This window comes from Coenobita brevimanus, chromosome 30 (genome assembly GCF_032717465.1).
Source record: "Coenobita brevimanus isolate Jiangsu-jjx chromosome 30, ASM3271746v2, whole genome shotgun sequence".
Lineage (NCBI taxonomy): Eukaryota > Metazoa > Arthropoda > Malacostraca > Decapoda > Coenobitidae > Coenobita > Coenobita brevimanus.
Genome location: NC_136983.1, coordinates 2,302,683 through 2,427,165, shown reverse-complemented (window position 1 = coordinate 2,427,165; position 124,483 = coordinate 2,302,683). Strand labels below are relative to the sequence as shown.

Sequence of the window (124,483 nt, the reverse complement as noted above, 5' to 3'; positions counted from 1 at the left end):
TTTTTTTTTACTCGATATTATTATTATTTATTTATTTATCAACTTCGCAGGATGGTATTTTCAGCAATGCGCCCTATACTGTTGCGTTAGATTCAGGCTGTGTGTGTGTGTGTGTGTGTGTGTGTGTGTGTGTGTGTGTGTGTGTGTGTGTGTGTGTGTGTGTGTGTGTGTGTGTGTGTGTGTGTGTGTGTGTGTGTTCCTCCTAGCTATTAAATGGATCTGAATGAAATTTTCAAGGTGAGTTCGACTAGTCACTGGAGAGGTTTTCCACTGTATATAATCCTGCAACCATGATTTTTAGGTGGGTCAGTCTCCTCACCAAATCAAAAATTCTCGGAAACAGTGAAAGGATGGCAGATATGGCTTTGATATCATAGTACATGTTGTACGATGGACTGTAATTCATAATCCGATATTTGGGGAGAGTGATCCCCGTAATGACTCTTGGGGGGGTCAGCCCTCCTCCCAAAAATAAAAACAATCAGTAATAGCGAAACGTTGATGTGAAGCTACAGAACGTGGTGAATGCTTTTTGGCGTATCCGATGGAGCCAGGATTCCGCGGGCTTGAATGATGAGTGAATGGAAGCAAATGTGGGCTGTCTGGACGTTGCTACTCCTCACCCTACCCTTGGGTGGGAAAGGAGGTCCGGATGATGATGATAATGAATAGGGGGATGTGAGCCCATGAATTTCAACGAAACTTTTCCTCTCAGATCGTTTGGTTCCTTGATAATGTCTTGCACTATGCAGTACTGTATAGTTTTCCACCATTTTTTTTATGGGGATCAGCCCCCCTCACCAAATCAGAAATTCTCAGTAGTGAAAGAACGGCAGCTATGGTTTTGATACCACAGTACAAGTTCTACAATGGACTCTCATCTGCAATGCGACAACTGGGGAGCGTGATCCCCAATAATTCTTTGGAGGGGAGGGGGGTCAGTCTGCTCCCAAAAATAAAAACAATCAATAACAGGAGAAAGATCTGAATAAAACGTGCTAGGTGAATTCGTCTGGTTACTCCAAATGTCTTCCACTAAATACAACTTTCCAACCAAGATTTTAAGGGAGGCCATTTCCCCCTCACCAAACTGAACATTCTCAGAGTTAGTGAAAGGCTGGCAGAGATGGTTTTAATACTTTAATATCTTAGTAACGCACTGTAGAATGGACTCGCATCCGTTACACAATAGCTGGGGAGCGTGTCCCCCAATGATTCTTTAGGGGGTCAGCCCCCTCACATCAATAAAAAAAAATTACAGTATCAGAAATAGGGAATTGTGATCATACAGATTTCAAAGAAATCGGTATTCATATTGCAGGATTAGTCTTTGAATGCACAAGAAGAAACTGTACATTTACTTTATTTCTGTTGTGCACTTATGGCTGTGCATGCATTCTCTATCCTGATGCGCAGCGTACGTAATCTTGAAATTACCATTAAAGAAAAGTAAGCTTCCTCTTGCAACATTTGGGTCAGCTGTTTATTTGGAGTCAGGTGTTCATATTACCGGTATATGAGGAACACGCTATTATTATTGACGAATACATCATCCCTGTGATAAATGTTAATACAGCAGGAGTCATGGTTAAAGCTTTCAAATGTTGATGTATGTACAGTGTTTGGTTGCATCAGTGGTGTGGCCAGGTCTCCCATACTAAGGGGGGGAAGGGGTCTGAGGGGCCCATTTGTAGAGATTGTGCATGCCTCGAATACTCCGAAATTTCAAATAGGGGACCAAAGGTGGGCCCGGGTCTGACTGGAGGGAGCAGGGAGCCGGGCAGCTCAGCATCCCCTCCCCTTCCTGTAGTTACACCACTGTCATTTATGGAACTATACTGTTTTTAATCTAACTTAGCGCAGATTTTCGTCCTTTTGCAGATTATAACACGCAGGTCAGTGGTAGGAAATGACAATGTTACTGCCTTACATTCTTTCCATAGCACTTCGTAACTAACATCATATTCTAGTATTAATCTCTTGTTACAGGTCAGTATTCAAGAGAGAAAGACCGCAAAAATGGGCCAAGTTAAACTTAAAAAAGGATATAACATCGATTGAACAACGGTAAAGTTTAGAGAGAAGCCAAACAGCTTTAGCAGAGAAGAATTTAAATATATATATAATTATACAATTAGAAACATTTGTCTGGGAAAGAGAAATGTATGGAGAGAGGCCTTAATTTCACTCTTTACCATATTGACGTTCGAAGAGTCTTTAGTTATACCACTTTTACTTTAACTTGGCGTAGAATACTGAGATGAAACAAAAAATTGTGTGATGCTAGTCATAAAGAAGTGCTACGAAAATTATATAAAGCTGTAGTAGCATTGTCTATCTCTGGCACTGCGCTACGTGAAATATAAAGAACACAACTCTGGGGCAGACTAAGGTAAACAGACTCTAGGCCAAGGACATGAGAGGGACGGATGCTTAGTCTTGGCGGCGGTGGTGTTGATACCGCCTGTGTAAGGGTCAGTGTGGCAATACCGTATGTAAGGCAGACGGCCACGGGGACGGTATGGTGCCAAACATCTAGTCACATGGGCATCTAGACCTTGTGTATTGAGAAACTTACACCCTTGTGGCGTGTACACACATACGTAAACACACACACACACACACACACACACGTATTTTTTCTACTCCCCCTAATGGTATTACGTAACCCCTATCATCACCTAGACCGAATCCCGTTGAGGAGCCGCAGCCCACTAAACTACCAGGCGTCCATTTGGCTATATGGTTACCACCCAGCGTTGTAAATGGTTTCCTGGGCGTACTACTTATTGTGTGCAGGCACTATAACTACAATGGATGAGAGGATGACGGACGCCCCCACTGGTTGAGAGAGAGAGAGAGAGAGAGAGAGAGCAAAGTCCATCCATCCTCCACTCTTTTTTTTTTTTTGGTCCCATCAGGAGCGTAGGGACCCGGAGCTAGGCTATTCAGTCCCGACATGATTGGCAAGGGTGATCAGTCTCACATCCCCCTGAATGGCATTACGTGAGCAATAACCCCAACCATAGTAGTGGTAGTACTGCAGTTGTTGTTGTCAAGTGAGTACCAGGATAACACAACAGTATTTAACAGCTGAGGGATTTCCTTCATCCAAAGGTTACAAAATACTACTACTACTACTAATAATAAAGTTCACGGAAGCTGACACCAGAGTATTTCGTTCAGCTGTGCGAAACATTAACGATCATGAGGCTAAAAACTATTGATTATGGCTGAAAATTATTGACTGACCGTTTCACATTGCAATGGACGGATTTAAGGCGTTCATACAGATTGACACCAAATAAAATCGTTCACCTGGGCGAAATATTAACTGCCAGAAGTTTAAAATTCTCAAAGTATTAAGTATTTGCTGAAACCATGATCACGCTCAATATATGGATTACTTCAACGTGACTATGGTAATTCCACATTGACAGTAATAATAAATTCACAATGTGCACTGTTCCGAATGTAAGGGTTAGCCGGACCACAATCGGTAAAAAATTAAATACAGCTAGTTAGTGGGGATGTTATTATCTAAACACAGTAACCTTCCACAATTCTTTAGATTAACACTCATCCTTTGTGACTGACACCGCTTCTGCGTCCCTAAAGCTTGTAACGATGCTAGGACAGGTTAATAGTAAGCACTTCACTTCAGAAATATAGTTCCCACTTTCTTCTTAAATGACATCCCGGCCATCACAAAAAGAAAAATGAACAAACTGTGAGGGAGCAGCGCAAAACCCAATATTCTCCCCAACCCCCTCACCTACCTTCACTTCCGCCTGCAGTACGCGTCTCCTCCCTTCCTTACTTCCCAGATTTCTGCCCGGCTGTTCACATTTTCTCCGCCTGGGGTAGAATGAGGGTTGGCTGAGGGTCCCTGGGGTGCGTAGCGATCACAGAGCAGCCTCATCCTTCCACCATAACTCTTCACACGATCCCCTTTAGGCCGACTGACGCGCTTTGTTGTGTTTGCATCAGCTGACACAGGCGCCGGGGAAACAGGCCTAACGGGATTTTCAAAAGCCTTAGGAGTGCTTCCACGAGGCTTTAAATTATAGTTCTTACTTTGACCTTTCCCAGGTTTTCGTCTCTGATTTTTGCAGCGTATTTCTCGTAGCTCTGGGACCGAAAAAATTTGATATGGCTCTACATCCTTTCCCAAGCACTTCATGACAAACTCATGTTCAAGTTCTTTTACTGGTCCAGATTTTCGTCCTTTTTGTAGTAAAAAAAAAAAAAAAAATGTGGTTCTGTACTTCCAAATCACTTCTTCGTGACCAACTCATGTTTTTGTGCTAATATATTAGACGGAGAGTAATTTTAGACCAGGTTAGAGTAGAAAGAGCACAGCATTTTTAGGAGGAGAAAGAGGGTGAAAAATAATTCACATGGTAGTACGTCGGATCAACAAGCATTTTGCAGTTTGAATTAATGCATATTGTTGGAATATATAATCTTCCTTCACCTCGCCAACATGTGGTGCCAAAAATGTGATGTTCCACTTCATAATCTGATCGTCCGGAAGTCATTGGTAAGCTATTCCGGATAATGTATGACTCTAAGTGAATACAGCACACACCCAAATAGACTGACCTTGTACATATATCCGGTGCATATTAGGAGTGTTAAAATGCGGGTGTGTTGCATGGGATAGGATATTGCTCAATGACTTCGTTTCTGAGACAGAGAATCTCATTTAGGAAATATTACTAACTTAAAAATTTAGCAGTATCGGAGCCACGCAGATCATTGATTTGGTTATGTAAAAAATGTCGCAGTTCTTTGAACATATGGATTTAGCCAAAACGTATACATGGAATTTGTCTCTTTGAAAGTAATTGAAACGGTATTACGAGGTTAATGTAAACCTATTTATATCCAGAATGACGACTTTCTTAGATGAAGCAATGAAGATAACTTGTAAAATAATTATACATTTGCACAATCAAATATAGCATACTTTTCTCTATAACAAGAATAACTTTTAGTCCGTGTTTAGTTGAACAATAATTCATCGACATGGGACTATGAAGAAATCAATAAGTAATTGCACCTGTCATTTGTTTGTGAAAAAGAACCAAGCTAACGGTTAATGGCGGCCTCAGTCAACAGATGGCAGCTGCTTCATGTACACAACACCTTCAACTTTTTGGGAAAATGTGCTTATTTCATGACTGATGGGGGCCGCCTGCGGTCACAACAAAGACAAACTACCACATAGAGGGTAAGTAAAGTCACGCCCTTGCACCAAACGCTCCAGAATGAGGATAAAAGAGGTGAAATGGGCGTGAGGGGGCGGGAGTGCAGTGAAGGGGAATTCTGAGTGATGGTTTTCACGAGCTAACTTTGTGGGCGTTCCCAGTGTAACCTTAGCCAGGGGTCCCGTGGCCTGGCTGGTGGCGGGAAAATGCTGGTCTGTATCAGATTTGAGAGTGTGTATGGTGCATAATGTTCGAGGGATGGTGTGGTGGGGGATTTAGCATTGTTTAATGGGGGATTTCCTGACAATATGTCAGTTTTTCTCTTACTGTCTCTTTCTCACATTATTCAGATATTCAGTCAGTCATACTTTCTTCTGTCTAATGGAAAAAATTGTGCAACTTGTATGTATTTAACAGGCAATGGTATTAATTGATGAAGCTCAGTGTTTTATTCCTTCCTTCAGCCTGTACCAGTAGACATCATCCACTTTATTCTTGCAGTGGTCAAACTGCAAAGAGCTTCCATTAACAAAAGGTGAAAATTTTATGTCAAAGACTTATTTCCATAATAGTATAATTCATTCATGACACCCATATTTTGTGGAAATGACATTCTTGTCACTAAGAGCACTAGGTTAGGTTTGTTGACAGTCGGTGGCATCCTACAGAGGGCAGTAGGTCAGTTTGGACCCAAAGGTTAGATTAGGTTAGGGTAAGGCTAGGTTAACTTGTATTAGGGTAGGAGGGACAAAATTATTAGTAATGGATTGACCAGGAAGCTAAGTAAACCTCAAAGCCTGACGTGATAGGTGTCTGTTTACCATGGTTTGCATGTAAAACTAATGATATTGTATATGATATCTGCAAAATTGTACCATACATTTCTTCAACTATTTAAAGCAATCAATGATAATTAGGTTAAAGATTATTGAGAAAAAGTACCAGTGCAGATTATTTACATGGAAGTTTGCCTACAATTTCACCCCAGAAACTTTTAGTTTTATTCAGCTTAGGAGAGACTGTCTCTAGCTTAATGGATTAGATATAATTTACATTACCCATTCATTTACTCTGAGGGTGGCTAATTTTATGGTTATACTGAACTGAGAAAAGGCAATTTTCCCCCCCCCCCTATTTCTTTGGTGTTCTTATGCTTTTCCCATAAAGGATGCTGTATTGATTAGTGGAAGGTGTTTTGAAAACCTAACTATCCTCATGTACCCAAACCTTTAGATATTGTATACGCTACACTCTGTGGTATTATTTTGGAATTACATCCAGCTAATGGAGACTGCAATTAACAGGTTCACCATTTAGTCTGTGCAGTTTTAAACAATTTTTCTTCTGTACACATTCACCACAAATGTACTTTTTAGTATGGTACCGGTACTTATTAAATAAGGAGTGGGTGGTTTCCTAGCTAGTTGCTAAAACTGTTATGGCATCCGTGTTAAAATTGGATTAGGTTGGGTTAGGGTAGGGTAGTAAATGCAGTAAATGACAGGGATAGGAGCTGGAGACTCTCCCCCCACCTCCTTATTTCCTCAGTACTGTATGTAAAAAACCAGACGTGGCAGATGCTTATAGAAGGAAAAGTGCTTAGAATGGTTTAAGTTCAGTAAAGAATACAGGATGCATTACAGAACATAAATCCTCAATCAAAGCACCCCCTCCTCCCCAAAAATATCTCTGTAGGTTTGGTTAGATAAGGTTAGGTTCTGAAGAAATGTTCCAGCAGATGAGTAGACTAAGGCCTCCTAAGTATAGTACCATAATAATAGTTGTTGCAACCACAGACGTACCTTAACATGAACCTAGTGGACAGCAGGCTTAAGTTTCTCATCTCTGCAGTCTGCAGTCCATGTCTCAGGGGTTAGGGAAGTGATTAAGCAAATGAAAAATATTGTATAGCCAAATAGTTGAGTCTCCTGGTTGCCTCAGTGTCACCACATGATGACATCCCCCTCATGCACCAAGGTTACGTTGACAGTATTTTATTATATACTAGGTACCGGTACTTAGCTTAGGCAATGAGCGTTTTGTTATTTAAAACTACACACCCATCAGACACTAAATTAATATGTTCAATTACTTAATGCAATTCTGAGATATTTCTTTTCCATATACATCCATGGGCGAGGCTTTTTTATGTGCTTACGGTAGTAGAAAAGGAGGCGAGAGAGACTCCAGCTCCTCTCTCCGTCAGTTATCACACCCATGTTCAGATTAGGTTAAGTTTGTTTAGGTTAGCTCATTACATGTCTCTGTCCATGTTACCAAGGAAGGATACTGGTACGTCGGTGTTAGAAATACTTTATACATCATTTCGCATATACAGTACAGTGTAATACTCTGCTTCTACCCCATTGGACAGTCTCTCCAGTGTTGTGGGGATGGCTCCTTCAAATTATCAATGTTTACCGTGTATCACTAATGTGTTCCCTACTCCCACACCCATACCCTTACCAGCTGACTGAAATGTTCCAGCAGTGCATAGAAGACTGCTTGGTTTTTGGACAATCCCTAGCATCACAGTACAGTAACTCATCTCATACACTGGTTTGTAGTGGTTGGAAATGTCAGATAGAATGACAATCATGTTCTTTGTGTGTACTTGGTTTGAATCTCTTAAGATGAAGCTGGATTTTTTTTTTTTTTTTTTTTTTTAAATCATATAATATCATCATTATGTGGCAGGTGGGGGCACTTACCATCCACTTATTTGATGTAGCGCTGCTCTCGGGTGTCTGCCCTTTCCTCTCCTCCGTCCTTCTTTCCTTCCATCCTCATCTGTCTTTCTTTCCTTCAGTCTTTCCTCGTCCTTCTGCCTACGGGTGACTCTACACTCCCTCTTCTGTCTTTCTTTCCTTCATTCTTTCCTCTTCCTTCTGCCTGTGGGTGATTCTACACTGAGTGACAAGCCAAATGGTTTCCAGTACACCAGGAAACCGTTTACTATGCTGGGTGGTAACCATGTACGGTAACCAAATTTTGGTGCCTGGTGACTTAGTGGGTAATTACGGTGTTCCAATCGGATTGGGCCGGTGCAGGTTTATATCCAAGGGGTGGTTAGGGTTTGTTGCTCACGTAATGCCTCTCAGGGATGAGTGAGGCTGGTCACTCTCTTCTTAAATGTCGGGACCAACTTGCCTAGCCCCGGCCTCCTACGCTCCTCATGGGGCAATGTAGGATTGGATGATGGATGGATGGACATCAGGTGTGTAGGCTGGTTTTCTGTCCATAAATGTTTTGAATTTTGGAAGCCTAGTATGCCCCTTTCACCACACAAGGGATAATATAGAACTGACTTGACTTTCATCTTATTCTTACTGTACTATGGCTTCACTCTAATGCCACCCTTCACACCACAGCACACACACACACACACACACACACACACACACACACACACACACACACACACACATTACATGGATGAGGAGATGATGGAAAAATTGATAGTGGCTATGATTTGCCCCAGGTTGGAATATGCTGCAGTAGTGCGGTCTCCACACATAAAGAAAGATATAACCAAGATCGAGAAAATACAAAGAACAGCAACCAAGCTGGTCCCTATCCTGACAGATGTATTGTACAAGGAAAGTCTAGAAAAGCTGGGTCTGCCTTCCCTAGTAGAAAGAAAAGAGTGGGGGTTACGTGATTGCAGTGTTCAGGGCCTTGATGGGAGTAGACAAAATTGACGAGAAGATCTGTTCATATGGGTTGGGGGAGCAACAAGAGGACATGAAAAGAAACTGAAAAAGACAAGTTGCTTGAAGGATATCAAGAAATACAGTTTTCCACATAGATGCATTGACCTGTGGAATAGCCTGGACAAAGAGATCATCCAGTCAAAAAGCTTAAACAATTTTAGAGCAAAGTTTGACTTGTTGAGTCACGGAGACAGGACCCCATGAGCGTAGCTCATTTCCTGTACAGTATATCACAACTAGGTAAATATACACACACACACACACACACACACACACACACACACACACACACACAGTCTCTCTCTCTCTCTCTCTCTCTCTCTCTCTCTCTCTCTCTCTCTCTCTCTCTCAACACACATTGTTCACACTATAATACCATCCCTCACACCACACCACAATATGCCATTCATTCTCACTTTACACATGGGTCTTACTGATTCCATCCCACACACCGCAATGCATGTTCATTATCACAAAACACTTTGTCTGCTGTATAATACCACTCCTCACACCACACCACAATACACAATTTTCATTGCCCCTACACACTGTGGTCTCACAAATACCACCCCTCACACCACAACATGCACTGTTATTCACAACACCTTTTAAAAATACCCTATCATTGAGAGAAAAAGGCTGAAGTGGACAAGTTTCTGTAGTTCATGGGTTACACATTTTTGTCAACTATTGGCCACAATAGCAACAGCATGATAAACAGCAGAAGTGTGTGTGTGTCGTGATGCTGCTCTTTTATATTGTACAGTTCATCATCTGTCTTTTAGTCTTAACTGTGACTGTAAATAATTACTATACACTGGATTAACAGTTAAAGTCATGTACATTGCAGTATGTTACTGTACAAATTATAACCGTGTATTGTATGTGTTATAAATACTTGTCATTGCTTTTTGTGGTAAAATACAGAACTTTGCAACCACAGTAGAAGTTTATTTACAATATCCAGGTTTGTGTGTCACCACTAACCCCCTGAGTTTTTTTATGAAAAAGTAATAGGCTAGCCAAAGACTGAGAGTCTGCAAAAGCTTATCCTCTGCAAAGAAATTGAGAAGAAAATCAAAGCCAAAGAAAAGTCTTTTAGAGGTGCTGTGTTACACTGTGTTAAGACTGGCCAATGACAGAGGGAATAACAGAATGAGGAAGGCAGTTTCTGAGTTGACCATTTGTGTGCATGACTTACCTACCATGGATTATAAATTAACCATTTCATTAAATATTTGGCTAAAAGGGGTGGAAGTATGTAATTCATCTGGTGCTGTGCCATCAGTAATGGGGAAGAGATGAAAGCAGAGGGTTCACAAGAAAAGTGTATGTCGTACCGGTACAGTATTTGTAAGTGCATGCAAGCAGTTTGTATGGCAGTTGTCTGAACGATTCATTGAGATACAGTATGCACTAATGTGAGGTTTTACAGTCAGAGCTCATCATGGCACGGAGTGATAGCTCTGTAATGAAAGAATGGTGTGCTGTATGAAATAAGTGAAATTTTTCCATATTATAAAAAGGAAGAATTATCTCATGTACCGGTAATTCTTTGGAAGGAACCATCTTTGCAGGCTTACCACTTTGGGTTACTGCCTTAAAAAAAAAAAAAAATGTATATGCAAATAAGATAGCTGTATATATTTGTATGCTGTAATACAATGCTGTGTAAAATGTATACAGTATGTAATTGTAACATGCAATATAGCAATAGAGTAATTCCTAACATAGTGTACAGGCAGTCCTCATTATAAGTATGGTAAGGGATATACTCCAAAATATCACTACTTAACCTTTACACTTGGTATTGTAAATTTTTGTAGGTAGCAGTGGAATATTAATAGACAACATTTTATTATCTGTGAACTTACTTAAAAAACAAAAGGGAATATTCCAAGAAAGCTGACTTTCTAATGGAGAATATAAAAAAAAGTGTCAAAAAGATCAACATAATGAGGAATATAAAAAATAAATGTGTATTCTTAAGGTGCAAAATACTGAGAAAAATAAATGAAAGGACATCAGAATATACAGCTTGTGATGAGGCCTTACTGTGTCTTACTATATTGCGGGCTTATTAACCTACCAAGCCCATTGTTACCCAGTGAAGCATGAGCCAGTGTACAGTAACCCAGGCTAACCACTGAGTGGGGTGTTGCAGGTTCTGATGTGATGGCTGCACTGGTGCTCGCAAGTTGACGACTCAAATGCAACACAAGCAACATGGATGCTGGTAAGGTTGCCATTTTGTGTCACCTAACAATTTTGGTGTGCAGACATTCATTGCCTCACCCTTGTGTATTTATTTATTTATTTATTTTAATTGTGGCTTTGGGAAGTTTCTTTATTACTGTATATCTTTTCTGTTTGCATAGCTGTGGTTGCCCAACACTTTGGCGTACGTTGAGTTTCTTGTCTTTAGATGGGAATAAGAGATTATATGCACAAATGAGGCTTGGGATGTTGATGGTGATAATGATGATGTATTTGTATTTGTCTGGACATTATGGTGCTTACATTCTTTTTAGCTTCCTTTCCCATTTGTTTGGTGTTCTTACAATATTATTATTATTATTATTGTTATTATTACTATTACTAATGGTGTTATATTTATCATTATTAGTATTACTATTTTTATTGTTATTATTATTAAGGTGGCAGTAAGTCATTTTTAGTTGGAGAAGATATTTGGAATGAGGATGATTGATTGAAATATATATTGATGATGTATTTATGGGGACTTTACTTTTTATTTGTGCTTTTTGCCTTATTATATTAACCTCTTGTTTTTAGATAGGCTTAAGGGTTGAGACAATGAGGTCGATGCTTGTGTGGGATTATTTGTGCTTCGATTCACCGGGTTTTGTTTAAGTAGCCTTTTGGAATGTAAATATATTGTTGTTTTGTGTGAAGTTCTTGAGCTTTAATTGTTTTTATGTTCAGCTTTTTTTAACATATTTATTTATTTATTTATTTTTAGCAGAATTGCCAAGCCAGTTATTCTTTAACTTCCTTCACGGGTTCTGCTTTAGTTATCTTGTCTCCAAATTCAAACTCTAAATTGAAACCCAAGGCCAGAGGGAAGGGATGGCATCAGTATGGTTTATGGCCACAAACCACTTAAATCCAGGTTTTGTCCTTTTTCGTTTATTTTTGCTGCCACTAAAGTACAGAACTGTATTATATTCAGCTTCGGAAAGGCCTCTCCTATTGAAGGGGGTTAATGAAGCTATACCCAACTCCTCCATTTTGTGAAGTCAGTCCCAAGGTTAGTAAAGTTGTCAGGAGATTGCAAGAGTGATATAAAAAGTGCATCCCTGGGTTCACTGGGTGGGGGGGGGGGAAGGAATGAAAAGTCACCCATGGTAATTTTTGTGCCAAACCATGGTACTCCCATAATTGCTTTTGTTGCCATTATTGGTTAAAAAAAAAAAAAAAAATGAAAAGCCAACACTACTCCCATAGCCAGCTTCTTAAAAAAAAAAAAAAAAAAAATCTTTAGCTAGGTTTTTTGCATCTGTTCCAGTGTTTGCCGACCTATTTTGCTTAATCATTAAAAAAAAAGAAAAAAAAGTATAAGCTAATGCATGCTCAGTTGGCTAACATCAAAAAGGTGTCAGCATACTAGTCACTTATAGCAGTCACACTATTTGTTTATGTGTTCTTGTTTCAGCTTGGACTCTGTTTTTCTAGGTAGCTATTTTTCATCAACGCCATTGTTTGTCAGTCACATTTTAGTTAATTATCAACCCCATTAATTTGGTGGGAATTAGGGTTGAGATGATGGTGATTGATGATGTATATTTGATTATCAGGCTAATTATTTTCACGTTCTTTTGTACCTTTAATAGTTAGCAATGTTCGTTTGTTTATCAGGCTAATTACTTTCTTGTTCATTTGTACATTTACTAGATATATCAGCTGTCCAGATGAAGCAGTAGTGTACAGTGTTGTATGTACAATACAGTACAGTACATGTAGTGCATTTTGTAGCTAAGTACTTAACCGATTGTCCAGGGGATGTCCTTTGCGTTATAATTTTCATGCAGACTCCAAATTATTATATTGAGCTTACAGTCATCAAATTTATGGGGGTAGATATAGCCAGTTAACCTCAAGAATACAAGAAACCTTTCCTAAGTTGAATAAAATAATTTAGTAGCAAAAAAGAATAAACAAGAAAGAAAGGTTGCTGGTTATTTAAAAAATGTGAAAAGAAATAGGTAAGTTTCCTGGTGTAGAGGAAACCATGTGACTCTACACTGAGTGACAAGCCAAGTGGTTTCCTGTACACCAGGAAGCCATTTGCTTCGCAGGGTGGTAACCATTTTACCAGATTATGGCGCCTGGTGGTTTAGTGGGTAATTAGGGTGCTCCAATCGGATTGAGCCAGTGAAGGTTTATATCTAAGGGGTGGTTGGGGTTTATTGCTCACGTAATGCCACTCAGGGATGAGTGAGGCTGGTCACTCTCATCTTAAATGTCAGGACCAACTTTCCTAGCTCCAGGCTCCTATGCTCCTCGTGGGGCAACGTAGGATTGGATGATGGATGAATGAATAATAATAATAATAATAATACAGTAATAACAACAACATTGACAAAAACAAGAAAACTTCCCGCAGGGATGTAGGACGTTTTAATGAAAAACACAGTCTCTGGGTGATTGTGAAACTGGGGCTTGACATTTGTTATTTCATGACCAAGGGTCTCATATGCCTGGAGATAGTAATGCTTGAACCATTTTATATGTATCTTTGTGTTAACAGCCATTCTCTTAAATATTTTCATATTTAACTACTGTACAGTTATTTTACTTTTGATTTTACGACACAGCAATTAACAGTACAGTACAGTATCTGGAGTAGGATGTTGTGTGCATGAGCGGCTTCTTTCCAGCTGCAAATAGAAGTACGGTAATAGCCATATTCTTAAAACTATGAGTGTGTGTGTGTATTGAAGATGTATGTAAGACCTCAGATATCAATGGCCAGTTGTGGAGTACATATTATTATAGTGTAAGCTTGTATGCCATGTAGCAGAACACATTTGGCAGTGAGGTAGGAAGGGAGAACACAGTATATTTTCACTATACAGTATTTAGCAGAAATGACCTTTAAAAATTTAGGACTTGCTTTCCTCTTTGCAGGCTTGATTCTAAGGATGTGGCTGTAAGTGTTCTGTATTCAAAATGGGGCTGAAGTGTAGGTAGTCCCACAGAATTTGATGGTCAGTGTGGAATTTTTTTTAGAACTGGATGTGCTTTGCCTTTATACTACATTATGAAACTGTCAGCAATGAGTTAGGCAGAAAATTGGTCATCCTTGTGTCTCAGAAATGAAGAGAAAATGTAATAATTGTGGGTTTATCAATCCTTTTGCCATTATCAGTTATAAGAATACAGTAGAACCTTAGCAACTCAGTATGATTGGGACTAAAGCTTGCTGAAATAATTATTTTGCCAAATTATCTAGTATATAGAATTCTCCTCATATACTGTAAGTTTACATAATAACCAAATATGATGGGTATCACAGAATTGTAAACATACATACCTCACCCTGCGGAATCTGGCAAACTTAAGAACTATAGGATGCAGCATTGATAAGGTTCTACTTTTTGGTGAAAAGCTGATTGGTAACGTAAGTATAAGATGCTTTAGCTAGTGACATAAGTAAAAGATGCTTCATCTTGACCATTCTTCCTCCCCCCAATAGCGCACAGAAACCAGGAAATCCGGAAGATGCTCAACCCGGACTCCCGTTCCCTCATGGGTAAACATGACTCTAGCTCTCTGCATCTTAACTCAAATATCCCCCCTCCCGCCTCTCCTACATCCTTGTTCCCAGAGCCATATTCTCAAGGTCTTGACCTTCTCATGATTTAATCAACTCTGATATTTATTCCGGTTAAAGTTAGATGATTATATTCATTTGAGAGTAACCTATAGGAGTCTGAGTGTTTAGATTTTGTTCAGGATTGAGTCATTGAAAATATGGCTCCCAAGATGCTTGCCAGAGTGTCTGAGGAAGAGATCAGTCATGGTAGCCTTTTCACTTTGACAAAACCTTTTATTTGAGATTTTGCTGTATTAACAGAAAAATTGACATCCACGCTTGGTGTCTCCTTATAATATCTGTTTTGCATCTAGACTCAAGAACAGATGTCACTTGTATGTAAACAGATGAGTCATTTGTACACACTCCTAAACTAATTGTTGTTTAACCCCTTGAATCTGGGTGGTCATTTTTAGTTATTGTTGCTGCTGCACTACTTGTCAACAAATGGGTTGGTGGAGGGTTAGTGCCCCTTCCTGTAAAACATCTAACTCAGAGATAAACGGTCGCCCTTTACAGGATTATGGCGTCAGGCTATAGATAAATAAACCGTTGCTGCTGCCAGATGATTTTATTCAACTTAGTAAAGGCTTCATACAGGCGAACTATCCTATATGAGTGACCATTTTGCTAATGTCTTATATGGTCATAACAGTCTAGCACCCTTTATTCAGTAGACAATCCCCAGTTTCACTTACATGATCACTATGACCCCTTACGAAGCACAGTGTTTCAATATATGATCACCAGTTTTATGTATATGATTGCTATGTTCCCTGCATTTGATATATGATCGGTTGTTGTGAAATTGGATTTCCAGGAATGTAACATGATGATCGTATAGCCAGAGTGGCCAATATTGAAGCCCCTGTATCCTAGTCAGTTAAGGAAGCTCACTAATACCTTTTCCTGAGTGATTTGTTTTGCTTATTACTCCTTACCATCCTCTTCAGTGTTATATAAACCCTTCTGATATCACTACACCTTGCATAGATATCATACACATGCATATCAGCCAGCCATATCCAGGAATAAATCATTAAGGAAGAGATGCTAGGGCCCTCCTTAACTGATGAGAATATGAGTCAAGGAGTTTATGCAGGCTGTATCTAACCCATCTAGTAAAAAAAAAAAATAAGAAACAGTACAAAGCTAAATAACATGATCATGACATTGAGAATAAAATGAAGAAGATATCTCTAGTACAATGACAATTTTTTTTTTTTTTTTTTTTTTTTTTTCCCACCAGATGATTATATTCAGCTTAGGAAGGATGTTTGATGCTGATGGAGCTAGAAATAAACTCTGCTATCACTTTTGCATTGAGATATTTTTCTTTTAAGCTGAATTAAATCCCCTGAATTAGCAAGAAGAAATTAAAGTGGAAGTCACTAGATTCTAAGGATTAAGAATTATATGCATATACAGTATATATATATATATATATATATATACACTGTACAGGTGGTCCCCTGCTTATGATCGGGTTACATTCCAAGAAACCAAATTTTTCTTAAGTGAGAAATGCATTTAATACACCGAACATTATAGCCTAGCCTAGCCTACCTTAAACGTGCTTAGAACACTTACATTAGCCTACAGATGGACAAAATCATTAACCCAAAGCCACTTTTATAATCAGGAGTTGAATATCTCATGTAATTAATTGAATACTGTACTGTAATGATATTGTCGATTGTGAAAGTCCAGGGTCACGTATGATGGCCATTATGGGCTCGGTCCTTCTGGCCATGAGTCATTTAGGGCATATCATCCAAATAGGTTGTATTGTGTTGTTTAGGCCGTTAGGCAATTCGGCCCTTTGCCAATTTGGACATTATGGCCTAAATGACTTATGGCCAAAAGAACCAGGACCCTATATGCGTGCTGCCTTCATGCTGGGCAGTTATCTTGAGTTTCATCACAAGAGTAATTGTCATCCTCCTATTCTCACAAGTAGCAGGAGAGACAGGTGGGCATTTCATAGACATGATGGATGCACAAAACACAACATAGATACAGGGGAGTATCCAAAAAAATGCTGGCAGCACAGAACACTGTAGAGCATCAGAGCATTGATTACTCTAGCGAATGCCCGGGCAGACTTGAACTCAGTTTGCTGCCACTGCCTAATATCATGAGAGAGTGAATGTAGGGAAGAGTAAAGTGATGGTCTTTGAGAGAGGTGAAGTCAGTGAATGTACAGCGAGGTTGGATGGTGAGGAATTGGAAAATGTGAGTACGTTTAAGTACTTGGGTAGTATGATGAGTAAGGATGGAGGTTTGGAGGGTGAAGTGCTTGAAAGGGTACAGCAGGGAAGAAAGGTTGCTGGTTCTTTGAAAGCAGTGATAAGAAACAGGGAAGTGAGCATGGAAGTGAAAAAGTTACTACATGACAGTATTGTGATACCAACTCTAACGTATGGAAGTGAAGCTTGGACGTTGTTGGAAGGACACAAGTCAAGAGTGAGAGCAGTGGAAATGAGTTATTTAAGAGGAGCCTGTGGAGTCACATGGAGAGACAGGCTGACGAATAAGGATATAAAGGAGCATTGTGGTGTTGATGTGGATGTGATAGGAAGCGTTATGAGGAACACACTGAGGTGGTTTGGCCATGTGGAGAGGATGGAGGGTGAAAGACTGACGAAGAGAGTGTATGTGAGTGAGGTGGAGGGGAAAGAGGGAGGGGGAGGCCGAGGATGAGATGGAGAGATGGGGTGGAGAGGTATATGAGAGAGGGGGGTGTGAGTTGGGAGCAGGGGAGTGAAATGGCGGGGGACAGGGCGACTTGGAGGCGATTTGTTTGTGGCCACCCCAAGCGGGATTGAGGCGTCTGGCAATAGATAGATAGATAGATAGTATTGTACTGCATATCACTAGCCCAGGAATATATCAAAATTCAAATTTCGAAGTACGGTTTCTACCATCGTAAAACTGAAAATTCGTAAGTTGATTTCATAAAATGGGGACTGCCTATATATATAAAGTCATTTGTCATCACCTCCATATATTACTGTAAAACACACACACACACACACACACACACACACACACACACACACACACACACACACACACAAAGGAGTTTTATGGAATAACTTGTTGACATCCCTGTACATTATAAAGAAAGATTTGTTAGTTTTATTAAATCATTTGTTGTTATCCCTGTACAAAGAAAATTATGACCAGCTGGTCGTTCGTCCATGTAAAGAATCACCTAGATGTTCAGTTATGGCGTGTGTACTGTCTGTGTTATAGTCTTGCCCAAAGCATTGGGCTTGACACTGTGCAGTAAGTAGATATGGGATAGCTTTTGCTGTTGTCACACATCTGTCATCTGCTGAGCCATTGAAAGCAGGTGCATGTTGTAGTAGCCTCAGACTCATTGAATGTAAACCCAGCAGACTGCAGGCCGAAGTTGTCTAGAAGTAGTCCACCATCTTCCCCAAAAAGGATAGAGATGGTGTTGAGGAAATTAACCCACCGACTCCCGTTGACGTATATAAAAGTCCACACATTTTGTCACTGACTCCCATTGACTTATATAAACACTGCAATTGCAAGGTCTGTCATTTGCACATTTTTCAAATTTCGTGCGTGATTTTTGGTATGTATACACGGGACACCTTCCTCTACAAGATGCCAGGCAGGGACAATGCCTTACCCCACATGACCTCCCCCCCTCCACACCATTGTCTTGGCAATTCACCTGTTACCAGTGACCTGGCCAGTAAAGACATGTCGTGCCACGGTACGAAATTCAAGGCCAGAGTGATTCCCCAATCAATGATAATGTGGAGGACAAAGTTTACCGGGCATTAGAGGAAGAAACAGTCAGAAATTATTATCAGGTAATGTCGCCAAAAAAGGTCAGGTATGTTGATGTGTTTGGTGAGTGTAACAGTGCTTATATTGCCTATATTACTGTATGAAAACCAATATACTCTCGTACTACATATAAATTCGTACCAAATAAATAAATAAATACCGTTTATGAGTGGTGTGGAATAGTTACCCTCCCATAGAACTCGTTTTCTTTGGAGCCAGCCTGATTGAAAACACACTAAGGTAAGGGGTACTGCTACCTGTATCCAGTATTTTAAACCTCAGGTGAGCGATTTCTCTATGAATTTTCGATGTTTCTCACCAAAAGCGGAGGCTTGAGCCAAAAAATATTTTTTTTCCAAAATTGGTCGGGATTGGGGGGGTCAGTGGTGGAAAATTGGTCAGGACGGGGCGGGTCAAGGGTAACCAGGCAGGGAAACCACCTGGCTTCGTTGGTGCCACTGTGAGAAGGCATCCTCTTTCGGTGTCAGATAGGTGGTTAAAGTGATCTGCTGTCTGAAGGGATCCAAATTTTATCCCAAAATAGGGTGGGGGACAGTTTGATTTGAATTCCATGAAAATGGACTTTACTATTCATCCACAAGACCCAATGATATGTCATAAAAACACTTAATACCATTACACAAGTCCTGAAGGAGACATCCCTAGCATGTACTTAATCTGGAGTATAGGTATTATTTACAAAGTGGTGACATGTAGATGTGCAAGTCATATAGGTAATTACTGTACTTGGCTTCTGAAAACAGACATCAAAATCTGAAACACACACACACACACACACACACACACACACACACACACACACACACATACACAGTCAGTTACATAACTCCATCAGGACAGTGACAGCCTTTTATTTTAATATATTATTACAGTTATATTAAATTGGCAGAAACTGAACTCTGGGGTTAGGGGGGAGGCGGTGCCTGAATCATTAGAGAGGCGGCCTGCGGTCCTAATGGACCCAGGATCAAATCCCTGCTGGGGCAGGGAACAGTTTAAGGATTTGAATTTCCCAAAAGCAGACTTTCCTGATCTACCAGATGACCCGCCAAAATGTCGCAAAAATACCCCCGCTAATACCAATACAGTACACCAGTCCTGTATGAGACAGCCCTAGCATGTATTCAATATGGATGATGGGTTTTAGCGCCAAAGTGGTGACATGTGGAGGTGTAGGAGGACTACTGGGCCTTGGTATAGGTCACTGCCCCCAAGACATAGGCCCTGAAGCCTTTACCCAAGAGTCGGACCAAAAAAAAAAAAAAAAAAAACTTTCATTAATCCCTTCATTACTGGGGTGCTTTTCATTGCTGAATAAAATCTGGTGACAACAAAAATATACTGTAGTTGGAAATGATGTCCATGGGTAGGAGTTGAAATGTATGGGTGTCCTATACTCTTTTCACCTTAACTTGTCCTAGAATTGTCATCAGTCTACCTTGGAAAGCATAGTCAGAACAATAGATATATGCTGGAATATGATGCTAGTTACAAGGAAATGCTGTGGAAGGGATAGAGCCAGAGTGCCCCCCCCCCCCTCCAAGAGTGATCCATGTGAAATATGCTGGAAAAGAATGAAAATCTGGGCCAAGTTAAGGTGAACTATAGTAATACCTGGGATCATACAACACATGGACATCCTCGCAGTTCTTGGGATAAAGCAGCCATAAAATTCACAAGAATTTTCCCCTTCACTCTGGTGACCTATGTATATTATTTATTTTATTTTTAGACAGTTTTATTAAGTTTGGGTGAGACTTTCTGCCATCATTAACCTCTTCACAGGTGGAGTCTTGGATACAGTAGATTGTGTAATGGTGTCTTGATGACAAAAAAAAAGTTTGTTTACCAAAAGGCAGCCACAAATGAGGTTGGCATATGCTCGATCATGCACAAGCTGAGTTGCTTAGTCTAGCACTCACTCAGGCCCTCGCTGTGCAAGTGAACGAAACATGGAGACTTTGGAGAAAGGTCATCATGGCTTGTGAGGCATTGTTGTAACTGGAGATAGGAAGCAATGCACACACTCCTTAGCACTCTGAATATGAGTTGATCCCCTTGTCACATTTTTATTGCATGTGTGATATTGAAACTTGCTTGAAGCCTTCCCTGTAGGCTGTGTGCAAATGAGGAACAGTTGATTGAAAAGGACATTATTTTGCTAAAGAATTCGTTAACAGTGCTTGAAAATGGCTCGTTAGGTGACAGAAGAGTGACCACTTTAGCATAAGTTGTCCAGCTATTCTCTGCTACACAGTCTCTTGGCAAACAAAGTTGTAACCTCACACAACCACTGATCCCTACCGTGGCAAGCTATCAACTCCCCACAACACTGTTTAAATATATGGTTCTTGGTTTTATAATTTCAGCATCTTATATTGTTTCAGGAACTGCTCAAGAACTGTGCCTGTGCTGAGCCTGCTTGTTTATTTATATATACATGTTGGTCATGTGCTTGTCTTGTATATGTAGAGATTTTGTTTGGGTACTTAATTTTCATCCACTCCATTACAGACTTCAAGCTGTCCTAGTTATAAGTCAGAGATGGGTTTCAGTGTAATTTTTTTTTTTTTTTTTAATTGGCACTGTCAATTTTGGAAACTGAAGGAAATTAGATAGCAACTGAGCGATAATAGGCATTCCTTAAGTAATTATTTTGGACTTATTGTAAGAAAGAACATAAAAAGCAAAGGAGATTTTTATTGAGGATGTAATGTATATGCTTTGACCCTAAAGTACCTCTGCTTTGTTGAGACCTGTTTATGGTGCACAGTTGTGATTTTGGTTGGACAGTTAAGTATTATCCACCCCACTACTGACCACAGGCAGCCCTAGTGATAAGGATGGTCTCCAAAATATCACTTTTTTTTTTTTTTTTTTTAATACAATTGGTAATTATTATATTAATTAGTTAGTGGTGGGACTACAATAGGCAATTTTTCTGTAGTTTATTCTTTCCTCAGTAGCAAAAAAGAACATAAACAAGGTAGCTTATAGCAAGGACTTGTTAAACATTTTTTTACTTCTTGTTTTTGTTGTTACTAGAAAATATAATGAATAATAATGATAAACACATTAAGCATATTTTGAAAAACTGTGCCACGTGTAGTGTAGTGATTTGATGAACTCTTAGATACAAGAAGGCACTCTTGAGCTGATTAAAATCATCTGGTGGTATTAAGATATAATAGTTAAGATTTTTGTTATGGTTAGAGTTAGTTGAAACTTTTTTTAATCCACATATTAAGAGAATCATTGGCAGTAGCAAGAATAGAGTAAGTAATCAAGCTTTGTCAGGGAGTTGTTTTCAGTCCTAGGATTGCATTCCGTGTTAAAATCATCTTGGTTAGTCTGAATGAAGGAGGTTTATGCCTAGCAGCTGAGCTGCCCAGTTATATTGGTGACACAACATGAAGGCATCCCATTTCAGAGTTGTTTTCAGTCCTAGGATTGCATTCCCTGTTAAAATCATCTTGGTTAGTCTGAATGAAGGAGGTTTATGCCCAGCAGCTGAGCTGCCCAGTTATATTGGTGACACAACATGAAGGCATCCCATTTCAGCATCTTAGACTTTCCTAATTAGGTTGGGGCACCCACCATCTACTCGCTTTATGTAATGATGCATTCCCAAGGTAACTCTACTCATTGGCAAACCATGAAACCTTTTTAGTTTATTCAGGCTGACACTCAAAAATTCTGTTTACCTGGTGCTGGAAAAGAATGCCATCATGTGGTGACTTTGATGTAACTGATTGGTCCCACTGTCTGGTTATACAAATACCCCTCAACTCTCAACCCTCTCCCTATCCCATGAATGGAGGATAGTGGATTGCAGGAAATGGACAGCTTCAGCCTGCAGTCCATTGGGTTCATGCCCAGATGAGCTTGGGGAGACGACAGATAAAACAAAAGCAAATTCGTAGAAAAAAAAATTGCATTCAGAAGTTTTAAAAATATCATCATTACTCCATAGGTTAAAATACAGTAGATGTACAGTATTTTGCTGTATTATTAAATTAACACCCAAAACATTTTATATGGGAGTATGATACAGTATGGTACCATTATCAAGTGCCTTGCTGTGATTTTGGGGTTGGATTATCAATAATCTCGCAGTGTGCATAACTTTGTCAGTTTATTTACACTATCAGTAATACCATAATGTGTTTGGTAAAGTGGCATGCCTCTGATGCTGCAGATGATAACACAAATTGGTTAACTTTATCATATGTTATTCCGTTCTTGCTACTGCCAGATATTATTTAGTTTAAGCAATTAGAAATGTTATTAATTCTTTTATTAGAACTGTGTATCTTTCTTATTGCTGCTGCTGCCAGACAATTTTATTCAGATTACCAGTGATGCCCTCTTTTAGGGATGGGGCAAGTTTTTTTTTTTTTTTTTTTTTTAAGGACAGTCACTAGTAATCCTTTGAGTACAGTACATTGATTTTTTAAATTTATTATTACTACCAGCTAAAACTTTAGTTAAGCTGAGGAGGTACATTCATTGTGAAGGGGTAAGAGACAGCCCCCCCCCCTTAGTAACCATTCAGCACCATAACATCACTTTTTGTTCTATAGTTACTACCAGCAGCCTAGAGCTTAAGGGAGGGCTGTTGTAATGATGTGACATAGCATCTTTAGCATTAATCAGATTATAGAGCAACTATGATATTTGTTTTCAGATTATTTTATTTTATGATGCCTGTTATTCTCACTGGATTTTCTATATTGGTAAATTCAGTGTGCATTTCATTTAGCTGCAAGGCATTTTAGAGAGCATGAAAGCAGAGCTTCTCTTTAAAGCCATGATTTTAGAATAGAGTCATTTTTGTAGAGCATGCAGACAGAGTTGTGTACTTACAGCAGACATAGCAAAATTTGGCAAACCCTAAAATTCTGACAGTCATTTGTGAAACCAATATTGACAGTAAAACCTTTTTGGTTTCCCTACCTAACCTTCTGCATGCACTCTAGTGTGGCATACAGACTGACCACATGCAGTGTTCACAACGGTTCCATAAATGACACTTTGAAATTAGGGACTTGCCGACACCTTATTCAGTTTCATGGCTGTATTGTTAAATCTAAAGTTGTGAAGGGGAAGGTGAACCCTTAATTTTGACATTGTTACTCGTATTAAAACACATGATGGAAATAAAGGAAGTTTGACCCCCCTACCTCAATGTTCACTGTGTGATGTGAACTTTCACTAAAAGGTTTGAGTATCTGAACACAGTAAGCAAACCACATACTGAAAAATATTATAGAAAAAGCTGAAAGCAACCCTCCTTGTTTGTATCTCTATCAGTTATGGTTACTTTATCATATACCAATGTATTGACATAAAGTGCAGCAATCCACAAAAAGGCATACCAACCTTTCCAAGTTGACAGGCTGTGTTCTTACCATACCTGCCTCCATTGTGCTTGGGTGTTCAAGTAGTTTTGGAGGGGATGTACAATGGAATGTAGTATTTATATTTCCTCCCCTCACAAGTGTTTAAAATTGACAATCATAAATTTAGAGCTTATCTACACCTTCATAAACTTTTGATAATATGGCCATCTGTCTCAAAAATACAGCCATAAAACTTTCTGCATGCACAGTGATTGTGGCACTCTTATAGAGTGAATAAATTAGCTTAATTTAAAATAAAATCCATTTCAGTACATTCCAATGTAAACTTTTTTTTTTTTTTTTTTTTTTTTTTTTTTTTATAGCACATTGACAGACCAACCCCTTCAGTTCAGCAATGTGTTTTTTATTGTTATCACAGGATTATAATATTTAAATATAAGGGGAGATTTCTCAGAGTGAGGGGGTTAGAAGCAATGTTCATTAACCCCTTCCTGAGTCTCTCTCTCTCTCTCTCTCTCTCTCTCTCTCTCTCTCTCTCTCTCTCTCTCTCTCTCTCTCTCTCTCTCTCTCTCTCTCGCTCAAACTGAATAAACTCATTGGATAGAAGCAATAATGAAATGCAGGAATATTCTCATACTGAAGGGGTTGTACTGAAGGCCTCAAATGCAAGACAGTGATATGAGTTAATGCTAAGAAATTTGAAGGCTTGAGTGATGGGTGGGGAAAAGCATGATGATGATGATGATTGTTGGGTGAATGGGTTTGTGGACCATTTCATTGGTGGGTCTGTTGATAAATTCACTTATTTTGTTGTCATTTTTCAGCTTATGTACCCCACTCATCCCATTTTGAAACTGTGGGAAATTAGGTTAGAGTGATGATGATGATGATGATGATGATGAAATGCAATTTAGTAATATGGTCCGTGGAGACTACTGGGCATCTCTTCCTTAATTTTTTTTTTTTTATTAATGTTTAAAAGTTGTATTTACTTGTACCAGTATGTTATGTGTAACTTTGTATATTTTCAGGTATGTTATTTCTATTCCTTATATCAATATAATTTCATAAAGAACATACACCTGAGCATATGTAATGTACAAGAGTAAGGTGTTAAGGAGGAGGTACAGTAGTGGGGATTTTTTATTGTTATGTACAGTACAATATTTATATTTTTTAAGTAGCAGCCATGGCTCAGTGGGTTAGAGCGCTCTGACCGAAGGGTCGGGGGTTCGAGTCCACCCAAGGGTAATTGGTAGACACCAGGAAAGACATCTGGGTCATGAAGTGCTACACACTCCAAACCTAAGTCCACTTCCCAGGGGCAACACCTTGGCCTTTATTGAAAAAAAGGGGACAGGGTGTAAAAAAAAAAAAAAGAAGAAGAAAAATCAATGTGTTATGTTGGATGACTAACTTTTTCTTTACAGTATGTGGTGAAAAGACCTTACCATCAATTTCTTGAAACAGATTTACAGTTTTTCTCGTCAAATATTTGGTATGGTAGCCTTAAGGTAGTGTTTAATAAAAATGAACTGCTACGGGCGCGATGCTGAGAAGTCTTGTTGCCAGATCTAAGGGTGCAGCCCCTGATGTTCTGAAGAATAGGCAGACATAAACAGCTCTTGGTGATTGGTGAAGATTTGACAAAAAGATGTATTAGTGTAATAATAGTAATTGTAGCCCCATGTTTATCTGAAATATGAACTCACTGGAATGCAGACTGTATCTGTCCTCAACAAGTTACCATCCTCCATTTGAGGGATAGGGAGGGAATGAGGGACATATGAATAACCAGCAGTGGAACCACCCGCTTATATTGGTGCCACCACGTGAATGTGTTTGTCTCCAGCTCCATATATGAGTGTGAGTGTGGAGAGCAGAGCAGCAAGAGATAATCTTAAGACAGCTTGGGATGAGGTCCTACAAAAATTAACAGAGTTTGGGGGTTGAACAGGGATGCTGCCAGAGATCACTTAGCATGCAGAGCCACATCAGGTAAACAAGGCTAAAAACACAGTAAGCTTGTACAGTGCCATTCAACACAAACTATAGGAGGCATTGCAAAGGCTCAAATGATAGCTGAATAGAGGGGTGACTCATTTTTGCTTGCCATTGTGGTGATAATTCAACCACTTATCTGTTTGTATTGTTCCTGTTCCTGGAAATACCCACCCCATTTATCTTAGTACTGTATAGTGGAGATAAGGGTAGGATAATGGTAACAAATCTGCTTTTGTACCTGCTTGTTTCCTGTTGATTCTATACACCCCATTTAAATATGGTTGTGAGAATAGGGCTTACAGCTGGTGGTCTAGTGGGTTAAGGCTGGATGTGGCCCATAAGCACTGAAGTACTAGGGATGGTTGGAGTTTATTGCTCAAATTATGCTCTTCAGGGGAACATGACTGGTCCCCTCACCTTAATCCCTTCAGCCTTTCTAGTTTACTGTTAATGTTATGATTTTATTCAATTTTGATGGGCTGCCTTCTGGAGAAAGGGTTGTGAGAGCCATAGCTTACTCCCAGTTTGTAAAGTCTCCCCTAAGTTATATAAAAATCTTCTGATGGTACAAGAAGAGAATTTAAAAATCTATCATCACCTTGAAGGGGTTAAATGGTTTAACTGAGTACCAGAACCATTGACCCTTACACAGGTTTGGATGATGAGTGGATAAATGACTAAGGCTAGGGCATTTCTGGTGTTGTCTAGGCAGTGTGTGGTGATGCAGTTTTTATAATGTGGATGAATGAACGGGGTTAGGATGATGATTGGCATTTAGCACGGCAAAGAATTGTGTGGTCATTTTCTGGTATTGTTTAGGCATTGTGTGTTGATGTACTTTTTGTGGTGGTGTATGGGCTAGTCATGAAGAAGTGCCATGGAAAGTATGTAGAGCCATAGCATTGTCTTCTGCCATTGAGCTATGTGAAATAAGCAGCAAAAGATTGAAAATTTGGTTCATGTTAAGGTGAAAAGGGTATAGACGTTTTTAGTCATAGCCACCCCTGATGAACTTACAGGCTTGTGTGGTGGACAGAGTTGAATGGGGAAGAGTGGTGATAGGGAGACATTAAGGCATTTGTAATACAAGCCACTTTGCAAATCTCTTAGAAATCTCTCGGAGTTGTGGACATGCAAGGCTGATCAGGGAATAGTAATTTTAATAAACATTTTTTTTTTTAATCTGTTTATTTTTTATCCAAACCACTTTTATTAATCTGTACTTGTGTGGGTGGTCAGGGTTGAGCGAGGAGGAGTTGGTGGAGAGGGCGCGGGAGGAACGTGCCACCATCGCAGGCCGGTACCAACTGGGCCGGGAGGAGGGGGCCATCATCGACCCCTGGGAGGACCCAAACTACGAGGTTTACCACACCACAGACAGATATGGATTTATACAGTGAGTCTGTTGTTTGTTTGAATGCACGCATGTTCAATCCCAGAGTGGGGTGAAGAACAGTTTGATTATTTGAATTTCATTAAAACAGACTTTACTGATCCACCACATTCAAATTTCATGAAAACAGACTGTACTGGTCATTCTAATTTTGTCGAAACAGACTAGTGTTCTTCCAGAAAACTCACTGACGTGTCATTAACCCCTAAAGTCCGTTCATCATTGATCAGTGTGTTTTAGACCAATAAAATTCGGTCCGAACCACATCGATTTATTAGGAGCCACAGAAAACTGGGAAGAGGTTGCCACACCTCTTTGATGATATAAATGGAACCTTGGTTAGAGTTTATCCTCTGGAGGGGTTAGATATAGCTCTTATTAACTTCTGTACCAGAGAGTTTCCCAAAACCAAATAAAATCACCTTTCACTCCTGCAGCTAAAAGTCCTTGAGCAGGGAGTATACTAAATCCACAGCTGTTTTGTGTAGTAATGACAACAGGCAGGCCATTCACTTACTCCTTTTACCCAAACTTGGCCCATATTTTCGTCCTTTTGCGGCTTATATTATGAAGCTTAGTGACAGACAAAGACATTAATATGGCTCTAAATCCCTCCTATAGCAATTCCCCGTGATTAGCATCATATTCTGGTGTTAATCTCATACAGTATATTCTCAGTAATCTGTTGTAATTCAGCCAGGTCCTGTGCCAAATAACATGAAATGCTTGATATTGCATGTCGGGCTCAACAGTCGGCTTATACCCGAATATTATGATTCTCTCCATCTTGGCCCTCTGTCCTAAAATCATTACCATGAGTAAAAGATGAAACTAAGCATACCAAAACTAGGACATGATCACTGACATGCCATTAGCTTTGCAGTACAATACAGTACACTACCTTGATTGTAGGACGCCAGAGAGTTAATAACAGCACCAGGGTTTTGCTACCGCGTGGTTGGAAGAGCGGAGTTCACAGGTACATCTTCACTGAACAACATTCACTGGCAAGAGTGAGAGCACAGAGGTATTCTCAGCGTGCCAAATGAGGTGCATTTGTGGTAGATTCTGATTGGCTGGTGTGTAGCTGGCATTTTCATTTGCTCCCGAGCTTTGAGAGTTCCCCTAACATTGGTTGACTGTCATTACCAGCCAGTTGAGACACCTCAATGCCAGATACAGTATTGCATTGGACTGCTCGTAATGTCTCTCTCTCTCTCTCTCTCTCTTTTTTTTTTTTTTTTTACTCTGGGCATAGGCTTCACAGCCTGCTCTCAAGGCCCAGTAGTCCTCCTACATACCATACACCTCTGCATGTCACCACTCCGGCGCTAACACCCACCATCCATATTGAATACATGCTAAGGCTGTCTCGTACAGGACTGGTGTATTGGTATTAGCGGGGGTATTTTTACATGTTGGTGGGTCTTCTGGTAGATCAGTAAGGTCTGATTTTGTGAAATTCAAATCCTTAAACTGTTCCCTGCCCCAGCGGGGATTTGACCCTGGGTCCAGTAGGACTACAGGCCACCTCTCTACCGGTTGAGCCACCGCCTGGATGTTGCTTGGTTTAGCCGGATATTGCTTTCATAGAGCCACGATAGCTGTACCGGATATTGCATTAGGCCATATATTATGACAGTGGATAATTGAGAGCTTACTGTACTATGACTCACCATTCAAGATAGACAGATGGTAGTTTTAGGCCAAGTTAGAGCAAAAAGAGTACAGTACTGTATAGTGTAGACTTCAGTAGTTCAGTTTCATCAGGTTAACCATGGGTGCATCTTCAAGGTGTCCACCTGTGGTGTCTGTGACTTTAATTCCCCCTGCACAGAGACTTTTAGCTCTGGGTGTACCAGCAGGAATACACTACAAAAAGATGTTACTATACTATCTACCAATATATATATTTATATGTCTATCTATAGCCAGATACCTTATTTCCATGAGGGGTGGCCACATGCTGAACAAATTAAATGCAAATTAACCATACATCTGATTCCCCCCCTCCCCCCATGCAGTGACACTCGGCTACCCCAGTCCCGGTCAAAGGAAGAAGCAAAGAACCTTGAGGTTGAAGTGTCCCGCCTCCCCAAATGGCTGAAGATGATAAAGTCATGGGACAAATACTGGGGCAAGGAGAAGTTCGTCAAGCGGGTCTACAAAGGAATACCAGACCGAGTGAGGGGCACGGTGTGGTCCAGGATGCTGCTGCTCGACCGCATGAAGGAGGAGCAGAAGGGCAAATACGAGGTGAGGTGAAGTCAGGATTCCAGGGGCTTAAGTGAGGGGTGAATAAACAAGTGTGTAGCCCTTTTTATCGGGCATGATGTTGATCAGTTCTCCTTCCGTCATGTTTTTCTTCTTCCTTGCTTTCTGGACCCTCAATTACCCATATCCTTAGGTGGGAAAAAAGAGGTTGGGATGATAATGTTACAGTGTTTTAGTATTCCTCTTTTGGTATTATGCAAGTGCAGTAAGAGACAAGAGTTGGTTTAGTATTCCACTGTACAGTACAGTATCTGCATCACACTTGGAGCATGTCTTATCACTTTCCTCCCTGATGCCTTCAGTCAAAGAGAATCATCATTGGCCAGAGACATAGCATAGATCTCTTAGTTTAGGAATATTGGCCAGCAGAGGAAAGTGAGAAGTAGAAGAGAACAAATATACCGTTAATATTTATCCAAGACTGGCTGTATAACAAACAGTTATTAGGCCTTAGATTATCTTGGAACTGTTACTGTAGTTCAAGGAATTGGAGCTGGAGTAGATGTTATTCCTTTGCGGTATATTTCTTGTGTGATCATTATGCAGGTGTGAATAATTCGTAAGCTTTTATCCTTATATTGTGTACTGTATATCCATCTGAAACAATTTTGGAAGTAGAAGAGAGAGTATCAGTGTGAGCTCAGTTATTTACATTTTTTTGTATTTCCTATGGGTTCATGTTCAGATGAGCTTGAGGTTGTAGCAGCACAACTGCTGCGGTTGCGCTGATGAGAAATCTACCATACTTATGGTGGTGCTGTGGGTGGAGTGAAGTAGCAGTGTCATCCATCCAGGAACCAAACGTCCTCATATTTTCCTGTAGCTCTTTGTGGGGAAGGACTGTCTGCGGTACCACAAGAGGGTGCCAGTTCCCTACACAGTGTACAAGGTGCTACCCAAAAGTTCCCGAAATTTGAAAGCAGGGCGAAAAGTGTTTGTCATATGGTGTGTGGATGCTAAGTAGCTGTGCACGCACCCTTTATTTATTAGTGAGTCAAGCAGCATTTTGCAGGGTGGATGCCATCACTGCATGAGTTTTTTTTTTTTTTTTTTTTTTTCGGGGTTCGTTTGCGAATTTTGTGATTTAAAAAATGGAGGATGTGAAAGAGCAGCGTGTGTGCATTAGTTTTGTGTGAAACTCAGGAAGAATGTGGCAGAAACTCATAAAATGTTAAAACAAGCATTTTGTGACAAGTATTTGGGGGTTACACAAACCTGTGGCTGATTTAAGTGTTTTAAAAACAGACGAATGTCCACAGATACCAGTGCACATTCTGGTCACTCTTTCACCATTTTGACTTCTGACATTGTGGCCAAAGTTCATGCAACCATCCTAGAAGATCACAGGAAAACAATCCATAGTGTACAGTATGTGACATTGTTAGCCTATTGTATGAAACTTTTCAATGCATTTTGTCTGGCAGTGTGAGGTGAAAATGTCCAGGCAAGTGGCGCACAAACAAATGAGTGCGTTACGATGACAGTGCTCCAGCGCAAACCAGGTTTGGCCTTTTGTGATTTTCTCCCCTTTCTGAAAATGAAAATCCAGCTGAGAACACTAAGATTTGACACCACTGAGGAGCTCCAGGCGAAAATCGCAGAGGGTCCTGAACAAGCTGACGCTCAAGGCCTTCCAGAACGGGTTCCAATTGTGGGAGAAAAGCTGTGATCGATGTCTGCATGCCCAAGGAGACTACTTTGAAGGAGACAGTGTTGATTAGGACTTGACAATTCCCCCCCCCCCCTTCTTTAGTCAAATTCCGGGAACTTTTGGGTAGCACCTCATATACATAGGCGGGTCCTGGCGTACGAGTGGAATATGTCAATGGAGGACTGCTCAGATAGCGGAAACTTGAATAATGGATTGAAAAATAAAAAGGATTATGAAAACTTGTATAACAGAGTGCTGTACATAACTTATGGGGAAAATAGGGTTAGGTTAACTGACCCACCAAGTATGGGTCTAAGTTACCCATTCTCACATAATGTGTTTTTGTATAATGGATGCTCGTATAATGGGACCTGCTTGTACTTTGCTATAACTGTAGGACGGCTCCACAAACCTGGTTGGTTACCTGTGGTCAGGAGGCTTTCTTGGCCAGGCAGACCAAGGTTAAGTATCAATAGAAACAGCCACAGGAGTACATAACTTTTACTGATCTCACTCTGGGCATCTGTTCCCTCAGGAGATGCGAAAGTTGGGGTGCAAGTGGTCGACAGATGTGCGGCAAATTGACTTGGATGTGAACCGCACCTATCGCGACCACTTCATCTTTCGCAAACGCTACGACGAGAAGCAGCAGCAACTCTTTCATGTCCTAGGTGGGTGTGGGGCCCAGTGTCACTTTCTTATCTCTCTCTCCCATCTCCTTTCTCTCCTCCTTAATTAGCTTCATCCATCTTCTCCATTCCCTTTAATCTTCTTTTTGTTGTATATTCTTTCCTTCATCCTTGATTGTCTCTTGTCTTTCTCCCACCTTCTTTCTTCCCTCTTTAACCCATTGGGCATGGGGATCTTTTTCACTTCATTCGTGTCATCATCATTAACTTTCATTATTTTCAGTTTCATGTTCTTTCCTGGTAACATGAGTTAGACTGGTTCATCTGATAGCACTTCTCCATCTTGCACTGTCCTGTGTCAGGCAATGCATATAGATCTGAGGTCAGCACACACCACCTCATCCAGTGTCTTTACTGGTCTACTTCTCCATCAACAGTCCCAAATCGCAAAGTTTTTACACCTGGTCACCCAGCTTCCTGGGTCCATCCTTTCAGAATGTTCAAACCATCTCAATCTTCTCCTTTCTGCTTTCTTCCTGATGTTTTTCCATTTTCAGCTGTTTTGAGTATGATCCACCATCTGGCTTCAGTCTGTGTATCCATTAGTTCATTCCCGTGTTTCGTTCAAGTTTTGATTCATTATCATCATCATCATCCAGACCTCATTTCCCATCCTAAGGCAGGGTGAGGAGTAGCAATGTCCAGACAGCGTAAATATGCCCAATCCAATGGGCCACGTTTCCATTCGCTCACCATTTGAGCCCCTGGAATCCTGGCTGTATCTGATTCTCCAAAAACATTCACCACATTCTGTAGCTTCACATAAACATATCCAATAGAGTCAGTCCGGATGCTGTCACGTTAAAAAGGGGTGCCAAATCCCTGATCATGCGCATCTCCTCACACTGTTCATCCAGCCAGCTCAATCTCTTGTCAGTCCCCTTGCCTCACCAACTTCCAAACCTCTCTTCCTCACACACTAATCCACCATATCCATCCACCTTCTCCGTGGCCTACCTTGCCTCCTCCCTCCTTCAAATCCGCGCAGATATACCTTTTTCATCACTCTGTTATCCATTCTCTCAACATGCCTGTACCATCTCAGTACACTCTCATTGATTCTGGTGTCCACAGACTTCTTCGCTTCCACATCTTTCATGAATCACATTATTTCATATCCTATTTACTCTACTCCATATATATTCCTCAGCAATCCCATGGGATTAAGGCATCTGGCAATAGATAGATTAATTTAATTGGTCAAGTTCACATACATTTGAGCATGGGGCTGCAACAACAACAACAACAACAACAGGAACATCAACAGCAGCAACATCCCTGCTCCTTGCACTTTCATGTGACATCCACCTCCCTGCAAGGTAGTAAAAATTAGATAGGAAAAAGTTATGATTATTCTAAAGAGGTTTAAATATCCATTGTCTTCCCTGATCAGCCTTTAGTGTTAGTCTTTTCCTTCATGCCCTTCTCCCATGTGTCATTATCATCATCATCATTATCTGTCTTATACTGTGTTTCCACTTTGCATGAGTCAGACTGGTTCACATGAATACATCTCCATCATGCTTTACTAAGTATAAGGTCAGTACATACCAGTACATCCCATTTCTTCCTCAGTTTAACTATCAGCCTCAGTCTAACCCTCCTGCAATGGCCCAACACCTTTTTACTTTTATGCCTACTCACCCAACTTCCCTGGTCCATCCTATGACATGTCCACATCATCCCAGTCTCCTCCTTACCACTTCCTTTTCACTAAATTGCTCCTTTTGCATTTCAGTGGCCTACTCAATGTACAACCAAGAGGTGGGATACTGCCAGGGAATGTCACAAATTGCTGCACTACTGCTCATGTACCTCAATGAAGAGGATGCATTCTGGGCACTCTCAGCACTTATGACATCACCAAAATATGCTATGCATGGTTAGTTCACACTCAGTAATGTTTCAGAGGTGTGTGTTTTCATTATCCTAACACAATTTCTCATGTTCACAAGGCATGAGGAGGTCTAGACTAAAGCCTTTTCTTATCTGTTAGGGCATAAATGAGAAAGTTCTCAGTACCCAGCCCCCACCTCATGTAAAATGGGAGGTGTAAGGTTGTTACACACCAGTTAGGTGGTAGTCATGATATTGTTATGCTAGTATAGAGGACTTCCACACACACTCCCCACTCATGCTCTTTCAGTTGCATTTGTAGTTCATAGGATATATGTGACAGCTAAATATGTTAGGAGATGGAAACCCCCATTCTTTGTGTTGGGAAAGGGATGTAGTGACCCCACTGTCTAGCCCTTGTGCTGCATAAATCTTTATATCTTCTTCATCACACGTTGGAGGGAGATGTGGGTTGTAGAAACACAAACACTCATAGCACAATCAGGGACAAAAGATGGCCTGCTGTTCCACTGCATCTGCTTCACACTTATGGCATGTCTGTCATTTTTTATCCCTGACACATCAGGTCAGAGTGTTTCATCTGTGGGCAGAGAAATATACTAAGCCTCTCTTAGTTTGTGAATATTAGCCACCATAGGAAAGTGAAAAGTTGAAGACATGAAGTATTAGGTGAATTCGTATCCTCAGTTGTGCCTCCCAGGGTCAGCAATAGTCAATTATTTACCAGGTCTGTGTGCTGAAGAGGGAAGGCATCTTGTAGTGGCACTGGTGGTGTATAGCTGGGTGGTGGCATTGTCCAGTTAGACAAACGTCCCTCAGCACCCTCCCTATTCCCCCAAAAAGAGAGTGGTGGGCTGCAGGAGAGGGGTAAATTCAGCCTGCAGTCCACTGGGTTCACATTAAGATGAACCTGGGGCTACAGCTACTACTAATACTACTGCCAGCTCTAAGTGTAATTTTGCTTCTTCTCCACCATCCCAATTTGCCTTGGATTAATTGATTTCACCATTAATCACATGAAGCTTCCCCCCCCCCCCCCCCCCATTCGCCACGAGGGTGACTGATCTTGTTCGGTACCCTGTACGAGGCTTCCCACGCATGCTCCCCTCCATTGCTTTTCCAGGGAAAAGCTGCTGTCTTGTGATAATAGCTATGGTGCTTTGTATATTTGTGTCTACGGTATGTGTGTATGTGTGTATAGACCTATGTGTGTAAGACTGAATCTGCCACTGCTTGTGTTTGTAATAAAAATACTGTAATATTAACCAAAAAATATTTGTGAGTAGGTTTATCATAACACAGTGCAGAGAAAGATTATATAAATACAGATTAATTCAGTGTACTTATTAGAAATGTTGAAAGAGCTGTGTTAACATGAATAAACTGAAAAAGACATTGCTTCGATATATGAGGTAAATGAGCAGGATAAACGTGTGCATCTCATGACCCAAGCCAATTGAATGAGCCGAGAGCTTGAGAGGTTTGAGGGACGAGTAAATGGATGTTTGGCATATTTAACAAGGCACTATTTTTATGGTTCCGCTTTTATACCCTCCTTGTTCTTATTCTGGATGCGACTGTGCTATTTATCTGTTGGAAATAAGATTAAGATGGTGGCGGCGGCGATTGTATTTCCATTATCATTACCACCACCGCCTTGATCTCTTTTCCCACCAAAGGATGTGCCAAACTGTGTTCTTTCTGCTTTAAAAAGGCTTAAACATGCCACCTCTCCGTCTTGACTGCAGAGTTATGAGAACAGATTAACACTAGAATATGATGCTGGTCATGCAGAAATTATATTAAATGGGTATAGAGCTGTAGCAGTATCTTATTCTGCCACTGAGCCACATGAAACAAACTACAAAAGGACAAAAATTTGGGCCAAGTTAAGCTTAAAGTAGCATAGTCATATGCTCCTGTCCTGCTGTATTCAGCATCATGTATCCTCACATAACAGAGGTCTTCATCCCAGGGTTCCCAAAGATACAAGAATATGATGTTAGTCATAAAGATATGATATGGAAAGGAGGTAAAACCACAGCATTATCTAGCCACAATGTTATCTTATTCTACCATTGAGGTGTGTGAAATAAGTTGTAGAAGGAATTTTTTGCCAAGTTAAGGTGAAAAGAGTACAATAGTTACATGCTTCCATGCCCTCTGTAACTAGCATCACATCTCCTTGTTTTACAAGGTTCTTCTGTTCCCTCTGTATTCCACATCATGTTTCATCCTTTAACAGGGTTCTTCATCCCGGGGTTCCCAAAGCTGCTGCGCTACCAGCAACACCATGACAAGGTCCTGGAGAAGTTCCTGCCCAAGCTGAAGAAACACCTGGAGCGCAACTGTATTGACTCCGGCCTCTACACACTCAAGTGGTTCTTTCAGTGCTTCCTTGATCGGGTAGGACATTTTAGGTGTATTTTGTGCCATGCATCCATGCTCCAGTCATGAATGCATATTTGTCTTTCTGTCAGAATACTGTCACTTGTACTGAGGTGGACATATTGGACTGATAATTGGCATGCAAATCTGTCTTATTTATAGCCAGATGCCCTAATCCTGGAGGATGTGGTCACAAACAATTTGCCTCTGGATCACCCAGTACTCCACCATCAGTAACCTTCCTTTTCATCCTACACCACCCTCACTTACTCAGTACAGTATATGCCTCTCTGCCTCATCCATGGTCTCCCTTTCCTCCTCTTGCCCTCCACCTCACTCAGTGTGTATACCCTTTCCTAATCAAGTTTATTAACTCCCTTTTCTTCGTTTGGTCAGACCATCCTAGGGCACTTTTAACACTTTCCAGCACATCTTTTCTTCATTTGGTCAAACCATCCTAGGGCACTTTTAACACTTTCCAGCACATCTACATCAACACAACATTCCCGAACTTCCTCACATGTCTGTTTGTCTATCTCTCCACTTCAGGCCTCACACTCCTCTTTGAGAACTCATTTTTGCTCTTCTTACTCATGACTGTGTCCATTCTGCGGAGTCCATACTTTAGTTCCAGATTATACTTTGGGGCAGGATCTTCTCTAGGATTTTTAAAAAGAGGGAGGTGGCCAAGCCGAATTATGAGATAGCTCAAAGACAATTTCATGAGGGAGTCTAGGAGTATTCTGTTGGAAATCTGGGCTGGCTAGCTATTTTTCAGGGGTGGCTAGTGCTACCCCAGCCACCCTTCTAGTAATGCCACTGGTGTGAAGATCACAGTATCGTCTTGCAACAATTTTACATCCATATCTACTTCCCTGTCTCTTATCACTGCCCTCAGTGCACCTGCAATTGTCATTCCTCGCTGTAGAATTTTGCACACTTCATCCTCTGAACTTCAGTCCTTGCTCATCACAGTACAATACTTTAACTAGATATGTGAAGGCACTCTCTGTCACCATTTCCTGGCCATTCACCCACATTATGCGCTCCATGTCCCTCACAAACAATAACTTTTACATACTTACGTACATACATAATGTGTGTAAAAATGAAACAGTGCATATAGAATCTTAGTATTGAGATTGGCCATTGTGTAACTGATGTTTCCTATGGACAAGCTAAACCAGGTGCCAAAGCCAGGTACTATCTTCCCAGCAGTTGCTGGAAGCTGTTGAACTTTAATGCTGTTTACATGTGGTTGAGCTTCCTGCATATGAGTAATGACTGTGTGGCTAGTTACCAAGCTTGTAGTCACTTGCTGTAATTGCAGTACATCCTATGGTTGATGGTAACCATCTGTCCCCCCTCCCCTTAAAAAGAAAATAATAATAAAAATAAAAAATACAAAAAATTGTAAAAGTGGATTATTCTCCTCTGAAGACCTTCTGTGCTTAGGAAAAAGATTGGAATGTTGATGATGAAGATGGTGAATGCACTCATCTGGATGTAGAAAGAATAAGATTAGGTAAAACATCATTATAATGGAAAGGGTTCAATATACAATACTGCGTTATCTGTCTGTCAGTCAATTGCCAGATGCCTAAATCCCATAAGAGGTGGCCACAAACAAATCGCCTCCACATCGCCCTGTCCAATACCACTTCACTGCCTTGCTCCCAGCCCACACCCCCCTCTCTCATATACCTCTCCATTCAATCCCTCCATCTCCTCCTCGGTCTCCCCCTCCCTCTCCCCCCCTCCACCTCACTCGTATACATTCTCTTTGTTAGTCTCTCACTCCATCCTCACCACGTGGTGAAACCACCTCAGTTTATTTCTCCTAACACTTTCTGTCACATCCATATCCACACCACAGCTCTTCTTCACTTTCTTATTTGTCAATCTGTCTCTCCATGTAACTCCACATGCTCCTTTCAGGTAACTCATTTCCACTGCTCTCACTCTTGACTTGTGTCCGTCCAAAAAGGTCCAAGCTTCAATTCCATATGTTAAAGTTATCACAATACTGTCATTTAGTGACTTTTTTACTTCCATGCATACTTCCCTGTTCCTAATCACTGCTTTAAAAAAACCAGCAACCTTTCTTCCTTGTTGTAACTTTTCAAACACTTACCCTCTAAACTTCCAGCCTTACTCATCACACAACCCAAGTACCGGTACCTAAATGCACTCACATTTTCCATTTCCTCCTCATCCAACCTTACTGTACATTCAGTGATTTCACCTCTCTCAAAGACCATAACTTTACTCTTCCCTACATTCACCTTTAGATTCCATTTCTTACACACCCTCTCAAACTCATTCATCAAGCCTTGCAGTTTATTCTATCTATCTGTCTATTGCCAGACGCCATAATCCTGTAAGGGGTGGTCATTTGACTTTGAGTTATTTGTTTTACGGTGAGGGGCACTAACCCTCCACCAACCCACTTGTTGACACGTAGGGAGCACGTATGGTTTGGTTATATGGTTACCACCCAGCGTTGTAAATGGTTTCTTGGCTTACGTGAAACCACTTGGCTTGTCACTCGGTGTAAAGCCACCTGTAAAGGAAAGAAAAGCAATAAGAAGTGACAGGAAAGATGGGAGAAATAGGATGAGAGGAGGGCAGGCACAGAAAAAGAATGATAAAGGCTAAGGAAGAAATAGGAAGCACTACATCAAATGAGTGGATGATGGTCGCCACCACCTACCACAATTGCAGTTTATGATAATAATAATTAAGTAATCTGGTCATTGTGTAAAAAGTGCCAGCACTTTCAAAGAAATTTGCTAGTGCTTGAAAAACATATGCTCTTGCAGTAGTGTGGCACCTACATAGCTAATTTTCCCCATTTATTTCCCAGGTGCCGTTCCCACTAACGCTGCGGCTGTGGGACATTTTCCTGCTGGAGGGAGAGCGATTACTGGTGGCATTTGCGTACACTATACTCAAGCTCCATCGACGCCACATTACACGCCTTGACATGGACCAGATATTGGACTACCTGCAGAAGAAGTCAGTAGCCATTGTTTTTGTTATTTGCTTCCCCCCCCCCCATTGATTTGAATCTCCAGAAGGCATTTTTTTTTTTTTCTTCTTATTTTGGGAGGAGGGAGGTAATTTCTCCTATCATGTTTTTCATGCACTCTGAACTCTATTTTACGCCCATCCTTGGGTAGGAATAGAGGTCTCCTGCATATTGTATATACACACACACACCATATGAGGAGTCTCGTGGACAAGGGGCGAATGCGCCACGCCCATCAAAAATGAGTTATGCAAGTTTTCCAATAGATGGAAGCACTGAAAATCTCGTGGTGAAGAGCGTTTTCCGATTCCGACCCATGTGGGTTCAGAATTCTAGGTTCAATCTCCCTTGTTTTGCACACGTGGAGGGGAGGAGGAGGAGGGTGGGGAGGATCTGTGATTTCAGAGCTGTAGGGGCGAATGTCGGCACGCGTCCAGCCAATGGGCGAGCGGCTCCCTCTGTCAGAGTTAAAGGGCCGCCTCTCAGCCAATCAGACGCATGCTAGCACCCCCGCTAGTCATCCCGCCAAGCACGTGAATGAAGCCTGGCTTTGTTTACACTCCGATGACGTCCTCAACTACTAACCATTAGGCCCCCCCCCCCCTCTTCATCTTGGTGTGCGGTTGGAGTTGTAAATAGTTGGTGAGTATTATAACTTCATTGTGTCAGTCATTAACAATACAATGGTTATCATACACACAATATAACAACCTGTTGCCGATAAGGAGATGAAAATATTTAATTAATAATTATAGGAAAAATATTAATTATAGGAATTTTTGGCTGAAAATTTCACAGTATCTTAGTTTCATTTACATCTAATTCGGGAATGAATTTCAAGTTGATTGAACAATAATTACTATATGCTGAAAAAACACCATCGCGTGTTTTACTGTGTGTGTGTGTGTGTGTGTGTGTGTGTGTGTGTGTGTGTTTTCATTTTTTCCCGCAGTATAAATTTGCCTCTTCCAGAGGATTCTAATGATATGTAATAACATGCTATTCCATAATATTCTATGTCTTCCACCTATTCCTGAACTTTAAACGCTCATAACAAAAAAAAGAAAAAATGGCGCATTCGCCCCTTGTCCACGAGACGCCTCATATATGAAGTTATGCAGCTGTTGCCATTAGGGTCTACGTTGGTTATCTGCCCATAACCCCGTCAATCAAGGGAGGTATTTTTCTTTATATTCAAACTGTCACCTGACTATTTATTTATTTATTTATTATTATCATTATTAATAGCTTCAAGAATGAACCATAGGAGAGGAGTGCAATGGAGACTGTTCCAGTTCTGTTCACCATGAGAGAATTCCTTCATCATCATCATCATCATCTAATCCTATGTTGCCCCATGAGGAGCGTAGGAGCCCGGGGCTAGGAAAGTTGGTCCTGGCATTTTAAGATGAGAGTGACCAGCCTCACTCATCCCTAAGTGGCATTACAGGAACAATAAACCCCAACCACCCCTTGGATATAAACCTTCACCGGCTCAATCTGACTGGAGCACCTTTATTACCCACTAAACCACCAGGAGCCAAAATTTGGTTATATGGTTACCACCCAGCATAGGAAATGGTTTCCTGGTGTACAGCAAACCATTTTGCTTGTCACTCAGTGTAGTCACCCACAGGCAGAAGGAAGAGGAAAGAATGAAGGAAAGAAAGACACAAGAGAGAGTGTAAACTAAAAGTAAATAGTTTGAAGGTGACAAAAATAAACTGAATACCCATTATCCTTTCTGTTAATCATTACTGCTCCAAACCTCCCTCCTGTACAGTATTTACTCCTTCGCTTTGTCCTACATTATTTACTCCATCACCTTTATCCTGTACTATTTACTCCATCACTTATATCCAACATTATCACTTTGTCTTACGGCTCTTCGGTTTGATGCATGATTTAACCCCATCAGTTTAGTGATGTACTGTTTATTTTATCATGCACCTACCCAGTGAGTTTAGTCACGTTTACAGAGACTTTCTGAACTGGAGAGATTAGATACTGGTATACATTTCATTTACCCCTTCACTACATGTAGTCTCCTCAGAACTTAATAAAATCATTTGATTTTGTTTCATTTCATATGTAAAGGCTCCAAATCAATCTTGGTTACCTAATGGGGGTTCTCCACACTGCTCAGTCCAGCTTCTTTCTTCAGTTTCTTATCTCTGAGGTCACTCTGTATGGTCTCGTCTCAAGTCTATTTCTGACTGCTTCTCGCAACTCTCCCCTCAGCTGTAGCATGGATAGAAAAAAAAGTGCCGTCAGATTGAAGAGGTTAATAGTCATGTCAACTGCCACTACACATCACCCTCCCTCATATTTTGTCCAGGCATCTCAAATTGAATGGATCTTGAATCTGACTCTGTTACTGTATCTTGTTTTTGTTTTTTCTTGGAGGGAACAATTTGCAGGCTCCTGGCCTTTGATTCCTTCTTCCTTGCATAAAAAAAGAAAAAAGCCTCATGTGTCATATAGTTTCATAATTTTTCTTTCATTATTGTCACTCAGTGCCAACCTCCCTCATTTACTTCCCCACTGTATTCTGTACTTCTCTAGTACAGTACTACCTCCCAGATCCAAACATCCAATTTCCAAAAGCCTCCACTTTCCAAAATGCTGTTTTATGCAGTAGGAGAGTGTTGACATCTTGTTCTCACATGATCAGTGCATATTTGAAGACAAAGTTTGCGAGTAGGCAGGTATAAGAACAGCTTGTATATTATTAATACAAGTTACTTCATTGCATTTACTGTTCATGGTACTGTATGGTAATTTTTACAAGATTTTCTTATAGGTATCATTGTCATTCCACTTTCCAAAAGTATCCCATTTTCCAAAAGGTCTTTGGACCCAAGTATTTCAGATTTGAGAGTTTGTACTCTATGCTTCTGATCTTTTTGCCACTCCACATCCTTCTCCCATCCCTTCTTTACACCCTCACTTGCATCCACAGACTGGAGAAAAACTTTGGGTATGAGGATGACTATGTGATAGAAAGTCTGGAGAAGAGCATGGAGGAGCTGAAGAAGGCGAAGTTGGACCATCCTGGTGGACCGCCAGATCACGAGCTGCCTCAACAACCATTTGGTGAGAAAGAGAGAGGGAGAGAGACTGACAGACCAACCAAGTAGACCAGATAGAGATTTTTAGTTAGCTTAGAGACAGTATGAGAAAGAGAAATGTGGGGTAACTGAGAGAGAGAGAAACTGTGAGGTAAATAAAACACAGGCAGACAGATTATAGGTTAAGTTTTGTTCATTTTAGGACTTTCTTTCCATCTTTAAACAGTTAATTTATCAGGATATTAATAATGAAGAAACTCTCACCATAGAACTTCCGGTACCTGGTAGACTGTGTGTAGAATATTGTAGGGATGTGGTTTTGGTTGCATAGGAAGCATTGTAAACACTCTTCCTTAATTATTTATTTTACATATTGTGCCTTAACATGGTCCCGTATGTTACAATATGGTCGTATAGAGAGAATGAGCATGATCAAGATGGTGAGAATGGTGGATGAGTATAAATAAGATGGTGAGAATGGTTTATGTGAGTGACTTTGAGGGCGAGAGAAGGTGTGCTAAGCCAAGAAGAAGATGAATGGATAAGGCAGATGAAATTAATGTGTAAGGAGAGAGATATGGAAGCTGATGAGGCTAGGGAACTGACAAGGGTTTGAGCTGATTGAATAAATCTTTTATGATGGAGTGCATGTAGAGATGTAAACATTATGCAAGAGATTTTTCAGGTGTAACATGCAAGGTAAATCATCAAGGAGGAGGTGCTACCTAAGTCTCCTCAACCAAGAAGATTATAACATCTTGTGTGAATGAACAATGAGGATGTTCTCAAGTCGAAAGAGTAACCTAGGCTTACTGATTTACTTTTTCCTGTCAGGCTTGTTTATGGAGCTTACCATAGAGAAGAGAATATTTAAGTGTAATATGCAAAATAAATCACTAAGGACAAGGTACTCTTTGTCTCCTCTGCCAACTAGAGTATGACTACTTTTGTGAGTAAACAATAAAGACATTTCTGAGCTGTTGTTATGGGCCTTGTCTGATTTGAAATATGAAACCAATGGACTTCAGGCTTAATTTGCCTCTATCATACAGTCCAGCATCTTTCTCTTGGAGGGTAGGGAAGTAGTTGAGGAATATTTGTATAACCAGGTGATGGAGCTGCATGGTCATATCAGTGCCACCACATGAAAGCATCCCTTTTCAGCACCTGTCCCTGAGCTGAATGGGTTAGATGAGGCTTCATGATTTACCTCTCATCAGGCATGTTCACGGAGCCGACCATAGAGAAGGAGACAGGGGTGCGACGTGACTTCACGGACGAGGAGCGACTCATCACGGAGCGGCTGATGAAGCGCACCGAGACCATCGCACTCAACGGGTCCCACCTCTCCGTCGACAGGGGTCAGTCTAGCATGGTTTCTTCCACTGCACTGCTGCATGATGTGTCTCTTCCTTCTCTGACCTCTCCTGTCCCTCCATTTCCTTCTACGTCATCCTCCTCTCATCGTTCTCCCCCTTTCCCCACCTCCTCCTCCCCCTCCTCCTCTGCTCCTGGGTCCCTTCCTATCCCCTCTTCCTCTTTCTCTGCTCATGGGTCCCATCCTCTTCCATCCTTCTCCTCCTCTGCTCTTGGGTCATATCCTCTTCATTCTTCTTCTTCTTCTATTCCCTCTGAGATTAAATGTCCTCCTCCATCATCATCTCATCAACATCCATCTCGCAAAGTCTCCCCCACTGCTTTGCGGCTTAATTTATCTCCACCTTCAGCTTCTGCTTCCCATGCATCCCCCTCTTCCTCCACCTTCTCTCCTGGATTGGTATTTCCTCCATCTTCATCCCCTGTTCCCCATTCAAACTTGCTTTCTGCTCCTCGTAAACTGTCTCCCACTGCCCTGCGCCTAAACCTAATTCCCTCTCCTCTGCCTCCTTCTCTTTCTGTTTCCCCTACCTCCCCTACTTCCCCCACCGGCTTTCCTACCATCCCTGCCTCCCTTCCCACTTCTCCCACCTCCCCTCCACATCCCACTACCCTACCTTTAGCTCCTCATTCTTCCCCTCCCTCGTCTCGCAAAGTCTCTCCCACTGCCTTCCGTCTGAATCTGGTTCCCCCTCCTCCAACTCCGTCCCTGTCAATTTCTCCCCCATCTCCTCCCTCTACATCTCCCTCTCATTCATTCATTTATCCCTCACAAACTCTTTCTTCTTCTCCTTCCTCCCCCTCTGTGTCGTCTCCCACTTCTCCATATGCTCTACCTCTGTATCCTTCCACTCATTTGTTGTCTCCTTATTATGTCCCAAAGCCTGTTAAATCATTGTCTCTCCCTTCCTCCTCTTCTCTTCCTCTGCCTTGTTCAAGTTCTTCCTCTTCACCTCCACCTCCTTCCTTGCTGCTCCCTCCCTCCTCTCCACCTTCCTTATCTCTCCCTCCCTGCTCTCCACCTTCCTTACCTCTCCCTCCCTCCTCCCCACCTACCCAACTCACCCCTACCCACTCGCCACCTTTACCAACAACTTCCCCCTCTTTATGTATTGTCTCTCCATCTGCTCTGCCTTTCCCCACTCCTCCTCCTACTTCCTCCCTACCTCCCCTGTCTTCCCACTCCCCATATACTCCTCCCCTCCCCTCCCACACCTCTTCATTCCCTTCTGTCTCCCAGAATGAAGAGGTTTCATTTGTTTTCTGGCTGTGATGCACATATTTTCAAGCACTGGATGTTGCCTTGACATTGATGTGGTTCTTAACTCCTTCAATCCACTGAGATTTTATTATTTTATTTTTAGTATTAGTATTATTATATTCTTTCTATGAGATGATTCTGTTCTTCATTGGATATATTTTTCAAACTTTAGAAGGTAAATATACTCTTAATTAACTGAGCTAAGTTTTTAAAACTTTGGAAGGTAGATACCGGTACAACCTTATATAATGCCTTCCTTACCTGAGAGCTTTTTTTGTAAAGAAATAGCAAGATTAAAATACAGAGTACGTCTTGATAACCCCTTGAATCCAATTTTGTGTATTCTTATTTTATTCTTGATACCACCCAAGGATTTTATTCAACTTCATGTTGTGAACGGGTTAAATATGGCTAGCTACATAATCCCTCCAGTTTCGAAAGTCTCTTCTAAACTGAATAAAACCATCTGGTGAGAGCATCATTGAAACAGAAAATGCATCACTTGATGGAAGGATTTAAGTTTATTGTTAAAATTTATTCTTACTATCTCCTGAGTTTAGTCTTGGGATAAATATCTCAAACTAGAGAGGTTAGTTAAGGTCTTCACTTCTGGTTACCCATTTAGTTCCGTAGGTCATTCCTAAGTGGCACAAAATTGCCCATTTGTTAGGCAGAGTAAAAGAAAAAGTCATTGTAGTGAAGCAATTAATGCTTTCACTACAGTGCCTTTTTAATCTTATTATTGCCACCACCAGACAGCTGTATCAATCTTAGGAGAACAACCTGATAGTGAATAAGATAATTAAAGCTGTATCTAACTGCTCTTGTTTGAGAGTCCACCAAGTAGATCATCTGGAGATAACTAAGAGCAAAGTTTAGAAAGGGACCATGGTGTTGGGAGGTTAACAAGTCTTTTAATACTTTTGAATTGCCATAATTTTAACCCCTTGGATCCTGGTTAAGTCGTATTGAGTTTATTCTTGTCGCTACCAGATGATTTTATTCAGTTTGTGGAAGGTTTCAATTATTCATCATCATCTCTGATGCCTTACTCTCTCCTGGGAACCCCCAGCTTGGGGATGGTCATGACAGAAGTGCCTCCAGGCTATGATATCTTCACTCACACTTCTCACTCTTCTAATCATTCCTCTTCCTCTTCCTACTCAGTCTTCGGTGTATTCATCCATTCTCTTCTTCCACACCACATAAGGTCTGCCTTTACCAACACTGCCCTCTGTATCACAAACACAGTCCTTGGCACCCCATCTGTAAGCATTCTTTGTACAGTACATGTCCATTCCTTCTCATTGTATTCCTCTTTGTCCACTCAGCAGATTCATTCCTTACTCCTATATCTTTTTCCATAATGCCCTTAAATATCATTGTTTCTTGTTTTGAAGTCATATAGTAAGGCTATACCTAACCCTTTCAGTTTGAAGACTTTGCCCTAAGATAAATAAAATCATTGGAGAAATGACAAGAATGAATGGCTTAAGACCTCTGGCTCTGTGGGTTAAAGACTTTTTTCCAGTATTCCATATTCTCTGATTGTAAGTAACTGAAGGAAAATAGGTGGCCTTAAATATTCTGGTCATTGCTGACATATGTGATAAAGTAGATTTAGTGTTACATAGCTGATATAGCCAAAGAACTGGTGCCAAGCTACCTTTTTCTAGTCATATATTTAGTCATTAATTTTGTATTTTTATGGACCATACATTGTTTTAATTTAAGCCCTTGTTACAATGTACCTGGTGGTCTTGTGGTTAGCATGCCTTATTTGGAGTGATGGCCTTGTACAGGTTTGATCCCCAAGACGTGACTGGAAGTTATTTTGGTCATATAATACCACCAGGGAAGCAGGCTAGTCATCAGTCCTTAAATGTACTGGACTTCAGTAGCTGTGCCTCAGGCCCCTACACCTCAAAGGGGGTAAAATGGGTGTGGCTGTTACCATTACTGCTGTTGAGAGTGTCATTGTCAAGACTAGTGGGGGTAATTATTGTTTGTTTTGTTTGTATGTGGGTGTCTTCAAGAATGTTGTACACACCAAGAAATGCGTGTCAGAAAGAATTTTGTTACAAACTTTGGCTACATTCTTGTTGGGTTTGTTGATTTTGTAACAGCTCTTTCTTGGTGGTTAACCCCTTTAGTCTTTCTTAGTTTGTTCTTCCTGCTGCCAGACTTTTTATTTATTTATTTTTTTTATGCAAAAGGAAAAAGACAAAGGTTAGAATCTGCCAGTGAAATTGGTCTTCCCAGGAAAACTTAAATAGAATGGAGCCAGAATCAGATTCATTCGTTTTGAAATTCCCAGAAACATTGTGTTTAAAATACCAAAGGTCATAGGCAGATGGAAATACAGATTAAGTAAGACAGTTTCAGACCAGTTTTATACATGGAGAACTGAGAAGAGCAGTTAGCTCTTGCATTAGAGAGCTAATCAGAAAAGGTGTGAGAGTGCAGTGCTTTGTGGGTGCAGAGCAGCACTGCAATGGAGATAGGTTGAAGGAAGTCAGTAAGACTTAGGAAAGGCCTCTTGTATTGAAGAGGTTAAGACATTCTCTAACTCCTCCAGGTCAAAAAGTCTATTTTAAGATGAAGAAAATTAGGAGATGACAAGAATACTGTTAAATCTTTGGGCCACACAGATTTTAGCACATTACACCATAATTAATCTTGTCTGATGCATTATCGATGAAAACTACAGTATGTCACCATTAAAAAGATGTGAATAAGATGCTAGAGAATATTTAGGTATACTAGACAAGAACAGCATAGGTGCCTGGTGGTCAGGTTGTTAGAACACCCCAGTCAAAGTGATCATCTTATGTTCAGTCCCAATAAACTGTGATTTTAGGTTTTCTGATTACTATATATACGTATTGTAATGTCATCACGGGAAGTAGGTATTTCACCTACCCTTAATTGCACTACATTACGTTACCCTATCCTCAGGCTCTTACACCCCAGAAGGGTAAAATAGGATTGGCTTTGGGTGTGGGTGTGTGTGTGTGTGGGTGTGTATGCATGTGTGGGTGTGGGTGTGGGTGTGGGTGTGAGTGCATGTGTGTGCATGTGAATGTGGGTGTGCATGCTCATGCAAAATTTTTCACTAATGAAGAGGTGCTACAAAGTCTTCTATGCCAACAAGAATAGAGCTGCTTGTGTATATAGTTTGGTGATGGGTGGTGATAAAGATGTTAGGGCTGAACATTTGTGTATCACAGCCTCTTTGCTTCCATTGTGTTGACTCCCATCCTGTCACTTACTGCATGGACTGGTGTCTGTCTCATGCTCTCACCTCCACCAGAATCCCCAGTCATATGCTGTATAAATATCAGCCTCTGTAATTCAGAATGCCTGATTCTGTACTGTACTTCCTTTTCATGAAATGCTGATTCCTGAATTATTTAACTGTTGCATTTTTGAAGCACAGATGGTGAAAAAGTAAGCAGGTCTTCAATTAGGGAGTCATTTGTGAAACCAGTGATGAGAGAAACGTGTGTTTGTCATCTCTGCCTTGCTGCATAATGCTGTCTGTGATGTGGCATGCTGGCTCACTACATCTAATGCATTCAGTTGTTCCATAAATGACCTTCAGAAAGTAAGGCTTTAATACACATTCACCATCTCCATTATAGATGGCTGAAGTTTCACAAAGTGCCTCATACATTTCTTGGTCAGTTTATATATCATACCTTCTGAAAATTCTAACCTGGTGTCATATTTGGAGTATAATAAAGTGCTGAGAGAAATGTACAGGAATGTACAGAATGACACTAATAAGGCAGCTCTGGCTGTGTGTGATATCAAATAAAAGTAAAATGATGCCATGCTTCTATGTATGGTCAGTTGTACAGCTAATGATTTTCTGTAGACTTAAATCAGGCACTAGATCCACTTATGAACTTTCCAGCAGTTGGTATAAATTGTTAAGAAAACAAATCTGAACATATGTGCAATGAGACTGATAATAATGTAAGTCACAGCTTGACATTTTGTAATTGTGTCTAAGTACCTTGCCTGTGTAGCTAGTTACCAAGCTTCTAGTCACACTGCACACTTATGGCAGTAGAGTATCTGATGCTACTCAGGTGAAATTGTGCCACAAAGACTTGTCTCATTTGTGTCGTCCTGTACGTATCATTTACTGTGTAATGTGCAGGGTCAGAGGCAGTTGGTTGGTGATGCTTAAGTACTGTTTTCTCTCTAAGTAATGACATATGATGGCTTGATAATGACTGGGTATTCAGTGTCACTTTCTGTGGTGTTTTGTTAATAAACGTTTATATCTTACTGTCTGTTCAATCCACTGTTCATGCTGTCTCCCTTCTAACACTGCCTTCATTGTATGTGTGTGTGTGTGTGTGTGTGTGTGTGTGTATGCACGCACACGTGTGTGTTTTGCATGTGTATTTTACGTAGTTGTAGTGTATGTGCATGTACTGTATGTGTGGGTATGTCTACTCTGTAATTCTTTAACACTTTTACTAACCACTGTGTATGATAGGTTCTTCCTTAACTTACACTGATAATGTGCCTCACAAGTGAGATCATTAATGATTATCTGAGTAGCCACGTTTGGGATACATTACCAGGGCCTTTCTCTCTAGGGCTTAAAAGACTTGCTAGCACTTTTTACTTAGTGATTTATTTTGCATGATGGACATTGGTATTCTTTCTCTCTTTTCTTTTTTTTTAATCAATATAGATTCCACAAAAACATAATAAAAGAATAGTCTGATGTATTCATTACCCAGGATACCTTTTAAATATTAACATCCAACACACTCCACAAAAACATACAGTAGAATAATAGTGTACAATATGCAGAAAACAGCTACTTGTAATAAGTAAAGGATGCCATGGCGCATCCAAGTAATAAAACCCCATAACACTGTTCGTATTATTAGCAAGCTGTAATAATCTACTGTATACATTATTCGGTCGACTTAAAGTGTTAGATATTGTACACTCTTGTGTTACTGAGCTTACAGGAGACTCCCAAGCACTTCTTCCTCACTAGTAAATTTCTGCATGTGTCACATTACTGTACTGTCTTTACATGGCATTTGTGCGGTGTTTATCCATATATAAAATATATTTAATGAATAATATATAGGAGGTTATTAAGACGTATTGCACCATGTTATTATTCCCTTCTGTGTTATTTATGCAGTCTACAATACAGTGATCCATGATTATTGCACATAATTGTTGATGATTGGTACCAATCCTTGTGCATGACAACAGAAGCAAAAAACCTTTGGGATTTATCGCCACTGGTGTCGGGCATCAAAGTCATAAACCCATATTTTCCATTTTACAACAATTTTCACCCACTAAATACATACCTACTGTTATGGGAAGTATCAAGAGACAGATAGGCATGGTTAGATTAACAGCAGGTGATGAAAAGGGGACAGTAATGAAGAAGCAATACCACAAAGAGACCTAAGATGGGCTTGAGGAAAGGGGTTCTGAGGCTAGGGATGGAGAGATATTGGTCTCCACCACCTGGAATTAACTCACTGAGTAGGGCTTCATTTTTTAATCAGCCATTGGAAACCACAGATACTACACCGTCATTGTCATCAGAAACCAGCTCAGGTGTGTGATAACGAGTTTTTAGTAAAAAATGCCCGATAACATTAGCAGCGCAGATTTTCATCATGCAATGATAACAAACACCACTGTAATCAAGTGCGTGATAACCAAGGGATCACTCTACAGTACTTTCAAATCAGAAGACATAATCACATAGAAGAGAATGTTACACCTGTCAGTCAGGTTATATTATACAGTAGGTTATTGTCCTCCCCCCAACCGTCATTGGTCACCTAATGGCAGCTTTCCAAGCTGCTCAGTCTCTGGCAGCTTCCGTATTTAGTCCCTTATCCCTAGGGTCACACTCAACAACCTCATCCAAGGTCTTTTCCATTCTGCTTCTTCCTACCCAACCCCTAACATTAACACTTCTCACTGTCTGCACCCAGTTATCATCCCCCATCCTCTTCACATGCCCAAACAATCTGAATCTACCCCTCCTCATCACAACACCAATACACTCCAGTCCCATCCTACCTCTCAGCTCTTCTATCATAAACCTAGCCCCCCCAAGCCTTGCACTCAGGGATGCACTGCACATCCACCTAGTCATTGCCATTTCTGTACATTTGAGCCTGCAAGTATCCTCATCCTTTACTGCCCAGGTCTCACTACCATACAGCATTACACTCCTAACACATTCCACATACAATAATCCCTTAGCACGGAGGGAGAGTCCTCTCAGTGTCAGGAGAGGCAAAAGCTCCCTGAACTTCTTCCAACCACTCCTCACTCTATCCACAGAGGTAGCTCCAGCCCCACCTTCATAACATAACATGTCCCCCAAAAAACAAAACTCTTCCATACATTCAAGAGACCAGCAAGTTCAATCCTTTCACGCCTGGCAATCTCCATATGAGCTCCCCGACACATCGCACAGATGAAATCAACGTTATCTTGCAGTCTACCTCTAATACCACTACATCTCTTATGCACCCACTTATCACAAACACTGCACAAAATGGAATTACAGTACTTTCTGCACCCTTGTGGCAAATCACTAAGTTTGATTTTTTCCAGACGTATATTTGACGATTTTCTGATTTTATTTGTTGGTTCTGATGAGTTATTTGCAGGTGTTAGGCTTAGGTTAACTGCTTTTATAGCTGTTAGACCATTTATATTGGCTTTAAACTTGTTTGTGGACTCATTTGGGTAGGTTAGGACTTGGTTGGTGGGGAAACCCAGGGCTCAGAAACTCATCCCTATACTTTACGTGTTAAATTTTCCCTGAGATATGACACCCCGCCTAACTATTGGTTTTTAATTAATTAATTGCATTGTTAAAAGTGGGATATGCCTGTATTAAATAATTTAATATCTTGTGAAAATGGCATTGGCATTATATCGAGTACTGTACTTGTTGAAAAATATCATGCTTCAGTTTAGCCACAGTTAAGGAAAATGATTAACAATCTATCAGGTATTTTTGGAAAGGTGGACGATTTTCAGTACAGTAGAGGCAGGTCTCATTATGCAAGCACTTGCCATACGAGAATCCAGTGATATGAGAATGGGCAATTTCCACCCAAATTCAGGGATGTGAGCAGGGTCAGTTAACCAAACCCAGTTTTTCCAATAAGTTATGTACTCTGTTATATCAGTTATGTGTGTGTGTGTGTGTGTTTGATGATAATAATAATAATAATCATCATCATCCGGACCTCCTTTCCCACCCATGGGCAGGGTGAGGAGTAGCAATGTCCAGACAGCCCAAAATTGCCCAGTCCAATGGGCCACGCTTCCATTCACTCATCATTCAAACCCCCGGAATCCTGGCTCTATCGGATACGCCAAAAACATTCACCATGTTCTGTAGCTTCACATATCGTATCCAACAGAGTCAATCCAGACGCTGCCATGTTAAAAAGGGGTGCCAAAAATCCCTGATCATGCACATCTCCTTACAAAATTCATCCAGCCAGCTCGATCTCCTGTCAGTTCCCTAGCCTCACCGACTTCCAAACCTCTCTTCCTCACACATTCATCCACCATATCTCTCCACCTTCTCCTTGGCCTACCTCGCCTCCTCCCTCCTTCAAATTCACTCAGATATACCTTCTTCCCCACTCTATTGTTATCCATTCTCTCTACATGACCATACCATCTCAGTACGCTTTCTTCAATTCTGGTGTCCACCGACTTCCTCACTCCGCATCTTTCACAAATCACATTATTTCGTATCCTATCCACCCTCTGTACTCCATATACATTCCTCAGCAGTCCCATCTCCACTGCTCCTACTCTTGACTTTTCGTTTTCATGCCACACCATAGTCTCACATCCATATGTTAAAGTTGGCACTAACACTCCTTCATGTAAGCCTCGTGCAGCTGCAGCACTCAAGGCTCTGTTTCTTATCAAGGCCTTCATTACACCAGCTACTTTTCTTCCTTGTGTCACTCTACTTTCAACTTCTTTTGCACATTTTCCTCTCTTTTCCATCACTGTACCCAGGTATTTGAACTCTCTCACCAATTCCAGTCTCTCTCCGTATCTATCTATCTATTGCCAGACACCACAATATAATAATAATAATAATGATAATAATAATAATCCAGTTCCATTAGCACATCCCACTATTAACACATTGTACTGCCTATATTGCATTTTCGTTATGCATGGCTAAATTGAAGCATAACACGACAAGTACAGTACAGTACTGTACTTGGTTTAATGTTACAGCTATATTCACGTGATATTAGTCCATTTTAAATGCAGCTTGTGCAAATACTACGAAAATTATCAGTGTCATTATTTTCAACTTCCCTGTCGTCCAAAACTTGAAAGTCATCAGTTGATCAGTGCAGTTCCCTAATTTTTGGCTCTTAACCCCTTCAAGCACGATTTTCAGTAAGTTTGTGTGACGTGATCAGAGAAGATGGTCTGAGGGCAGCCTTGACTCACACACAGAAGAAAACATTCCCTTGGATTTTATTTGCCCCAGAAACTGGTTATATTGATATAAATTTATACCATCATTTTCGCAGATGTTTATACTACACGATAAGCTAATGAAAACACACAAAACCGATGAGTAAAAGTACAGTTAAAGTACTGAAATGCAGTGAGAATAATGTGTTTCCACAGTGAAAAGAACTTCCCAAAACCGTACCATGCAAGAGCTAAGCATATCTCTATATTCAGAATTTCACGAGCTTTCACATGGTGCCTTCAGAATTTTGATACAACCGATAGTTTTCGAGTAAATCGCCAAAAATCGAGTGCATGCACTCTCCCCCCACCCCCCATCGAAAACCGAGAGAAGGCCAACTATTTGAGTGTTGGCCTTGAAATAGACACCCTTCCCTATGATGCAGCAAAGACTGATGCACTTCATGTTAAAACTTAGTTTTTGGTGAATACTTTTGTCCAGAATTGCTTAATCGGCATCCCTTCAGACCAACACTGACAAGTGCATCAGTGCATCATCGGTTCCTCTTCAACATAACACTATTGCGACGCGTTTCGAGGTAATTGTGCGGGAGGGGGTTAAGCTTGTAGTCAGCAGCCCAAATCGTATTACATATCACCTTCCCAAAGTTTATGTGTGTGTGAATGATAGTTTTAAGTTAAATTATCTTGGCCTCTTTTTCTATATGTTTAATATGCTTAAGCTTTTAAATTTATCACACTAATCTTAGCTTTCCAGGTCTAGCTATATCTGCATTTTTCAGCAAAGAATTTGAAGTGCAGTACTAAGAATATTATAAAAGCGGTAATAGCCAGTCCCACATAACCCTCACTGACTGTAGGAATTGGAGGCTAGGATACAGTAGATTGACACTTTCCTCCAAGTTTTTTTTTTTTTTTTGAGTAGCTTTTACCTTAACTTGGTCCAGAATTTTGCTATTTTGAAGCTTATTTCACATAGCTCAGTGGCAGAAAATGCTGTGGCTCTACATCCTTCCCCATAGCACTTCATCAAGACGAGCACCATGTTCTGGTTTTAATCCATTGCCATAATGCAGCAGTGATGATAAACAGAGGGTAAATTTAAGTTAGGTAAGAGTGAAAAAGGTACTCGACTGTAGTACATTTATTTTCATCCAACAAAGATCTCGAATCCCTTTTCACCTTAGTTCATGGGCAAGTGTAGGCAGATTGAGGAGTAAACTTGACTGGTAACCAAGGAGACCCACCTGTACCTCACAGCTAAGACTTATCAAATTCCATGTCACCACAGCATAATAGTTGAGTAATGGGAGTGGCTTAGTTTCATGAGATAAAAAGAAGCTAATTATCTGGTTTATTCAGCACATGGGAAACATCTTACAGTGAAGGGGTTATTGAAGCCAGTATCTAACCCCTCCACTGTGAATATATCTATCTATCTATCTGTCAGACGTCTTAATCCTGTAAGGGGTGGCCACAAATAAATTGCCTCCATGTCGCCCTGTCCCCCGCCATTTCGTTGCCCTGCTCCCAGCTCACACCTCCTCTCTCATATGCCTCTCCACTCCATCCCTCCATCTCATCCTTGGCCTCCCATTCCCTCCCTCACTCACATACACTCCCTTCGTCAGTCTCTCACTCTGCATCCTCTCCACTTGGCCAAACCACCTCAGTGTGTTTCTCCTAACACTTCCTATCACATCCACATCCACACCACAATGCTTCTTTTTTCCTCATTTGTCAGTTTGTCTGTCCATGGGACTCCATGTGTTCCTCTCCAGGAACTCATTTCCACTGCTCTCACTCTTGACTTTTGTCCCTCCAACAATGTCCGAGCTTCACTTCCATACGTTAGAGTTGGTATCACAATACTGTCATGTAGTAACTTTTTCACTTCCATACTCACTTCCCTAATTCTTATCACTGCTTTCAAGGAACCAGCAACCTTTCTTCCATGTTGTACCCTGTCAAGCACTTCACCCTCCAAACCTCCATCCTTACTCATCACATTACCCAAGTACTTAAACACACTCACATTTTCCATTTCCTCCTCATCCAACCTCACTGTATATTCACTGACTTCTCTCAAAGACCATAATTTTATTCTTCCCTGCATTCACCTTTAGATTCCATTTCATACACACTCTCCCAAACTCTTCCACCAAGCCTTGCAGCTCCCCTTCATCTTCACTTAACAGTACATTATCATCTTCAAACAACAGTACAGGGAGTTTCCAAACACTGATATCTGAATATATCATAAGCTGAATAAATTCTTAGTGTTGATAAGAATAAGCTAAGAAGTACTTATGTTACTGTAACTTGGCCTAAATTTTTATCCTGTTGTAGCTCATTTCAAATTGCTCTGTGGCAGAAAAAGACAAGACTACAGCTCAGTATGCTTTCCATAGTGCTTCTTCATGACCAGCACCACAATATAGTGCTAATCTGTTGTTAAACCTCAGCATTCAGTGGCGAGACTGCAGTATTAGGCCAAGTTAGAGTGAAATGAGTATAGAAAGTACAACATTAGATTCAAAGGGTTAAGTAATGAGTAATGTACATTTGCTGTATAATTTGCAAACTTGGATTTTGTTAGACCTCAAAAAATTGAAGTATTTTATGTATCCCCTCCCCCTCCCCCCCACCTTGGCTTCCCTCCTGGTCCCATCAATAGGAAAAAAAGGTAATCACAATCTTCCCATTACATGACTCCTTTCTGCCTTGCTCACCAGTCTAAGTGTTCAGTGTTGTAGTGTGCATGTTTGTTCTCTTGTGACTGTGTTTATGTGATTGGGTATTGTGTTAAGGTACTATCAGCCTGCTCACCTACAAATAAACATAACAACATTCACACACACACACACACACACCTTACTACATAACTTAGGGTATATCCTCTTTAACAACAATAAATAATAGAATTCCCTGTGAATAGAAAGGATTTTTTTTTTTTTTTTCCAGTTGAAAATGGGATGAAATTCTGTCTCTTCATTATTTCCTACTTGCAGTTATCAAAACAGGGCTTCTTTATGTTTAAGCAGGTCAGAGTGATGCCATATGTAGACATGATAAAATAATTATAAAATATACAGCAAACAAAATTTAGTTAGCTGTATAAAATAGTACAGGACAGTACACAGTAGGTGTGGTAGGGTAGTGTGCTGTTGGTGTCACAGGTTCAGGTAATTCATGATGTACACTAAACCCTGTACATCAGCAGATCAAGCAGATGACTGTGTCAGATACATTGAGCTTGAATACACAGCTCTGAGGCAGAAATTTTCCAGATCATGGCACCACGATCAAGTCCTGACAAATGTAGTTACATAATTCAGAATATTACATAATGGAGGGATGGGTCACATGTTATTTCAAGATCGAGAGGAATCTTACTCTCACAACACTGACACTCCTTCAGCACAGTCCCAGCAAAAGATCTCTCGGAGCACCCAGTTGAATTGGCCAGTTTCCATTGGTCATGTCCATATGAGTGTGGGGTGGGAACAACAACAGAGAAGGTATACTCTGTTTTGTATTACAGTATATTTATAAACATCAGCCATTATACATATTTAGTTTTCATGCTTAGTACATAGATACTCATTAGTCAAATGCTTGACCAGTATGCTAGTATGAATTAAAAACTTTTGAAGTATTTTGCAGCTTAGTACTGTATAGTTGTTTACAATATTGTGTAGGAGCTTAGTGTAGTCTAGTGTACATTGATAGACATGTATTTTGATTAAGGTGATTGTGTAGTTCAGTGTGTCTGTGTAACTACTGTACTAATTTTTGTGTTTGTTTAACTAGGTTAACTACTGTACCATGCTTGCGTGTCAGCCTGAGCTAAGTACAAAGTATGTTTAGTTGTAGTGTTGTGTTGTGCTGTGGTGTTGAGGTGGTTTTGTAGTGTGTGGTGTGGCTGATGCTGCTGGGTTGTGCCTGTGATGGCCATGGGAGATGACAGGTGGACCAGCTGTCAATCCCTCACACTTTCAGGAATTCCCAGATTTCATTTTTTTTTTTTTCCCCCCCAACCTCTTCTGGGCATGAGCTCAGTGGACTACAGATTGAAATTGCCTTTCTTCTTCAGTCCACTATCTTCCTTCCAGGGGATAGAGATGGAGTTAAGGGATGATTGTATAACCTGGCAGCGAGAAGGTATATCAGTACCACCCATTGTTTAATAAGATCGTGGTGGATATCACAAAATACCCGAGTGCAACAGTACCAGTGAATCATATGGATAGAGTATACTTATGTGTAACCCATAGGTCAGGCTTTCTTATAAAAATGGTAATGTACAGGAAAATACTAGCCTGTTCACCTCCTCTGTCTTTTTTCATTGCAGAAGTCATTAATGGTTGAACTATATGGTGGTCAGAGGGGCATACCCACAGATGAATGATAATATACACCTCAGTCCACTGTCACATTCCAACATCTGTGAATCCAGTGATGAAACAGAGGCAGGAGAGATGAATGGACTTAAGATTCTGCTTGCATAGTATCTTAATCTTTTATCGGTTCACTGTCATCTTAAATGTCGGGACCAACTGCCTAGCCCCGGGCTCCTACGCTCCTCATGGGGCAATGTAGGATTGGATGTTGGATGGATAGATATTTCAGTTGAGGTAGGGGCCTGAGGCTAGTCTACCACTGCAGCCACTGTTGGTCCAACCCATTGTTGTTATTGCTTAAACTGCTGTTGCCATCACTATACGTGTGAGTGTGTATGCATGCTTGCGTGTGTGTGCATGCATACATGCTTGATCATACATATTTGTGTGTGTGTGTGTGTGTGTGTGTGTGTGTGTGTGTGTAAAAGCTTTTATACACTTGGTGGTAGTGGTGAAAATACTTCATTTTGAGTTACGAGCATACCTTATGCATGAGATCAATCCCCAAGAGGCAGCTAAAGGTTTTTGCCTTACAGTGCCCTTGAAGGGAGTACTGTAGGCTGGTTACCTACATTAAAATGTACTGGACTGTGCTAGCTTGACCTAAGATCCCAACACCTTGAAGGAGGTAATGTGGGATTGCTGTTACTGTTATTTTGTGTGTGTGTGTGTGTGTGTGTGTGTGTGTGTGTGTGTGTGTGTTTCTTTACAGGTGGTCCTCATTATAAGTCAAGGATATGCTCCAATGTATCACAAATTTCTCCAGACAGTTGTTGTTTTTGAATTGGTGGAAACTGGCAAAATCGACTTTTTAGGTTACAGTGGAACTATAAATAGGCAATTTTTCTGTCATAGAAATCATATTAATAGCAAAAGTGAACATAAAAAAAGGGGGACTTATAAGGAGGACTTGAAATATAATGTTCATACTGTAACTATATAAATTGTTGATATTACACTGTTGTTCAAAGCCATCAGCTGAGGAGACTACTTTGATGTTTGTGCTCACAATAGGATGGCAGGTATCTTAAGGCATCATCCTTTTGGCATCTCTCTTAAGTTGTATTATGAAGACTTGATTGTGTTTGCCTGCCCCAAAGTCATATTAGCTGTCTTAGCTCCCCCAGTTTTCAGTAATACTTTTGGTGTGTGTAAAAGGTATTTACCTCTGTACTACCTTTATTATTCAGATATTACGGACATAATTATGAAACATGAACTACCTGTATCCAAAAAATTAGGTCAATAAATTTAAATGACCTCCTAGACTGCACTGTGCCTGTCAGACGGTTTGGGAGGTTTAGGGAAGTTTTACATTATTCACATAAAGAATTTTCAGATGAATAATTACAATACATTAATTATATCCATATGCATGTGAATCAATGTTTTTACTCAAGTGTGAAACAAACTGGAAAACCTCAGGTTTTCCAGTTCACATGCAGTGATGAGTTGAAGACACCTTGTTTTGTGCCATTGGAACTTATGCTGGCTGACTAGCCACCATCACCACATGAGAAACAGGTTGCATCACTGTGTATCTAACGACTCATCAAGCATAAATGTGCACTTCATACCAAAAGAAAATGTGGAAAATCTGAAACATTTGGCAGATTATTTAGGTAGGCCCACTTGAGGCTACTGGAAATCATTGAGAGTGACATGATCATTGCCAGAGCAGTATTCAGCCTCCTACCAAACCCTTCCTAGAATACCTGTATATTGGTTTATATCATGTATAGTAAATCCTTGTTAAATGAACCTTTTGCAACATTTTTTTTGCCATTAAGTCCACAGTAGACTGCAGAAGAATTGCCAATCAGAGCTCTGTTGCTCCCTAAGAAGCTGGTTTGCTAGTTTCACAAAATTAACAGTTGTCAATTGTTTGCATAGCCATGAGCAAAAATTGACCAGTACTTCTCTCCTGGTTGTAGCCATTAAAAGTGTTACATTAACTAGTTTTATGTGATAGCAGTATGGAGCACTCAGCAAGAGATTATGAGAAGGAAAGATGCTCTTTGTCATTTGGGAAGGAATGAGAAATATGGAAGGCATAACGAACCACAGCAAAACAGTATGAGAAAGAAGGTTGCTCTTTGTCATTTAGGATGGAACAAGAAACATGGTGTGCCGCAGAGGATTGTCAGCTAACTTTTGCTCATGGCAGTACCATTATATATACTGTAGAAACATATAATTGACTTATAATGAAGAATCTAGACATAATCATTAAACAAACCCACTGGGTGAAAAAACAGCAGGAGATGATCTCTAAGTAATGACCTTTTACAAGCACTGTGTATAATTAAACTGTGGTGTTGCTGCTGATGCTCAATTTTTCCTTTGCTATTAGCGTGCTTAGCTTCTTTATTTCATGGTTGTTGTGGTGCTACAAGCTGTGTATTGTGTGCTTATCAATACTGTATTATATCCTTCCCCATGACAAGTACTGTATAATAGTCAGGTGCCTCTATAGATTATCATTTAGGACACTTTCCCCGACTAATGATGCTGAAGAAGGAAGCCTTTCATGTGATGGCACTGCTGTAACTGGGTGGCTACACTGCCTCCTTATACAATGTCCACATCCCTCAGCTCCCTCCCTGTCCCCCAAAAGGAGGATGGTGGACTGTAGGAGAACTACTGCTGTTTTAGTTACATAGTCTTAGTTTATTCTTTCAACCTCTTGGTGATTTTATTCATCTGGAGAAAGAATCCTGTGTGAAGGGGTTAATGAAGGCTATATCTTACTCCCTCAACCCAAAAGTCTCTCAGTAGCAGAATAAATTAATCTGTATATTGTAAGACTAAAACATAAATTACATCTTTGGAATCAGGAAGTTAACTTTGAAGAGACTTTTCAGACTGGAGGGGTTGAATATAGCCTTCAGTAACCCCTTCGTAACAAGGGGAATCTACCAAGTTGAATAAAATAGTCTGTCATTAGTTAGGGTAAAATGAAAAAGACCCTCCTGGGCTGAAAGGACTATGATCGTACTTCATTTGCTTACTAGGTTCTCTTAGCACCTCTTCGTTAACATTGTCTATCTATCTATCTATCTATTGCCAGACGCCTCAATCCCGTTTGGGGTGGCCACAAACAAATCGCCTCCAAGTCGCCCTGTCCCCCACCATTTCACTGCCCTGCTCCCAACTCACACCCCCCTCTCTCATATACCTCTCCACCCCATCCCTCCATCTCATCCTCGGCCTCCCCCTCCCTCTTCCCCCCCTCCACTTCACTCACATACACTCTCTTTGTCAGTCTTTCACCCTCCATCCTCTCCACATGGCCAAACCATTGTATTATTGGATATTGGGTATAAATATTCTCTCACATTTATATGTCTGTGTCAGTATTAGAATGATACAGATAACACACACACACACACACACACACACACACACACACACACACACACACACACACACACAATGGGATACGAGAGTAACAAGAGGACACGGAATGAAACTGAAGAAGCCAGGCTGCTTGAAGGATATCAAGAAATATAGTTTTCCTTATAGATGCATAGACCAGTGGAATAGCCTGGACAAAGAGATCGTCCAGTCAAAAAAATTAAACGAGTTTAAAGCAAAATTTTACTCACTGAGAAACAGAGACGGGACCCCACGAGAGTAACTTATTTCCTGTATATCACAACTGGGTAAATACACACACACACACACACACACACACATACGCACAAAGAGGATGGTTGGGAGTACAGCAGTAGGCAATGTAATTCTCTCAGGAAGAATCATTAGAAAACTTCCCAAACTCACTTAGAAAATGACCCATTATGATAGGTAGTGGAGTCATGGGTGAGGTCAGTACCATAAGTCCTTGATATGAGTTGCCATTTTGGATGTTCTTATTTTCTATTATTATTTTTATTACCCTAGGCTCATCTAACCATGAACCCAGTTGACTGCTGGCTGGTTTCCACTCTCTAGCAGTCCATTGCTCTTCTGTTAGTTTTCCCTCTATAGTAGTCCACCATCCTCCTTTTGGGGTATAGTGTAAATAGGGAGTTGAGAGATGTTTGTATAACCAGGCATTTCCACCACCTGGTTATATCAGTGCCACTGCTAGAAGGCATCCCTTTCCATCATGTATTTGCTATCAAGTCCGCAGAAAAATACAAAAGAGTTGTGTGTTAAGATTCCATTGATATCTGAAAAGCTGATTTAGTAATTTCCCCCAGTGTACAGGACCTGTTGTAAGGAAAAAATTGTGATGTATTTGCGTGCATCCCTGTCTTATAAGAGGACTGCCTGGAGTGTACAAAAGTCTAGTCCTGAGCTAAGGGTTGCTGGTGCATGCTTAAAGGTTTATTGTAGTACAGCAAGGCTCTTCAATTTGTCCTCCCAGTACTGCAGCATTCAGTTATTTCAGCTTCACAGTATTCCAGTATTTTATTGTTTCAGCTTCACAGAATTCATTAGTCCCTTTATTTCTGCTTTCCGATACTGTATTCTGGTATTTCATTTTTCCAGCTTTTCAGTATTCCATTATTTCTGACTGATTTTTTAGCCCTACCGTATTCTGATGTTCCCTAAGTCTGGCCTTTACTGTTTCAGTAGTCTGTTCTCAGTCCATTTTAGCTTGACCTAAAATTGCCATCTTTCTGTGTTGAATGCTGAACTGCAACAAAAAATTAACACAATGGTACATTCACTGTACCGTGTCCCAGTTTTTTCCTTTTGCAGCATTTTTCCCATACCTCAGTGGCAGAAAAAGACAATACTGCAGCTCTGCATCTTTAACATTATTCTTCTTCATGATTAGCACCATATTCTTGTGATAATCCCTTGTTACAGTTCAGCATTCAAAAAGGAGAGATGGAAGTTTTAGGCTAGATTAAAATGAACAGGTTATAGCATATGGTGTGTACTGCAAGTAAGTTACATAAAAAAAAAAAAAAAGTGCCAAGTTAAATGGATGAACTATTTAGTATGTAGTCCAGTGGTACAATATTTGTCTTCCATAATGCCTGTTACATAATTTTAGCTTCCCAGTACAGTATTCCATTGTTGTAGCATTCTGGTCTACTAATATTCTTGTATACCCTAGATCATGGAGCTCACACTGTTTTATGGTGATAGGTGGCGCAAAAATGCTGCCTATTTAACGTTGTCTTGCCAGAGTAGATGGAAGAGTTCTGAGATTGAATGATAGTTGGATCAGGCCATCATTATAAGTCAGGGATATATTCCAAAATATCACGTTTTCCCCATGCTTGGTACTGTACATTTTGGGAAGCTAACAGATTGTCTTTGTATGTAGCACTGGAACTTTAACCCCATCAGCCTGTGTACATCTTTATATGTTTTACTCTCGCTGCCTCCAGATGATGATATTCAGCTTAGACTATTTGAATAGAGAGGGTATATTTTGCCTTCATTAACCCCTTCACATTGAGAAGTCTCCCCCAAGATGTGTAGAATAATTTAGTTGCAGCGAGGGGGGAAAAAAAATGCAGTAGTATTGAGATGGTTATTAGACAATATTTTGGAATTAAGTGTGGTCATAGTAACCAAAAAAGCATGGAATAAACTAGGGACTTATAGCCAGGACTTACTGTATGTTGATGAAGACAGGGTATCAGATAAGTGTTGTGAGCTTCCTGTGCCCCTGACCCCCATGAGATTCACCTAGTCATTGCTTAGGATTTAGGTCCAGTTTTTCCAAGTTATTTTAAAGAGATTATAGAAACTGATGCGCATGAGCAATAGTGTCATTGCCATCTCATTCTGTTGTGATAGAATCAAAGCTTCAAACTACCACACATTAGCACTGAGCAACTGGGCTTCTTGTATAGTGGGAAGCCATAGCTACGATTTCCCTCCCAGCAGAGTTAGATGTAGGAGATGAATGGTAGCTATGACCAGCAAGTGTTCATAACCACTAACTAGTGTACATAGACATAGCCTTTTGATTCTAATGCATGTGGATCGTGAAACAGGTGTTTATGATGTATTGGTGTGGGATGGTTACTGGTACAGTACGTAGTATTATCATACTAAATTATGTGAAGTTCTGCATTAATTCATTTAGACATACAGTATTAATTTACCATACAGTATCATATATATAACAGGTGTATATACTTCATGGCAGATGATGTTGTAACTTCCTCTATCTGTGTATGACAGCTTTTGTGCAATTCTGTGTACTTTTAATAATTGTACAAAGAATGTTTGCTACTTTTTTCTCAAGTGCATAATTTATATTTTTGAGTAGAATGGATGTTGTTATTATTATTATTATTATTATTATTATTATTATTATTATTATTGTGCAGTAGTTGGGGGCGCTCACTGTCCACTCACTCAAAATTGATGTAGTGCTGCTCTCGGGTGTCTGCCCTTTCCTTTCCTCCATCCTTCTTTCCATCCATCCTCTTCTGTCTTTCTTTCCTTCATTCTTCCCTCTTTCTTCTGCCTGCAGGTGACTTTACACTCCCTCTTGTGTCTTTCTTTCCTTCATTCTTTCCTCTTCCTTCTGCCTGTGGGTGACTCTACACTGAGTGACAAGCCAAATGGTTTCCTGTACACCAGGAAACCACTTACTACGCTGGGTGATAACCATATAACCAAATTTTGGCTCCTGGTGGTTAAGTGGATAATAGAGGTGCTCCAATCGGATTGAGCCAGTGAAGGTTTATATCCAAGGGGTGGTTGGGGTTTATTACTCACGTAATGCCACTCGGGGATGAGTGAGGCTGGTCACTCTCATCTTAAATGCCAGGACCAACTTTCCTAGCCCCGGGCTCCTACGCTCCTCATGGGGCAACGTAGGATTAGATGATGGATGGATTATTATTATTATTATTATTATTACAGTACATGGTAGTGTATGATAAATATTGCATGCGCTATATAAACAGTAATGGAAGTCAGTCTCGTATTACCACAGTGAGGTCTAGTGGCCTTATGCAAGGCTACCCATGCTCAGTATATTTAACCCGTGCAGTCCACTGAGTACTTAACTGAATGAAACCATGTGGCATTATCCAGAATTGTATACAAAAAGTATCTCCCAGCTGAAATGGCTAAGCGGCCACACCGTGATGGCTAGTCATCAACTGCTAACGGTACTGGACTGCAGCAGTCTAGCTTCATGGAATTGCATCTCGAAGGAGGTTATATACGACTGGCTTCTACTGTTGACTAAATACGTGTATCAGTGTATATAAAAGTTTTTCAGTGACATATAGTTAACCCCTTCAGTATAGTGAAACTGTTTACATTATTATTGCTGCCCACAGATGACACTGTGTGGATGAAGAGAGACTTTTCAAACTTGAGGGGTAGATATATCCTAAGGTACATAAGATTGCCCAGTGGTAACTGGAGCAAAATGAAAAAGTCATTAACCTTATTGAAGGGGTTAAGTATAAAAAATAATAGTGTAGTATAAGGCTATATTCTGTGCACTTAGGATGTGCCTTTGCATATCATCCTTGGCAGTTTATTTTGTAGAGTGGACGTTGATATTCTCTTGAATGTTGTTAATGTCTTACTGGTGTGGTCATTTTTTGCATTATTAGCATACTAGAAAATATTAGTGTCCCATATTTGACCTAGGTATTCTTTTGTATGTTACTCATAGCCTTTAAATGTGGAGGTGCTGGAGAAGGATGCCTTCAAATGGTGGCACCAATATGACCAAGTGGTTCCACTGCCTGGCAATACAAATATCCCTCACCAATATTCCAATCCTCAGAAGAAAGATGGTGGACTGTGGAAGGACATTTTAAGCCTGCAGTTCACTGGGTTCACATTTCAGATGTGCCAGGGGTTGCAACTACTACTACTACTATTAAAAATGCTTCATGGTGTGCACAAATGGCTGACAAGGGAATATTGGTGTGTCACATTGAGGGATAAACTGTCAAGGAGGAGGTGTTAGGGGACCTTCAAAGCCAAGTAGAATATGATCTAGGGAGTGCATCTGTGTGCATGTGTGCATGTGTGGATGGGTGTATTCGCATCAACTTATAAGGAGGCTCTCTGGCATGTCTTTCTTAGTGGTAAGTAATGGTAGCCATCATCCATTTGATGAACAGCAGTTGATGTATTGCTACATACTTCGCCCTAATGTGACTGAACACTCTAACTCGGGAAGCCAGTTACAGTGCTGGATGGTAACCATATAGCCAGATAACAGGGTGATAAGGAGCCTACTATGGTCACCATTCTAACTAGGTGGAGAGACACAAATGTGGCATCCATCCAGGAACCAAACCTTCACACTTCTCTCTTTGCCGTGCTGCAAGGGAACATTGGTTCATTGCATGGAATGGCCGTGGAGGAGTGGTTGCTTGTCTGTGGTTGATGGGTCTGCTTGTCCAGACAAACCTGGGTTGCTCTACTACAATTACTACTATCTTTTTTTTAAATAGGCTATGTTAATATTTGTGCTCATAAAATTTGTACAAGATATGTTGATATTAAAAGGCTACAGTAAATACAGTACAGAATATTACAGCATCATAAGAAAACAAAGTCATCAAGAAAGAGAGTCAAGAAAGCCTCCTGAGCCTGCAAGAATACCAGCCTGATGTTGGTGTGTGGTGCTGGTGTGAGTGAAATTGGATAATGGTATTGTATGTGAAAATGGCTCGTAGGAAATTTTTGTGTATATAAAATAAGTATAAAGATTTTTGTGACATAATGAAGTAAATTTTTGTGTATTTAAACTAAATTTAAAGTTGTACAGTGTCTGCAAAAAGTATACAGTTGGGTGCCTGCCTTAGAAATCAGTGGGATAAAACACTCTTAAGTTTTTGCAGTTTGTAGCCTAGTCTCACAACAGACCAAAACACTCATGTGTCTGGCAACGCAGACACACACCAGAAAAACAAGACGACCTTCAGTTCCCACCTCAGTGCTCTTTGAGCTGCCTTTGAGAGTGCATTAATTCTACTTGCTGCCATATCACTACCCTCTGTTTTTGCTTGTTGGCACTGCAGTTTTTGCACCAGTACACCCAGATGGCTCCTACCAACCTCAGTGCCGAAGAAAAGGCTCGGATATTGGCGTGGAAAGCCGAAATTGTTTCAACAAAAGAAATAGCAACGTGCTGCACGCCATCTCTTCCACGCCTCATCCGCGAGATCCCAGATATGTGGTGCATGGACTTGGACATAGAATACTTCAGGGACCCTGCTGACTCCATGCCCAGGTGCCTGAAATGGGTCATGAAAGCAAAGGGAATGTCTGAAGGTCGTCTTGTTTTCCTGGTGTGTCTCTGCTTTGTTAGACATACAGTAGTTTTGGTCGGCCGCGAAACTAGGCTGCAAACTGCAGAAACTTAGTGTTTTTTCCCATTGATTTCTATGGCAAATGCTCTATACTTTTTGTGGACACTGTAGTTTGTGGTATGTTTCGGTAAGTATTGTGATGTGAAATATGCTGTGTTTGGATAGCATTAGTGTGGTTCGATGATACCCCCCCCCCACCTTTTTTTTTTAATGGTTGTGTTTGAGTGTTTAGTGTGTGTGTGTGTGTGTGTGTGTGTGTGTGTGTGTGTGTGTGTGTGTGTGTGTGTATCACAGTGGAGTGTGTAGCGTGATGTGTGTTGACAGGATCAAGATACTCGCTGGAGTGCAGTATAGATGAAGTGAGCAGCCTGGGTGGTGGAGTTGGTGGTTCCCGTGCATCGCTGGCCAACACCTCGCTGACGTCTGCGGCGGATCTGTCCACCCTCTCCTCTGTGACGTTGGCCCGACGTGGGGACATTGATGCCGCGTCTCTGCAGTCTGGCCGCTCTGTTACCTCTGCTGATGCCCGCTCCATCCAGTCTGTGCGCTCCCCTCGCTCCCCCACAGACCGCTTCCGTCGGCCTGAGGGACACTCCCCTGCCCCTCCACAGAGCAATGGGGATGCACTGTCTCTGCCAGGGGAGGAGGGGGAGGAGAGCGGGACAATACACAATGGACTCCCTGCCAGCCCTCCCTCCACACCCCGCCCTTCCTGCCTCTCGGTCAGCCAGACCACACTGCAGGAGAAAGACCCGCTCCTCTCAGAGCCGGCCACACCCAAGGCCTCTGAGACCCCAGACACTGTGCGCATATTTGTGCCATACTCAGGGAATGACCCCACCCCCTCCCCTGCCCCTGCCCAAACCCAGTCCTCAGCTGTGACCCCACCACCCAGCCTGAAGCAGTGTGGGGGTGTGGGTAGTGATGACCCAAACAAAATCAGAGTACACGTAGATGGAGATGACTCCCTCTCCTCCCCTCGAGACCGACCCTCATCCGCCCCCTGCAGCTCCCCAAGAGATCTGCCTGGCAGCCCTCGAGCCCCGGGCTACCCCAACTCCCCACGTGACTGTGATGGGGAAGGAGATGGGGTGCCCTTGGACCTGTCAACCACCACCACCCTGCAGGACCTCAGCTTCTCGGGGGACTACATACAATACTCACCCCCGGCCTCACCCATCCCCCCAAAGCTGGAGACAGGACGCAACAGACCCATCACACTGGACAGCCCTGAGTACAGTGAAGGCCTAATGTGAGCTCTGAGGGAGGGGAGCATTGAGGACCCTTCTGTGTTCTGCAACCAACAGGGTCGTCACCTCTGTAAGTAAATAATTCTTGTACATATTTTTTTTTTTCTTATGGGGTAGATGGACTGTAGGGTCAAGTCCATTGTCCCTGTGACGTGGGATAACTGAAGACATTATCCCCCCACATGTGCAACTCCTGACCCAAGTTATATATACAAATATAAATAATGTTGTTTACAAAGTGCCAGATTTTTACAGGAAGGGGGAGAGAGAGAGAGAGAGAAAGAGAGAGAGGCTGATGGTGTCCAGAGAAAAGCAAAGACAATGGATCAAACAAAACAAGCCAGCGCAAGTGTGTTGAAGGATGTTTACTCGAGCACCGAGGCTCGTTATTAGTAAGTGTACTTAATAGAATTGGTGTTTGTAGTAGAGCTGCATCTGTCAGTGCCCACTGGTGGATTCACAAACATATTTCCAATTTATTCCATGTCGTAGCTTGTATTTACATTTGCAGTGGGTGCTGGAGAGGGATGCCTTCATGTGGTGGCACCAATATGACCAGGTGCCTCCACAGCCTGGTCATACAAACATCCCTTAGTTCCCTCCCTATCCCTCAAAAGGAGGAGGATGGACTGTGGGAGAAGGGTAACTTCAGCTGCAGTCCACTGAGTTCGCATTCAGATGAGCATGGGGTTGCAGCTACTACGTCTACTTTTGTAGCAACAACCAGAAACATGAACTTTTTCATTCCTCTTCCTTTATTCTTCCTCCACAAAATAGATAAAATGTAGAATAATTTGCCTTTCATAAACTAATTTTGTTTATATAACAGAGAAAGGAGACACGGGAATCTGTGTACTCTTCTGTCCTTATCCTGCCCGGAAAAACAGATCATAACTTACAACTGCATATATGGATGATTGTATGTATGTTGGTGAATCCGGCCTCGGGCCAGAGACAACAAGCCTACCATATTTTTGTATCACTCCAGTTCTAGTCTTCCTTTTTATTATGTTTACAATAATTTTCATTTATTATTATTTTTTTAAATTAACCGTTTGAATCTGGATGACATGCTTTTTAGTTTATTCTTGCTGCTACCAGATTATTTTATTAACATTAGGAAAGACCCTTTGTAATCTAAGGGGTCTATCAAAGCTGTAACTAACCCATCCAGTTTGAAAAGTTATCTCAAGTTTGTTAAAATTGTCAGGAGATAGCAAGAATAAAACAAAAAAGACATCCCTGGGCCAAATTGGTTAAGTGTGTGAGGAAGGAGGGATCATTATTGAGTAGGGACAAATATCTGGATTTGTTTTTACCAAGGCCATCCCTCACAGGATGTGGCAACAGGCAGGGGGAGGAGGGTGGAGTGTTGAGTGGCTTTGAAGGTATTGGTGATTTCATGGCAACTCTTTCATAGCGATGTAGTCTGCTCATTGCATCTCAGCATTCCCTTGTATGTTGTTTATATTACTTAAATATTGATATACAGTGTGGTCCATATACAGTGTTCCTCTTCCCCTCTGCTAGGTGATTTCTCAGGTGTTGCAGGGATGGCTTAATCAGTGTTACCAGTATTTGTCCTGCATCATTTATTCATTTTCTTCTTCCACTGCCACACCAACACCTGTACCAGCAGACTGAGCTGTCCCTGTAGCACATAAGATACTGCCAAGTGAGAGTCTAATGGAGTGCTGTTTATGAACCAGCTTGTCCGATCTAACTGTAAAAGTGACATGAATAGCATGAAAGGAAGCATTAAAGAGTAATAAGTCACTAAAGAAGAGATGCTGTTAAGCCTGGATAAAACCCTTTAATTCAATGCCTGCAAGTTTATTCCACAGCTAAACAAAACCATCTAGTAAAATTGCCTGGATGAAAATACATACTGGTAATTGAGTCCACATACTAGACAAAGGGTGATCAAGGTACAGTCATTGTGTTCAGTGATGTCACAGAGTCTACTGAAAATCAATGGACTTTGTGACATCACCTCCTAGTGCATGCAGTTTTACATTTAGCCTTTTAACAGCTAGGATTGTTCCCAGCTGCACAAATTTGTCTGGCTACAACCCAACTATTTTATTCAGCTTAGGAAAGACCTCTTGCATTGAAGGGGTTAATGATGGCTGTACCTAACCCCTCCAGTTCAGAATCTCTCCTAAGCAGAATAAAATCCTCTGGAGACAGCAAGAATACCATAAACAAGACACCATCATGCTCAGTGGGTAATTGAAGAGGTATGATACTTGGCCCCATATTAACTTCCTGTCTCCTTATCGTCTCTTTCTTATCCCTTTATTTTCTGTATATGATATTCTAATACAGTATATCCTTATTATAAGTCATCCATTTTTAATATTCCCTCATCTTACATCAAGTTCTTGGCAAATTAGAACTTGCATGTTGCATTGGTGCCTGTAAAGCTGATATCCCCAGTTACCTTTCTTTATAGACTCAGTGATATGGAAGAAGCTTTAATATTTTGAAATGCCTCCCTGACTTATCCCCACTCATACTGGTAGTGTACTTTTCATATACAGTAAATCAAACTGCCACCAGGCTAAATTTTCAGTGGTTTTATTTATTTACGATATTAAATAAATTTACCATGGCCATATCTAACCCATCCAGTGCTGGAGAAGGGTGCCTTCACATGGTGACACTGATGTAACTGGGCAGTGGAGCTACCTAGTTATACATACATCGCTGAACTTCCTTCCTGTCCCCCAAAAGTAGGATGGTGGTCTGCAGGAGGAGGGCAAGCTTGTAGTCCATTGGGTTCACATTCAGATGAGCCTGGGGTTGCAACTACAACTGCTACTGCTGTTACTGCTAAATTGTTTTTACTCTAGTCTGACTTAAAATTTCCATCTCTTCCTCATCATTGCTGAGTTGTAATAATAAATTAACATTAATCTTGCAGAAGTGCTGTGAAAAGGATGTAGACCCCCCCTTCCCCCCCCCCCCACTGAACTAAGTGAAATAAGCTGCAAAAGTACGAAAATCTAGGCCAAGCTAGAATAAATGAACTGTAGTTTGAACCCTTTTTTCCTAAACAGAATAGAATCACTTGATAGTAGTAAAAGTAAAATGATATCCCCAGGCTGAAGGGTTTGAAATGAGGATTGCCATGTTTCCTCCTCCTCCTCCTCACCTCTCCTCTCCTCTCCTCTCCTCTCCTCTCCTCCTCCTCCTCCTCCTCCTCCTCCTCCTCCTCCTCCTCCTCCTCCTCCTCCTCCTCCTCCTCCTCCTCCTCCTCCCCCCCCCTCTCCTCCTTCTCCTCTTCCTCCTCCTCTCCTCCCCCCTCTCCTCCTCCTCCTCTTCCTCCTCCTCCTCCTCCTCACATCCAAAAGCAATACAATCTCTTCTAAAACACTTGAAGGTCAACATAGGGATTATTTTATGTGCTACCATTTTAGTCTGTTTTCTTTTATGTTGAGCATTAATCATGACCATTATGTTATTGTAAGGTACCTGTAAACATTCCATGAGAGTGTAAATATCTTGATGCCGTTGATTTTGTGTCATGTGCCTAGGTTTTACAGGCATTTATATAAACAGGGTGAAGTGCAGTATATACACAAGATGAAATGTGATATATATACACAAGGTGAAATGGAGTATATATGGAAGATGAAATGCAGTATAATTACAAGGTAAAATGCAGTATATATACAAGGTATGATGTAGTATAAATACAAGGTTAAATGCAGTACAGTATATATACAAGGTGAAATGCAATACAGTATACAGTATATACAAGGTGAAATGCAATACTGTATATATACAAAGTGAAATGTTATATGCTGTATATATACATATATATATAAGATGCAGTGTGTATGGTGAACTATGATATGTAGGGTATGCAGTGCTAATCCCCTTCACTACGAGAGTTTGCCTGAATAACATCATCTGGCAGTGCTATTAATAAAGCATACAGGACATCATTGTTGTAAAAGGAGTTCATGGAGGCAAATTTAACCAAACTGAATCAGTCTTCCGTATATGTCATTGTTCTGATGGGGTTTGTGGAGACTGCTTCTGTCCCCTTTACTATGAGAGGTCTCCCTAAGTGAAATTAACTTGCCTGATGGGATTAGTATAGTAAAGCCTCTTTAAGTCAGAATAATAGGGGCTGAAGCCATTCCGACATCACTGAAGTTTTGACTTATGGAACGTGTAAGGCCTCCTGACCAGCCAGAAAGAAAATCACCATGTTTGTGGAGGGTGTAATCCAAGCATAAGGAGGGCCTTTTGGTGGGATATAGAGATGTTAGGGGGGCATATGATTGCTTCTGTGCAACACTTTAATTTCTGTGCATTATTTTCTAACCATAATCACAATTCCACTACCTTACACTTTATATACACTTTGTATGCAGGCCTTAAGAATGCTGTTACACTTTATATACACTTTATAAACAGGCCTTAATCACTATTGTAAAGCACTATTGTATGCAATATTAATCACTGTCAGAGTTGCTGCAGAAAATTTGTGCAAGCAACTCTGATGACACACTGCTTAGGAGGCTGCATGTTGATTCACTGGGCCCTCACAGGCTAGAACATGATGAACCTAGTGCATCATGCTGAGATTGGGTTTCCATGAGATGATATTTTACGACTTAGGGGAGTTTTTTCTGGGAATATTACAATGATTTTTTAGAAAAATTTAGATTATTTTAATCGTTTAATATCATATGCCATGCCAACATAAGCATAATCCTGACTGAAAGGGTTCCGACTTATGGAGGTTTTACCGCATTATTAAAAATTTATTGTTAGAAAGGGGTCCAAGAAAACTACTTCCAGTCCCATGGCAGAGAGACATCTCCCAAATTCAAGGAATTTACCCATCCAAGAAAAAGAATAAATATAGTTATCATTGTACGAAAGAGAGCAAGTATAGTGTACTATACTTCAGCAGTATCCAGTCAGTTGCCTAATGTTAACCCTCTGTAAGGATTACAGTGTACATGATGAAGATACAGTATACATCATGAAACTACAGTATACTGTACATAATACCAATACAGTACAGTATACATTATAAAAATACACTATACACAGCAAAAAAACAGTCCTCAGTAAGACCTCATCATGATGCCATTTTGATGTTCTAATTTGCTGTGGCTACAGTCAGTAGTTGAAAAATTGTTTGATGAAATTCCATTGATACCTCAGAATCTGATTGTGCAGTTTCCCATAATTCTTAATAATAGTTGTATGGGGAAAAGTGATATTTTACAAGAACCTTCTGACCTAGAATGAGGAGACCTCTGTATATTAATAATTATAAAAAAAAGTAACAGTTCACATAAAAGTACAGTACATACAAAGTCTGTCCTGAAAGTATCTGATCTCAGGCTCTAAAAAAATTAACAGCTAACCTGTTGAGCAAGGACACTAATTCCCCTCAAAGTAGGCCCTTTCTGCCTTGACACATGTAGCCCAGCATTCTTTCCACTACCTGAAACATTTTTCAAAGCCAGTTGTCAGTATCTCCTGCAGGTGCGTCTTCACATTTGTCATGATCTCATCTCACATTGGGAAACCTTCGGGGGAGTTTTGAGCTTGGGGAATAATGAAAAGTCGCACGGAGCCATGTCTGGTGAGTAGGGAGGGTGCCAGACCTGCAGGATGTGCTCAGCCAAAAATTCCTGAATCAGTTGTGAAGAATGGGCAAGGGATATGTCATGTTGCAGCTTCCAACTTGCCACTTTCCAAAAGTCTGGTCTCTTCCACTGAACTGCATCACGAAGATGACAGATAATATCGAGGTAGTAATGTTTGTTGACAGTTTTTCCCTCAGGTGCACATTTGTGGTGCACAATACCACAGTAGTCAAAAAAAAAAAAAAAAAAAAAAAAGTCAACATGCAAGTGCATTTCACCTTGCTGCGGACCTGTCGTGCTTTTTTTGGCCGAGACAACCGTACATGCTTCCACTGGGACGACTGTGCTTTGGTTTCTGAGTCATATCCATACACCCAAGTCTCATCTCCAGTAACAATGGGCTTCAGAACGTTTGGATCGCGATTTGCACACACTAACATGTCTTGAGCAATTTTCATCCGAGAGAAATCATGACAAATGCAATGAAGCACCTGCAGGAGATGCCGAAAACTGACTTTGAAAAATGTTTCAGGTAATGGAAAGAATGCTGGACTGTGTGTGTCAAGGCAGAAAGGGCCTATTTTTAGGGGGATTAATGTCCTAGCTCAACAGGTAAGCTATTTATTTTTTTAGAACCTCAGGTCGGATACTTTCCCAAAAGGCCTTTCTTAAAAGGCCTCGTATGTTATAAAAGATATAATATACAGTACGTGACAAGAGTATAGTATACATAAAAATACAACATACATGATACAATAAATGTGCTTCTTTAGTGCTCAGTGATGGTGTAGGTTGTAGTAATTAATATTTATGAATACTCTAATGTGGTGCTGGAGAGGGATGCCTTCCTGTACCGTAATGGTAGTGATATAACCAGGTGGCTCAATAACATGCTTATGAAATAGGGTGTTTCATCATTATACAGTATAGCACAGATATGAAAATTGTGGTAGCAATTCATATTGATCAGTTCCTTATGCCATTTGAGTAGAAAAAGAGTACTACCAATTTTTTTTTAGTTTCATCCCCCCTTCCCCTCTTGCCTGGGTATACTGGAGTGGGCAGAAATTAGTGATCGTGAGTGTACATATTTCTAATATTTTCAGAGGTCCCCCCCAACGGTCCAACAAAAACAATTTTCCGAAAGATGCTTGGTCTCTTGCCATTCGGATTACAGGACTTTTACAGTACAATAATTTTTTGCTCACTGATAAATATGAAGTTACCTATAAGTGTTATGTGAGTTTTGATGGCATGAATAATGAGCTGGGAATATATTTAAGTGCAATAATGTTTTTGCTCACTGTTAAAAAATAGTTTACTTTTGAATGGTACAATTACTTGGATAGAATGAAGATTTTTTTAATACACGTAGTTGAACGATGAGAGCATGATTGTGTGACCTATTCACTAGTCACAGCTGATGCTTTCTCCACTTTTTATATTTTCTCTCATACTTCTGGATTATACCCTTTCCTTTTATCAGCATCATTATCCTGTTTTTTGTCCCTTTTACAGCATGGAGAATTGAGTTTTGATGAGAATGATGATGGAAATGATGATGGTGGTAAAGATTGTAATTGATGTTTGTGAAAATAATGATGGGTGATGATAGTGTCATGATAGTAATAATAATGAGTGGTGATTGTTATGCTGTTAATGACAGTAGTGGTGATGATGTACCATACCCTCATCGCAAAGCCAGCAGCATCATGCAGCAAGTTGTGATGATATAGCTAGGTCATGAGCTAGGTGCATCTCTGAGCACTAAACAAGCACTGAACACAACGATATCTAACCCCTGTGACCCAGGTGACATCCTTGTTGTTTATTCTGGCTAGTATCCATCTGTTTAATTGAGCTTGGGAAAGGCCTCCTGTATTGAAAGAGTTCATTAGGGCTATATCTAACCCCTCCTTTTCTCAAAAAGTCTACCCTAGTTTTCTATCTATCTGCTGCCAGATGCCATAATCCCGTAAGGGGTGGCCATTTGACTTTGAGTTATCTGTTTTACGGGGAGGGGCACTAACCCTTCATCAACCCACTTATTGATACGTAGGGAGCACATATGGCTTGGTTATATGGTTAGCACCCAGCGTTGTAAATGGTTTCTTGGCATACAGGAAACCATTTGGCTTGTCACTCAATGTAAAGCCACCTGTAAAGGAAAGAAAAGCAATAAGAAGTGACAGGAAAGATGGGAGAAATAGGAAGAGAGGAGGGCAGGCACAGAAAAAGAATGATAAAGGCTAAGTAAGAAGTAGGCAGCACTACATCAAGTGAAAAAAAAAAAAATCTAAATGACCCTTGGATATTTTTCTTTATAATCAGTCCACTAATGGATGTTTTTATTTAGCCTAGGAGAGACCTCTCAGTTTCAGTGAGTTAATAGAGGCTATATTTAACCCCACCAATTGGAACACCTCTCCAAAACAGAATATAATCACATGTGGAGCTCCCAGCAATAGCTTTAAATATTTCATACATGATTAACTGAGAAAATTGAGGTTAGATAATGATTCTCTCTCTCTCTCTCTCTCTCTCTCCATGGCACCTTCAGAATTCACCTACAAAGCAGTATCATAAAGATAATAAGATGCTCCTTGGAGGACCTCAAGTCTCATGTGTCCAAAATTCCATGTTGTACTCTCCATTTTTCAGTTTTGATTTTGATGCATTTGGAATTACCCCATGGAGCTCCTCATATGATAATAGAAAGAAAAAAAATGCAAAGGATATCATCAACATGAAGAGATTGTATGGTATCATGGAGCATTAAGAAACTGTGAGGCATTATTGAACTCTGAAAAAAAAAAAAAAAAAAAAAAGTGTAACCATTTCTACATGTTCGGCAGGTACAGCAAAAAATAATGGAACTTAACAATCTAGTGGGTAACATGCTCTGGTCAGAATGTCAGCCCAGCCATGCACTTGAGTTTGATCCCTGGACTAAAGGTTCTTCTAAGTAATACCACCACAAGGAGTAAGCTGGTCATATTACAGTATACCCTTAAATGTTCCAGACTGGACCAAAGGAGACTCAGGACTTATGCTACATCTCACTGGAGGTATTGCAGGATTGGCTGTTTATTATTATTATTTTTATTATTATTATTATTATTGTTGTTATTATCTGTCTGTCTGTCTATCTGTTGCCAGATTCCTTAATCCCGAAAGGGGTGGCCACAAACATCGCATCCATGTCGCCCTGTCTCCCGCCATTTCACTGCCCTTCCCGCAGCCCACATCCCCCTCTCTCATATAGCTCTCCACTCCATCCGTCCATCTCATCCGTGGCCTCCCCCTCCCTCTCCCCCCCTCCACCTCACTCACATACACTCTCCTCATTAGTCTCTCACTGTCCATCCTCTCCACATGACAAAACCACCTCAGTGTTTATATCGTAATGTTTTCTATCACATCCACAGCCACACCACAACACTCCTTCACTTCCTCATTTGTCAGTCTGTCTCCATGTAACTCAACATGCTCCTCTCAAATAATGCATTTCCACTGCTGTCACTTTTGACTTGTGTCCTTCCAACAAGATCCAAGCTTCACATCTATGTGTTAGAGTTGGTATCCCAATACTGTCATGCAGCAACCTTTTTACTTCCTAGTTCTTATCACTGCATTAAAAAAACCAGCAACCTTTCTTCCCTGTTGTACCCTTTCAAGCACTTCATCATCCAGACTTCCATCCTTACTCATCACACTACCCAGACTCTGAAATGTACTCACATTTTCCATTTCCTCATCATCCAGCCATACTCTGCATTCAGTGACATAATTTCTCTTGAAGACCATAACTTTACTCTTCCCTAGATTCACCTTTAGATTCCATTTCTTACACACTCTCCCGAACTCATTCACCAAGCCTTGCAGTCCCCCTTCATCTTCACTTAATAGTACAGTATCATCTGCAAACAACAGTACAGGAAGTTTCCAGATGCTGTCCTCTCTCATTAGGGCCACTCCAACATCCACTGCTCTACCTTGTATCTCTTTTATAACCCCATCCATATACAGATTGAACAACCATGGAGACATGACACATCCCTGTTTGAATTTAACATTTTTCAGATAGAAAAATTCACTCAGTTCACCATCCACTTGCACTGCAGCCTTAGCACCCACATACATACTCTTCATGGCATTCAACAGCTTCCCATTTACTCCATATATTCTTAATATTTTCCTCATTCCATATCCATGAAGGCTGCATACAACTTCTTTCCCACCTCGAGAAACTTTTCCACTGAAGACCTAAGGATGAACGTTTGATCTACACAACCTCTTCCCTTCGTAAAACTTCACTGTTCTTTTCCAACTAATTCCTCTGTTATTTGTCTAACTTTGTCAATAAGTATCCTGCCATATACTTTTCCTATTACACTAAGAAGACAGATACTTCTATAATTACCACACACTTCTTTTTCCCCTTTTCCTTTGTACAGTGGAATAATGATACAGTACCTGACTTCTTTTTTCCCCTTTTCCTTTGTACTGTGGAATAATTATACAGTACCTGACTTCCAGTCCTCCGGGACTCAACCTTCCTCCCAGGCCAATCTGCATATCTTCCGTATCCATTCTACAGTCATCTCTCCTCCATGCTTCATCATTTCACCACACACCCCATCAATTCCTGGGGCTTTCCACATTTTGACTTTCTTCATTGCTTCCACTACATCCATGCTACTGATCTCATCCTCCTTTCTCACCTCCCTCCTTCTCCCAGCCATTGTTAATTATTATTATTATTATTATTATTATTATTATTATTATTATGCTGCGGTGCCTACAAGGCTTCAGATGATAGCCAATCCCAGTGCAGTAGGGGATTTCCTGAAGAACAAACTTGATGTCATTTGATTTTGCTTGCTTCTTTTAAATAGTAGTAGTAGTGTATGTTGATGATGATGATGATGAGTGCCATTGTTACAATTTGAAAATATATGATTGACATTTTGGTGTATCAAGAAAACAGTTGCCTTAAAATAATCAGTAATTACCTCACAATTGTCATTTACTCCATGTTACCATATATATCTTCATTGCTGAGTACAGTATATGAGGTACATATTCTTCATCAGTTTGCATAATTATTGCCATTCATTCGACTATGAATAAGTAATACACAATTTGCCTCTGCTGACTGGATATCATTTGAAGCTGTGTCAGACCTTGTGTTTGTGCTGCAGGAGGCTCCCAAGCACCACTTTCTGACCGGTACTTTTTCTTCATTTGGCACAGCAATATTCACAGGTATGTTACTTTATTTTATACTCCATATCAGCATAAAAAAGGTAATAACTAGCAGAAAATGTTAAGTTGTAATATGACGCATTAATATTTTTTGTTATTTATGTGATCTGTGTCAATATCAGAAAGATAAGAGAAACATACAATTAAAATGAAGGTGTATTGTGGCACACGAAGCATTATTAGTGAGATACAAATAACATGGAAGAGAATATGAGAGTTTAATATGCAGAATCTGTTAGCAGGAAAGCAGTGCTGGTGTGCCTCTTAACCAGTTCAAACTGATGATTAATTTTTATTTTTGCTGTCTGTGGACCATTCCATTCAGCTCGTGGAGAAACTATTTAAATTTGGAGAGATTAAGTGTCTCATTCACTGACCCCATCACTACAAGAGTTCTCCCAAAAACTGAATGAAATCATCTGGATATAATAAGAACAAATCAGGTAAACACATCACCAGGTTGAAGGGGCTTAGTGCACATGAATATAACAGTAAGAAAATGTGCAATAATTATAAAAAGTAGCAGGTGACACTGTGCTAACCCTCTGACCAACAACACAACTTGACACGGCTTTTAGCCAAATTGTTGGCGTTACAGGAATGTTTCTAGCACATATTCCTCAGTGGTTTATTTGGCATTCTATACATTTACAGCAACTCCTTGTATATCTAGCATTTTTTTTTTTTTTTTTTTTTTTTTTTTTTTTTTTAACCTATCCTTTTTTAGCTTCATTTTTGTTATTAATTTTTCCGAACATTATAGATATATGTCCACTTAATGCTTCATTGATGTAAGAAAAGTTGATATGTCAGTTTCCCCAACATTTCTGTGCCAGGTGTGATTAACAAGTTGCGTTATTTTGAAACACATCAGTTGACTTACTGTGGAGACTGTATACAATCTGATGTCCATTTAATTTTGGACTAATTTATACCAGTACCATAGGAAGAGGGTATTGAGATGTAAATGGCAAAAGTAATAGCTGAGGAAGTGGTGCTGTGAAATCTTCAGCAACAAGAAAATAACTATCAGCAGCACAGAATTTCTCGGGTTCTTCAAGACATCATCGAGTTGTAATCTGAATACTGTATATTAGGCTAAAGTGTAGTATGCTGAAAGGTTTGTTGTTGTCAAAGGGGAATATTTTGAAATTATACAAAGTTTTCACGTGATGAGAGGAAAATAATAAGAAAAGACATTACTGAAGAAGGCAGTGAAGACTGTTATTAACCACTGCACCCCAAGAGATGTGTAATGATCTTAGCAAAATTGTCTGTTGGTAGGAAAAATAGTTAAAAGAAAGAAGAAAAAGAAGGCAGTTTTCTGAAGGGATCACAGTTATTTACATTGCTAATATTACTCGCATTCATTTGTACAAGGAAATTCGAAAATCCGGTATGGTCAAAGGGTTACAGTGAAGACACGTAAGACACAACCTCCTCTCTCTGTTTAGTATTTATTATGTAGCCATGTACGTTCCCAGTCTAGCCTCGGGCCCCTACACCTTGGAGGGGTCAGTGTGAAAGTGGATGTTACCTATTGTTTGTCTTGTTTAAGCCCTTCAGGATTGTGGTCTCTATTAGTTTAGTCATTCTTTATCTGGATTATTATTATTATTATTATCATCATTATTATTATTATTTTAAGAGGTGTTGGTAAGGGATGTCTTCATGTGATGGCATCAATATAACCAGGTGTCTCAACTGCCTGGTTATACAAACATTCACCAGCCAGTTTTGTGTCCCCTAAAAAGAGGAGGATGGAGTGTAAGAGGACAGCTTCAGCCTGCAGTCCATTGGGTTCACATTTCAGCTGAACCTGGGGCTACAACAACAGCTACAGTGCTATGACAGTTTACGAGAGCTTTTTCAAATTGGAGGGGTTAGATTTAGCCGTCATTAACCCCATCACTGCTTGGGGCCCTCCCTCAAGTTTAGTAAAATAGCCTGATGAAAACAGGACTAAACTAAAAGGGGTCATTGTACTGAAGGGTTACATATTCCAGATTCAGCCCACCCCATAATTATAAAGGAAATTCTCATTGTAAGCCCCCCCCCCTCCTTTTTTTTTTTCCAGTAGGTTCACCATAAATTATACAAGAAACTGCTTATTGAATCTCCATTGCTGCCTATGAATCTAATTTACCAGAGTCCCTTGAAGGTCTTGTGGTTAGAACATGTCAGTTTGAGAAATACCCTTACATAGGTTCAATCCCCAAGAGGTAACTGGAGGTTTTTCATTCAACATGCCACCAAGGGGAGTATCCTGGTCATCCACCCTTGTATACAGGTACATGTAGCCATTTCAAAGAGGATAAGAATGATTTGGCTGTTAATGTATCATTCCAAATTTCCAGTATCAGTAGTAGGTAAACATGTCATATTTTGTGACAGATCCTTGACTTACAGTGAGAACGGCCTGTACAGGGAAGTGGGTGAGGAAGATGGTGATGATAAGTAACCATTTCTTTCATATGCAGTGTGAGAGTTTTGGCTCTGCATAGGTTGAGCTATGTGTGCTAGCGTGTATATAGCCTATACATAATAAACTATATGTATATACAGTGCATTTATAATATAGTGATGGGTGATTCTCATATGGAAATAAGACTAACAGAGCTCTCAAATTTTCTGTATGCGTGCTTCTTGATGTGGTGAGGTGGATTCTCGTAGGGTTTGTGTTGGTGTGGGCTGAGAGTGTCCCCTCCAGCTCTTTCTCATCAGATTTGTTTTTCATGTAGCAAATTAATCACTCCAAGGCTAGAATGACTGCCCTAGAACTGAGCACAATTCTGTATAATCATTTAGTGTTAGCCTGAATGAAATGCCTGTCCTAGAGTTGACCATAAGAGAAGCAGTGGAGGCAATTTTAACACGTATCATGATTAAACTCAATAAATACTAAAATTGAAGCGATATTGAGGGATTTAACTACTTGATCTTATCATCAGTAGAATGAATTTGTCAGGCGTAATGAGAGAGAGAAACCATTGTACTGAATAAAATCAGGCGTTAGCTGGAACAGAGTACACAGTTAATTCAGTTTATGAGAATTTCGTGAGTATCAAGACTGGTAAGGAAGGAGCATAAAGATACTCCCAAGTCTGCCACAATACAGCCCTTGATGTTTGCAGATACAGTAAGTCCTACCTTTATGCAATTTCACTGCTTTATCAACATGTATTTTGAAATTCAACCACAGTATAAAAAAAAAAAAAAAATCACTATTACTGTACTCCCACTTGTGCCAGGTGGTCTGTACCTACTCCAGTTGTTTTAACTGTGATTTTTCTTAATTTGAATCTTCCCTACAGTTTCCACGGGGCAACAAAGGATTAGATGAGGTATGTATGTATGATGAATCTTCCCACTTCATATAACTGTGGGAGACATGAAGATGATTTGTTTTAACTTCTGCTAGTGAAGGTTTGTTTGTTGTTGTGTATTTGTCTTTGTTCACTAGATTTCAAAATAATAATAATAATGGAAAAATCATGTTGAAAATTTGTGTGGATATTTGTAATGCCCTGAGGGTGAATTGATTAAATGTTAAGAGTAAGTGCAACAAAGAACACAGTTGTAACTTCTAACTCCCATCAACCCAAGAAAATTCTATTAATTTGTCAAAGCTCTGGTAATTAATCTTAACTGTACAATATCCAAAATAATTCCTGTGTGATTTTTTATAATTTATCCAAAATACATTAGTTGAGTTTGAGTTTTGTAGTCAACTGCCTGGTCCTACAAACATCCGCCATCTGCATCCTATCCCCCAAAAGGAAGATGGTGAGCTGCAGATCAGCTTAGAGTAAGCCTGCTGTTCACCAGGTTTACAGTTCAGATGAACTGGGACTACAACTACTACTACTATTATTAACCTCTTCACTACATGATGTCTCCCTTAACCTCTCTGTGGCAAACTGTGGGGACTTTGTCAGACCGATGAGGGGGCCTTTCCCCCCTCCCCCCAAATAGCCGAGAAATGTCAGATGCACCTGGTAATGCAGTTTTAAGCTTCCTAGACTCATCCTGGGCTGCGCAACGAAACGTGGAAAGTGCTCAGATTTACACATGATATCGGTCATACTTAGGTATTGCTGCAGTGAAACACTGCATTTTTTTTTTTTTTTTTTTTTTTTTTTTCTAGTTATGTGTATTTCGAAGTTTATCACTACATAGTATGTGAGGTTGCAATGAGAAAAATATACATATACATATGAAGTTATTTAGCAATTTTTGGTGATTACTGTATTTATTGTAGTACAGTATTGCTCCTCTTAAATATCAGGACCAGCTTGGCTAGCCTCGCACTCCTACGCCTCTCATGGGGCAACATAGGATTGGATGATGGATGGATGGATGGTGGTATCGACTTATTTTTTTAGTCTGGGTAGTGGAGTTTGTGGGAAGAGGGATGCAAGATATTATATTTTTAGACCTAAATGAGATACAGGTCATTCCTAGAGTGTATAGGCTGAACAGTGAGGATTGAAATGTGAGACCACCTGCGATTTGCACCTCACACGAGATGATTAGTGGGAAGGGAAGGGAGGCCTTTCCACTCACCAAAACATCACGTGAACAACGTTGCTGTAATGTCAGTGCAAGGCAAAAAATATGTAAAATGAGCCAAACCAGCAAGTATTTTTCTCTTATTTTCGTGTCTTGTTTGTTATACCTGTATTTATTTATAATCATAAACTGGATGGTTGTGTGTATGTTGCAAGGGAGGAGAGAGGTGATATTTTCTGTCTGGGTCAAGATAATGGGTGGAGCTGTGTGTGTTTAGGCATGTCCATGAGCAAAAATTGGGTGTCCACTCATCATGGCAGCAGGTGCTGAACTGACAGAGGGGGTGTGTGGGAGGTAGTGAAGGCCAGTCTCAAGACGTCCAAGATGTATGTTCACTTCCCAAAAATTTTCATAGTTTTTTATAAGTCGTGCTGCATTGACGCCAGCGGCCACGCTACATAAAACATCGTTCAGTGCCGGTGGCCACAGAGAGGTTAAGCCAAATAAAATTGTCTAATAATAGCAAGAATAGTAGAAAAAAAATATGCCTTGAGTGAAGGGGTTAGATATAATGAAGAAATTATATGGATAAAATTTTTTTAACATTCCTAAGCATAATGAAAGGACTTACTGTACAGATGAAATTTTGGAACTCTAAGTTTGTATTTTCCTCTGAGAATTTACCGTCCGATTCACCACAGCACCATATGTGGTTTTTCTACCCATGTGTTGTATATATAGTAAGAGGGTGGAGTTTATAGTGTCGTCATGGCAACGGGGAGATGCGTGGGTGCCTGCCAGATATGATAGAAGGCTGTAATATTGAAACTGAGAGTAGGAAGATGTGGAAAAGACCCTGATATTTAACATTATTTTCTGAAGCTTGTGATGATGATGATGATGATGGAACATGTTTGAGTTTTTGTATCATTGGTAACTGCACTTTGTGATGTGGGATGCAGGCTGGTCACATCTGACAATTACAGGTACTCCATGAAAAATAAAGCATCACAAATTAAATAGTTGGTCACACCTTTGTACTCTCAAGTTTGATAATATTGCCGAAAATTGATAAATCCCAGCTGTACATTTTCGTAAATAATTCTTCCTTTTTTTATTATTATTATTTATCAGGACTGCATTACAGTTTTATACAGTTTTTCTTTTTCTTTTATATACATTTTTCCTTGGTTCACATTCCCTGATTTCATGTTGCTCCTTTTTTAATTATTTAATTGATCAAAGGTGTGCTAGTTTAACCTGTCCATTTTTGTAAACTTACTTCTTAGGATAATTTTTTTATATATGTATCAGAGCAGTGTTAGTTGTATCAGAGGTGTATATTTCCTTAATCCTTCTGTCTTGGCTCATTATTTATATTTATCAAAACTGTGTTGCTTCTGAGCTGTACAATATCCAAAATGATTGTTCCTTCGATTTTTTATTTATTCAAAGTATGGTAGTCGAGTTGCACATTTTTCTAATCAGTTAGTCCATAAGCTTTCATATTTACTTTCTATCTCTTCAGACTTCACATTTTTTATAAATATCAGTACATCAGTAGTTTTTCAGTTACCTCTTTAGTCTCTCATAGCTACACTTATACTTTTTCCCATTTATGTCTAGACTCTCTAATTTTATATTCATCAAAGTTACATATTGTACACTTTGTTGGTTATCTCCTGGTTCTCGTGTTTTTATATTGTACTGTACTTTGCTTTTTTTTTTTTATCTTTTATTTGTAGTTTAGATGAGGGAGGAAGTAGAATGATAAACTCTATTTTGATACTCAACTAGTGATTGGTTTTAACACTGTAGTTTTTGTATTACCAGCATTAACCTCATTTTGTCCTCTGCTCCATGTACAGTGCTGTATTTTTTATGACCGGTAATTATTGCTTTTCCTATTTTATTCATTTCCTCTGTATGTAATGTAATTTGACACCCATTGTGCTTTTTTTCTTTTTCTTATTTTTCTAGTGATATATATAGTAATTTATTCTTTGCTGCTGCCAGGGAATTTTCAAAAGCTTAGGAGAGGTATTCTGAACTGGAAGGATTAGACAAATCCATCCACTACAAAACAAACAATACTGTATACAGTAAAGCAATACTAAAGCCATTGTAAAGAAGGGATGAATGTGAAAATGTTGACTGTGTCTAACCCCTTAGAGTGGTGCTGAAGAGGAATGCCTTCATGTGGTGACATACTGTGCTGCTCCTCTGCCTGGTTACACAAGCATCTCTCAAGTCCCTCCCAACCCCCCAAAAGAGGATAGTGGACTGCAAAAAATGGACTGTTTAAGTATTTAGTCTGCCGTCTTCACATAGATTAACCTGGGGCAACAGCTACCACTATTACAATCAGAGCTCTCCCCAAAGCTGAATAAAATTGTCTGGTGGTAGCAAGAATGTAAAGTTTATATATAACTAGTTGTCATTGTACCAAAAAGGTTAACATTCTCTCCAATAATTTGTAAGAGTGGAAGGTTGGGCTAGGATGATGATGATGAGTGCTGTATCTTTTTGTACCCTGGTGTTTTTTTTGTATCTGTACCTTGAGATTGGCATTCATTATTGAACTTCATTTTACAGCAGGTCCTCATTATAAGTTGTCTCTTCTGCATTATATTTGCCATTAACACTCTCTGGCTTGTATTGCCCACTCATTTGAATTTTGTCATCTTGGGTTTGCTGGAATACAGTACTAGTTATATTGACGATGGGAGGGTTAATGGTGACAGTAATAGCTCTCTAAGGCTCCTATGACTTACCCATAGTCTCAGCTGAATCAGATCACCTGGCATTAGTTGAAATAGATTATCAGAGGAGATGTGACCATAAGGAGTAAGTCCACAGTACAGTATATGATGGTATAATACTTTGTTGCATTTCCTTAACTACCTGTAAAGCAGATGTGCCGGCTCCCCCAGTCTGCAGCATCAGGTTTATAGTTTTGAACACATCCCAACTCCTAATGAGGACTACCTGCATTGTAATTCATTATATAACTTCTTTGTGTATCCGAATCACAGGGCACTATGTCGATCAGATTCTCCCAGTTTTGTGTTTACCCATTTCCATCACCAGATAACGCTGATAAACATAGTCAATCAGTTCCCTGCCATGGGTAGTATTATACTTTACAGGAAGAACGAGAGACTTGGAGATATTTTGTGCTATCCTTTCAATGTCGTTCCTCCAGAAATGAATTTAATTACAGCGGGAAATCAATCATAATTTATTTTCCATGTCTGGGTCCAGAATCTTACCAGGCCCTTTGATATAGTAAGGTGATGATGATGATGATGATGGCATGGTGGTGATGTCGATGGTGATAATGTCGTCGGCAATTTCTCTCCTCATCCTGGCCTTACACTATCTTTTTTATGTTGTGTCGTGTGCAGTATTATTCCAGTCACTTAGTGCCGGACGGAGGGGATCTGAGTGTGGTGTTATAATATATGCAATTCTATGTCCTTTTATAGACTTGTTGTACAGTGGATGGTTGCTCTGTGTCTGTGTGTACATAGAGAGATTAGTAGAGAGGGGAGATGGTAGAGAGAGTGAGAAATAGAGAAAGAGAAATGGTAGAGAAACAAAGAGAGTAGTGGTAGATATTAGGGATGGAAAAAGGGAGAGAGTAGTAGTAGAGAGAGTGGGAAGGGTAGAAAAAAGAAATGTAGTAGAATGGGGGAGATTAGTGATGAGAGAGAGAGAAATAGAGAGAGGGAGAGAAAAAAGTAGAGGGTTGGAAAATGGTTGAAAGATGGGAGGGGAGAAAATTGGAAAGAGGGAGAGGAAATAGTGAGAGAGAGAGAATTAGAAAATGACAGTGGGGGAGGGGAAAAAATAGCAGAGAGAGAGAGAGCATGTGAGTGTTAAAGAATACAGAACTGTTCTTACTGATTTTGTACATAGGGTGTAGGGAGAATGAGCATGCAGAAAAATTGTACTTATGTCAGTTTTCTTCAAATCAAGGAAAAATAATGCAAAATGTGAAAAATGTGGAAAATTAATCCTGTCCGATGAAAGTAAAACAAAAGAGCCAAAATCAAGGTCCACTAGCTTTGAGTCACCTGGACACACTGAGTGTGGAAGAGTGGGTATGTTTAATAACAGTAAATAAGTCACTTCTTCCACTCCAAGATTCTCTCCTTCATGTACTTCACTCTGCCTTTCCACCCTGTCGTCATGAAAAGGTAAAGGTAAAGATCGTGACAGACACCATGAGGTGCTTAGCTGTGGTGCTTATCTCCGTAACTGAGGCTTTCGAGCTTGTGGTGGGGTATTCATCCACTATCCTGGGATGCAGCGCAACCATATCATCCAGGTTACTAAAGTTAACCCCATTAGCTGTTGCCATAGATACTTCTTTTACCTACCAACCCACAAAGGGTGGATGGACACCTGAATTGAGTGGTGCCAGCTGCTTGCACCAGATTTCAAACTCTGGAGCTGTTAGGCTGATGGTTTTGTAGGTAGTGACACTGACCACTTGGAGAAGACAATTTTGTGGAAAGATGGAATGGAGAGGTACATGAGACAGAAGTTTGGAGTGGCAGGAAGGTGTAGTACTGTACTGGGTGGTGAAAGGTCTGCTGGGTTAACATCACTATACTAAAAGGTTAGAGTGTTATGCAGGTGACTGGCTCGGGGTTGAAGGATTATAAGAACAAAAAATAATATTCGTATTCCTGTTTCAGATTCCCAAGCAGGGTTATAAGCATTATTATCTTAAGCATTGTTTAGCAAAAAGTGTTCATTCATGAGCCACCCAAGAATGATGACGACAAAGAGAGGGATGGTGATAGTTAGGGTTGAATCAGACTGTTGATGATTTGAGTTGGATTAGGGTGTTGATGACAATGGTAGTGGTGAAGATGATTTTGCAGATTTTAGTTATGATGATGGCAGTGAGAGTGATAATTTTAGAAATTAAGGTAGAATGGTGACAGATAAAAATGACATTGAAAGTAATGTTGGTCCTTTAAACTGAAATATCGTGGTGGTGATGGCAGTGAGAGATGATGATGCCAATAGCAGCAGTGAAAGCAGTGACACTGTAAACAGCAACACAAACCATACACATAGCACAACAAAACTTGAAAACGTGATGGCTGAATGTCAAAAAATAAATAAAAAGTTCCTCTAACCCTAAGCCAAGGAGGAGCACCACATTAAATGGAGTTTGTACATAATTTTGATTCCCTTTTGGATTATACTCACCAAAGTTTTCTCTTGCCAGCTTATTTGTATAGAAAGCCCTTGTTGATAGTCATGGATGTGTTTTAAATATTACAACTTTTTCCATATAATTAATACTGAAAAATTGGGGAACTAGTGAATCAGCTCTGTAGATACCAGTGAAATTCTATTAAGCAAGTTTTCTTTAGTTCTTTCAAGACTTAATAGCAAAAATAACATGAAAGTAGATAAAATACAGTATATTTATATACTGGAAGGACATGTGTTATATACCTTTTTTTCTTTTTCTGTCAATCCATTTTTCTTGCAGACATCATTTTTCACTCAGTAACCTTTGTATGCCTTTTCAGTAAGATAAGTCTTTCCTGAATTGAGTAAAATCATCTGGCAGCAGTAAGAAAAAACAAAAAAGGACTTCATGTGGATACAAAGGGTCAAATGCACGGTAACTTACAAGGAAATTACTGATCGTAGATGCATGGTTACCAGTACCTGTGAAACCAATAAGCCAGTACCCCCAAAAACACAGTATCAGTTATGTGTAAAAAATTCTTGGTAATTTTAATGCATCCCTGACATAATGAGGACAGCCTGTACCTAGTAATATATGTTGATACTGGCCCTGAATTTTTGTATAATGTGATTCTGGCTAATTTCCTGGATACCTTTTTGTACAGTGTATTATGCCACTCATTTCCAAGGACCATGGAAACTTGAGACAACTGTTTCATATTATTGTTTTTTACCAGGCAGCTCTTCTCAGATTTGTCCAGTAATTCCTCATTGTGTGTTGCATGTGTTTAATAATTTATTGGTATTAACCTCTTATTTACAGCGATGCTTTATGATTTATTCCTACAACTTTCACAGAGTTTCATTGAACTTGGGAAGAGTAAGTTTGTGTATCTGCATTTTGCCACCCATATTTCACAAACAAAGCCATGGCAGTTGGTGGCCAGAACACCCCCTCAGAGGACCCAAATAGGACTGTACACTATAGGACTCTAAATGATGCCATGTCCAAAGATCTGTTAAATATATGTCAGAGTTTGGAGTCTTATTACTATACAGTACTGTTTTAACTTTAACCTGGCCCAAAATTGTCATCTCTCCATCTTGAATGGCGAGAGGTAAACTAAACAAGATCTGGGACGAGGTCGCTCAGTGTGACTTCAGGGGTAAGGGACTGAATAGGGACGCTGCCAGAGATCGAGCAGCATGGAGACGACATTAGGTGGCCAAGGCCAACGCATGCAGGCATGTTGGAGCCTTCAAAAACTAAATGAAATGAAACAAAATATGATGTTGGTCATAAAGACGTGCTATGAAAAGGGTGTAGAGCCATAGCATTGTCTTCTTTCCTCACTGAGCTACATGAAATGGACCACAAAGGACAAAAAGCTGGGCCAGGTTAAAGTGAAAAGAGTGTAACAAACTTTGTGTGAATAGTAGACTTGGTATAATTTAATTTTTTTGTAATTTGCTGTAAACTTAGAATGTAAAAAAAAGAAGGGAGGGGAGTGCATAGTGAGGATTTATTGTATTTTGTTTTCTGCCAATGGAGTTTAACAAACATTGTGTATTTTGAAGTTATGAAGTGGGCCTCAATGTCTCTTTGATCTGACAGTCCTTATAGTCATGTGTACAGAATGCCTGTTATATATATATTGTACATGATCACTCCTATCTTTTGTATGAGTCAGAAACATCAATTTTGTACATTCATTTACCTTTATTATTTATCAACCTCCAATTTGTGGTTGTTTAGGTGTACTGGAACCCCTTGTGATTGTTGACCAGTAACATATCGTGTAGAATACTGTATAATGCTCTTTTTTAGTGTCACAAGAAGGTATGATAAGCTGGGGAGTTATTAGATGGAGGCAGCCGCAGGTAACAAAAGGTCAAGGTTTACAAAGTTACAGTCAGTGGCCAGATTAACTGACACGTGTAATTAATTCCCTCCCCTAACTCAGATTTTTTTTTTTTTTTTTTCTTCCCCCCCCCCAGGAAGAGCAAGAGATAAGGAGATTCAGTACTTTCCTTATCTTGACCTTCCTGCAGATATAAATCCTGGTTAGGACAGGGGATGGATTTAAATTTGCCTGTGAACTCCCGCCCTGTACAGTTGGTGTCGGATATGATGGAATTTGATGTTGTTTGGGGGTGAATGCCAGACAGTCATTTGTTTACACTCCTTCAACATTCCTTGGTGTACAGTTTATTTATAATAGTTTGCCATGAGTCTCTTCTACTGTAGTTTGTTACAGGATAAGTACTGGATTTAACTCCTTCACTACTTGGTGACCTCATTAGGCTGAGCAGAATAATGTAATGAGAGCAAGAATAACATACAAAAGGGTTTAATGGAGATTCTTCCTGGCCCTTCTATTCATCAGGTCTCCTCTGAGCGGGATTAAATTAAAAGTCTTCTAATAGCAATAGCAAGATTAAAAATAGATATCATCGTACTGAAGGGGTTAATTTCCTCACAATTTACCTTCTTTTCTCTGTCTTTAATTCCTCATCCCTTCTTGCCTTCTTCTTCCTTCATGTATTCAATATTTTTCTTCTCGTGTATCATCTTCCATCTTTTTCCTCCCTACCTCCATTCTCCTCTCTTTTTCACTTCCCCTACCTCTGCCGTTTCACCTCCCCACCCTCCACTTCACCTCTCCTTCCCCAATTAATCTTCCTGTCTCCTGCACTTCCTTCATATCTCCCATCTCTTTATCTCTCTCCTGTCCTTTTCCTATAATCAGAACAAATTTATACTCTTATCCATCCAACTCTTCAACTCTGCTTCATTATCCTTGCCCGTAATTTACCCAACACTTTCCTATCTTTTTTGACCAATATTGCTCTCAGTTGGTCTGCCCTGGTGACCCTGAAGCATGTCAACTAGTGCTGGTGTTTCAGTGGCTTGCCATTTGGATATATCGTCTTTTAGGTTACATGGCTGTCAACTTGTGATTGCAGAAGATTAATAACCTTGTACAAGAATAGGTACTGCATAATGTTAACAAAATGGTTAATAAATTGTTAAATTCTGGATTATTTGTTTTCACATAAAAGAACTTCATTTCCTCGAAACATCAGCCACACTGAAGTAGCAGTGAGGAACCGAGATTTAGCTTGAATATTGTATTCACAGAACATTGTGGCAGGTGGGTAGGGGCACAACATAATGCTACCTTCAGGTGACTCGACACTCAACATAATGCTACCTTCAGGTGACTCGACACTGAGTTGTTGTTGCTGTTCTTCAATCACGGTCCATCTCATCAAGCAGACCTGTTGACTACAGGTAAATAACTGCTCCTATGAGGTTGTCCCATAGGTTCCCTACACTGTTGTTGTATTGTCTGTGTCTTAGTGTGGCATATGCTGTACGGTGCCCATCGTGTGTTATGTTGTGGAGACCTCTTCTGCAAGCAGGGCACATGTCATCTGTAATTTCACCCAGTCCAAATTGAAACTGGCAGCTCAAGAGGGCTGGATGATGTCCTGTTTTAAGTCTTCTTAATATACTTAATCATACCTACTTACCTCTGATGGGGGGATATCAGGCTTGTAGTATGGTGTTGTGATTGAGGCATTGCATTTCCCTATGCATGAAGTGAGTATGTAGGTGTTTCTTCATTGTCAGTGTAGAATATCTGAGATATTGTTGTAGAGGGTTTGATAATGTTTGTGTGGTGGTTGCTTTATGTACCTAAGTCAGTTGTGTGTGTGTCATGTAATGACAGAGATGTTGTGTACTGGCACAGACTGCTGCATAGAGTTGTGTGCCTTTCATATCCAAGGTAGTCTCTTGACAGGCAGGAGCTTAGTTTCAGAGTGTGAGCAGTTTTGGTGCAGTCCATGGAGATGCGTAAGGCACTGGTCTGTATGGTTTGAAAGGTGTTGCAGTGGGTGTAAGACAGGATGGGAGCCCAGGCCAGGGAGATATAGGATATCACTGATCTAATAATGTTGTTTCTAGAGTAAGGTAAGTGTTTGTTTTGTTGTCCAAAGCTTGACAATGTAGTTCCTCTTAGAGCACTGAGTTTGGGGGTGCACTACCTTTTTATGTCCTGTACATGATCCTTGAAGGTGAGTCTGGTGTCATATGTCACTCCAGGGATCATAGTGGAGAGGGTGTGAGGCACTGGCACATTGTTAATTGTAATGTGAGGGAAGTACCTGTGTTCATGTTTACTGTTGGTGGTGGATTTGGCTGGAGCAATCATCAGCCTGTTATCCTTGACCCAAGTCTGCAGTGTGTTGAGGCAGCTGCATTCCACTGCCTTGGCTGTCTCTGCAGTGTGGTGTATGGTTGTTATGGTGATGTCATCTGCATATGAGGTAATGTTTGTCAGTGGCTGGGGTGTGGGAATGTAATGCATGTAGAGGTTGGAGAGTGTGGATGAGAGAACGGAGCCCTGTAGAACTGCGTCAGGGGAAGGAATTCTACACTTAGTGACAAACCAGATGCTTTCTTGTAGTTAAGGAAACCTTTTGTTATGGTGAGCAGTAACCTTATAAAAAAAAATGCATGCCTGGTGATCTAGTGGGTTGTGGTCCGACTGGTTGTGGCCCGTAAGGGATTACATCCAAGATTGTGGTTGAAGTTTTTTGCTCATGTAACGCCACTCGGGAGCTGAGCAACTGGTCACTCTTGCTGTAAACGTTTGAACAACATAGCCTAGGCTCAAGCCCCTATCCCAGTGGTGGGGCAATAAAGAACTGAATGGTAGTTTTTATTCAAGCTGGTTACCAGATGGCTCTTGCATGAGTCAGCTCCTTCCCTGTTCCCGAACAGGAGGGTGGTGGACTACAGGTGGAGGACGGTTTCAGCCTGCACTCTTTTGGGGTTCTCATTCAGATAAGCCTGGGATCACACAAAATAAAATCACTGTAGAAATCAATTCCTTGTAACACACAAACACTAAATATTTAGTTCTGCAGTATTCATACATTATAAAGAACTAATTTTTCTTTTACGTGTGAATTAGCCGTTGTTTTGCTGCTTAACGCTGATCACTCTGGCTAAGCAGACCTGCCAGCCACAGGTAAACATCTGCTTGTGTGAGTCCATTTACAGGTACAGTATAGTACATACACCATGTGGGGACCTGGCACCCCCTTATGGTAGAGAGTGCATCACGGGTTGGACCAGGGTCCTTCCCCTCACATGAGGTGAAGGGAAATGTGAGGTGGTTTGACTTTCAAGTGGACACCACAACTCCTCCACCCAGGAAGCACAGTGCCAACTCAAATAGGATCCTCATCAGCGTTAGTGTTCATAAGTATTGTAATTCAGTTCAGTCCATCACTCCATAACACAGTGGTTTGGATTTTAACGGGATGATGACCCCTCACTAAAGAAAAGGACAACTGAAATTTTCAGTTATTTTTTTCAGCATTATCAGCATATAACAATAAATACAATAGGCAGATACAAAACTAAATAATTAAGAATATCAGGTTATCACTAAGCAGAGACCACAGTCTCCACACCCGTGGAAAATGAGTTATATTCCTGAAGCAATAATCTCGCAGGAGATCCGATATATAGTATGAACTCCACAAGATATCGATTTTTCTAAAACATAACACTGAAGCAAAAATATTCATATATTGATTACATGCTGCATATTAATTTTTTTTCTAGCCTGAACAATACTTACATTTGATTTAATGCTTATACAATGTACTAAAAAAACAATGGTAGTTCACCAAGTCAATCTACTGTACAGTACTGTACAGTGCAGTATGCTGTAACAAACAACTCCTAGAAAAGGTTCACAGCCGCAAGTAGATAAAAATAAGCCTGTTAAAACATTTGTTTAAATAATAATGCCCAATAATAATTACATACTGACAGGTTTTATACAACGTATAATAGTAAATAAAGCACAATATAATACAGTACTTATACACAGTACAGTACAGTATAATAAAAGATCACTAAAACATGATGGTAAAGTATGACTACAATATATCCTTGAGAAACTCAGACCTAGTGAGGCAGTGCAATTTTTATAATGACTACAACATAGCAAGGTTCAGTAACTGACTTGGGACCAAGGAACAATCTGGTATGCTAGAGAAATTAACCCCTTCACTCCCAGCACATATTTTGTCCTTTATTTTGGTTACCAAACTTCATGCAACTTAGTACAGACCTCTAGTACTGACAAGGTTTAGGAAGGTTATATGTAACCCCTCCAGTCTGAATAGTCTCTCCCTAGCAAAATAAAATCATCTGGTGATTACATCATCAGACTGAAGAGGTTAATATTTCCAAGACTCTGCAACAAACAGAAGTTCAATGAGCAAAACTGTAACTGAAGTACTGTAATATGTTTCAACCCCCTCCCACCTACCACATGATGGTCTTACTCCATGCATTAGATGAGATCATGCATGTTAGATCATCACCTTATTCCTTGCTTGAGGTATATGAGATACAGTGCACAGGCAGTCCTCATTATATGTGACATATGTTTTTCAAAATATCAATTCTCCCAAACAACTGGTACTGTAGCTTGGGGAAAGGGGCAAATCAACTAGCAATGGAAAAATGCAGGCAATTTTTCTGCAGTTTACTGTGAACATAACTGAAAAAAACAAAAAGTTACATATCATGAGGACTTGCAGATCTTTACAGCTTGAGGGACTGGAAGGTTAGGAACTGCTGCCACACACGAGGGAGTGCTGGCTGCTGCAGTGCAGCCAGTGACGACGGCCCCAGGTGGCAGGTGATAGCGCGGCGACACAGGCTGGAGAGGCGAGGTGGGTGGCGGGTGGCATCTTCCAGCAAAGTGCGGATGGCAGGGTCGCGCACCTCCCTGTCCACCACCCCACCCTGGATAAGACGCTTAGTCCTGGCACCAGCAGCCAGCAATAACGCTATGGCCCCCCACGTGGCATCCCGGGCAGCTGATACCAGTGGGGTGTGGCCCAGGTGGTCCTCAGTGTTGGCATCAGCCCCAGCAGTTAGCAGGAGACGAACCAATGCCACATGACGCTCCAGGACAGCCAAGTGGAGAGGCGTGTGGCCAAGTAAACCTGGAGAGTTGAGTGCTGTTCGTGTGGCCACCCCAACCACTGCACTCACAACCGCTTCTGCATCCTGCCGCCCACTACGCACAGCCACATGGATGACTGTCTCCTGCCGATTGTTTGATACACAGGCAGCAAGAGGACATGATGTGGCCAGTTTCTTGACAGTTGCAGCAGCCACCCCACCAGAGTCCACTGCATAGTGTAGTGCTGTGTTGCCATAGGTGTCTACCTGACCAACACTGACACCCGCTTCCAACAATGCCTCCACTGTAGCGGAGTTAGCTGATGCAGCGGCCCAGTGAAGGGGAGTATGACCCTCATGGTCCAGAGCTGATGGTGATGCTCCATGACTCAGCAGCAGCTCCACCAGACCTACCACATCACAAAAGTCACTAACATTATTATATTATTATACAAACAACTTGCATCAGTATTCTACACCACACACTTATACAATCCTGTACAGCATACATAATCATATACATGTATTACTGTATTCTGTAATATAGCATAAACTAATGCTGTATCAAAGACTGTGAAACAAGTCTTACCCAAAATATTGGAAAACAGCAAAACCAAACAGGACAGTCTAAGCTATACTGTACATCTGCAGCACAAACGTATTTCCCATTACAGCCTTTAACCACAAAATTACACTATGACTGTTGTAATGAAGTGAACATGTGTATGGTGTGGCACCAACCTGCATTGCCCCGTGTGGCCGCCAGGTGGAGAGGTGTGCGTCCCTGGAGAGTGCGGACATCAACCTGGGCGCGGGACTGCAGCAGGAAGCGTGCCAGGTCAGTGTAGCCATGAGTGCAGGCAATGTGTAGGGGAGTGAGGCCAACAGAGTCGCCCTGGTTGATGCTCACACCCAACTGCACCAACAACCGTACTGATGAAATACAAAGACTGTCAGTTAGTATAGTAATATCACACAGTCACCAATCAGTAATTTCACAGACGCCAATCAGTACTTTCACAGACACAGATCAGTAATTTCACGCATGTCACCAATCAGTAATTTTACTGTCACCAGTCAGTTATTTCACACGGCCACCTCTCTGCAATTTCACTTTGTCACCAGGCAGTAATTCCACAGTCACTCTTGCCAGTTTGTTTTCATGTGACAGAAATGGGTCACTTTTTTAGTTACTGGTCACTTACCTTCAAATCTACCTAACCCTGGCCATCAACTAAAGTGAAAAGGAGTTATGGATCTCAATCAAATGAAAATAACAAAACTCAAGTCAGTAATTCCACACAGTCACCAATGAAAATAACAAAACTAAAGTCAGTAATTCCAGTCACCAATCATTAAATTCATCTTACTGTATACCTACCTCACAAATTGAGTACAATATGAATCCCTTAATAGTCTGAGGTTTCACATTTGCCAGAGTATTACTATCATGAGAATGGTTGCCAACATTCCCCTCCAAGCACTGAGTCCTGCTTTCCATATTTCTCAGTCCTCGCCAATCGATAGAGTGTATCCTTCCTTTTCATACTCTTTCTGTGTTGTGTTTCATATTTCTGCCACTTAAAAATATATCATGTAACACCTTCCATCACCACAGCCAGCAGGGAAAAGTCGGCAAAATTTTATCACGATACCACATTAGCTTGATCTGGTTTTAATGGCAGAAGAAAATGAGGAGCAGGGATACATCAGAGTTTAAGAGATGTCAATACAGACAAAGCAGCCTGGGTGTGGTGGTTACAGCCATCTCATAACAGGCACAGGGGGGGCGCGGTAGCACAGTGGTAGCGCGCTGGACTTGTGATCGAGGGATTGCAAGTTCGAGCCTCGCCCGGGCTGCCGTGCCGGGAGGGGTAGCTCCCTCCTGTAACCCTAGCGGGGCTATATAGTCCAATACAGGGCTTAGCTCGGGGGAACTCCATTTCTCCCATTTTCATAACAGGCACAACCACCAGAGACCACAGCACTGGGGACAATTACCGGTATTATGATCTATCTACCACTTATCACTGGATTCTATAACTCACTTGAATAAAACTGGAATACTGCAGCTGACCTAACAATGAATGAGTTTGTGATGACAACATAAACTCTAAGGCTGCCAGAACTCACTCTAACCTGAATCAAATCATCAGGCATTAGTTGGAATAGAATACCTCCTACTAGAACTGACCTGACCATGAGAGGGTTAATGGTATATCCTGAAAAAGCTAACCCCCCCTTCCAATAAATAAATAAATAATAAGTAAATAACACATCAGATAATTATGAACAACACAAACATTCTTTGAAAGATTTCCCCACTACAGATAATTATGAATACAAACATTCTTTGTAAGATTTCCCCACTACAATCATATCTAAAACCAGAACAATATGTATACTGCAGTGAACTCTGTATTGCCACTTTATTAGTTTCCAACTGTGTATCTTGTAAGGGGTGACTTTGAAGGGGGAACATTTACACATAGGCTGACAAAACAACCCTTCCTTTCACAACACTCAGTTTTAGCTCAGCAACCATTTCTGGGTATGGGATTGGAGCAGGTATCAGGCTCAGGGAAGACAGTTGCCCCTGCCATGCATAGTTCTGCATCATTCTTGGGCATGGTGTAGCACCCATTAGTCCACTAAGAGGAAGTAGAAGGGTGGTAACCATCATCCTGAGAGGCACTACCAAAGGAGTGATATGATGTGAAGACCAGGTTGCTGGCCTTGCACGACACTCCCCTGCTAGGAACTCAACCACATTTACCAAGTATTGTACTCAGAGTCTGGGTTGTGAATACTACTCATATACAGTATATCTCTTATAAACAGCTCATCCTCTTGGGGTCTATGCCTCCTCCATTTTCCCTATGCCTCACCATGTGGAAGAACCCTGTTCTGACCCTGCCAAGGTGCTCTCTGCCATGGGAAAGCAGATGCTTGCTTGATGGTGGTGGGTCTGCTTGGCCAGACAATGGGGTGGAGCAACAAGGTAACAACAACAACAGCAACAACAACCACTTCCATAACATGAACTCATATTTTAATACATTCTGCAACTTATACTGCACTCTTGTGCAGTTTCTCAATAATCTGCAGAAGGGATACAGAGAAACCCACATTATGAACTGACCCAGTCCTGGAAAAATACAAGTTACAACACTGACGTAAGGTAATATCATGGACAGGTGCTGGAGAGGGATGCCTTCCTGTGGTGGCATGAATATAAACTGGTGGCTCCTCTGCTCAAGTACAGTATAAACATCCCTCAACTCCCTCCCTATCTCCCAAAAGGAGAATTGTGGAATGTAGAAGGGCAACTGCCTGCAGTCCACTAGTTTAGTCCAGATGAGCCTGAGACCACAACATCAACAGGATCACAGACACAAAGAGAGCAAATATCAGGGAAAATTAAAAAAACATCCAGAGATACAGTGGTGACAACCCATGAAGCAAAGTTGTTATAAGTCACCTCTTTCATTTAAATCCATAGATGCACAAGAAAAATGCACATTAAAGTTCCACAGCTATCTATACAGATGATTTGCCAGTTCCTTCAACACTGTATGTAGTACTAAACCTGGGGTATGTGGCCAGAGGACATGTCTGGCTTAGGGAGATTGATGCCCCTGCCCCACACAGTCCCGAATCACCTTTCGGCAAGGTGTAGAACCCGTTACTCTGCCAAAAAGATACCATGCTAGGTGGATGATTACCAGTACCTTTGTCCCAGGAAGTATAAACATGGAGTGATGTGGGATCAAGGCCTGGTAACTGGCCTAAATGAAAAACAGACTGCCTGAATCAAGAGGCTGAAGTATAGTACAGTTGCCTATTGAAGAACCACTGCCATTTTTACAGTAATTTACCAGTTTCATCCAATACATAATACCACTGTATTTTACAAGGTGACATTCTAGAACACACCCCTGACTTTACAGGCCATATGGTAGGTGCCATAAAAAAATTTATACTATTTCCTTAACAATTAATTATGCATATTACACTTTGATATTCCTGTAACATCATTCTAATATCAACACAATCTGCCCCAGTACTGTACCAAAGATTCAAAGGTGTAATGTGTAAATTAAATTGCTGGAAAAAGAGGTTCTCTGTTGCACCTGGGTATTTTCCCTTTCTATGGGACAGTTCTTTGATGCACACGGGGACATCAGGGGTGGGCCTTCTGAGATGTGTACAATACTGATGTAGTGCATTAGTCCCAACTGCCCTCATATAATTTTTAGGTGCTTGGTGGTCTAATGAGTTACAGCACTCTAACTGAATGTGACTCATGAGGGTTTAATTCCAAGGGTAATTATTCTCAAAATGCCTCCTAGGGGGAAAGCAACTAGCCACTCTTGCCTTACTGTCTGGATAAAGTGGCCTAGCCTTGGACCCCTATTCGCCCACTGGAGATGTACAATATTACACTGGATGATGGGTGGATGGATGGAAGGGGTGCTACAAAGTCTCCTATTTCATCTAAAATACAAGCCTCTTAATCCACCTATAATACAAATCTCCTAATCCACCTACAATGAAAGTCTCGTAATGCACCAACTACATCCCATACCAAAGACTGCCTGTACAGCAGCATATCAAGAAACCTCACCCATATCACGTGCATTATTCTCAACACAGATGCACAGTGCCGGTCGCTGCTGTGAGTTGATGGAGAATCGAACATCAGTGTCAACACCAGCCCGGAAGAGCTGGTGGGCGCGTGTCACATCGTCATTCCGGATCGCCACTAGGAGCTGAGAGTCCAGTGCCCAGCGGCGCACCAAGGCAGTCATTGCAATACACTTCTGCAATGGTGGGATAGCATTAACATTCTCTACTAGAAGTTTCTCTAAGATGAACTAACTCTTATGGTAACAAAAATAAAAACATGATTCAGTGTCATCTAAGGCCATCATCACAACACGTTTCTGCTGTGTTGGGATAGCATGAACATTTTCTATTTGATATTTCTCTTGAGATACACAAACTGTCCAATGGTGGGAAGAATGATAATTGAGGAACCAACATCATGACAGGGCCTTCACTGGAAAAACATTCTCTCTCTCTCTCTCTCTCTCTCTCTCTCTCTCTCTGAGGGGTGTGCTGTGCATCAGGTACACCCATATAAAAAGTGTTGCCCTTTCTTGTACCCCCTCATGAAAAAATCCTGGCAACACCCTTGAGGGTAGCCCATACTATATATTTTTCCTTCTTACTCCAACTTGGCCTAAAATTAACATCTCCCCATCTTGATTCCAGAGCTGTTGCATGATATTAGCACTAGAATATGATCATAGTCATGAAGAAATGCTATGGACAGGAGGCTGGGATACAGTATTGTCTCATTCTGCCAATGAGCTACATGAAATATGTTGCAAAAAGACAAAAATCTGGGCCAGGTTACGGTAAAACAACCACAGTCATAAAATTCAAAAGTGTTAACCATCACCATCAGCTCTCATGATCAGTAGGCCTACAATTTTAGTATGATTTTATTCAGCTGAAAGTGTCCATATGAGGCAGGGGCATTTTTTCCCTCTCTCATTCTCTTTAGTTGCACAGAAAATCGTCTGTATGTGATTTCAGTCAACCAATAATTTCATCTTCGGCCATCTTTCATAATTATCCAGCACTTCTACGCATAATTCTGGTGAGTAGCAGTGTGAAAAATCCATAAAATATATAATCATAAGTACGTGCTATATGATAAGTAATGGAGCGTTGTGGTGTTGATATGGATGCGACTGAAATTTATGAAGAACACCCTGAGACAATCCGATCATGTGGAAAGGAGGAAGAATTACTGACTGACTATGAGTGTATGCGAGTGAGGAGGTGGTGGGATATCAAGGACGTAATGAAGGGATGGAGTGGATATATGAGCGAGGAGGGGGGGAGGGGAGAGACAGTGGGAGGGCAGCCACGTGATGAAGACGGTGCAATGTGGAGGTGATTTACTTGTGGCCACCCCTTCTTGTCGTCTGGTAACAGAGAGAGAGAGAGAGAGAGAGAGAGAGAGAGAGAGAGAGAAAGAATGGTAAAACTTAAGATCCTTTATAAAAACGACCCTAGAGTGTTAACTACCTTGCAGGCAACTTTAAAACTGATTAAGAGCCTTTATAAATACGATGCCAACATGTCACGTGTCCACCACCGTGTTATCAGCGCCCCCCCCCCCCTTCCGGAGGTAAACTACCACCAGAGACAATATTTATAAACTCTCCGAAGTTGTGTCTGAGACTTTATTACCTCCGCCAAAAAGGTTTGTTTTCCCCCGCGTTGGTTTGTTTGTCTGTTAGCAGGATTACTAAAAAAGTTAAGAAAGGATTTTGATGAAATTTTGTGGAAGGGTGGGTCATGGGCCAAGGAAGAAATGATTAAACTTGGGGTCGGATCCGGATCCGGATTATCCCGCACAGTATCTCCAAAATTTCTCAATAATTTTCAATGAAATTTTGTGAAAATGTGGGCCATGGACCAAGAAATAATTGATTAAATTTGGGGGCGGATCCAGATCCGGAATTACCCAAGAAGTTATGAACGGATTTGATGGAATATTGTGGAAGGGTGGGCCATGGGCCAAGGAAGAAATTATTAATTTCTGGGGGGGATCCGGAGTATCCTGCACAGTATCTCCAAAAGTTCTCATTGAATGAAATTTTGCGGAAAGGTGGGCACGTTCCTTTGCTTACATCCAGCCAAACACATGTCCCTTTGTTTACATCCAGCCAAACACATGTCCCTTTGTTTACATCCAGCCAAACACGTGTCCCTTAGCCGACATCCAGACTGGCACGTCCTTTTTTTTGTGATTTTGGGCCTGTAACACCTGTTCTTTATACAGTATACTTTATTTTCTTTATTACACCTTACTGTCCTAGTCTGTTATATAAATCTTTAGCACCGCCACACTCTGCATAAATAACGTACAAAGGGATAATAAGATATATCCAAAAATAAATCGCTAAGGAAGAGGTGCTAGGGAGCCTCCTTATCCGACAAGAATATGGGACTAAGTTAAGCACGTGTCCCTTTTGTTCACCTAATCCGGCACGTGTCTTATGCAACAGCAGACCGCTCAAGTGTTCCATCTGTTTTCATCTACTCCGCCACGTGTCCCTTAGATCTACATACGGCTGAATACGTGTTCTTTGTTTACATGTAGCCCAGCACCATCTACTGTATTTTCATTTACTCCGCCACGTGTCCCTTCGATTTACATATGGCTGTGTACGTGATCTTTGTTTATTTCTACCCCAGCACGTGTCACTCTTGTTGACATCAAACCCAGCGTGTTCCCGCTGACATTCCTAAAAGCGTTCAGTTCAGCGCTACAGACACTACGGGAGTATATACTGCAGTACGATCCGAAGTGAACAACCTTGGAATTTTCACAAACGATATAGCATTTCTGGTGGTTGCCATAGATACGGTGATAGCAGGTTGAGCATTACGGTGATAGCAGGTTGAGCATTACGGTGATAGCAGGTTGAGCGGTAGGGCGTAACTGCTAAGGTGTGTTGCGGGTATACTAATTTACCGTGCAAGAGAACTTCTGCTTGGTATGTGAAGTGTGATGGCTGAGGAATAAGAAACAATCATTACCCTTCAACCCAACAACGTCTTTTCTACGTAGGTGGTCCATATTATGTATCGCTCCTCTTCCACTCCTCCAGGTGATTTGTGTGTGTGTGTGTGTGTGTGTGTGTTTTGCGGGAACAGCACAGCGCGTTATCAGTGTCTGTCGTGTATCATTTATACATTTCCTGTTCCCACTGTGTGTGTGTGTGTGTGTGTGTGTGTGTGTGTGTGTGTGTGTGTGTGTGTGTGTGTGTGCGTGCGTGCGTGCGTGCGTGCGTGCGTGCGTGCATGCGTGCGTGCGTGCGCGCGCGCGAATATCCTGACTAGCATATATTTATTTACACCCACTTAAGCACGTTTTCATTAAGACAACGTAACTTACATGCAAGAACGTTTTTTAGTTACGGTCAGCACGTATTTCTAATTTACATACAACCAAAAACGTATATTTACATTCAGGCGACCACGTGTACCGTACTTTTGTTTACTTTCAGAGGAGCATCCTTCACTTGCATCCTGGCGAGCACGTGTTTTTGTTTACCTTCAGAAGAGCACTCTTTTCTCTGTATATCCAGCCGAGCACGTTTCTGTTTATATCTAGCCAAGCAAGTGTCTGTTTACATCCAAGGGACCTTTCTGTCTATCTAAAGCCAGACGCCATAATCCCGTAAGGGTAGCCGTACACGTGTTTACATCCAAGCGACCACGTGTCTGTTTTCATCCTAGCGACCACGTGTATCCAAGCGATCACGTGTGTTTACATCCAAGCAACCACGTGTATTTACATCCAAGGGACCACGTGTCTGTTTACATCCAAGCGACCACGTGTTTACATCCAAACGACCACGTGTTTTCATCCTACCGACCACGTGTGTTTACATCCAAGCGACCAAGTGTTTGTTTACATCCAAGCGACCACGTGTGTTTACATCCAAGCGACCACGCGTCTATTTAACCACCCAAGCACATTTTTTTTAAACATACAAATAACCACCGGTGTTTATATACAGCCAATGACGTTATTTGGGAGGAAGAATTATTCATATGGTGTTATCGCGAGACACTAAAATTATCTTAACTAATCTGACAACACTCTTCAACATCAGGCGGAAGTCCGTTATCGCGAAGAGGAAATTCAAATGTGTACTAGTCAAGCTGTTCCCGAGATTATTTTTTACTAATTGTGTGATTCTGTCTTTTCTATACTGTTAATACTTTCCCGTTGAAATATAGTGTAAGGCCAGTACTCTCGATAGTTAAGGACGTTCCCTACCTCTTCCTCTGCGATTTACTTTTTGCTATGGCTGGTTGATATACTTTTGCACGTTATTCATGTAAGGTGAGGCGCTACTAGAAGTATTTATATAACACAGATGACAGTAAGGTGTAATAAGCAAACTAAATCGCTAAGAAAAAGGTGTTAGAGAGCTTCCTACGAGAATACGGGTCGAAATGGTATACATAGTTGGATTAATACATCCTAAAATGACGATGTTAAGCATATAACCAGTCATTTGATCTGAAATCAAAAGTGTAACAAATTAGTCTAATTTACAACTGTCTTCATAACGCACCTCTACATACTGAAAAATTATTATTATTATAAAAGTATACAGAGTATATATACAACAAAAGTAGGTGGTGGCTCTTGTTACACACCCAGATATAGGTAAATACATTTAGATACAGTAAATGTTATACTAGCAAGCACTCAAAAGAGCGCATACCTCCGCCAACGCCATTCACAATAAAAAGGATCCGAATCCGGATGCGTGGAGATAGGATCCGGATCCGGATCCGCCCCAAAATTTAATCAATTCTTTCTTGGCCCATGGCCCACCCTTCCACAGAATTTCATTGCAATTCACTGAGATGATTTGGAGATATCGTCTGGATAAACAGACAGACAGATAAACATAGGCGGACATATAACCTGCGGAGGTAAAAATGTAAAGGAATCCATAACATATATATCTCTTGTACAGGAGAAAAAAGTAGCACTAGAGTACCGGTTGTACAGAAGTATAAGAATGGCAGCACTTGCCATAGCCTGGAATGAGGACAACACAACGCCTTATCACCGGGTCGTACGGGGTGCACGTAGCGTGAAAAGTTCTCACAATAAATTTTTTTTTTTTGTCCCGAGGTTTTCGATGTCGTTGCCCCTATGTACTGTAGAGGACTTAACTGAGGCGCGCAGCATTTTGCGACCATATGCGTTTCCTAACGTTGGAAAAAAAATAAAATAAATAAATAAATAAATAAAAGCCCTTGGAGTGGGATCGAAACAACTTTCTCCCCAGGTCAACAGCGTGCACTCTGACAAACTGAGTCACGGCGGCTATATATGCACAATTTTAGAATGAAGGTATCAACAGTTCACGGCAGAGTGTAATCAAGACACGTGTTTTTGCTTACCTTGCTGCAGGAGTCACGTGGCATTGTTTACCCCGGCGCCATGGCCTCGACCGTGACCGCTGCGGAGGTCAACCCCACTCCCACCACGCCGACTACACTGCTTATGCAACTACCACCACCCTGTCTGGAGCTGGGTGTCTGTCTCGCCTGTCTTTCTGCCTCTAAACCTGTCTTTTTTCGCCTCATTGACTATCTCCTTATCTATTTTGCCTCCTTCCTTTCTACCTGTCTCTACAGTTTTTCATTCTGTTTGGCTCTGTTGAACATTTATCTATCCCGTCTGTTCACCTACCTTCCAGTTTGTTTAAAGTACAAGGGTTAATGACCTACCTAGCTACCTACTTTCCAGACTGTCTACCTACCTACCAGTCTACCTATCCACCTACCTTCCAATGTTTACATATATAACTACCCACTGACCTACCTACCTACCTACTGACTAACACTGCATCTTGTAAGGAGTGGCCTCAATCAAATGACCTCGAGGTATTTCTGTCCCTACACGGCAACGATATCTCCTCCCACCACACTCCACCTCCATTATCTTTTCCTGCTATCTCAGTCTACCTCTCCTCCTCCTCCTCCTCCTCTACCTCTTCTCAATCACCTCTCTCATAACCCCTTAGCACATTTATATTAACCTGACTTAGATCCCTAACCCCTTTCACCTTATTGGATAGCCAGGTGTAGTCAGACTGGAGGATCGATTTGACTAGTAACCAAGGAGACTCATTCCTACCTCATCTATGGCTCAGGATTCAAAAAGTGGACCGGTTCCGTTGGATGAAGCAATTTGATTTTAGGTCATATATCAAATTACCAATGTATATATTTGTACAATCATTTTTCAGTTGATGTAGAGGTAAAAATATATGGAATTAAAATGTGAGAAGCCTCCCCCAGTGGTGTAGTGGAGGGGGCACGAGGGGGGGATGGCGTAACCCCACTATTTTCATGGGCGAAGAAATATTTACGATGGTGGTAACAGCAATTTGGAGGAGGAGGAGGAGAGAAAAAGAAAGACGAAGAAGAGAGAAATGGGAGATAATAATGATAATAATAATAATAATAATAATAATAATAATACAGAGAACGGCTGGCCATCGTTAGGAAGGTATATTGATAAGTGTACGAGAATAAGACAAGGAAAACCAAGAAGAAATTCAAGATGTGATGAATCGTATCCCATTTTTTATTTATTTTTTCTGGAGCTACATCACTGGTTTTCCCGACTTAACCCTTTCACTCCAAATCTCTCTCATCCTCTTCTCTCTCTCTCTCTCTCTCTCCAAAGACGCATGGAACTCAACGGAAGTACCCCGTCGCCTCTTTCACGAGTGCATATTGTAATAGGACAATCTGGGGGTCCAAAACACTCCTTCAGAAAACATCAATCATCAAACAAACTGGGCTATCTGGGAACCAATTCCAACCATCCCTCCAAGTTTCAACACACACACACACACACACACACACACACACACACACAGAATTATAATAGATACTGACGTCATTTTGCTGAGCAGTGAATCACCCTGTAAATTCCTGTTCCTCACTACACGACTGTCTGAATGAAGGCGAAGGTGCACAAAAACCATTAGGATTCAGGGCCACGTACTGTTGGTCTTAGGAGGCCCCCTGCCATCTATCCCTTAACACCCTCGCTCCTGTGACTCATTTTTCATATTAACCCCTTGAATCCCATGACGAGACAACTCATATATTCCAACCTTTCTTACCGATATACAGTTTGCACCATCATTTTACCCTCGGCTGTGATGGAGAGGGACGCCTTCACGTGGTGGCACTAAGATAACAAGACGGTGGAGCTGCCCTATTATATAAACATCCCTCAACACCCTCCCTATCCCCAAAAGGAGGATGGTGAGCTGCAGGGGTACGCAACTTCAGCCTGCAGTCCACTGGGTTCACGTTTCAGATGTGCCTGGAAAGTAGTTAAGGCCTGTCTACTTTAACTCGCTATTTGAAAAACCTTAGGAAGTTTCGGAGTTAATATTCTGTTTTATATCTGCCTTACTTACAACCATGGGACTCGTATTATATAAGAAATATATGAAAGAACAAGAAAATAAAGAAGAATGAGAGGAAGAACAACAACAACAAGATTGAGAAGAATGTGAAGATGAATATAAAGAAGAAGAAGAAGAAGAAGAGGGAGAAGAAGAATATGAAGACTGTAACGAAAAATATAAAGAACATAAATAAGACGAATATGAAGAAAAATATAAGGAAGAAAAGAAAAGACGAAGAAAAAGAAAAACAAACAAGAATAAGGAAGAAGAATATGAAGAAGTAGACTATAAAATGACGAAGAAGGTATACAGAGTTACAGACAAGCCATTCGTGAGTTAACATCCCAGTTTATATCAGCCACAGTCAAGAAAATAAGATGCAACCGGAAAAATATCAGTCATTGAAGATGTGCTACAGATATGTTAAAAAGCCTCTTAGGTCCACGTAAGTCCATCTGATTTGCATATCCAAATCTAGTCAAGCTTCTCCTAGTCCTTTGCACAGACGCCTTTGAACTTTGCAATTGCACCTTGTTGCCCTGACACTTGTAAAATAACACTAACACCCTGACACACCTCTGCCAATTCGTAGACGCCTGATATATTCAATTATGTAAATGTTGTTATGATGGTCAGTGGAATATGAGATGCAGCGTTGAATTCTCCACTTCCATTCATGCCACTAGACTTTCTTACCTAATCACGATGCAGTTATTTCCCCTCGTCAGTACACGCAACGGGTCCTCGGGAAGTCAATGAAGTATAATTAAAAAGCTAATTATCTTCCGCAATCACAAGGGTACGTAGTTGCGAGGGGCGAGTTGGGAGATTGCAGGAACGGACGTCAACATCCCCCCGCGGCTAGAGGCAAACTGATGCTACCACTGCCACTGCGCAACCTCACTGTCTTACCTCAGGTTCTTGTTGTGTCTAGCCTCCTCCCCTTCCCATCCCTCTTCCTCCTTCCCTCCCTCCCTACCCTCCAACGGGCCCCACCTGCTATCAACCGTCCCTCTTCATTCCTTTCTTCCTCTACGTAGTCTCTCCTTCCTTCCGTAGCCTCACCTCCTCTTCGTAGTCCATCATTTTCAAAGCTGCCATTTTTGTTTTCCTCGTAGCCTCTATAATTTCCCTTAAAAATCCTCATCCCTTCGTTTTGTTTTCTTGTCTATTTCACTCAGTAGTCTCTCTTCGTAGCCTCCTATTTTTACTTCAGGAGCACTGTTAACCTTCAAAATCCCACAACTGCCTCCACATTGTATAGAAAACTTTCAATTTCCTCTTACGTAGCCAGTCCTTCATTGCCACATGGTTTTCCTCCTACGTAGCACCTTTCTTCCACCTTGCAGCCTGTCTCCCCTTCGTAGCTACGTTAATTCTCTCTCTCTCTCTCTCTCACACATACACAAAGCTTCCGACAACTTTCCTCTCGTAACTCTGGGAATTTTTTATACAGGATTGACGAGGGAAGGAGAGTGGACAATCTTCCCATATCTTCTATCATTCTTACAAAAAGAATACTCAGTGCAACACCTGCGCTTCATAATGGGTTTGAATATTTGACTTTACCATGTGACCTTGGCCTTTGTCCAATTGTTTTCAAAATCTAATGAAATTGTGTGTGTGTGTGTGTGTGTGTGTGTGTGTGTGTGTGTGTGTGTGTGTGTGTGTGTGTGTGTGTGTGTGTGTGTGTGTGTTTAGGGAGAACATGGAAAGCTTTTATTCTCCATTCTTTCTCCTTCCTATCGTAACCAGGGACCGTATTCTCGTCGGTTAAAGAAAGCTCCCTAACAGCTGTTCCTTAGCGATTTATTTGTGGATATGGCTGGTTAATATCCCACTATAGGTTATTTATGCAGAGTATGGTGATATTGGAAGGATTTCGGTGAAACATAATACGTGTAAACAATATAAATCGATTAGGAAAAGGTGTTAAGGAGCATGTGACTAACAGAAAATACCTATACTACGAGACTCCTGGGTATGGTGATGGAGAGGGGGGGGCCCCCTTCAGGTGGTGGCACTGATATAACAGGACAGATGCACTGCCTGGGGATACAAGTGTTCCTCATCCACTCCCCTCACCCCGAAAGGATGATGGTGGACTGTAGGAGAGGGGTAACTTAAGGCTGCAGTCCACTGAGTTCACGTTTCTGATGGGCATGGGACCGCGACATATTACCGGAAAAAAAAAAAATATAGCCTTAAGTCATGGCTCGCCGAGGCTGGTCCATATTAAAAAAAAAAAAAAAAAAAAAAAAAAAAAAATGCTATGACGACTCATTTCTGATCAATGTTTACGGGTTTTATTTTTTCCGGTTCTCTCTCTCTCTCTCTCTCTCTCTCTCTCTCTCTCTCTGAAGTACATACGCAATTGTTAGTTCCCAGACACCGAGCATCATCATCACCACTAATCATCATCATCATAATCATCTATATTCCCACTACGTCAATGACATGCGTTGCTTCTAGGAAATCATCATCATCATCATCATCGTCATCATCATCATCATCATAAACGTCATCATCATCCATTTTCCTACTACGTCGATGAGATGGGCTGCTTCCACATACACAAGAAAAACAAGAGTAGGAAAAGAAATCTCTCATGGTCACGACAACTCTACTGGAGTTTATTTATTTTTATTCCTCGTAACTAAAGACAATTATTTCAGCAGAGAGAGAGAGAGTACAGTCAGCCAAAAAAGTTGTGTCTTCGTTCCGAACCCCGTAAATATTCGAACAGATCAGTGGAAGCAGCGGGGATAGCTTCACAAGTCTGGTAACGTGTCAGACCAGAAGGTGTGTGTGTGTGTGTGTGTGTGTGTGTGTGTGTGTGTGTGTGTGTGTGTGTGTGTGTGTGTGTGTGTGTGTGTGTGTGTGTGTGTGTGTGTGTGTGTGTGTGTGTGTGTGTGTGTGTGTGTGTGTGTGTGTGTGTGTGTGTGTGTGTGTGTGTGTGTGTGTGTGTGTGTGTGTGTGTGTGTGTGTGTGTGTGTGTGTGTGTGTGTGTGTGTGTGTGTGTGTGTGTGTGTGTGTGTGTGTGTGTGTGTGTGTGTGTGTGTGTGTGTGTGTGTGTGTGTGTGTGTGTGTGTGTGTGTGTGTGTGTGTGTGTGTGTGTGTGTGTGTGTGTGTGTGTGTGTGTGTGTGTGTGTGTGTGTGTGTGTGTGTGTGTGTGTGTGTGTGTGTGTGTGTGTGTGTGTGTGTGTGTGTGTGTGTGTGTGTGTGTGTGTGTGTGTGTGTGTGTGTGTGTGTGTGTGTGTGTGTGTGTGTGTGTGTGTGTGTGTGTGTGTGTGTGTGTGTGTGTGTGTGTGTGTGTGTGTGTGTGTGTGTGTGTGTGTGTGTGTGTGTGTGTGTGTGTGTGTGTGTGTGTGTGTGTGTGTGTGTGTGTGTGTGTGTGTGTGTGTGTGTGTGTGTGTGTGTGTGTGTGTGTGTGTGTGTGTGTGTGTGTGTGTGTGTGTGTGTGTGTGTGTGTGTGTGTGTGTGTGTGTGTGTGTGCTGTAATTATTGCTGGCAGTATAATCTGTAATTTTTGTTGGCAGTGTTGTCTAACAATACACCGCACAGTAAAGGCGCTAAATGTGATATTACATCTGATTTAATACCTGTAAATAGTGAAATGTATCGTTAACCTGAAATAATGCCTATAACATGTAGCCAAACAAGCGTTAGCAGAAATGACGAAGTTCTACCCCCCTCCCCAACTTCCTGCCACGGCCTCTCCGCCGGGCATCAACTAGCCACATAACATGGAAATAAAAGACAGACAGCTGTGTTTTTACTGTATGTTTACCTTCTGAACATGACAGGATATATTACATGCCATTACCATGTGTGGTGTGGCACAGAGGCATGCGGTGCCTTCACAGTAATAACGAGAAAAGCATTTGTTTCCACAAGTGGTTAATGTTTTCGTAAAGGGGTATTGAGAAACCTGGCCACAGGTGTTATGCACGGTGATGACACCCAGATATACACCCATCAGCATGACTCAGGCATTCAGTTATCTATATTGGGCGACAGAAAAATTAGAGGCGAGATTCATGTTGTCACTAATAAATGTTGTTTTACATTATCACAACCATGACGTTCCATTAAATTCCAAACACTCGTTATGAAACGTATTCCACTGTCATTCCGTCCTCTGAAGTATTCCAAATATCAAAGATGAATTAGACTTGACAGCCAATGTATATGAAACTGCAATATATTATGATTACTAGTAAATTCATGATGATGCATATGTAGACATTTAGCGACATATTATTAATAAAAATTGACTATAATCCTATCACCCAGTATGTTATTCCCAACAGCTTCCACCCTTCGGTAATGCATGGTATATAAAACATGACAGCACACACACCCTCCACTACCCCACCTCCACCCCCAATCCACCACCGTCTGGTCTGACACAACTGCCAGACTTGTGAAGCTATCCCTGCTGCTTCCACTTATCTGTTCGAATATTTACGGGGTTCGGAACGAAGACACGACTTTTTTGGCTGACTATACAGTACAGAGGAACCTGAGAGTGTTAATACTGTCACCATTACCCCTTTCGTGGTCAATACAACTTTAGTCTGGTTCTGCACCTATCACTGCTTCAAGGGTTTCTGCTCTTATGCACTGTCTGTTGGCATCCCTCCTCTATTGTGGAGTCCGCGTAATACCCAACTAGCAGCACACTTTCACCCTTTTTCTGTTCAGCTCCCCAATGCAAGAGCTAACACTTACTCTCAGCCATGTATGTATGCAACAGGTCAACTCTGGAACGTCTTTCTCAATCTGTATTTCCCTCTGCCTACCGCCAGTCTTTTCAACGCACTGCTTTTTCATTTTATCTCCAAGTGAACGGATCTTGAATTTGGCTATTTCACTTGATTCACTGGATTCTAATAGAGTTAACTGTTTCAAGTCTTCAAAGCCCCTGGTTCCGTTAACAGGAAAAGTAAACTATTCACTGCAGAAAGACGCTGTCAGCAGTGACCAATGAAAAATTATCATACCACATTTCATTCAACACGGACCTTCAAAATTTCCTGGAAGTTACCCGACGTAAAAATGCTTTCCGACTGTCGAAAATACTGGTGTGGTGGGTTTATTTATTTATTTTATTTATCTATTTATTTATTCATACTCTAATAATCGCGCAACTTCCATCATTCTGCTCAAGGACGAGACGGAAGGGACGGAAGGGATATTACGTCATTCTTATACTGCTCTTTTACGCGTCCCGAGTGAGCAGACTTCGTTTAAATTATTTAAGGTAGGTTTCCCCTTCCAGAGAAATTCAGCTTCATGGAATAAACGTTTCTTAAGGAAATTCTCTCCTCTCTCTCTCTCTCTCTCTCTCTCTCTCTCTCTCTCTCTCTCTCTCTCTCTCTCTCTCTCTCAATAATATAACGATTGTTTTAGGTATTGATATGTCTGTAACGCGCGCGCGAGAGAGAGAGAATTTCCTATCGTCACATAACCTCGGTAAAGAGCAGCTGCTTCATATTTTCACCAAGTGTAAGGTGAAGATAGAAAATCTCTCTCTCTCTCTCTCTCTCTCTCTCTCTGACTCACTAGTTCCGCGAAGAATAAAGCAATTTTGTGTCGTGCAAGGCTGTGCCCCCCCCCCCGTGTGTGTGTGTGTGTGTGTGTGTGTGTGTGTGTGTGTGTGTGTGTGTGTGTGTGTCGTGGGGGGGAAGTGTCACCTAGCCAACGTTATCTACTCTCATTCATTCGTCACTCAAGCCCCCAGAATCTCACAGACACACTATCCACGCATACACACTAACCCAGAATAATATACTTAATCTTATTCTGCCGTTCGCTTGCGGCTGACGGGACCAATCTTTTACCCCACCTCATCAATATGCACTGCTTGAGGTATAAATTGTAAAGTACGCTAGATATTACTAAGGCAGCAAGACCGGGATGCACGAAAGGCCTTAAGACTAAACTCGTCCTTATGTCGGGGTGTTTGAGGCTGTTTGCCCGCCGTATCTGGCTAAGGCCGCCTCAACTGCTAAGGCGCGCTCGGGGAAGCCTTACTGTGCTGTGACCCATAAATAAACTCCGATTTTGTATTCTCCATTACACAGACCGGACCACACTTGTTTGGGTATGGAGCTGGTTGTTGCCTATGAATCAGAACGTGGTTTGCGAAGGGGACGGAGGTTCAATAAGTAATGATCTTTTACTGAGACAACAATATCGCCTCTATCGGTGCCACTGCGACAAGGTGCCACGCATCAGCACCTTTAATAGCGGCAGAGGGAATTTAAAGGTCGGAAGCAACTTGGAGATATCATGAAGAGACTGGGGACTAAACAGCAGAAGATAGCGAAGAAAGAAGGATTGGAGACATCAAAGCCCCTCTGATTCGCCTCATACGACAAGCAGGAGTATTGTGGAAGTTTTATTGCCCCCTTGTCCCCCGGGGCAGGCCACGTACTAATCATTAAATATACAAAAAGGGGAACACTGCACCTGATTCCTGTAACACTTTGACGTGTAAAAAGAGAACAGGAAAATTATATTTGTAAACAATGCTTACCAAACTGAAAACTTGAATAACTGGCTTAAATGAGATCCTTACATCAAATCGTGTGGAACTACAAAGCGATTCTTCCATATTAGTTATTACACATGTTGCATATAACAAAATGCGATTACAGTATATAACGAAATGAAGGAAATTACCACAAATCTTTTTATGTTATCCAGCAGTACGTATTTAACAAAACCACTTATTTTTATTTCATCACAGCCTAATACTAAATGCATTCAAAAGAAACTTAAAAGATAAAAAATGTTCACTGTATGAAAACAAGAGAACATTATAGTAGCGTGTATATTAAATAAAGATTTATGTTCTTCCTAAAGCAATTTCTAAAGATTCAGCAATAATTACAGAACTGTTCATATTGCAGTGTGTTGAATTATTGCCAAGAGTCTCTGCCAACTGTCTGCAAGTTAATCATATCAGCAGCTACCATATATATATATATATATATATATCAGCTGCGTTGTTTGCTTTGTTTGTTTGTCCTTCAATCGCGCACAAACCAAGGGCCAGAGACCCCCAGACCCATATATATTCTGAATCAGGGTGCCCCAAGGATGGTTTTAGGGGTCAAAATTCAGATCTGGGTCATTTGAGGCCACCTGTAGTGTTCGCCTTTTTTGGCCCGGGCAACGCCGGGTAACCCTGCACCCCAATTTTTAGCAGGGAGACTCATATGACCTCCAGTTAGGACATACGCTATGTGAGGTTGACCTCCCAGGTCATCTGAGGTTACCTGTCGGAGGTAATTTAAGGTCACCGGTAATAGTAAATAAGTGCACACAAAAACCATGCGTTAGTCTGCGAAGGCTGAAATAGACAGTTCCTGGACGTCTTATAATCCCTCTTCAAAAGCATGAGGTACATGGTCTTTCTGGGGTAAAAACAAATATTGACCTAGAACAAATAGGATTAGAATGTTTGCTTTTTTGGCCCAGCAACGCCGGCTACCCGTGCTAGTGTAATTTTATTTTAAGCTGGACTAGGCGCTCTGCCAAGCGCCCCTTATTGCCTCAGCAATGTTTGCCCATGCATTTTCTTTAGTTTCTTTACTGACATTCCAAACTTTTGCTCCAGAAGTTCTTTCCTCTTCTCATATTGCCCGATAGTTACACACATCTCTTCATCACTAAAGCTGGGGCGTCTATTTTTTATGCCCGACATTGTTTTCATTTATTTACTCCACGATTTACCCTTCACTGGGGCGCAGGCACTTGTGGCTCGCTCTCACTCCCTCCTGATGCTTGAAGCTCCTGTGATTGGTCCAACGTTTCTGCGTTCCCCCGCCTGATTGGTTGACATGGCCTCAGCTGACGCACCCCCACCCCCCCAAACAATGCCTGCAGTTGAGGCCAGCCTTAAGTAAGGCCGACGGGATATATGTAAGTAAGCTTTAACACAAGGCCAAGGATCGTCGTGTATGGGTCTTAGAGGCTGCCGTAGGGGTACTGTACCTTCAATATTTTACGTATGGCTGGCCTTAAGGCTGCCTGCTGACGGAGTTTTGTGCATCCACGTCATGATTATTATTACGGTACCATTTTCAAGGCCTTAGCCAGTACCATGATACATAAAGGTGCAATATTCCTAAATAATAATAATTATGATGATGACGACCGTCATCATCATCATAATATTCCTAAATGATGATGACATTGATAAACAAAAAAAAAAAAAAGATACGGAACAACGCAGGACATTGCAAAACAACCACCACCACAACAGAAGAAACCTGTTAGTCAAGTATGGGGGAAGAAAAAGATAAATTTCGTCACTCAGAACCCGCCCTGGTCCACTACTACTACGTCACTTCAGAATCTCCCCTAAGACCCTACGTGGCACCTCCTACGCGGCGATTTATTTTGCCACCCAAGAATATGAAGGTATGCGCACGACACTCCCATATACCTTGCGTCATATAACGGAAGCAGCAAGGCGGGGAAGTTTCTGTAGTTTTTATGTGTTTCAAGTAAGAGAAAAAGCAATACAGCACGTCTTTCCCTGCTTCCAATACAATATCATACAAAACTAAATCGCTAGTGAAAAGGTGCAAAGGAGTTCCCTGAGCCCACTGGAATATAACCCAGGCTGTTTTATCACCTGACGGAACTGGGTCACTCTGAATTTTTATACCAGGTCGTGGTTGAAGGAAATTCGATGTCTTAGTTATGAGGCACGAATGAGTCTCCTTGGTTACCAGGATAATCAACCCTCCAATCTGACTACACCTGGGCTCGTATTCTCGGTAATTAAGAGAGCTCCCTAACACCTCTTCCTTATCGACTTATTTTTTGCATACAGCTGGTTAATATCTTTATACGTTACTTATGCAGAGTATGGTGATATTAGAATGATTTAAGTAACACCGAAGAGGACGGTACGGTTTAAACAAAGTAAATCGCTTAGGAAGAGGTGTTAAGGAGCCATCAACCGAGAAGACAGGGTTTAGGGGTCTTCGTCAGGTTATAAAAAAAAAAAAATCATCTACGCGAATCAAAAATCATGGTGAAAATATCCTATACCATTTTCACTTTAACCTGGCTTAATACTGACATCTCTCCACCTTGAATATTGAGCTGTGACAAGAGATTAACATTAGAATACGATGCTAGTCACGAAGAAGTGCTGTGGAAGGGATGTAGAACCGTAGTACTGTCTCGTGCCTTGAGCAACTGAGGAAAGAAGCTGCAAAAAGGACGAAAATCTCAATCTATACTCTTTTTACTCTGACTTGGCCCAAAACTGTCATCTCTCCGTCTTGAATACTGAGCTGTGACGAGAGGTTAACACTGGAATACTAGTCACGAAAAAGTGCTGTGGACAGGATGAAGAGCTACAGCATTGTCGAGTCTGCCTCTGAGCTACGTGTTTTTGTCTTTCCTTCCCCTGTTTTTCTGTCTTTCCTTCCCCTGTTTTTCTGTCTTTCCTTCCCCTGTTTTTCTGTCTTTCCTTCCCCTGTTTTTCAGTCTTTCCTTCCTCTGTTTTTCTTTCCTCCCCCCGTTTTTCAGTCTTTCCTTCCTCTGATTTTTTCTCTTTCCTTCCCCTGTTTTTCTGTGTTTCCTTCCTCTGTTTTTTCTCTTTCCTTCCCCTGTTTTTCTGTGTTTCCTTCCTCTGTTTTTTCTCTTTCCTTCCCCTGTTTTTCTGTCTTTCCTTCCCCTGTTTTTCTGTGTTTCCTTCCCCTGTTTTTCTGTCTTTCCGTCCTCTGTTTTTCTGTCTTTCCGTCCTCTGTTTTTCTGTCTTTCCTTCCTCTATGTTACAAAAGGACGAAAATCTGGATGAAGCGAAGGTCAAAAGATAACGAGCTTCCAAACATCACCAAAAAACGATCTGGCTTGTTTTATCATTATTGTGTCTGATAAGGGGGAACGTTGTGGACTCCAAGCGTTTGTACCTTATCACGCGTACTCCTTATCTGTCAAGAGGTGTGTGTGTGTGCGTGTGTGTGTGTGTGTGTGTGTGTGTGTGTGTGTGTGTGTGTGTGTGTGTGTGTGTGTGTGTGTGTGTGTGTGTGTGTGTGTGTAGCCACGTGGGAGAGGGAGTAGCTGTGTGGGAGAGTGAATGGGAGGGTGGGTGGGACAGAGGGTGGGTATGTGGGACAGTGAATAAGAAGGTGGGAGAGGGGGTGAATATGTGGGAGAGTGAATAAAAGGGTGGGTGGGAGAGGGGGGGTAGCCACGTGGGAGGAAGGGTGGGGCGAACTGGTTGTAGTCAAGATACTTTGGGTGGTGGTGGTGGGGTGGGTGAGTGCGGGTGGGAGGTCAGAATATTTTGGTTGGATGTCAAGTAGGCCTATGTGGTTTAAAACAATGATGCTACCTGATTTGCGACAGATTTCGAAGTCAAATTTGTTCACACACACACACACACACACACACACACACACACACACACACAAACGAGGAGGAAGAGACTGAAAAGAAAGCTCTATCTATCTATCTATCTACTCCCAGACGCCTCAATCCCGTTTGGGGTGGCCACAAACAAATCGCCTCCAAGTCGCCCTGTCCCCCGCCATTTCACTGCCCTGCACCCAACTCACACCCTCCTCTCTCATATACCTCTCCACCCCATCCCTCCATCTCATCCTCGGCCTCCCCCTCCCTCTTCCCCCCTCCACCTCACTCACATACACTCTCTTCGTCAGTCTTTCACCCTCCATCCTCTCCACATGGCCAAAGAAAGATGCAAAGGAGAAAAAGGGGGGGAAGATAAATAAATGTAATACTAAGGAAGAGAAGGACGAAGAGGAAGATAAAACAGTGAAGAAGAACAACAACAAAAACAACAACTGTATAACCGAAAAAAAGGGCACTAAAACAAAAACAAAACTAAGCACCCGACGCTCTCATACAGGAGGCAAAAAACGAGAGAGAGAGAGAGAGAGAGAGAGAGAGAATGACGAAACCAGTATGTGTTTTTGCCCTAAAGGAGAAGGAAAACAGTATATTCCGTGAACCAAGCGGGGGAATCCAGACTTGATTACGCCATTCTACCTGGAACCGCAATGAGAGAGAGAGAGAGAGAGAGAGAGAGAGAGAGAGAATGTATGTAAGTCTTTGCTGTGTGTGTGTGTGTGTGTGTGTGTGTGTGTGTGTGTGTGTGTGTGTGTGTGTGTGTGTGGTATAAGGTGGTACGGTTGGCACAAAAACTAGTATAAACCACCACCACCACCACTAATACCACAACCTGCCACACCACCACCTCCACCACCACCACATTTCACCTCCACCACAATTACCACCACGACCACCACCACAATCACCAATCCATCTCATTCCACCACACACATCTCTTCTCACCCCTCCACCACCATCACCACAGCCTGCTACCATCACCACCACCACAACCACCAACACAACCACACCACTAGCATATCTGAACTCACTCCGTCATCACCGCACCACCATATTTCATCTTACACATCCCTCTCACCACAACTAACATCACACTCCATCACAAACCATCACCACAATATCACTTATCATCATCATCATCACAATCATCACACCATCAAACTCCATCACCATCATCACATCACCACACCATAACTCATCACCACAACTCACTCATCCTATCACCACCACCACCACCACAGTCTTATCTCACATCATCATCACATTATCATCATCATCATCACCACAACCACATCACACCACCTCAATCCATCAGCAGCAGCAGCACTTCTCATTCAAGCAGTTTGTGTGTGTGTGTGTGTGTGTGTGTGTGTGTGTGTGTGTGTGTGTGTGTGTGTGTGTGAGAGAGAGAGAGAGAGAGAGAGAGAGAGAGAGAGAGAGAGAGAGACTGTTGCTCATAGATAATAACAGCCAATAATCTAAACCTGGCAGTAGTAACATAAGGAGTTTGCTTATTCCGTCGGACGATGCATAAAGGCTGTCCCCTGCATCATGGGATTAGGATGGACAATAATGCGATAAATAATAGTACTGTGATAAATAATAACATTGGGATGATAATAATGGGATCAATAGAAATAATGGGAGAATACGTGAATAAGTAATAATGATGGGATAAATAGAAGTGGGTTAATTTATAATAATGAAATAAACAGGAAATAACGGGGCAATTAATGATGATGATGATGATGATGATGATGATGATGATAATAATAATAATAATAATAATAATAATAATTATGGGATACCGGTACATGGAAAAGTGCGATAAATTACAAGAGAAATATAGGAAATAACGGGATAATAATAATAATAATAATAATAATAATAATAATAATAATAATGGGATATACAGAGAAGAGGGATAAGTTATAATTATGGAATAAACAGGAAATACTATACTGGGATATTAATAATAATGGGATAAATAAAAAATGTAATAAACAACAATAGTGGATATAGAAAAAATGGAATAAATAATAATAATAATAATAATAATAATAATAATAATAACAACAACAACAACAATAATAATAGGATGAACAGAAAAACATCCTAACATCCTATCCCATATCATTCCCTTCGAGGTGTAAATGTCCCAGGCTAACCTAACGTTAATTCACTATCATTAAGGGTAGGTGACCCTAACCCCCTTACTGGCATTACATCAGCGTGTCAAAATCCTCAATCCCGATGGGGGTACTCATTTTCTTGTATATTCTTTGCTTTTATCTATTTATCAATCTGTCTATGATTGTGTACGTATCTTCCAAAGGCTGATGTATCTTTTTATTAATTTATTTTTATTTATTTACTTGTTTCGTATAACTTGCTTCAGAGCTCATGACAAACCAAGGCTGCAACCTATCATTCGTCTTTCTGGGGTGATGTTTTAGCCAACTCATCTGCTGTATCACTGATGTGAAGGCCAACATCAGACGAAATCCATGTATAACGAACCTTCAACACAGTCACTTGGGAAAAATAAACATGTTCGCCTAATGCTTCACCTCTTCTACTTGTCACTTTCCTCTGCTGGTTAATATTCCTATGAAAAGAGAGGCTCGGTATGTTTCTACGCCCTAATATTTCACCTTTTCTACTTGTCACTTTCCTCGGCTGGTTAATATTCGTAAGCTAAGAGAGGCTTCGTATGTTTCTATGCCCTAATATTTCACCTAATCTACTTGTCACTTTCGTCTGTTGGTTAATATTCCTAAGCTGAGAGAGGCTTCGTACGTTTCTCTGCCCTAATATTTCACCACTTCTACCTGTCACTTTCCTCTGCTGGTTAATATTCATAAGCTGAGATAGGCTTGGTATGTTTCTATGCCCTAGTATTTCACTTACACCTGTCACTTTCCTATGCTGGTTAATATTCCAAGGCTGAGAGAGGCTTGTTATGTTTCTATGCCCTAATATTTCACTTCTGTCACTTTTCTCTGCTGGTTAATATTCCTAGGCTGAGAGAGGCTAGGTATGCTCTAATATTTCACCTTTTCTACTTCTCACTTTGCTCTGCTGAGAGAATATGTTTGTCTGCCCTAATATTATATCTCTTCTGCTTGTCACTTTATTCTGCTGGCTAATATTCCTGAGATGAAAGAGGCTTGGCATGCTTTTCAAGCCAAGGATGATTTTCCCTGATATGCTGCATCAGGGAGGAAAGTGACGGACATGCTCAAAGTGTGAAACAGTGGAATTGCAAGCCAACTTCTGTCCCTGGCTGTACCTATAAATGGCTTCAGAAACACTTTATAATTGTGAGATACAGTTAACGCCTTCAGTCCGATGACGTCTTCCACCGCGTTATTGTTATCTCTAGACAATTTTAGCCATCTAAAGGGAAAACTCCTCCTCCTCCTCCTCTGCAAAAAGACCGCGCCTTGCTCACTACAATTGCACACACACACACACACACACACACACACGCTCGCTGGTGCAGTGGTAACGCTCTAGCTTGCCATCTGGTAGACGGGAGTTCGCGCCTCGCTCAGGTTGCGAAAAGTTTCACTGACGAAGTGGGTGGTTACTGTCCCCCTCGAGCAAGGGGACGGGTGTGTGAGTGTGTGAAGGTCACAGCCTTGCCCTTAGATCGGACTATATGAGCTCTCAGCTCCCTTCCGGGAGGGTAAAAGCTGACGATCACGACCATCAAGTGATCCTGACCGACCCGGTGAATTACACACACACATTATATCAAGGTATATAAATGCGCAAACAAACACTTAACTCCAACATTAACAACAAAAACATGCAAGATACACATACAAGTATATGTCTATTTTGTTATATCTACTGTCCCTTAACCAATTTTTTCCTACTAAATACATAAAAATAAATGAAGAGTGAGGAGGGAAAGGGGGAGAGTGAGAGAGGGAGGATGGGAGGAGTTGGCCTTGAACATGACTTCTCTCCTTCCTTCCAGGCATTCCCTCCGTCTCTCCCTCCCTCCCTCCCTCCCACTATCTCCACCCCTCCTCCTCTCCCTCACCACAGTATTCTCGCATTTATTTTTAGTTCTCCACACCACACTTACTGCGTTTAGCACCTCGGTTTATCTCTTATTTCGTTCGTTCTTCCCAACACTTATTAATTTGGTGCCATTCCTTTAATTCTTCACTAGTTCACTTTACACTTGATACCTCTTTTTTTTTTGGCAAATCTCCCCATGCAATCTTTTTCTTCTTTTTTTATTTATGTGTTTTAAGGGGATTTGAGGAGTACCGGTATAAGGAGTGCAGCTTGGTGGGATGGAAGGAAGTGGTGGCGAGTTAAGATGAAGGATTTCTTCTTTCATTACTTTCATTTCTTCATTCATCCATCCTTTCTTCCTTCCTTCCTTCCCTCATCCATCCATCCTTTCTTCCTTCATCCGTTCATTATTTCTTCCTTCCCTTCTTCACCCATCCATCCATTACTTCCTTAATCCATCCATACATACGAGTAGGCCTAATCATTTCTTCCTCCTTCCTTCATTCATCCAGCCATCATTTCTTCCTTCCCTCACCCATCCATCCATTTCTTCCTTCCTTCCTTCATTCATCCATCCATCCATGCACCATTTCTTTCTTCCCTTCTTCACCCATCCATCCATTTCTTCTTTCCTTCCTTCCTTCACCCATCCATCATTTCCTCCTTCCTTCCTTCATCCATACATCATTTCTTTTTTCTTTCCTTCAACCAACCACCATTTCCTCCTTCCTTCCTTCATCCATCCATTGTTTCCTCATTCCTTCATCATTTTTTCCTTCCTTCAACCAACCACCATATCCTCCCTCCTTCGTCCTTTCATTTCTTTCTTTCTTCCTTCCTTCAACCATCCATCCATTTCTTCCTTCCATTCAGTCATCCTACATTCATTCAGTCCTGCCTTGCTTCTGGTTCCCTCCTTCCTTTTTTATATGTACCGTAGACCTTTGACACTGACCAAGGACGAGAGAGAGAGAGAGAGAGAGAGAATTTTCAAGGTTCTTGAGTGCTGTGAATGATAAAATGACATGCTGAAATGAGTGGAGGTATGACATAAAAAACAACAGTTACTTTACAAATTTTGCTTGAATTAGTACCTGTTGAGACTATTCAGAAGGGTTGTTTCGGGTGTTTAGATGATTATTATGATATTACACAATCTTAGTGATTATATATGACTGCAGTACATAATGCTTGCTTTGCAGTTCTGATTAACTTAGTTGGAATTCATACATGTGCCCCCATGCTCATAAAAACATCCGTCCAAGGAAAAAACTGCTTTTTCTTATTCTGGGTGATCTGTCTGACCATTTCTGATGGGAAAAAAAAACAACCCCAGCTCCTGTGTTCACAATGCCCAAACTTGTCCAGTATTAAAGGCTTAAGCACTTCACTATGATGATGCTTCATTTTATTCTTGCTACCTTCATATTATTTCACTCAAGAAACACTTCTCATACTGATGGGATAAATGAAGCCTAAAATCTAATCCCTACTTTCTGAAGTCTCTCTTAAGATGAAATATAAGTCTGATAGTAGCAAAAATTAAGAAAAAAAAAAAAAGACATCTTAGGGCTGAAATGGTTAAAGAATACAGTATCTACATCACAGTCAAATGGGTGGAACAGACAGACAAGAGTTGGTGGGTTATAATCATAAGGTGTTAGAGAGGGAGTTTTCCATGAAAATGGACTTTGTAGATTCACCAGTAAGCTATACGGTCAGTCAGAGCTTTCTCTTAGAAATTTGATAAGGATGGCTGAGGTGGGCAAACAGGAATGGGCAGGACAGACTACGATGATGGAGAGGCAGGTTAAGAATAGTGCATGATGAGCTTTATATGAAGGACAGTATTTTGCAGATACCCAATAATTACCCAGAGGATAAAAGGTATCAAAGTGTGTGGAGGGGGAAGAGAGAAAAAGGGTGAAGTGGGCAGAGATGAAAGAGTGGGACAGCCTGAGATAATG

At 41.0% G+C, this 124,483-nt stretch overlaps 2 protein-coding genes across 2 annotated transcripts; one reads left to right on the top strand and one right to left on the bottom strand.

Annotated features, from left to right (window-relative positions):
• Positions 1-11,118: 11,118 nt before the first annotated feature.
• Positions 11,119-68,406, top strand: LOC145395167 (USP6 N-terminal-like protein). The gene is made up of 10 exons (XM_080268862.1): positions 11,119-11,162; positions 27,221-27,377; positions 29,399-29,630; positions 31,835-31,970; positions 33,727-33,870; positions 36,091-36,251; positions 39,100-39,251; positions 42,227-42,360; positions 43,556-43,696; positions 67,475-68,406. Exons 1-10 carry the CDS (start codon positions 11,153-11,155, stop codon positions 68,404-68,406), a joined length of 2,199 nt encoding a protein of 732 aa, XP_080124988.1. The 5' UTR covers positions 11,119-11,152.
• A 26,041-nt stretch (positions 68,407-94,447) lies between these two features.
• Positions 94,448-108,922, bottom strand: LOC145395228 (uncharacterized). Its single transcript, XM_080268917.1, has 4 exons — positions 108,771-108,922; positions 100,652-100,847; positions 96,766-96,957; positions 94,448-96,434 (listed from the first exon to the last, which is right to left on the bottom strand). Exons 2-4 carry the CDS (start codon positions 100,833-100,835, stop codon positions 95,659-95,661), a joined length of 1,152 nt encoding a protein of 383 aa, XP_080125043.1. The 5' UTR covers positions 100,836-100,847; positions 108,771-108,922; the 3' UTR covers positions 94,448-95,658.
• Between the last annotated feature and the right edge of the window lie 15,561 nt (positions 108,923-124,483).

Bases quoted from the DNA above. Each gene is read 5' to 3' on its own strand.
- LOC145395167 (XM_080268862.1), top strand. The intron at 29,631-31,834 runs GTGAGGTGAAGT...CTGTTCCCTCAG, and splicing joins AGCAGAAGGGCAAATACGAG to GAGATGCGAAAGTTGGGGTG. The intron at 31,971-33,726 runs GTGGGTGTGGGG...TTTGCATTTCAG, and splicing joins GCAACTCTTTCATGTCCTAG to TGGCCTACTCAATGTACAAC.
- LOC145395228 (XM_080268917.1), bottom strand. From the start codon at position 100,835: ATGACTGCCTTGGTGCGCCGCTGGGCACTGGACTCTCAGCTCCTAGTG. The intron at 96,958-100,651 runs GTGAGGTTTCTT...GTATTTCATCAG, and splicing joins GAATAATGCACGTGATATGG to TACGGTTGTTGGTGCAGTTG. The intron at 96,435-96,765 runs GTTGGTGCCACA...GTGATGTGGTAG, and splicing joins GGCCACACGGGGCAATGCAG to GTCTGGTGGAGCTGCTGCTG.